The sequence below is a fragment of the Salvelinus namaycush genome, chromosome 5 (assembly GCF_016432855.1).
Source record: "Salvelinus namaycush isolate Seneca chromosome 5, SaNama_1.0, whole genome shotgun sequence".
NCBI lineage: Eukaryota > Metazoa > Chordata > Actinopteri > Salmoniformes > Salmonidae > Salvelinus > Salvelinus namaycush.
The window spans coordinates 58,764,709-58,906,396 of NC_052311.1; the positions used below are offsets into that span (position 1 = coordinate 58,764,709).

General features: G+C 42.5%; 5 protein-coding genes and 1 pseudogene across 12 annotated transcripts; all 6 read right to left on the reverse strand.

The window, feature by feature from the left end:
* Window positions 1-12,637: 12,637 nt before the first annotated feature.
* On the reverse strand, window positions 12,638-15,792 carry LOC120047217 (annotated as a pseudogene).
* Window positions 15,793-16,417: 625 nt separating this feature from the next.
* LOC120047691 (transmembrane protein 147) lies at window positions 16,418-21,578 on the reverse strand. Its single transcript, XM_038993245.1, has 7 exons — window positions 21,472-21,578; window positions 21,079-21,195; window positions 20,522-20,591; window positions 19,921-20,123; window positions 19,645-19,729; window positions 19,359-19,480; window positions 16,418-17,069 (listed from the first exon to the last, which is right to left on the reverse strand). Exons 2-7 carry the CDS (start codon window positions 21,153-21,155, stop codon window positions 16,949-16,951), a joined length of 678 nt encoding a protein of 225 aa, XP_038849173.1. The 5' UTR covers window positions 21,156-21,195; window positions 21,472-21,578; the 3' UTR covers window positions 16,418-16,948.
* A 2,356-nt stretch (window positions 21,579-23,934) lies between these two features.
* gapdhs (glyceraldehyde-3-phosphate dehydrogenase, spermatogenic) lies at window positions 23,935-41,420 on the reverse strand. Its single transcript, XM_038994611.1, has 11 exons — window positions 41,326-41,420; window positions 28,737-28,796; window positions 27,255-27,351; window positions 26,928-27,034; window positions 26,099-26,189; window positions 25,739-25,857; window positions 25,518-25,599; window positions 25,206-25,357; window positions 24,791-24,953; window positions 24,494-24,591; window positions 23,935-24,355 (listed from the first exon to the last, which is right to left on the reverse strand). The coding sequence occupies exons 2-11, from the start codon at window positions 28,763-28,765 to the stop codon at window positions 24,286-24,288; spliced, it is 1,008 nt and encodes a 335-aa protein (XP_038850539.1). The 5' UTR covers window positions 28,766-28,796; window positions 41,326-41,420; the 3' UTR covers window positions 23,935-24,285.
* Window positions 41,421-42,936: 1,516 nt separating this feature from the next.
* LOC120048543 (potassium-transporting ATPase alpha chain 1) lies at window positions 42,937-73,419 on the reverse strand. Of its 2 annotated transcripts, XM_038994610.1 has the most exons (26): window positions 73,345-73,419; window positions 69,135-69,301; window positions 53,422-53,497; window positions 52,605-52,701; window positions 52,356-52,466; window positions 52,174-52,233; window positions 51,837-52,040; window positions 50,995-51,108; window positions 50,202-50,336; window positions 49,418-49,535; window positions 48,615-48,883; window positions 48,224-48,532; window positions 47,977-48,111; window positions 47,610-47,802; window positions 47,051-47,226; window positions 46,750-46,886; window positions 46,375-46,525; window positions 46,011-46,179; window positions 45,684-45,838; window positions 45,471-45,594; window positions 45,106-45,251; window positions 44,415-44,548; window positions 44,120-44,221; window positions 43,921-44,012; window positions 43,690-43,766; window positions 42,937-43,476 (listed from the first exon to the last, which is right to left on the reverse strand). In XM_038994610.1, exons 4-25 carry the CDS (start codon window positions 52,614-52,616, stop codon window positions 43,738-43,740), a joined length of 3,075 nt encoding a protein of 1,024 aa, XP_038850538.1. In that variant the 5' UTR covers window positions 52,617-52,701; window positions 53,422-53,497; window positions 69,135-69,301; window positions 73,345-73,419; the 3' UTR covers window positions 42,937-43,476; window positions 43,690-43,737. The 2 variants fall into 2 exon arrangements, with proteins under 2 accessions (XP_038850538.1, XP_038850537.1); XM_038994609.1 differs by having other exon boundaries at window positions 42,937-43,766.
* An 11,342-nt stretch (window positions 73,420-84,761) lies between these two features.
* LOC120048545 (annexin A11-like) lies at window positions 84,762-99,671 on the reverse strand. Its single transcript, XM_038994612.1, has 2 exons — window positions 99,074-99,671; window positions 84,762-85,427 (listed from the first exon to the last, which is right to left on the reverse strand). Exons 1-2 carry the CDS (start codon window positions 99,467-99,469, stop codon window positions 85,275-85,277), a joined length of 549 nt encoding a protein of 182 aa, XP_038850540.1. The 5' UTR covers window positions 99,470-99,671; the 3' UTR covers window positions 84,762-85,274.
* A 17,542-nt stretch (window positions 99,672-117,213) lies between these two features.
* On the reverse strand, window positions 117,214-129,826 carry LOC120048546 (phospholemman-like). Of its 7 annotated transcripts, none has more exons than XM_038994615.1 (10): window positions 129,583-129,735; window positions 128,298-128,384; window positions 128,071-128,165; window positions 122,074-122,125; window positions 121,611-121,649; window positions 121,357-121,383; window positions 121,050-121,124; window positions 120,888-120,924; window positions 120,675-120,718; window positions 117,214-118,134 (listed from the first exon to the last, which is right to left on the reverse strand). In XM_038994615.1, the coding sequence occupies exons 2-10, from the start codon at window positions 128,299-128,301 to the stop codon at window positions 118,115-118,117; spliced, it is 393 nt and encodes a 130-aa protein (XP_038850543.1). In that variant the 5' UTR covers window positions 128,302-128,384; window positions 129,583-129,735; the 3' UTR covers window positions 117,214-118,114. The 7 variants fall into 7 exon arrangements, with proteins under 7 accessions (XP_038850543.1, XP_038850542.1, XP_038850541.1 ...); XM_038994614.1 differs by having other exon boundaries at window positions 121,611-121,646; window positions 128,071-128,186; XM_038994613.1 differs by having other exon boundaries at window positions 128,071-128,186.
* Window positions 129,827-141,688: the final 11,862 nt, after the last annotated feature.

Genomic DNA, 141,688 nt, shown 5'->3' on the forward strand with positions numbered 1-141,688 from the left:
ATTTATACAATACAGTATTATATTTCAAATATTCTTATCTTTTTTTGGCAAATTATTCTGTACTTGTGCATGTGACATTAAAACTTGAATATTTGCCTTTGACTATCAAAACAGTTTAATTGATTGGAATTAATCATTTATGTATAAATAAATAGCCATGTCATTTGCTAAAAATCTATCAGAGAATACTTTTCAAGCTCCTACCCAGTCTCCCGCCAATCAATCAATAACGTTAGTGTTTAGATTTAATTTTGGCAACCGTTCTAATAACAATTCACTGACACTGGCGTTGCCTATCAACTTCGCTGGATGAGGTTGTCATATGGAGTGATTTCAAATGGAGAAAAAAGAAGGTAAAACGGAAACGCATTGTTGAGTCCAAGCCTGTTGATTGCTTACGGTAATTGTTTGTAAAGTTTTGTGGTTGTTGAAATGAAGGTCCCTTAGGAACAAATGCTGTAGTTTTACTAAGCTAACGTTAGAGCTCAGCTTGTGATGATGCTGTGGTTAGCAACTGGAATTGAGTTTGTAACTAGCTAGCTAACAATTCTTTTAAAAAATTCGCCAATTATCAATCAAACAAACCTTTCCTCGGGAAGGAAGTACATATCAGACCTCTGCACAAGTTTGGTCCTAACGCAGTTAGCTAGATTCCCTATAGATGGCGGTAGAGGAGAACATAGCCAGGCCTAATAATAATAAAATAAGTGAGCTCCACACTTACAACCCTCCTTTCTAATTGGTATGATAGGTAAAGTTACTATTAAGCGCAGCTATAGGATAATCATGCCCCGTATTTCGGATTACAGTATCACTTCAGTAACCTACCCTACCCTACCCTGTTCAAAATGACCCCAAACAGACAATATTTGTCAAATAAATAGAATATTTAAACAGGGCTACGATTATCTTTTTTATTATTTTTTTTATTTTTTTTTTTACAAATATTGAAAATATGTTGGAGCACCTAAAGAAATTTAGGAGCAAAATAAAACATATTTGAGGTAATAAAACTGGAATCCTTGATTTGTCTAGGCACATTGGTGCTCCTAAATTTCAATTCAAGGTTGCACAGCAAAATATTTAGGCATATATGTGAGTAAAATGGTCACACTGTAGAGCCCTGTTAAATGTTCTAATGATTACTGCAGGTCCCAATTGTCTTCAACATACCTATACATTTCTTATTATTTCAGCCTGCAAATCTGGATATGGAGTGTGTGATAGAGCAGTAATGAGTCAACCCAATACTCCGGCAAAGTGGAACTCAAGGATTCTGGACTGTTGCATTGACAGGAGGGTCTGTAAGTGTAGGCTGTAATAGCAAACATTAACCTTTTTAAAAGCTATGTCTACAATTTCATAATAATTTGTATCTTCCAGGTTTGTGTGGTACCTTCTGTTCAATGTGCCTAGCCTGTCAGATGGCTGAGAGGTATGGTGAATGCTTCTGTCTCCCCCTGCTGCCAAGAACTATGATGATGATGCGCACATCAATGAGAGAGAGATACAACATCCCGGTGAGAAAGCTGTCTAGTACAGTGCAACAAACCTGCAAAACATCTGTGTATTAATGAATAACTACTTTAACTATATTGCTGAACAACATCATTGTCAATTTTGATAGCTTGGTTTGACTGTATGATGTATGTGTACTTATACAGTACAGTAGTCACCAATAAGCAAAACATATATATATTTTTAATCCTCCCTCTGTATTTCTAGGGCAGCTTAATTGATGACTGGGCAGTGCACATGTTCTGTGGACCCTGTGCTCTATGTCAGATGGCAAGAGAGATGAAACACCAACTGGGTTGAGATTGAAAGGCAATCAATCCATTTGAGTTTTGGGGGTCTGTGCATACCTAATAAAAGAAGAAGAAAAACACTGATGGCTTTATATTACATACAGTATCTGATGAATTCCAATTGAATAAGTCATGCATGGAATTTACAAAAAGGCCTAATAAACCTGCATGTACGATTATACAACTTTTGTATATTGTGCACAACCATAATTAATGTTTTTGTTTATTTTCTTGCACATGCAGCTGTCAATTTGACTATTGATTATTATTTGTTGCTAAAACAATGACAAAGTAAAGTACAATTAATATATAAGAGGAAATAGTCTCAGAATTTTCAACACATTTTCATAGTTTTGGCAATGGATGGAGGGATGATCGTGGCTGTGGAATGCAATTTATGAATTACCGTTGCCTAGTAACATCCTAAACACCAAAGCGTGCCATAAACTAATTTTCTAGCTAGATTAGGCTTGTTTGTTAACCTCTAGGTACGTTTTTGATACACAAAAGAAACGTTTACTAAAGAGTAAACATTAAGAATGCAAATGCATTACTTTGCAGATAATTTTATTTTATAATATTTACATTTGCTCAAGTAACTGGCTACTGTTGCTAGGTAGCTAGCTAGCTATTCGTATGATGAGCTAGCTAGCTAGAAGTAAAATCTAGGTCTATATTAATTCTGTATTAATTTATATTCATTGAGCAGGGTAGTTGCAGGAAATATGTGCAACGTATTTCAAGACGCCACTACAAGACAACCAAGGACTTTAGCTGGGGGCCAGTTTGCCGGGATCCAGAAAAAGACATGGAGCTCTGGAGTGATGGATTGCTGTGTTGACAGAGATGTCTGTAAGTAATGGCTAGAATGGTACCTACACATTTTGATTGTTTACATACTATTTCATTAATACAAGCCAAGATGTACACTACATATTTATTTTGACAGTGAAACTAAAACTTTTAATTTGGCTTTATATTACAGCATTTTGGATTTGAGATCAAACATGTTAATTTATATGAGGCAACAGTACGCAATGTCACCTTCTATTTGAGTGTATTTTCATACATATCTGTTTTACCATTAGAAATGAAAGCACTTTATGTACCCTATCTAGACCCCCATTTGAAGCTGTCATATGTATTTGGACAAATTCACTTATAGTGTATTACATTTAGTGAAACGTTTCTTATTTGGTCCCATATACCTAGCACACAATGACTACATCATGCTTGTGACTACACACTTGGTGGATGCATTTGCAGTTTGTTTTAGTTGTCCAATAGAAATGAATGGTAAATAATTTATTGTGTCATTTTTCAGTCTCTTTTATTGTAAATAAGAATATAATATGTCTTTGAACACTTCTACATTCATCTGGATGTTACCATGATTAGGGATAATCATGAATGAATTGTGAATAATGATGAGTAAGAAAGTTACAGATGCATAACTATCATACCCCCAATAAAATCGTGACTTCCCCTGTTATTGGTAATGGTGAGATGTTAGCATGTTTTGCGGACATCTGTAACTTTCTCACTCATCCTTATTTGCTATTCATTCATGATTAGGCCTATCCGTAATCATGGTAGCATCCACATTAATGTAGAAATGTTCAGAAACATTATATATTCTTATTTACAATTAAAGTGATTTGAAATGTACTCAATACATTATTCACCATTCTTTTCTATTGGGCACAATATACAGTGCATTCGGAAAGTATTCAAACCCCTTGACTTTTTCCACATTTTCTTTTTTTCTCCACGAGTTAAAACCTTATTCTAAAATGGATTAAATTGTTTCCCCCCCCTCATCAATCTACACACAATACCCCATAATGGCAAAGTTTTTGCAAATGTATATATAGTACCAGTCAAAAGTTTGGACACACCTACTGATTCAAGGTATTTTTTTTTTTTTTTTTTTTTTACAATTTTCTACATTGTAGAATAATAGTGACGACATCAATACTATGAAATAACACATATGGAATCATGTAGTGACCAAAAAAGTGTTAAACAAATCCAAATATATATTATATTTGAGATTCTTCAAAGTAGCGACCCTATGCCTTGATGACAGCTTTGCACACTCTTGGCATTCTCTCAATCAGCTTCACCTGGAATGCTTTTCCAACAGTCTTGAAGGAATTCCCGCATATACTGAGCACTTGTTGGCTGCTTTTCCTTCACTCTGCGGTCCAACTCATCCCAAACCATCTCAATTGGGTTGGGGTTGGGTGATTGTGGAGGCCAGGCCATCTGATGCAGCACTCCATCAAGGCAAAGGGTGGCTACTTTGAAGAATCTTAAAATATATTTGGATTTGTTTAACACTTTTTTGGTTACTACATGATTCCATATGTGTTATTTCATAGTTTTGATGTCTTCACTATTATTCTACAATATAGAAAATAGTAAAAGTAGGCGTGTCCCTACTCATTACTCAGTACTTTGTTGAAGCACCTTCGGCAGCGATAACAACCTTGAGTCGTCTTGGGTATGACTCTACAAGCTTTGCACACCTGTATTTGGGAAGTATCTCCCATTCTTCTCTGCAGATCCTCTCAAGCTCTGTCAGGTTGGATGGGGAGCGTCGCTGCACAGCTATTTTCAAGTCTCTCCAGAGATGTTCGATCGGTTTGAAATCCGGGCTCTGGCTGGGCCACTCAAGGACATTCAGAGACTTGTCCCGAAGCCACTCCTGCATTATCTTGGCTGTGTGCTTAGGGTTGTTGTCCTGTTGGAAGATTAACCTTTGCCCCAGTCAGAGGTCTTCAGCGCTCTGGAGCAGGTTTTCACCAAGGATCTCTTAGTACTTTGCTCCGTTCATCTTTCCCTCAATCCTGACTAGTCTCCCAGTCCCTGCCTCTGAAAAACATCCCCACAGCATGATTCTGCCACCACCATGTTTCACCGTAGAGGTGGTGCCAGGTTTCCTCCAGACGTGACGCTTGGCATTCAGGCTAAAGAGTTCAATCTTGGTTTCATCAGATCAGAGAATTTTGTTTTTCATGGTCTGAGAGTCCTTTAGGTGCCTTTTGGCAAACTCCAAGCGGGCTGTCATGTGCCTTTTACTGAGGAGTGGCTTCTGTCTGGCCACTCTACCATAAAGGCCTGATTGGTGGATTGCTGCAGAGATTGTTGTCCTTCTGGAAGGTTCTCGCATCTCCACAGAGGAACTCTGGAGCTCTGTCAGAGTGACCATCAGGTTCTTGGTCACCTTCCTGAGCAAGGCCCTTCTCCCCCCATTGCTCAGTTTGGCCGGGCGGCCATCTCTAGCAAGATTCTTGGTGGTTCCAAACTTCTTCCATTTAAGAATGATGGAGGCCACTGTGTTCTTTGGACCTTCAATGCTGCAGAAATGTTTTGGTACCCTTCCCCAGATCTGTGCCTCGACACAATCCTGTCTCGGAGCTCTACGGACAATTCCTTCGACCTCATGGCTTGGTTTTTTGCTGTGACATGCACTGTCAAGTGCGGGACCTTATTTACATTGCCTTCAGAAAGTATTCAGACCCCTTGACTTTTTCCACATTTTGTGACGTTACAGCCCTAAAATTGATTAAATCTTTTTTTTTTTCTCAACAATCTACAGTCGTGGCCAAAAGTTTTGAGAATGACACAAATATTAATTTCCACAAAGTTTGCTGCTTCAGTGTCTTTAGATATTTTTGTCAGATGTTACTATGGAATACTGAAGTATAATTTCAAGCATTCCATAAGTGTCAAAGGCTTGTATTGACAATTACATGAAGTTGATGCAAAGAGTCAATATTTGCAGTGTTGACCCTTCTTTTTCAAGACCTCTGCAATCCGCCCTGGCATGCTGTCAATTAACTTCTGTGCCACATCCTGATTGATGGCAGCCCATTCTTGCATAATCAATGCTTGGAGTTTGTCAGAATTTGTGGGTTTTTGTTTGTTCACCCGCCTCTTGAGGATTGACCACAAGTGGGATTAAGGTCTGAGGAGTTTCCTGGCCATGGACCCAAAATATCGATGTTTTGTTCACCGAGCCACTTAGTTATCACTTTTGCCTTATGGCAAGGTGCTCCATCATGCTGGAAAAGGCATTGTTCGTCACCAAACTGTTCCTGGATGGTTGGGAGAAGTTGCTCTCGGAGGATGTGTTGGTACCATTCTTTATTCATGGCTGTGTTCTTAGGCAAAATTGTGAGTGAGCCAACTCCCTTGGCTGAGAAGCAACCCCACACATGAATGGTCTCAGGATGCTTTACTGTTGGCATGACACAGGACTGATGGTAACGCTCACCTTGTCTTCTTCGGACAAGCTTTTTTCCGGATGCCCCAAACAATTGGAAAGGGGATTCATCAGAGAAAATGACTTTACCCCAGTCCTCAGCAGTCCAATCCCTGTACCTTTTGCAGAATATCCGTCTGTCCCTGATGTGTTTCCTGGAGAGAAGTGGCTTCTTTGCTGCCCTTCTTGACACCAGGCCATCCTCCAAAAGTCTTCGCCTCACTGTGCGTGCAGATGCACTCACACCTGCCTGCTGCCATTCCTGAGCAAGTTCTGTACTGGTGGTGCCCCGATCCCGCAGCTGAATCAACTTTAGGAGACGGTCCTGGCGCTTGCTGGACTTTATTGGGCACCCTGAAGCCTTCTTCACAACAATTGAACCGCTCTCCTTGAAGTTCTTGATGATCCGATAAATGGTTGATTTAGGTGCAATCTTACTGGCAGCATTATCCTTGCCTGTGAAGCCCTTTTTGTGCAAAGCAATGATGACGGCACGTGTTTCCTTGCAGGTAACCATGGTTGACAGTGGAAGAACAATGATTCCAAGCACCAACCTCCTTTTGAAGCTTCCAGTCTGTTAGCATGACAGAGTGATCTCCAGCCTTGTCCTCGTCAACACTCACACCTGTGTTAACGAGAGAATCACTGACATGATGTCAGCTGGTCCTTTTGTGGCAGGGCTGATATGCATTGGAAGTGTTTTTTGGGGATTCAGTTCATTTGCATGGCAAAGAGGGACTTTGCAATTAATTGTAATTCATCTGATCACCCTTCATAACATTCTGGCGTATATGCAAATTGCCATCAAACAAACTGAGGCAGCAGACTTTGTGAAAATTAATATTTGTGTCATTCTCAAAACTTTTGGCCATGACTGTACACACAATACTCCATAATGACAAAGCGAAAACATGTTTTTAGAAATGTTTGCAAATGTATTAAAAATTAAAATACACTATTTACATAAGCATTCTGACCCTTTGCTATGAGACTCGAAATTGAGCTCAGGTGCATCCTGTTTCCATTGATCATCCTTGAGATGTTTCTACAACTTCATTGGAGTCCACCTGGGGTAAATTCAATTGATTGGACATGATTTGGAAAGGCACACACCTGTCTATATAAGGTCCCACAGTTGATAGTGCATGTCAGAGCAAAAACCAAGCCATGAGGTCTAAGGAATTGTCCGTAGACCTCAGACATGGAACAGGTAGGTTCGCTAGACCTTATTCATGGTTCCTTCGCACGTAAAGGTGGTGGAATTGTTAGAGAATAAAGTCAAGGTCAGAATATGGCGTATCTGTAGACACACCTCTGCCACACCTTCATATATTCAAGCTCCACCTCAAATGAATAGTGGGTGAATAGCATTTTATTCTCATACTTAAATTCAAGGTCTGAATATGCAGAGAAAAGTGCATAAATATAAAAGTGCATAAAAAGAGAATGACATTCCATTTATGCTTTCTTATCTTTGGTCAGAATCTGGGCCTGAGTGAATATGCTAAAATACTTGACACTGTCAAATGGGGGGACTAGATACATAAAGTGCATTAATTTCCAAATGGATATGTATGGAAACACCTTAAAATAAAATGTGACATTATGTACTGTCGCCTCATATGAAACATTTGTTGTCTAAGCCAAAATGCTGGAGTATAGAACCAAGTTATACGTTTTAGCTTCACTGTCCACATACGGTACATTTACAGAGGAGTGTAATTGGGTCGGTTTCAGTCATCATTTACTTGCCTGTTCATTCATACCAACAGGTCTCTGTGGATTTTTCTGTCCATGCATTCAGGCCGTTAAGATGGCAGAGAAATACGGAGAGTGTTTCCTACTCTCTCATGTTCCATGGACACATTTTATGTTGCGAACCAGCATTCGGGAGCGGTATAACATAGAGGTATGCATATGGCATGTTGCTGATTGTACAGCTGTATAGATATGCATCTTCATGTATTGTTAAACATTTCCATTACCTCTTTCTCCATGCACACTATTCAGCATTATCTTTGTACAGCATCAACTCAGTTATATCACAAAGTACTTTGGGACGTGTGTCCTGGACTAACGTTAAGCTAAATCCTGGACAAAAAAATGCTATTTCAATGGGAATTCTCCATTGGCCATGCTTTTTAGTCCAGGACTATGTGTAATCTGTGTCCAGTATATCAGCCCTTTGTGTTACCTGTCTCATCCTCACCCTGTCAGGGCCAGCGCTAGTCAGGGCTTAGGGACTGATCATTATAGACCTACGACATAGGAATGTGAGAAGTTGATATCACCTTAGCCACCCTAATAATATGTTGATTTCTACAGGGAACCATTTGCGATGACTGGTGTATGACTGCTTTCTGCGGACCATGTGTTCAATGCCAAATGGTTCGTGAAGTCAATAAGGAGATTCCTAACTGACACAGCCGGAAAGTGAATGCTGACCCCCAAAGTGTTGTCTCCCGCACCTTGTTATGAAAATGTTAATTAAATTGTTGCAGTGAGAACCCTCAAGTTTTTGTACAACAAACTTCTTATGGTTACATTAGGACTGCTGTCATCTGAAGACTATGCCTGCAAGTCAACAAACGCTTTATGTCCCTCTGACTATACAGCACTATGTGAGCACAACCCTTTATCCAAATCCTCAGCAGTAAGAAAAAAACAAGACACAGTACCATGTGACTGTCAGATGTATACAATGTGCAATATAATTTACAGTATTTTACTATTCATGATAAGTCTATTACCAGATTATGGCTCATTTAAATGTATTCAACTACCAGTTGTTTATATGAAAAGAAATTTGAAATAAGTACTACACAAGAATAGTTCAGAAATTAAATTATTGTTTTTTTACTTTTTGGATTATGTGTGTATTGTTATTGTATTGCTAGATATTACTGCACTGTTGGAGCTAGAAACAAGCATTTCGCTGCACCTGCGATAACATCTGCAGATATGCAGATATTATCTGCAGATATTTCCCTGACCCATCTGTCTATCGCCTCCTTTGAATTCCATGCTGTCACAGTTACCAGCCCTTTCAAGCTTAACATCCTTATCATTTATCGCCCTCCAGGTTCCCTTGGAGAGTTCATCAATGAGCTTGACGCCCTGATAAGTTCCTTTCCTGAGGATGGCTCACCTCTCACAGTTCTGGGTGACTTTAACCTCCCCACGTCTACCTTTGACTCATTCCTCTCTGCCTCCTTCTTTCCACTCCTCTCCTCTTTTGACCTCACCCTCTCACCTTCCCCCCCTACTCACAAGGCAGGCAATACGCTTGACCTCATCTTTACTAGATGCTGTTCTTCCACTAATCTCATTGCAACTCCCCTCCAAGTCTCCGACCACTACCTTGTATCCTTTTCCCTCTCGCTCTCATCCAACACTTCCCACACTGCCCCTACTCGGATGGTATCGCGCCGTCCCAACCTTCGCTCTCTCTCCCCCGCTACTCTCTCCTCTTCCATCCTATCATCTCTTCCCTCTGCTCAAACCTTCTCCAACCTATCTCCTGATTCTGCCTCCTCAACCCTCCTCTCCTCCCTTTCTGCATCCTTTGACTCTCTATGTCCCCTATCCTCCAGGCCGGCTCGGTCCTCCCCTCCTGCTCCGTGGCTCGACGACTCATTGCGAGCTCACAGAACAGGGCTCCGGGCAGCCGAGCGGAAATGGAGGAAAACTCGCCTCCCTGCGGACCTGGCATCCTTTCACTCCCTCCTCTCTACATTCTCCTCTTCTGTCTCTGCTGCTAAAGCCAATTTCTACCACTCTAAATTCCAAGCATCTGCCTCTAACCCTAGGAAGCTCTTTGCCACCTTCTCCTCCCTCCTGAATCCTCCTCCCCCTCCTCCCCCCTCCTCCCTCTCTGCTGATGACTTCGTCAACCATTTTGAAAAGAAGGTCGACGACATCCGATCCTCGTTTGCTAAGTCAAACGACACCGCTGGTTCTGCTCACACTGCCCTACCCTGTGCTTTGACCTCTTTCTCCCCTCTCTCTCCAGATGAAATCTCGCGTCTTGTGACGGCCGGCCGCCCAACAACCTGCCCGCTTGACCCTATCCCCTCCTCTCTTCTCCAGACCATTTCCGGAGACCTTCTCCCTTACCTCACCTCGCTCATCAACTCATCCTTGACCGCTGGCTACGTCCCTTCCGTCTTCAAGAGAGCGAGAGTTGCACCCCTTCTGAAAAAACCTACACTCGATCCCTCCGATGTCAACAACTACAGACCAGTATCCCTTCTTTCTTTTCTCTCCAAAACTCTTGAACGTGCCGTCCTTGGCCAGCTCTCCTGCTATCTCTCTCAGAATGACCTTCTTGATCCAAATCAGTCAGGTTTCAAGACTAGTCATTCAACTGAGACTGCTCTTCTCTGTGTCACGGAGGCGCTCCGCACTGCTAAAGCTAACTCTCTCTCCTCTGCTCTCATCCTTCTAGACCTATCGGCTGCCTTTGATACTGTGAACCATCAGATCCTCCTCTCCACCCTCTCCGAGCTGGGCATCTCCGGCGCGGCCCACGCTTGGATTGCGTCCTACCTGACAGGTCGCTCCTACCAGGTGGCGTGGCGAGAATCTGTCTCCGCACCACGTGCTCTCACCACTGGTGTCCCCCAGGGCTCTGTTCTAGGCCCTCTCCTATTCTCGCTATACACCAAGTCACTTGGCTCTGTCATATCCTCACATGGTCTCTCCTATCATTGCTATGCAGACGACACACAATTAATCTTCTCCTTTCCCCCCTCTGATAACCAGGTGGTGAATCGCATCTCTGCATGTCTGGCAGACATATCAGTGTGGATGACGGATCACCACCTCAAGCTGAACCTCGGCAAGACGGAGCTGCTCTTCCTCCCGGGGAAGGACTGCCCGTTCCATGATCTCGCCATCACGGTTGACAACTCCATTGTGTCCTCCTCCCAGAGTGCTAAGAACCTTGGCGTGATCCTGGACAACACCCTGTCGTTCTCAACTAACATCAAGGCGGTGACCCGTTCCTGTAGGTTCATGCTCTACAACATTCGCAGAGTACGACCCTGCCTCACGCAGGAAGCGGCGCAGGTCCTAATCCAGGCACTTGTCATCTCCCGTCTGGATTACTGCAACTCGCTGTTGGCTGGGCTCCCTGCCTGTGCCATTAAACCCCTACAACTCATCCAGAACGCCGCAGCCCGTCTGGTGTTCAACTTTCCCAAGTTCTCTCACGTCACCCCGCTCCTCCGCTCTCTCCACTGGCTTCCAGTTGAAGCTCGCATCCGCTACAAGACCATGGTGCTTGCCTACGGAGCTGCGAGGGGAACGGCACCTCCGTACCTTCAGGCTCTGATCAGGCCCTACACCCAAACAAGGGCACTGCGTTCATCCACCTCTGGCCTGCTCGCCTCCCTACCTCTGAGGAAGTACAGTTCCCGCTCAGCCCAGTCAAAACTGTTCGCTGCTCTGGCACCCCAATGGTGGAACAAACTCCCTCACGACGCCAGGTCAGCGGAGTCAATCACCACCTTCCGGAGACACCTGAAACCCCACCTCTTTAAGGAATACCTAGGATAGGATAAAGTAATCCTTCTAACCCCCCCCCCCCCCCCCTTAAAAGAGTTAGATGCACTATTGTAAAGTGGTTGTTCCACTGGATATCATAAGGTGAATGCACCAATTTGTAAGTCGCTCTGGATAAGAGCGTCTGCTAAATGACTTAAATGTAAATGTAAATGTATCTGCAGATATGTATACGCGACCAATAAACTTTGATTTGAAAGCCGGTCTTTGACCTAACCAACAAGCACCGAGTTCAATCAAAATACTAACAAAGTTACAAAATATCCAGTTAACCACAAGTCATTCCTGTGGCAGTAGGACTTTAGGACCATTTCAAATCAAATTTTATTCGTCATGCTTCATAAACAACAGGTGTAGACTAACACTGAAATGCTTACTTATAGTCCCTTCCCAACAATGCAGAAAGTAAAAAATGTATACAAATAATTGAAAAATAATAACGAGGACTAAATACACAATGAGTTTTTTTCTCTCACCTTTATTTAACCAGGTAGGCCAGTTGAGAACAAGTTCTCATTTACAACTGCGACCTGACCAAGATAAAGCAAAGCAGTAAGACAAAAGCAACAGTTACATATGGGATAAACAAACGTACAGTCAAAAACACAATAGAAAAATCTATATATAGTGTGTGCAAATGTAGTAAGATTAGAGAGTAACGAAGACTTGGCTATATACACAGTGTACCAGTACCCGAGACGATGTACTTGTATTTGGTGGTGACTTTTTAGATCAGCTTGACCTGGGCTGGGTTTTCGGGAATTTAGTTCCAATGGAATTAAGATGATTTTAGTGCTACGATGCTATTGGGAAATCCAGCTTAAGTGCTTTTTATTGTATTGTCAGTGTACTGCTGAGGTTTCAGGGCACGGCCAGTGACATTCAAACTTATGCTGTGGATGCACAGATGGGTTTAGAGTCCATTTGTTTTCAATTCTTCACTGTCTAACTGCCTGCAATGTCAAGAAAACGTTGTCGGTACATTTTCACCTGTTCACTCCTCATCCCAAGGGAATTTAATGTTTGTTCCATTCATTTCTTCTTTTAGGACCGCTGTGAATTTACTGAAATGATTTTTTCAGTCTCCAGCAACCCCTGAAAGAACAAGGAGAATGTGCTTTAATTGTGCAGTGAAATACATGGAAGAAAAGAGCGGTTGCAGTAGCGTATCACTGCATGATGAGGAGAATGTGCTTTAATTGTGCAGTGAAATACAGTACATGGAAGCAAAGAATGGTTGCAGTAGTGTATCACTGCATGATGAAAGAACATTACACTACTAGCAGCATTTTGGCTTCCTATGCCGCTGTAGGGAGTGATTAACCCCTATCTTGCCAGTTTCCACTACCTTTTCTAAGGAAGGTGGACTTGCTGCTATCCATGATCTCCTGTGGCACCAGGGAGTAGTTTGACATCGCGTTTAACTTCATGTTGCTGAAACAGCAATGGTTGGCTACATGGTCCAGAGTTTCTTAACTTAGGTCCCGACCAAGGAACCATGAGAGGTGTTCCAGCACTCCCCTCAGGTCCTTCAGGAGAGAAACAGACATGTTAGCAGTTTGGCTTGGGGTTAGCCTAGTTCACTATCCGTTAGTCTGGTCACACAGCACTGGGCTGAGGCGGTTTGCATTGATTGGTGTTTTACCTTGACCATTTCTTCATAGGTAATGTATAGGATTCTATCTCCCAGATCTGAATTTCGCCAGCTTTTCACATGGTCTGTCCACTTCCCAAACAACACTGTGTAGATAAACAAATGTTAATTGCAATCAAACCCAGTTACCCTCTTCTTTTAGTAGGGACTTATGGCATCAAAAGGTCCCTCACGTTTATTTATATATCCTAGCCTTTTTCACCTTCCCCAGAGAGAAACTTGTTTAGAAACTCATCAAAAGTCCCAGGGTCATCCAGGAAACTGGCCATCTTGTGGAAGTGAAATGATGACACCATAACATCTTTTGGGTTCCGGGTAACATAGATGACCTAAATGAAAGCCTTAGTCTTAAACATGAGTTCCATAGACAAACTTACATGAGCTCAGTGTGATAGCTAAATTATAAGATAATTACATTGCATGTAGGCACATTTTTCCAATTGTTTCATTAATTTGCAATGCTGAAGTCAGTCCATTAACTTCTTACGGCTGAGATCGGCTGAGATCCCGTTAACGGGATCGACTTGACAACAGCCAGTGAAAGTGCAGGGCGCCAAATTCAAACAACAGAAATCTCATAATTAAAATTCCTCAAACATACAAGTATTTTACACCATTTTAAAGATAGACTTGTTGTTAATCCCACCACAGTGTCCGATTTCAAAAAGGCTTTACGACGAAAGCACACCATCTGATTATGTTAGGTCAGTACCTAGTCACAGAAAAACACAGCCATTTTTCCAGCCAAAGAGAGGAGTCACAAAAAGCAGAAATAGAGATAAAATTAATCACTAACCTTTGATGATCTTCATCAGATGACACTCATAGAACTTCATGTTACACAATACATGTATGTTTTGTTCGATAAAGTTCATATTTATATACAAAAATCTTAGTTTACATTGGCGCGTTATGTTCAGTAATGTTTTGCCTCCAAAACATCCGGTGATTTTGCAGAGAGCCACATCAATTTACAGAAATATTCATAATAAACATTGATAAAAGATACAAGTGTTTTACATGGAACTTTAGATAAACTTGCAACCGCTGTGTCAGATTTTTAAAAAACTTTACGGAAAAAGCACACCATGCAATAATCTGAGTACGGCACTCAGACACAAAAACAAGCCATACAGGTACCCGCCATGTTGTGGAGTCAACAGAAGTCAGAAATAGCATTATAAATATTCACTTACCTTTGATGATCTTCATCAGAATGCACTCCCAGGAATCCCAGTTCCACAATAAATGTTTGGTTTGTTTGATAAAGTCCATCATTTATGTCCAAATACCTCCTTTTTGTTCGCGCGTTTAGTTCAAAAATCCAAATTCATGACGCTCAGGCCAGACGAAAAGTCAAAAAATTCCATTACAGTTCGTAGAAACATGTCAAACGATGTATAAAATCAATCTTTAAGATGTTTTTAACATAAATCTTCAATAATGTTTCAACCGGAGAATTCCTTTGTCTTTAGAAACGAAAAGGAACGCAGCTACCTCTCACCGGGGCGCGCCTGAGTGAGCTCATGGCACTCTGCCAGACACCTGGTTGAAACAGCTCTCATTCCCTCATCCTTCACAGTAGAAGCCTGAAACAAGGTTCTAAAGAATGTTGACATCTAGTGGAAGCCGTAGGAAGTGTAATATGACCCCATAGACACTGTATATTGGATAGGCAAACCTACAAACCTCAGATTTCCCACTTCATGGTTGGATTTTTTCTCTGGTTTTTGCCTGCCATATGAGTTCTGTTATACTCACAGACATCATTCAAACAGTTTTAGAAACTTCAGAGTGTTTTCTATCCAAATATATTAATAATATGCATATCTTATCTTCTGGGCCTGAGTAGCAGGCAGTTTACTCTGGGCACCTTATTCATCCAAGCTACTCAATACTGCCCCCAGCCATAAGAAATTAAACGTGTTGCAAGAGTCTCTTCAGTTGTTACTGTCTAGTAGTAGCTTTTTCTTAGTTACTGGATCAGGTCCCTACCTTGGCTTTGGAGGGGAAGAAGGAGGGGAGCATGAGATGGTAGGGCATATGAGAGACCATTGCCCGTGGTGAGGGCAGATGGTCCAGAACTAGGGCTGCTCTTGTCTCCTCCAGCCAGGGAACCCGGTCCCAGTTGGGAATAGTTTGCACTGGAGTAAGGTCTCCTCCATTTAGGACTAAAGGGACAATCTCTTGCATCCATGTGGTACCTGGGAAACATTACCTTAATCAGTTATCTGTTTTTTTTTTTTTTTAGCTTATGCTATTTTACAAAATAAAATTAGACAATGTTTTCTCATTATTGTGTCATTCAATATTGTGTCAAATTCTCTAGATGTCAGTGATGTCACACAACTGCATGTTTTTCGATTTTTCACTCTTAGGGACTTGCTAGCCATAGTTCAAGATCTGTTTGTGCTCAAGGTCAGCTAATCTGTATAGGTTCTGAAACAAGAAACTATTGTGTTGCGCCATCAGTGCTGCTGACCTAGAAAATCCATGGAAAAGTGGAAAGTCTGCTACTGCTACTAGGTTACACACCACCAAGATCTCGTCTAAAGTAAGGCCTACAATAGTAATAAAAACACACATTACATTTTTTTTTTCATTCGACACTGAGCCGCTCACATGTTTTTGAGAAAATTTCCAGCTGCAATGCCTGGGCGACTAAACTGCATTGGTGTAAACTACTTAAGTAAAAGTACTTTATAAAGTAATACTTAAGTCGTTAGAAGTGGCATTCCGGTGGTAGATGTGGAGCACCAATTCTTCAGATTGGAAAGGCAATATGTGTGGGAATCTGGACACAACAAGAGTATTCATCATTCAAGGACAAGTCCACTACTATACAGACACCAAGTCACCATGGAAACCAGCAGAATTGGGCCCCACAGTACATAATGGGGTTTTTAGTAACAGTATGCGTGCAAGTCAGGTGTGAAAATGTGATTTTCTTCTCCTTACAACACCACACCATACATAAAGCTCTCATATGAGGAGTCTGAACTACACCTCAAAGTTGAGTACAAATTTGACCCCCATCTCCTCCCTTTTGTAGATAGACAATGTTTTAGTTAGATTTTGTATAGTATATCTTGTGTAATAAGCACACTGTGCACAAATCAAAAGTAGCATATGAAGTCATTTATTGGCCATTCACGCACACCTCATTAAGTTTCCATAGAGTAGCATAACCCACTGCTACCATGTCATGTAATCTTACAACATAAATAAGCCATTATGCTGCTTAAGTCATGTGACAAGAAGGGTGCCAACATTTGTATTTCATCATGTCGAATGAGATTAAGTTAATCTCTTTCATACCTACAGCAATGCAGCTGAGCACACACAGAGTAACACCAGTATTGTACCATCTGCTTACATGTCAAAGTAGTTTAGTAACTGTACTACAACGCTTAAGAGGCATCCACTTTCATCCACTTGTTATGAATACTCAATCTACCGTACTAATTCCAGCACAATAATAAATCATACACTTAAAAAAAATAAGTATCATAACAAAAAAGTCTGAAATCACAAATGCTCATATTCCTGCCATCTTTCTGAGCGATACAAAATTAATCTGTACAGGCGCAGTCTGGTTGAAAGGCCCTGTGTGTGTGTTAAAGACCCTCTTTGTTGGGCTCCCAGCCAGTCTCAGTTGCTGTGCACCAGTGTGACGAAGAGGAAGAGAGAACAGAGGGCGATGGATCCAGTGAGCACCGCCTTCACCAGGAGGGCTGTCCAGCTCCCCAGCAGGAACACGTGGACAAACAACCTGAGAGAAGTTAGAGGACAGAGGAGAAAATGAGTAGATGTCTATGAACAATTATTATGATGGATGTGTAGCTATGTTTTATACCAATATGTCAGTTGTTGGCTACCATGAAACTGATTGTTGCTAACATCATAATTATATGATGGATAATGACATGAACTTGGAGGCGTCATTGTTTTCAGTACCATTTCAATAATGTATTGTTTCTTTTGAAAAATAGGGGTTGGTCATCCAGACTAGAGGTCGACCGATTAATCGGAATGGCCGATTAATTGGGGCCGATTTCAAGTTTTCATAACAATCGGAAATCGGTATTTTTGGGCGCCGAATTGCCTTTTTTTTCTTCTTTTTTTTTTACAACTTTATTTAACTCGGCAAGTCAGTTAAGAACACATTCTTATTTTCAATGACGGCCTAGGAACGTTCTGCTTCAGGGGCAGAATGACAGATTTTTAACCTTGTCAGCTCGCGGGATCCAATCTTGCAACCTTACAGTTAACTAGTCCAATGCTCTAACACCTGATTACATTGCACTCCACGAGGAGCCTGCCTGTTACGCAAATGCAGTAAGCTAAGGTAAATTGCTAGCTAGCATTAAACTTATCTTATAAAAAACAATCAATCAATGACTGTCATTGCTCCAATGTGTACTTAACCATAAACATCAATGCCTTTCTTAAAATCAATACACAAGTATATATTTTTAAACCTGCATATTTAGCGAAAAGAAATCCAGGTTAGCAGGCAATATTAACCAGGTGAAATTGTGTCATTTCTCTTGCGTTCATTGCACGCAGAGTCAGGGTATATGCAACAGTTTGTGCCGCCTGGCTCTTTGCGAACTAATTTGCCAGAATTTTACGTAATTATGACATAACATTGAAGGTTGTGCAAGTGTAACGGATGTGAAATGGCTAGCTAGTTAGCGGTGGTGCGCGCTAATAGCCTTTCAATCGGTGACGTCACTTGCTCTGAGACCTTGAAGTAGTGGTTCCCCTTGCTCTGCAAGAGCCGCGGCTTTTGTGGAGCGATGGGTAACGATGCTTCGTGGGTGACTGTTTTCTGTGTGCAGAGGGTCCCTGGTTCGTGCCCGGGTCGGGGCGAAGGGACGGACTAAAGTTAAACTGTTACACAATGTAACAGGAATATTTAGACTCATGGATGCCACCCGTTAGATAAAATACGGAACGGAATAAACGTTTTGTTTTCGAGGTGATAGTTTCCGGATTAGTCAAAGGTATATGGTTTAGAGAGAAATAGTCGACGCGTTATAATTCCTGTAATAACTTGCGGCTGAACTTGAAAGGGGTTCCTTCGTTATTTTACCGTTCATGTCTTCCATAGAGAATGTCTTGATCTACTTCAAATAAGGTCTGTGTTTCGTGCAGGCTTAAACCGCATCGACGTTTTGATACCCGTGTAAATCTCACTAGGATAAGGTAACGTTTGTCAACATATTTTCATAAATCCACTCTACAAAAAAATGATCTTCGCTTATATTTAGCCAATATTGATCAGAGTTACCTTGTCCTATGGATATCTACACAGTTATAAAATTGGCAAGGTGGTGTAAGCCTACACGAAACACAGACCTTATTTTAAGTGAATCTAAAAATATCCTATGGAATAAATGAAGGAACCGCTTTTCAGATTTTGCTAGAAGGTGTCATGGGAATTATGACTCGCACTTTGGTCGTCAATTCTTACCATGCCCATTATTAAAATAGGATTTCCTGCATATAGAAATGACAGTTTTTGTTTTCAACATTCATCACAGGTAACTTACTCTATTTTTATTCAAACAGTTGAGAGTATTTGTCTCCTAAGCAGACTCTTCAGTATCATTGTCACTTCAGAGCTGTGTGTGTGTGTGTGTGTATTTATGTATTATATTAAGTTAAAATAAAAGTGTTCATTGTTCATTCAGTATTGTTGCAATTGTCATTATTACAAAAATGTGTGTGTGTGTATGACATATATATATATAAAACATTATTATTTTTTTTTTTATAAAATCGGCTGATTAATCGGTATAGGCTTTTTTTGTCCTCCAATAATCGGTATCGGCGTTGAAAAATCATAATCGGTCGACCTCTAATCCAGACCATTACACAACTGTAGCTATCAGTGTTTATAATGACCTGTAGTGGTGTAGAGAAAAGCTTCAGTTCCCTCCCCAGAACAGAATAGCACTATGAGCTGAAAACCAGCTCTGTAAGGGTGACCATTTCTACAGTATGGAGTTCCACAGTTCCCTTCCCTGGGTACGTTGAAGTATGTGATACTCACTCCATGAGGAAGGCCTTGTATACACACAGCCCTAACAGTACAGTCACAGGAAGACGGAAGCTCTTCGGGAGGTCGTACCGCGTGAACATCCACACTACTGCTGCCATGGCGATATAGTGCACCTGAAATAGAACACGACATCGAATTTCCTTCGAAACTATACTTCTTCTAAGCCCGCCACAGGAAATGTAATGTTGATGAGTATTCATTATCTAAGTATTTATTGGAAGTCAAAATAAATGTCTATTTGATTCAGCAGTATAAATGTCAGTGCAAGGGGATTTACCAGGCTGATGTTGGAGTCGAAGCTCATCTGTATGTACTTCCAGTCAAACTCAATGCCTCTGGCACCCACCCATAGAGGTATACACCTGGATGACAGGGCAAGAGGATTAAATACAAGAGACAGCATTGCAATTAAACTTACTGACAACTACACTAGTGAGCTTGGGTAGTGAATGACTATAATCTACGCTGAAATTAATGTGAATCTGGAATGCACCCAAAGAGATTTAAAGAGAAACCGTAGGGGGACAGAGAAAGATCGAGAAAGAGAATGTACCTTGACATAACGAGCTCTGCTGTGGCCCATCCCATCGCTGCCACCATGATCTTGTACTCTCCCTTTCCTGCGTTCCTGGACATGACCAGATGCAGGCCCAGAAGGTCAGCTAGGTCCACCGTAGCCTTCATAAACTCACCAACAAAGTCATACACGCCAGCTCCTCCCTCCCATGTAGGGAAAAATGTGGCCAGAAATAGCATCTGGAACAGAGACATTGTTAATGCAATAACACAATTTTTTTTATTGTCACATATACCAGATAGGTGCAGTGAAACATGTTGTTTTACATGGTCAGCCATAGTTGTACCGCACCCTTGTAGCAAATTAGGGTTAATTGCCTTACTCAAGAGCACATTGACAGATTTTTCACCTTGTTGGCTCGAGTATTCAAACCAGTGACCTTTCGGTTACTAACCGATGGCTACCTGCTGCCCTAGTAGGATACATATTAACTAGTACTAACTAATAACTAGCAGGCTACATTTGTAATCAAGCAGTTTTTAGTCTGCATCCCAATGTGATCATCAGTTCCTTTGACAGAATGATGGTACTTTTATTGCTTTTCAGAAAACAGACAGTTTGGGCAGTCAATGTTCACCTTGCATAGCTGCACAAATAGGTAGGTAGCTCCTGCTTGAACACATCTCCAGAATGCATTGTATTCTGATCTACAATAGGGATCAAGAGAGAGACATTGTTCAAAACATTCTAGTATACAGACACATGGTTGCCTAGAGTGGCAGGAGGATTGGCTGACCTCCTCTCAATCTGCTGACATTTCCATGTAGATTACATTTCACCCTCTACAATATTTTTAAATTTAATTAGGCAAGTCAGTTAAGATCAAATTCTTATTTACAATGACAACCTACACCGGGCCAAACCCGGACGAAGCTGGGCCAATTGTGCACCGCCCTATGGGACTCCCAATCACGGACGGATGTGATACAGCCTGGATTCGAACCAGGGACTGTAGTGATGCCTCTTGCACTGAGATGCAGTGCCTTAGACCGCTGTGCAATTCAGGAGCCCAGTAAGGGTGACTAGTTAGTGAACAGATCATTCAAAAAGACATGTTCAGTAGCTAAATGTATGGGGTCAACTAACAAATTAATCTAATGCAGTTTATATAGTATGAGAGGTGCTGATACTTACAATCCACTGCATTTGTAGGTTATAAAGTAGGGAAAATAAGCCAAGGCAAAGCAATTCCCGAAATGAAATAGCGTCATATTGCCAGGGAGTCCAACACTGGCGAATCCTCCAACGAGTCTGTGAATGAATGAAGACATGATGGCTATTAGCTAGCAACAATTATCGACACAATATTAGCTAGCTAACGTTAGTTATTCAAGAAGCATTGGAGCAGATAATCTAACAGTAACGTTACTTGCTAGCATCCTCTCTTCCTGCACGCTCAAAATGTTGATTCTGTGCAAGGTCTAACATATTTATTCCACCATTATAAACTTAAATCTGTTAGATAGGTTAAATGCGTATAAATAACACACGTCTAAATGAAGATCGGCACGAATCATTCAGAAATACCTGTCTTTACTCAGGTTGACCGAGGGATTATTGAGATGCTAATGCTAGTTTGCTAACTCGTTGGATGAATGACGGAAACTAGTTTTCCAGTAGTTACCACAGCCACAAAGTCCAAATTGGCTATATCGTAGAAAATTAATAAAAACAAAAATTTGCCTTTCGGTCTTAATTTAAGGTTAGGGTTATGCATGAGGTTAAAAGTGTGGATTTGCTAAGGTTACAAATCAGATTTTAAGAAGATACATTTAGAAATAGGCGGGGTTTATAACTTTGTGGCTGGGGTAACTAGTAACGACCCGGAAACTACCAAAATCCTACCTTTAAATGATTCCGCTATCCCTTGATTTCCCCGAACTATCGTTCCCCTCGTTTGCTTGTGCATTACAACAGGAACTCAAATTAGGGTCTTCTTGTAAAGCAAATGGACGGAACGACAGAACGGAGTCATGGTTAACCGTAACAATTTCAAGGCAGGACTTCGGCAGTTTCTGCAAAGATTGTTTAGTATGAAAAGGTTTACAAACTCGGTGGTTTCTGATGTTCATGCAACGAGTAAATAGTTCCTGCATTGTCGTTGACATGAAAAATACAACTAATGACAATTTATAGGTTTAAGGATATTTGCAACACTATAGCTAGCCTGGACAGCCGCTAGTAGGCGCTATTATCCACTGACCAACGACGTTAGGAATAATAGCGCCATCTTGTGGCGGCAGGGCTACACTATATGTAGTCAAACGTCGAGTTAAAGGCCCAGTGCAGTAAAAAACGTGATGTGTTTTAAAACTATTTCCAAACTATGAGCTTGGAATAGTACTCTGAAAACTTAAATGCCATTTTAGTGTATGAGCTGTTTGAAAAGACAGCCTGAAATTTTAACCTCTTTTGGTGGGATTGAGTTGGTCTGCGCTTGCTAAGAAACTTTGTTTTCAATTAAAATGGTCAAAAAGAAACACAGTAAGGTACTTAATTGTTACCCAGAAATGATTTGAATGATATAAATGGCTACATTGGACCTTTAAAGCGCATTATGGTCATTCAGGCATCTACAATGTGCAGTAGTCTAGGCTACAGTCTAATTAATATAGAAATGTACAACCGCCATGCTATAATGACATTCCAAAATAATGCGTGTTGTGGTTTTTCATGTGAACAGTTTTGAATGCAGAAACTATACCACCTGTCATTTGGTTTACCTTATTGTGCTACGATATTTCCCACTAGATGTCTCCTGCGATTCCGTTAGGGCAGGATTAAATCACTTGCAATAGTGGACTTCCAGATAGCTTTCAGAATGCATTTGCATGTTCTTGGAGAGTTGATACTTACATTTAAGTCATTTAGCAGACGCTCTTATCCAGAGCGACTTACAAATTGGTGCATTCACCTTATGATATCCAGTGGAACAACCACTTTACAATAGTGCATCTAACTCATTTAAGGGGGGGGGGGGGGGGGTTTAGAAGGATTACTTTATCCTATCCTAGGTATTCCTTAAAGAGGTGGGGTTTCAGGTGTCTCCGGAAGGTGGTGATTGACTCCGCTGACCTGGCGTCGTGAGGGAGTTTGTTCCACCATTGGGGTGCCAGAGCAGCGAACCGTTTTGACTGGGCTGAGCGGGAACTGTACTTCCTCAGAGGTAGGGAGGCGAGCAGGCCAGAGGTGGATGAACGCAGTGCCCTTGTTTGGGTGTAGGGCCTGATCAGAGCCTGAAGGTACGGAGGTGCCGTTCCCCTCGCAGCTCCGTAGGCAAGCACCATGGTCTTGTAGCGGATGCGAGCTTCAACTGGAAGCCAGTGGAGAGAGCGGAGGAGCGGGGTGACGTGAGAGAACTTGGGAAGGTTGAACACCAGACGGGCTGCGGCGTTCTGGATGAGTTGTAGGGGTTTAATGGCACAGGCAGGGAGCCCAGCCAACAGCGAGTTGCAGTAATCCAGACGGGAGATGACAAGTGCCTGGATTAGGACCTGCGCCGCTTCCTGTGTGAGGCAGGGTCGTCAATCAATACTTGATTGAGAAACTCAGTCCCATGGCCTTACACCTGTTAAATTCTGTCAGAAAACCTGGCTGAGAAGTCATCCAGTGCAACATGCACAACCAGATGGCAAATTCAATATCAATCATGTTTGACTCCTGGTCCTAGGTACCAACATGGGTATGCAGACTTTTGTTCCAGCATAATATTAAAACTGGCCTGGCTGAAGCAGCAGCTATTAAAACTGTAGTTCAGGGAATAACATTTGTTTCAATATAATGTTCACCAAACTGATCAAATAATGCAAATGTGCATACAAAAGTCTAATCCTGTCATTAATGTAACAAACACATCATCATACAATTGTCACTTTATAATGCATCCTGTTGATTATCCTGAATGCAGATGACTTATGTCATTGTGTGAAAACATGTTCTTATAACACTGGGCAAACAGGAAACATGAACAAGGCAAGACAGAGACATTTGTAAAGATTTACCAGATTTATTACTTTTTTTAGTTACAGTAGCTTGTCTTTCTCACTTGACTCTTAAACTAGAATTATTTTAACACCAATATTACATGGTAACAGCCAGAATGGAAACATCTACAGGAATGTTCTGGGAAGACACAGAAACACATACTGTCAAGTCAAAACCGTCTCAGTGGGACTTTTCCATAAAGGAAAAAACAAATACTCGTACACACAGCCTACTAAAGAGACTAACTTGTCTTGTAGAGAGTGGTGGAGGGCTGGGGGTGCTAGGGTGTGACACTGGAGGGTGTGAGTGCATGTAAAAGGGGGGTGGGTCCCATTCCAGCTTTCTGGAGCCGGAAAGTTACTCCTTAGAATGCATGTACAGCAACAGGTCAGCGACGCGGTGGCTGTAGCCGAACTCGTTGTCATACCTGGGGAAACAGACAGATGGTGTCATAGTTTAGTTGAGGGCTGAGAATAACCAAAAAGGGGTCCAGTGTTAGCAGGGGAGGAACTATAAGAATTAAGAATGATTGAATATTTACTCTAATTCTAAGGGAGTTATTTACCAGGAAATGAGTTTGACGAAGTTGTCGTTGAGGGAGATGCCGGCGCCAGCATCAAAGATGGAGGAGTGGGTGTCTCCAATGAAGTCAGAAGACACAACCTGGTGGGACAGGAAATATAAGCAGTGAGAAACCCACCAATAGAACAGCTGCAGTATACAGAGATCTATGTAATCTAGGAGCCCTGCTTTTAAACTACAACTTGCTAATAACACATCATATAATTGCCAGTTAAACTGAGCTCTATTTACACCTCTGCTCATCTTTCATGTTGACATACATATTTTGTAATTAACTTACAGAGTCCTCAGTGTATCCCAGGTATCCCTTCATGGGTCCTTCGGCGGCCTTCTTGACAGCCGCCTTGATCTCAGCGTAGCTGCCGGGCCGGGACAGGCGGCAGGTTAGGTCCACCACTGACACATCAGCCACGGGCACACGGAAGGCCATGCCAGTCAGCTTGCTGACAGAGAGAGAGAAGACTCACATCAGCACTTAAATAAGCAGTCTTTCCATCAAGCAAACATCTGCATTCAGCATCTTTGATAAGTAGTAGGCACAATCACATAAATGTATGCAAACACACCCACCACAGGAGGCTGCTGAGGGGAGGACAGCTCATAATAATGGCTGGAATGGAGTCAATGGAATCAACCACATGTTTGATGTCATTCCAACCAGCCTCCTGTGACACACACACCCTCCATCTACTGACCCGTTGAGCTCAGGGATGACCTTGCCCACAGCCTTGGCAGCTCCGGTGGAGGCAGGGATGATGTTCTGGTGGGCACCACGGCCATCGCGCCATGCCTTGGCAGAGGGGCCGTCCACCGTCTTTTGGGTGGCGGTGTAGGCGTGGACTGTGGTCTGAGGACAGGAGATAGAGAAAGGGAAAGATGAGCATGGGTTCCATAGCGTCAGCGGATGTGTCAATATGGAGCATAGGACCAAATGATATTCAGATGCTCCCTGCATGCTGGTCATGAAGATGCATGGACAGACAGTCTAATGGAAGAAAAACACTGACCATGAGGGCCTCCTCGATGCCGAAGTTGTCGTGGATGACCTTAGCCAGGGGGGCCAGGCAGTTAGTGGTGCAAGATGCATTGCTGTGGATGACCAGAGAGAATTACAATAGGGCACCAATTCAGATGAATCAATTATGCTAGCGTTATTAAAGGTCGACTATTCTTGTGAAGAGTTCGCCCTTTGATCATGCATGTATTGGTCAGGAATAAAGGGACTCACCTGACGATGGTCATGCTGGAGGGGTCGTACTTGTCCTCGTTGACTCCCATGACGAACATGGGGGCGTCGGGGGAGGGGGCAGACACAACCACCCGCTTGGCACCACCCTGGATGTGGGACTGTGGAAACAGAAAAGCACATCTAATGCATCATATTGAATGTTTGTGTCTGGATCTGACTGGTCCTAATACACTTGAGAATTGTTGATAAAGTCTTTAGAGTTTCATAGGTTTATTTTGGCAAAGTACATTAGGGTTACTTATATGGCTGACGCAAGGCCTTGGTGAGCGCTATAGTTATCAGTGCTTGACGGGGACACACGAGTGTCAGTGTCTTCTGTGTCTGGGTACTGCTACTTACAGAGGCCTTGTCAATGCTGAGGAAGACTCCGGTGGATTCAACGACGTAGTCGGCACCGGCGTTACCCCATGGGATCTCATGGGGCTTCATACTAATGGGGAGAGAGAGAGTAAGGAAAGACTATGTACAGACTCAGTGAGTATAGCCTTGCTATTGAGTGGCCCCCCGTAGGCAGACCTGGATCTCAAGAGAAGACAGACAAAGTACACACTGCCCACAAAATAATGGTGGAAACTGAGCTGCACTTCCTAACCTCCTGCAAAATGTATGACCATAGAGACACATATTTCCCTCAGATTGCACAGACACCCATAGAACTCGAAAACAAAGCTAATTTTGATAAACTCCCATATCTATTGGATGATATACCACAGTACGCCATCCCAGCATTAAGATTTGTGACCTGTTGCCGCAAGAAAAGGGCAACCAGAAGAACAAACACCATTGTAAATACAACCCATATTTATTTTCCCTTTTCTACTTTAACCATTTGCACATCATTACAACACTGTATATTATATAGACATAATGACATTTTAAATGTCTATTCCTTTGGAACTTTTGGGATTAACATTCAAAATGGGTGAATATTTCCTTTAATCCTCAGTGTTATCGCTGTGAGCTGGGCCTTGCAGACAGGTGGCGCCAGCCCTCAAAGGCCGATAGCAACACTGAGGAGATAATGGCCAGAGGTAATACTCTATGAGCCAGGGAGAAAGGGGCACACACACTCTCAATCCCAAATCAACCTAGCCCGATAGAATGGAACTTTACTTAGACGTACAGAAACGCCGCACGCACGAGCACACGTGATGATGTCGTCACTCACCACTGGAATACGGAGATGGAGTGGTCGTCCACAATCAGCTTCCCGTCCTCCATGCTCACCTCACCCTTGTAACGGCCGTGGGTGGAGTCATACTTGAACATGTAAACCTGTGGAGAAAGAGAATGTTGGAGAAAAAACAAAACTGACACTGTCAGAGAACATCAAGTTTATCAGTTCATTACACATGATGGGGTAATTGGTGTGTTATTACAATAAATACTACCACAAGCACACAGGTAGCTTGATCTGGCGTCCTCTGATTAATATGGCAGGGTGCCATGTTATATGAAGGCTGTTGGTTGAGGGACTGAAAGGGACTCAGCTCACCATGTACTGCAGGTCGATGAAGGGATCGTTGATGGCAACGACTTTGATTCCCTTCTGCAGGCAGGCCCTGAGGACCAGGCGGCCAATGCGGCCAAATCTAGACAGCGAGGGAAAGGGTGGATTCAGTACACACACAGGGTGACATTTGTTTTTAGGGTAGAAATCCCAAAAACCAGTCTAAAATTCCCTCGTCCGGCCTCTATTGGGACTGCTGTAAAATTCCAGATGCTAAATGAACATGTTTAAGTTAGGATTTACACATCATGTGGAAGGGTGAGTGAAGAAATGTGTACTTAACCGTGTGACTGTGTTGTATGTGCATTGGTGTGCTGGTTTACAGTGTAATCCTTAAAATCTGTTTAGTGCTGTCCTCCTCTTCCCATCTAACACTACTGACGCCCCTCAACACCACACCTTCTGGGGCCGGTTGCACCAGTTGGTCGTAACTCTATGTCCAACGTAAAATGTGCTCTACGCCGGACCTAAAAATGATACCTGTTACACCACACGGCTATTACTTTAAACTAGTGTCACGCCCTGACCTTAGAGAGACGTTTTATTTCTCTATTTGGTTAGGTCAAGGTGTGATTTGGGGTGGGCATTCTATGTTGTCTATTTATTTGTTTTTGACCAAGTGTGGTTCCCAATCAGAGGCAGCTGTCTATCGTTGTCTCTGATTGGGAATCATACTTAGGCAGCCCTTTTCCCCACTTTCTGTTGTGGGATTTTGTGTTGCACTCCTAGCTTTACGTTCGTTTAGTTTTTTTTTTTGGTGGAACATTTATTTAATAAAGAAAATGTACGCCTACCACACTGCACCTTGGTTCATTTATGACATGAAGTTTGAGGACAGCGAGCGTAACAATGAGCCTACTTTATTCTAATATATTCATTCCCACAGTAATTATTGATTGACCCATCCAGATGTGGTTTAGAAAACATGCATAGTGGTGGGCTTTGCAAAGTGATGAGACGTGCCTTGCAAAGTTCAGAATGGTCACGAGGATGGTAACAGCCTAGTAATGGGCGCTGCCTAGCAACCATCATTATAAAGCATCAAATCTCATGAACGCCCATTGCTTACGCTGGACTTAGCTACGACTAAATTCTTATCCCAAAGTTGGACGTAGCTACGCCCTAACTAAAATTTAAGAACAACTGGTGCAACTGGCCCCTGATGACAAACACAGGCTCTGTGGGGGCTGACAGATACCCATAGGAAGACGACCAATGTCTGTTCAGTGTTCACTGTTTGCTGCTCCCAAACGCGATTTACACCATAGATCCTTCAGTTATCAGTGTGTTTTGCAATTGCATTGCACATTTATATTGCTTCATAGCCTGTTATTATTACATAACTCTTAACTGGGACTGGATGTCTGTTGGTGCACATGGGCCATTTCCCTTTTTTTAATGGCAGTGTTTAACACTGTTTTTGATAAATATGCAACAATGTGTATTAGAGGTGAATGTAATGCTTACCCGTTGATTCCAACACAGAGGTCTGACATAGTTGCTGTTGATTGGGTTGTAGTGGTGAACCTGAAACAAGACATTAGAAAATGTATAGCAACAAAAGTATCTCTCCCTGTAGAAACAGCAAAGTCTTGCAAATGTACAGCTTTCACAAAGAGGGTAGGCTTAACTAACACTGAAGTTTCCCAGGCCGTCTATTCTCAGAGCCTAGAATCTACAATCAATCTTTTTTTCTATAACAGCAGAGAAATTAGTACCACAGTTTAATTTGTCCAGTTACGTAGCAGCAGTTAGCTAAGTCAAACACTTGTTCTGCTATGTAGTGCAGGACTAGGTGGCCTAGTGATGGGAGGTATAGGTTAGATGTGTCCCTAACTTGGCTATGTGAAGCTCCATTGTCTCCAGGCCTGTTTAACATGCCAGACAGAAGCAACAGGGCCAGACTTCCTATTCAGAGGAATTCCTTTCTGTATACTCCAGGGGAAACTAGCCCAGTACAGAACAAACACTGGGTTCTGGGCTCCTCCCTTCTAGCCGCTCTGAATCCACAGGGGATATCAATCAGTAGCTCTCCTCTGCAATGTTAGCTCTCACTGTATTACCAGCCTGTAGGTCTGGTGCCAGGCCAGTCTCATTACTTTCCAGAGGCTGCGGTGTGTAAGGAACGATAAAACACAGCCTTCCACTTTAACCTTCTGGTTTAATAGGAGACTAGGCTATTTGTCTACTATGACTTCCCCAATGGTTCCATAATCAGAGGATTGGACACACATGCTTTTCTGTTCTCAGCTCAACTTGCATGGAAACGTATAAATGAGCCTTGGGGTAGGTACATTACTTTATGGGCAAGCTGCTGCATGTGTGGCATTTCTGACAGAGTGGCTGGCTGTTCTGTAAATTTCAAGCTCCAGACTAGTACTTTTAATTCCCCACTGATGCAGTGAATGGAGTTGAGGCACAGATGGCATTTGTTTTGTAGTCGGTGTGACTGCGGTAGGTGAGGATTCACTGTGAGCTTGGCCCAGTCGGTTCATTATAGGCCAGTCAATCCAGGCAGCATACGCAGTGCATTCTGGGGCTCTTTAAAAGGACCACTGGCTGGAGGAACAGGAAGATTAGGATAAGCCAGCTGGGTTAGTTGCCGACACTTCCTGTAACTAGAAAGCAAGTTACAGCTGAGACTAAAAATAAGGCTTTATAGTTCAACTCTGTCTTTACATACTGTTTGAGCAAGTCAAAGAAATGTTCAACCAAATTATATAGCCTAGCAAAAAAAAAAAAAAAAAGTGTTGGTTAGCAATGCTGAAGGTAATTTGAGGTCAGGAGAGGTTTGAACACATTTGAGGCAATACTTGCAAAATACAGTTGACCAATAACAATGTCAGGTACGTGTTGGAGGATGGACCGCATAACTAAGTTACTACCGTTGGCTAACAAAGTGATGCAACAATCAGGAAATTCCTGCTTCTTCATTTTGCGTCGATGGAAACATTTGTTGGAAATTGATGTGGGCAAACTCTTATATCAATGTTGAAACATTGCTGTTATAAACAAGTCCTAGTGCTGGGCTATCGATCTATCAATGCATCATTTAGCATAATCTGTATTGCTCTATACAGAGGCAAGAAAGAGTATGTGAACCCTTTGGAATTACCTGTATAAAATTGGTTGGATTTTCATCTAAGTCACAACAATAGACAAACTAATAACAAATTCTTGTATTTGTCTATATTGAATACATAATTTAAACATTCAGTGTAGGTTGGAAAAAGTATGTGAACTCCTAGGCTAATGACTTCTCCAAAAGCTAAGTGGAGTCAGCTAACCTGGAGTCCAATCAATGAGACGAGATTGGAGATGTTGGTTAGCGCTGCCCTGTAAAAAAAAATAAAAAAAAATTGAGTTTGCTATTCACAAGAAGCATTGCCTGATGTGAACCATGCCTCGAACAAAAGAGATCTCAGAAGACCTAAGATTAAGAATTGTAGACTTGTATAAAGCTGGAAAGGGTTACAAAGGTATCTCTAAAAGCCTTGATGTTCATCAGTCCACAGTAAGACAAATTGTCTATATGGAGAAAGTTCAGCACTGTTGCTACTCTCCCTAGGAGTGGCCGTCCTGAAAAGATGACTGCAAGAGCACAGTGCAGAAGGCTCAATGAGCTTAAGTAGAATCCTGGAGTGTCAGCTAAAGACTTACAGAAATCTCTGGAACATCCTAACATCTCTGTTGAGTCTATGATACGTAAAACAAGGATGGTGTTCATGGGAGGACACCACGGAAGAAGCCACTGGTGTCCAAAAAAAAGTCATTGCTGCACGTCTGAAGTTCACAAAAGAGCACCCGGATGTTCCACAGTGCTACTGGTAAAATATTCTGTGGACAGATGAAATTAAAGTGGAGTTGTTCAGAAGGAACACACAACACTATGTGAGGAGAAAAAAAAAGGCACTGCAAACCAACATCAAAACCCCATCCCAACTGTAAAGTATGATGTAGGAAGCATCAGGTCTGCTTTGCTGCCTCAGGGCCTGGACAGCTTAGTATCAGCAACAGAAAAATGCATTCCGAAAGTTCCTCAAGACATTTTGCAGGAGAATGTCTGCCAATTGAAGCGCGACAGAAGTTGGGTGATGCAACAGGACAACCCAAAACAGAAGTAAATCACCAGAATGGCTTCAGAAGTAAATACGCCTTCTGGAGTGGCCCAGTCAGAGTCCTGACATCAACCCAATTGAGATGCTGTGGCACGACCACAAGAGAGTGGTTCACACCAGACATCCCAAAAATATTGCTGAACTAAAACAGTTTTGTAAAGAGGATTGGTCCAAAATTCCTCCTGACCGTTGAGGTTATTGCGGCCAACGGAGGGTCAACCAGTTATTAAATCCAAGGGTTCACATACTTTTTCCAACCTGCACTGTGAATGTTTACACGTGTTCAATAAAGACATGAAAATGTATAATTGTTCGCATTTTATTAGTTTAAGCACATTGTCTATTGTAGTGATTTAGATGAAGATCAGATAATGACAAATTTATGCAGAAATCCAGGTAATTCCAAAGGGTTCATACTTTCTTGCCACTAAGTGACATTTAAACCAATAAAGCAAATGACAGACCCAGATCCTTTTCAACAAAGGAGACTATTGATTTGTCCTAGTCTGCCATGATGACAGATAGTGACTTTGGCTGCACATGGAGGTCCAAGCTAACAGGACTAAAATAACATTTAGGTCTATAAAAAAAAAGAAATCCATGACCATGTCCAGTTGAAAGGAAAGGTAAATGTGTTTTGTTTCTTCTCAAGTTAGGATAAATCATTAGGCCATAACCTAGCCTTGTTGTAAACTTACCTAATTAAAACGCAGAAATTCTAAGGTTATTAACACATCAGCAACTGACTGTACGAGCGGATGTTACGCCTAAAATGAGACCTTGAAAAAGCCTGAGTGTCTCTTTGTAAACTTATCAAGTGAAGGGGTCACCATAACCTCAAAACCAGACACTGATATAGAAACCCTGGACAGATAGGCTATATTAGAGTCATGGCTAGAAGGTATGCAGCTTTTATCAAATTAACATCAAAAGAAGATTTTTTTTTTTTTACATTTTAGCCAACCCTAATCCTTTTCCTAACCTTAACTTGGGCAGCAGGTTAGGGTAATTAGGTTATCCTAATCAGCTACGAAATGTCAAATCTGATGTTCATTTGACAAAAGCTGGATCCCTATATGAAGGGAGTCCGTTATCCTCCATTAGCTTTTCCCCTCTGAGCGGAGGGTCACTGAAATGGGTGCACAGAAACAATCCATACACGGAACAGAACTAGTACTGAACTCTGGGCATTAGGCTAGACTAGTGGGAACAAAGCCCTTGGGGCTAAAACACCTCAGACCAAGAGAAGCAACACTTTGGTCAATCAACTCAAAATAGGCCTAGGTTCTTCCAACGGATTGTCTGGTTTTCTAATGTCTAGCACCCGGTTCAAACTGTCTGGGTGTAGGCTATAACGTTAGGGCTATGCAAAACTACATATTTAATTGGACTAGTATCATAAGGGCGAGTCAAGTACCTTACTGAATGTGCTTAGGATCTGTAGTATCCGCCAATGAGCAATAAATCATAGATGTCCTCACAACTCCCCTCTCCACAGCTTGCAGGCGTCTATGTAAAACTGCTGTACTGCAGCAAGGTAGGACTTAGCTCCGTCTTTGAAAGGACACAGGATTGCCCTTGCAGCTGGTTGGTGTAACGTTAGACAACTTGATAATCTGTGCCTGTATTCCTGTGTGTGGCTCCCACCGCAACTAACCCAGCTGGCTTATCCTAATCTGCCTGTTCCTCCTGCCAGTGGTCCTTTTAAAGAGCCCCAGAATGCACTGCGTATGCTGCCTGGATTGACTGGCCTATAATGAACCGACTGGGCCAAGCTCACAGTGAATCCTTCTCACCTACCGCAGTCACACCGACTACAAAACAAATGCCATCTGTGCCTCAACTCCATTCACTGCATTAGTGGGGAATTAAAAGTACTAGTCTGGAGCTTGAAATGTTGATATATTCAGTAACATTGAACGTTTGGATAAGGGCATTAAAAAGATGTCATCATGTTAGACTGTCTGGCCATCTTCAATTCTCCTTGCCACACAGGCGTCACAAGGTGACCCAACCATTAGTGATACAGGCAAGCAGGCTGGGAGGCAGTCAGAAGGCTCCATGTTAGTTATGTTCTCACATTCCTCCCTCCTTTATATTCTGTTCACACCTTCCCGCTCTCCCATTCAGCTGCTGTCTGGTTCAATCCACATATCAACTGCACTAGTTCTATCACCTTCATGTTATTTCTTGAGAAAAACAGTAGACAAGCCTCACGTCCGTCTCTTCAAAAGAAAATGTCAGTGGGTTCTGTTATTGTGTCTGTGTGTATTATTGTCTGAAGTACTACCACCCCTCTTTTGGTCTCAAGAGTACGCAAGTGGGCTGACAAATAGAATCCTTTGTCGAGGGGACCAATCAATACTGGACTTGTGTTCTGGATGCCTCAAGATGTCAAATGGCTCTCAAGAGCTGAAATGTGGAGGAATTCAACAGGCGCAGGCTGCTGACAACACGGTGGTGACTCTTATTAAAGCCCAGCACAGAAAAACAGCCACTGTTTGTACAGGCCTATAGGATCCACCTCTGCTTCTGACTCAACCGCAATCATTTACCTGCCTGTTCTACGGAAAACTGACACATCAGGTTTAAATGAACCACATATCTGCATACCAACACCCCATGATCAGGTTCCAAACACTGAAAAGAGTAGTTTTTGTGATTGTGTCATTCAAGCAAAAGCCTGAGCCATGGTATATTTAGGGCTGGCACAATTACTGTATAACGTTGTAACAGATGGTTATGGATGAAGACGGTCATGAAAATAAAATAACCTTCATAACACACATACAGTACCAGTCAAAAGTCTGGACACCTACTCATACAAGGGTTTCTTTATTTTTACTATTTTCTAGTGTGCAAAGCTGTCAAGGCAAAGGGTGGCTACTTTGAAGAATCTAAAATATATATTTTGATTTGTTTAACACTTTTGGTTACTACATGAAGTCCATATGCTTTACTGCATAGTTGGCGTCTTCACCATTATTCTACAATGTAGAAAATAGTAAAAATAAAGAAAAACCCTTGAATGAGTAGGTGTCCAAACTTTTGACTGGTACTTAGGGTTGAACACTTTCCGGCAAATTTCCGGAATTCCTCATGGGAAGTTATTCTTAGGAATTTTGCTTAAAATCATCCAAAAAGTTAACTTATAACAGTGAACCTTTGTGGGATACACAAGGCAATTCTAGGTCTTGTGGCATATTTTGGTCAAACTATTCCCAATTCAATGGAATTGCAACCCTCTGCATGCACAGTGCATTCTTCCATCACATGTACAGCTGATTCTCAAGATCTTGCACACTAATGAGATGCTATTGAGCCCACACTGTCTCAGCCAAGGACTACATATTTTCTGGTAAGTTTTGATTACAATACTGGGTGGGGTGAATATATTTTATATGACATACATGATTTTTTGTTAACTAGTAAATAGTAGCCTTACAGCAGTGTGTTTAAATCATTTCTAACAATTTCTGCTAGTTAGTTTTTGCTACCATGTGGGTTTTAGCTTGCTTGAGCCTGCTAACTGAGGAGTGTTAATTCACCTGTTTCCATACATGTTTCATTTTAAAACACTTATCTTACAAAGGAGTTGTTTAGTTTAACTATTTATCTGTACATGGAATTATATGTTTTTTTACTATTTTTCCCCCTAATCTTTACAGGAAAATGCCACGGGCACTTTCTGACATTTCACTGCAACTAATGTTGAAGGAAAAGCTGTGTACATTTGAAAATACTGTGCCAAATCATATGTGAAGAATACAACAAAGATGCAGAATCTGGCCAAGTGCATAAAGTTCCCTTAGCGCTCACAAGCAACCTCTGACAAAAGTCCCAAAATTTTCACCTCAAATAGAAGTAATCAGACACCTTATCGATAGCAACAGCTTATGGTCCTCCTGGAATCAGAAGTTTTTGACTCAATGGAGGAACGTTGTCAGAGAAATGCTGTTGAAGGTCTTGCTTGAGCTATGTATGCAACTGGTTCACTTCTGATGCTCACAGGCCATGTGTATTGGAGGAGAATTCTGAATTTGTCGCAGAGCATACACCCCTCCAACCAGACATGTTTTATCTACTCATTTGCTGGATGCAGATTTCAAGTGAAGGTCAAGGAAATTATAGAGAAAGCAGACTGTATTGCAATCATCTCTGATGGGTGGTCGAATGTTTGTGGGCAAGGAATAATTAACTACATAATCTCCACCCCTCAACCAGTATTCTACAAGAGCACAGGCACAAGGGACAGACACAGTCTCCATTGCAGATGAGCTGAAGGCAGTTAAGAACCTTGAACCAAAGAAGGTATTTGCACTGGTGACAGAAGATGCTGCAAAAATAAAGGCTGCTTGGTCTAAAGTGGAGGAGTCCTAACCTCACATCACACCCATTGGCTGTGCTGCTCATGCATTGAATCTGCTCCTCAAGGACATCATGGCACTGAAAACAATGGATACACTCTTCAAAAGAGCCAAGGAAATGGTTAGGCATGTGAAGGGTCATCAAGTTATAGCAGCAATCTACCTCACCAAGCAGAGTGAGAAGAATAAGAGCACCACATTGAAGCTGCCCAGCAACACCCATTGGGATGGTGTTGTAATCATGTTTGAAAGTCTCCTGGAGGGGAAGGAGTCTCTCATATAAATGGCCATATCACAGTCTGCCGATATGGACAGCCCCATCAAGAGGATCCTCCTGGATTATGTATTTTTGGAGAGAGTGGTAAGCAGCCTGAATCTCCTGAAACCAATAGCAGCAGCCATTGCACAGATTGAGGGAGAAAATGCCATCCTGTCTGATGTTCAGACTCTGCTTGCATATGTAAGAGAAGAAATCTGTACTGCCCTGCCCACTTCACTGTTGCGCCAAGCAGCAGAAACTGCCGTTTTGAAATACATCAAAAAGCGTGAAGACTTCTGCCTGAAGCCCATACACGCCGCAGCGTACATGTTGGACCCCAAGGATGCAGTCTGGTGCAAAGATCAACAAGGCCTATGGTGTCATCACTACCGTGTCTCGCCACCTTGGCCTGGATGAGGGCAAGGTTCTTGGCAGTCTGGCGAAGTACACTTCCAAGCAAGGGCTTTGGGATGGAGATCCAATACGGCAGTCGTGCCAACATCTCATCAGCCACCTGGTGGAAGGGACTTTGGTAACAGGGGAACGAGCCTCAGATCCACAATCATCCTCCAAATCCCACCAACAGCAGCCTCAGAGCACAACTGGTCCTTGTTTGGGAATGCAGGCATCAAAGCACGCAACAGGGAGACCAATACAAGGGTTGACAAATTGGTGGCCATCCAGGCAGATTTTAGGCTTTTAGAGCCTGACAACGAGCCATCCTCAACAAGGTTGGAAAGTGACCGAAGATGATGTCTCAGAGTCTGATGTTCAAGAGGTGGACATTGAGGTCCAGGTAGAAGACTGAGGGGAAGACAACCAAAGCGTTAAGTTTAGACTGTCATTTTACAGATGTTGAAAACATTTTTGGGAGATGCGATGGATCTTTGGGGATCATTCGGTATTCTGTTGTACAGTGAAATCATCCCACGTGAAGAGTCAACTCTTTTAAAGTTCAATTCGTAACATTTTTATTGGGAGGATTTAATCATTTGCAATTATGTCTATTTATGATAAGGTAAAAGGTTTGTCTCCATATGATAAATATATCCAATGCAAAAAAAAAAACCTACATTTAAATGGTATTAATATGCATATATTTCCATTAATTCCCACATATTCCCACCTCTGAATATTTCCCAAATTGTGCAACCCTACTGGTACTGTATATATATTTACATTATCTGGTGTGTGGAAAGAACAGCTGACTGAAAACAGGAGAGCCGGGCACTCATGCGGTTGACGCCGTTTCTGCTGTAAGACTCTACAACCTGATTAACTTAGTTGCTCCTTTCTGAAACAAGCAAGATGCTGTAGCAAACTAATATTTGGTTGTCTAGGTGATTCCCCCTCCCATCAGCAGAACATACCAGTCAGGAGTGGAGGAGAAAATGTGTGTCTTACATCTATTCCGGTGACAGTGGTCATTTGGCTGACCAATAACCTCCATCCAAAATTCCATGACCTGACCGTCACATCCCTAGGTATATTGACCATCATACCGATAATATTTCATAGCAAGGTATTAAAAATGCCTGGGGCAATAAAGCTCAATAATGAGTACTTTGTTTTAAACATCCACCATGGTAGTTGTCTGGCTAGACAGACTTGGAACAATCAGTCAAGTGCTATGGGGCTACTGCTCTGTTGGGGTGCAGCCGTCCACCCCTCCACTCACCCAGACAGGCACTGGTCCACAGCACCAACCCATTACTGGGGAGAAACAGGGTGCCTGCAGTAAGTGGGTCATTCACCCCAGGGGCATACAGATACCCACTTAGGCAGAAAATGTCCCAGACAATGGCACAAAAATAAAGTGGGTGAGTCTCAATATGGAAGCGTTTATGAACGAGTTGGGCTTTTACTACGATATTCATTAAAATGCTGACAATCAAGAAACAAAGCAAAAACCAGCGTGTGGCTGTTGAGGGATGAGGCAGATGGAAACCATTCCTGTTAGCAGAGGTGAGCCTGGGAGCCATTTTGAGGAAGTGCGGTGTCATACCACCACGTCCATTTACTGTGCTGCACACAGGAAGAATGACACAGCCAGGCAAATATGATGCAAGAGGTTGGCTGAGTAATTGTAGGTAATATAGATATTTACAATTTAACAACAATAAATATACTATAATTTCCATGACCAGCGGTGTCATTTGCATAGAGAGTACACACATTAACCTCTCCAATCTGTCTTAACCTCAGCAGAGAGAGAGAATGAAAATGTGCTGCCTCACACCCACCCTCACTGGCATTTTCTACATTCCCAGGCATGTCTTGTATTGATTTTAGCTCAGTAGTTTTCCACTGTTGAGACCTGAGCCATGAGGGGGCAGGCCCTGATACTGGAGACTCAGCTCAGTACTCACCATTCAACCTGCTCACTGACTGCCACGCGTCTTTGGAAAATAAACTGCATTAAACTCACGCAGCCCTACATCTAGAATATTATTTTCAGTAAATCAATATATCAAACATATTCTGTATTTATGAAACAAACGTGATTACATAATAAATATAAAAAAACACTTGTTCAAAAGCATGTTTTCAAGATCATTCTGATTCAATAGTCTGCAGCTAAACTATTGTATGTGGGCTAATCTCATATACATCAAATGAACCTCTGTATAGCCTACTGGTTCTCAGTCTGAGAATGTTATCAGTCTAATATGGTTGGGCAGCTGTCAGAGAGCGGCATGCTGTCCAGTCCTCCTCTACAAGCCTCAGGACCAGCCAGCCTCAGCACCTTGCCTATTGACTGTCACATGACTGCGCTCACTGCAGACAGCCAGTCAACTCATGCAACTAAATATCACACCATCAAGGCCTAGTAATAGACTAATGTAGTCAGCTTTGTCTGGACAAAACCAGACACTGGCTAAATGCATAATAAGCCAGTCCCCTGTCCTGTGGTGATAAAAGAACATCAAGTTGTAACCCTGTTGTGCCATGTCAGACTAAATCTTCAAGGTGGCAATATGTTGAAGTCCATTTGTTTTCAGTTAGAGCTGTGAAACCTAATAGGTCAGCAGGAGATGCCGACCAACCAGAACACAACAGGAAGGCACACAGAGATGGGAAAGGCATGACGGTGGCCGCTGCAGAACAGGACAGCCATGAATAAATGAACTGTTGTAGCAAACTGCAGTGGATCGATTAAGGATGGGTTACCTCCTGCCAGCATGTGACCTCCCTGACTGCCTGAAATGTGCAGCTGAGTCAGGGGTGGATTGGGAGACGATATCCATGTGATAATTTACTAATGTCATCTTTGGGGAAGTGATAGCTATCTCTAACCACAGCATCAAGAGGACTCAGTCAGCACGAATCAAATCCAAAAGTCAAGCCAGGAGGTGTGGTTAACTATCAACCCAGGCAGTTATACAGCTAGTGATGGGCTGCATGTTGCATCAGCAGTGCTTATCAAGTTCTCACCACTATACAAGCCGGAACTGCACAGAAATAGGCCTACATAAGGCAGGTAAAGAACAATGTGTTCCCTTTCACAGAAAACTGATTCAACAGCCATACACTAACAATACAGGTATAAAGAACACACGGATAGGATTCTTCACACATGTACTGTAAATAATGGTGGGGGAAATATCTCCTTGGTAACCTCAAGGTGATTTTAAGTGCATACCAAAAAAAGGAAGGTGCATTGAGCAGGTCAGAGAGGGAGTAGAGTTGAGGGAACCACCTCTTTTACACAGGAAGACACTGGTCGCGTTCGACATTGCAGACGACTTCAAAAGAAAGTCGAGACTGGCTGATTAACTTGCACCATAAATAACTATTCCATTTTATTTGTAGATCAGTCAGTCTCAATTTTCCCAGGATACATCACGGTTTCGATGATCTCGAACACGGCCTTTGAGTCAGAGTCTCAGCTGCAGGCATGTTCAGGCCTAAAACAGGAAAATAGGACTAGGCCCTATCTATAATCACGACCAAAACAGTACATCTTGTTTACATTAGGCCTTTGCATGTGCAATCAATGCCCTGAGCAGTCTTCCAGAAGGATACTTGACACAGTGCACATGCATATAAGCAGGCCAAACTAGATAAATTGAGCAGTTTTCTAATGAGGATGATGATATGCATTACATATTGGTCATTGAATACATTTTGAAATATATAATTATTTCAACAAGCCATTTTCTGTTATTTTTAATGAGGAATCATTTTATATCCAGAATATAATAAGTGGTTTATGCAGGACGCAATTAATTCAGCAGGGAATCAGTCACTTTATTCTTTATGGAATCGCTTGGAAAATAGGCCGGGTCTGTAAAATGACCTTACAGTATGATACGACCTTCACCATCGCAGTGATGAAAAAGGCCCATCGTCTGGAGTTGTTCCTGTCTTTGCAAACGGTTGACATCTTGATTAAAGTTTAAAAACATGTATATTTTAGCAACGAATACAATTTGCTACAATTCCGACAAAGTAACCTAATCGGTAGGCACATTGATGCGACACCGCACACCATGGCTTCCCCCTTCAGAGAGCATCATTGGAATCATGCAATTCATCTTCAATCATTATTAATCTCATACCCAAAATTAAAACTGTCAACGTGAATGTATCAATTACAATTCAACATCCACTTCATAAAAAAAAGTGGGCTCGGCTTAATTCGGCTACATTTTTTGGTTTAGATTTTTCATCATTGCGACCGTAACGTTCTATAATGCTATGACGCAATCAAAAGAAATCATGAGTATGTGGTGAGGCACGTAGCCAGTTCGCCAGAGTAACATTTCTGGGACTTCCTGTACAGTCATCTACACCGACCATTTGATACAACTATTTAGGTTCAGATGTGGGGAAACAGATTAACTGGTTATTTATTGAAGACAATCTAAATGTTGTATGAATCCACAATATTCGTTCTCAACAGTCTTCCGAAAAACGCAACATCGTTCGAGCTACAGTGTCACGTAACCTCTGCACATTTTGCCTTCTAATGAATGAATAATGCATTATCTTGTTGGTCTCAATAAACGCTCAACTGGTGTCTTAATAAATAAGATTATTATGTGCTTTGCATTAATTAGCAAACTACACGTCATATTTTCAGAAATTAAGTTGAAAAGAAACGTGAATTATTACACAAGGCCATGGGCGCATCCTTTTCCCCGCCTCCATCATTTCCTGGCTTTGTAATGTTAAAGCGAAAGGAGAGGCTCAGAAGTAGCTACTGCTACACTATTACAACCGTATTCAAAATATTAAAAAGCCACATATTAAGCAATAAGTTTTACAATGATTGTTGTATAATAAATCCTTTTGTCGATCACACATACCTTGAGAGGAGATGCTGCAGTGACTGTGCAGGCAAAGAGAACAGCCTTCCAAATTTATAGCAGACACGTGACACGTGTATTGGTCTAATTGCCCTAGAAACATGACGTCACCTGATCTTCTGCTGGGTCACGGCTGCTATGGAAACCAGAGAACTGGGGGAGGTTGCCAAATTATGGGCGGTACGGGAGGATGGTGCAAACTGATATTTTAAATTCATATTTAATTTAACTAGGCAAGTCAGTTAAGAACAAAGTCTTATTAACAATGACGGCCTACACCGGACAAACGCGGACGACGCTGGGCCAACTGTGGGCCAACTGCCCTATGGGACTCCCAATCACGGCCGGTTGTGATACAGCCTGGAATCGAAATTAGTCGAAATTAGTATTTTATATTATTTTCACACACTGAACCATAACCATACTAACGGATCATTAATGACAAAGTCGTTAATTTGCATAATTTGATGGAAAAATCTGAGAGTACCGCTCTAAAATTCCACATGCTGCAGCACGTGACTATCTGTGCAAGTGTTCTGCAGAGCATCCGGCTGCTGGGCTACGTGAGATATGGTGCGTGCTTTGTGGAATGGATGAAAACCGTGTGAGACCACATTGTGGTGAATCATCATCCATCGATTGTAGTTACACACGATCGCAATGTAATAACGTATTTCACTAATCTAATTTCTGAGTGTAAAATAATATCTCTGAGGAAAAACATTTAAAAGATACAATTATTTTATGGAAAGGGGATTCCTAGTCAGTTAACTGAATGCATTCAACTGAAATGTATCTTCCGCATTAAACCCAACCCCTCTGAATCAGAGAGGCGTGAGTTCTGCCTTAATCGTCATTCACGTCATCGGCGCTCGGGGAACAGATATTGTTGGGTGTTAACTGCCTTGCTCAAGAGCAGAACGGCAGATTTGCCCACCTTGCCGGCTTGGGAATTCGAACCTTTGACGTTTTGGTTACTGGCCCAAAGCTCTTAACCGCTATGGTGGTATGCTACCTAAACGTTGAGTTTTGAAGTCGACTACAACAGGGTGTATATTAAATGTTACATCGCATATGGTGAGTTGCGTAAAAATATCTAAATGTATAGGAATAATAATATGTGAAGCCAATTAGCTGTCAAACCATACAGTCATTATGTCAAACCATGAACACATTGTAGACCACTTTTCTCAATGGCGCCATCGTGTGGTAGTGCGTTGAAATGATCCAAAAGAAGTACATCAATGACTTCATATCCCTCAGATCCTCCTTTTCTTTCAGCAATATCTTTCCCCTAAGGAGAGCAGCACCATCAAGAGAGTCAGGAAGTGAATTCTGTAAAGTCATCCAGGTGAGTAGCCTACCCACAACCCAGCTCAGCCAATGGCAGTCCAGCTCAGCTACCCACAGCCAAGCAGACGGTCTGATGCTATGTGGACAGATGTAGGACAGGATAAGATTGGATCAACCAGAGGTAGACTGAGCTACACAATGTACAAACCCCTAAGTGTCTCTGGCTTTTAATAAAAGGGATTCATTCATTTGAATTTAAGTTATAATGGTGGTGAAACATTTCAGGTATCTCTCTAGAATATGAAGACATACAATACATTATATTTGACACACTTTATTCATACAAATACATAAATATAATGCATATAGGCTACTGTACCTCCAACATTATCACCAAGAAAGAACCCTTGATGGCAAATATGTGTGATGTTATACATAAAAAGGCAATGGAATTCAGAAACAAAAGGCAATCACCCACAGACATCCACATACTACATTTACAAAAGGAAATGATTCCAAATGATAATTGATATGACAAACTCACATCAAGCATTCTATTTTTTTGTATTAGAACATGGAGGTGTGTCTTTACAAACATATCACAAAATAATTAATGGTTATTGTTTCAATGTATAAGATTTGGTTCCGTATCAGAAATGGTTTAGGATATTCAGAGCTATACTTGTACAGAGTTTGGCAAACCTTGTTTGATATTTAAATTGTATTGTATTGTATTGGAATGTTTAGGACCAAGATGTACGACAGTTTGCTAGCCAGACTTCTCTGTATAGCAGGTTGACGTTTATTGGCATGAGTCTTGTCCTAGAGGCAGAACTGAGAAATGTCCTCTTAGGCCAGCTGCAAAGTCAAATTGGGTATATTGTGAAAATTCATGAAAACAAACATTTGTTTTTCGGTCTTAATTTAAGTTTAGGGTTAGCCATTTGCTAGTGTGGTTAAGGTTAGGGTTAGAATTAAAATCAGATTTTATGATTTTGTGGCTGTGCCAGCTTGTGACCACTGCAGAGCAGAGCTACCTCCAGAACAAGATTCATGACGGAAAATGCTAACCTGCATCTTTATACCTATGTCTCTGGTCTAGATATATGCCCTCTTCTCTCAATAATACAGCTCCTGGTCCCACCAACCTGTGATAGTGGAATGGAAATAATCTGAATTAGGGCTGACTACTGCAAGGAATGGATGGATGATAAATAGATGGATGGATGGGTGGGTGAATGGATGGATAGATGCATGGAGGATGAATGGATGGACAAGACAGAGGCAAGAAAGGCTACTTACTTCCTGGATGTCTTCTGACCCCCAGCTTCCTGATCTCGTCATAGACAAAGATTAGAATTCCGTACGGGATTGGAACAAACCACCATTGGCCCCTGTAAGGGGGAGTTACACGCATGAACAAACCAACATGAAATCCATCAAAACAATGACAGAGAAGATGAATCGACAACCATTCAAGTCAAGCAGAGTGTAACAGTACCTAATGGGCATGAAGTTGAAAATGTTGGGCATCCCTGGGCAGTAGCACAGCAGGTTACCCAGCAACAGCTGGAAGACGATGGCACTCACCAGCACCTTGTTCCTGCACACAAAGGGAAAACATGGAGGATGGTCAAACAATGTTTTATTAGTCCCATCAAGATTGATACTTCCCAAGTTATTTTGTTGGAAGCCTTCTCTGCCACCATCCTTTCATAAACAATACATTTCATAGAGTATATGATTGTATGTAGGGAGTAAGAGACATTTGTTCCATGCAGTTAACATCCACTGACCTAAAGAAGCCCTGCTGGAAGATGGACAGACGGCGGGTTTTCCTGATCAACACATCAGCAATCTGGCAGATCTCAATACTGATGAAGAAGACAGTGTAGCAGGTGTACTGCTGATACAGACGCTGGGCGTATGTCTGCAGAACAGAGAAGACAGGAGATTTTCAACAGGCATTTCCAGGAGTTACAGGTAAGTGAGGGCACTGTAAAGCCACATGCACTTGTCCATTCCTGGCCACAAGACACACACACACACACGCTTATCCTACAGTAAGCCACACACACTCAACCACTCCTGATCATATCTATCCTACAGTAAGCCACACACACTCACCTACTCCTGGCCATGTCTGTCATACAGTAAGCCACACACACTCAGCCATTCCTGGCCATATCTATCCTACAGTAAGCAACACACACTCTCCCACTCCTGGCCATATCTATCCTACAGTAAGCCACACACACTCAACCACTCCTGATCATATCTATCCTACAGTAAGCCACACACACTCACCTACTCCTGGCCATGTCTGTCATACAGTAAGCCACACACACTCAGCCATTCCTGGCCATATCTATCCTACAGTAAGCAACACACACTCTCCCACTCCTGGCCATATCTATCCTACAGTAAGCCCCACACACTCAGCCACTCCTGGCCATATCTATCCTACAGTAAGCCACACACACTCACCCACTCCTGGCCATAGCTGTCCTGCAGGTCCTGCAGATGGACGTCCTCCCAGTGGGACCTGAGCCCCACACACAGCAGGGGATACCAGCCCTCCTGGGCCATCGCTGTAAAGTAGTCTGTGAAGCCAGCGAAAGACTGGATTGCTCCTGGAGAAGGGGATAGGGGGAGAGTTAAACCAAAAGAGAGGGAGGGAGGAGAAAATTGAACATGAAATATGTACTAATAGACTATTTGTAGGTTATCACCTTGAATATTGGTCAATAAATCATTCAGCTTCAAGGATCAATCGGTCTCAAAGGACCTAGTGAAAAAACAAGGCCTTTTTCATACATTTACATACTACAAGAACAGACATGAACCCTCACCAATCTGGAAGTAGGAGTAGGCAGCCAGAGATTCGTTCACCAACCTATCCTTACGCGGGTTCCTGGGTTTCAGATGCATAATATCACTCTCTGCCTTCTCATAGGCCAGAGACACAGAGGGAAACTGTAGGATAGAAGAAGGATAATCGGCATCATTCTAGAATGGTCTTATAGTGCAGGGAGATGAGGGGTGAGGAAGAGGAGAAGACTCACAATGTCAGTGGCCAGCTCGATCATGAGGATGGTGATGCAGCCCAATGGCAGAGGAACACTGACAGTGATGTAGATGAGGTAGGGTGTGAGCTCCGGAATGTTCTTGGTCAGTGTGTACGCAATGGACTTCTTCAGGTTGTCAAAGATCAGACGGCCTGGGTGTCAGATATGGTCGAAATCAATCCCTCAATATCAGTATTACTTAGTATCATGAAGGCTTAACTTTGTGAAACCAAATATTGGTTCACAGGATACATTTCAAATGTAATCAGCCTGTAAAAATGGCTGTTGTTGTGTTTTGTGATTTGCTAAGACACTCTCACTCACCCTGCTCCACCCCTGTGACGATGGAGGCAAAGTTGTCATCCAGCAGAATCATGTCAGCTGCATTCTTAGCTGCATCGGAGCCAGCTATGCCCATGGCAATACCGATGTCTGCCTTTTTCAATGCAGGGGAGTCGTTCACCCCATCGCCTGTCACAGCCACAATGGAGCCCTTAGTGAGAGAGAAAGTGAGAGAATGAGACAGAAAGAGAGGGTAGGAGAGGGTTTGAGAGAGATAACATGACAAAAAAGAAGGGTAAGCCAAACCAAAAACCTCTGGAATGCAGTGTGACTAACGACTTGGTATGTATGTGTATGTGTGTGTGTGTGTGTGTGTGTGGTGGTGGTGGGGGGGGGGGGGGCTCACCAGGCGCTGACAGCTCTCCACAATGATGAGTTTCTGCTGGGGGGAGGTGCGGGCGAACACCATTTCAGGGTGACTCCTCAACGCTTCGTCCAGCTCTTCACTGCTCATGTCCTTCAGCTGACCACCACTTATCACACAGGCACGGGCATCCCTGAAGACCACATAGAATAGATTAGAATATGATAGAATAGACTGGTCAAATCCACTGACAGGGCGTTATTATCTCCAGGAAGTATTAGGAGTTCTCACTCCTTCTTACTTGATATACACACTCTGTATAAATAGTCAAATCTGTCACAGGAGATTGATCAACCACAGTGAGAGTCAGAGTCCTAACCCTGCCAGACCGTGTTGGTGTTGGGGAACAAGACCCACCTCCTGTTGACCTGCTCCACTGGGATGCGTTTCCTGGTAGCGATGTCCTCTACTGTCTCACTGCCCTCTGTGATGATGCCAACGTTGGCAGCGATGGCTCTGGCCGTGATCGGGTGGTCGCCTGTCACCATGACTACCTGAGGGAGGTCACAGTGGAAGGAGTTGATGTTGATTGACGTGACACAATGAGGGAGACTGTGATGGCCTGTTACATTGTATGTTACATCTATGTTCTAACTCTCCTTTTTTCTCTTTCTGTCTTTCTCCTTTGCCCCATCTCTCCCCCATTTTACCCTCGTACCCTTATTCCAGCCGTGCGGCACTTCATGACAGCGTCAGGCACAGTGGCGCGTGGCGGGTCGATCATGGAGATGAGTCCAGCGAAACACAAACCAGACGTGGTGAAGTTCATCTCATCAGAGTCAAACTTGTAACCACGAGGAAACTCATTCTCATTCAGATAGATGTGACAAAAACCTGGAGACAAATGTTTGGACAGATTGGAGGGGTTAGTGGGTATTTATGGGCCTAAAGAAGAGATACCATTAAGTGTTGGGGAAGCTACTCTGAAAATATTGGTTACCAAGCTACAAATTAATTCACACTGGAAGAAGTTAAGCTACACAAAAGCCACCATTAAGAAAAACTTAGTTTACTTAACTAAAGTTACTTAGAAAAGTAATTCACATCGTGATAAACTACGTTGTGATAAATTATCATATCTAAATCTGAAATGTCATAGACTACAAATTGCAAGAACAGATCACTCTGCAGTCAGATGTTAACAGAATGTGTCATTTAACCTATTAAACACAAAATATTTGGCAGGTCTGATGCCGAAAAAGAACACTGTCCCTTACCCAGCACTCTCTCCCCCAGGCTCCCCAAATCCATGTATGCGGTCTGGAAGGCCTCTCTCCACTGTTCATCCAGGGGCATCTCCTGGCCCTTGATCAGGATGGTGGAGCAGCGCTCCAAGATCCTCTCTGGCGCCCCCTTCATCACCAGCAGGTAGCGCAGGTCCATGGGGTCTTCCAACTCATGCACTGACAGCTACTCGCCACCGGGGGGAGACAGAGTACGATTCAAACACAAATAGCTCATTCTGGTAATGCCATTAAAGTATGTCTAATATTCACATGATACACCTATACAACATACTGTAGATTATATAACACACTTTCAACAGACTGACTTGAAATCAGATCAGAAAATCAGGCCTCTTACCTGGAACTTGTTGGTGGAGTTGAATGGTACTTCAACAACCTTTTTGAAGCGTTCCCTGTATTCCATCATGTTCCCTATGGCCAGCTCAGTGAACTTCAGCAGAGCCGTCTCTGAGGCGTCGCCCACCACTATTCTCTGTTGCACATAGGTACATTGGAAAAAAAGGTAACTCATAAATCATATAGTTTTCATTGATGCTGTGTCTGTGAATTAATGTGTCTGTTGAGGCTAGTGTCTATCAGCTCACCCTAGGAATAGGCAGAGACTCCTGGTTGGGTTTGAAGATGGCCCGGTTACAGAGTCCTGCCACTCTTGCCAACGATCGCCATGTCTCGGATGATTGGTCAAAGCTCTGACCTGATTGGTCCTCTGTGGTGTCTGCGGCATGGATCACATTGTCGAACCACAGGTGGGCCACGGTCATCCTGTTCTGGGTCAGAGTGCCCGTCTTGTCAGAGCAGATGACCGAGGTGGAGCCCAGGGTCTCCACAGCCTCCAGGTTCTTCACCACACAGTTCTTCCTGGCCAGACGCTTGGCCGTCAGCGACAGACACACCTGGAGGGAGATGGTTGATGAAAACTGTTAATAACCAACTTGATATAGGCCTAGACAGACCAGAGCCTCAGTGTTGACTCACAGTGACAGTAGCCAGCAGCCCCTCAGGTACATAGGCCACCACGATGGCCATGAAGAAGATCATAGCCTCCAGGAAGGCATAGCCGATAAACATGGCCACCACGAAGAAGGTGAAGCCAAAGAAGATGGCCAGCCCAGCAATGATGTCAACAAAGTGCTCAATCTCTATGGCAATTGGCGTCTTCTCATTGCCTACGCCTGACGCCAAGCTGGCAATGCGGCCAATGATGGTGCGGTCACCCGTGTTGATGACCGTTCCTGTGGCCACTCCTGGTAGGGGCCAAGCAGAGGAAAGGGGATTTTAGATTACATTATGAGTGTAATGTTGATGTTTTTGCAAATTTTTACTGTTATGAGTGTAAGTGTTTCTGTGTGAATCTTTTCTGTGTGTGATTTAATAAGGGTTGTGTGTCTGTCAAAGGAGGCTGGTGGTGGAATCAATGGAATGATACCAATACTACCAAACACATCAAACACATGGGAGCAACATGCTTGACTCCGTTCCATTTTTTCCATTTCAGCCATTAAAATGAGCCCATCTTCCTATAGCTCCTCCCACCAACCTCCTCTGGTGTCTCTGTAGTACCTTTCAGGCAGTGGTGGCAGTGTGTGTGTGTGTGTGTGTGTGTGTAGCATAGATTGGTGGCACCTTAATTGGGGAGGACGGGCTCATCGTCCGGAATAAATGGAATGGTGTCTAACTCAAACACATTGTTTCCATGTGTTTGATGCCATTCCATTTACTCTACTCCAGACATTATTATGAGCCGTCCTCCCCTCAGCAGCCTCCTGTGATGTGTCTACCTTCCAGGCAGGTGGTGGAGAAGAAGGCGATGTTCTTGGTCTCTAGGGGGTTCTCGTGGGTACACTCCGGGGTTTTGCTCTGGGGCTCTGACTCTCCTGTCAGGGATGAGTTATCCACCTGGAGAGGATGATGAGATCAAGGAACTGACAGGGTTATAACATATGAAACCAACCAGGGTTCAAACCCGGGTCTTCTGCATAACCTAACCCTAACCCTGGCTTCATGTCCACACCCCGGGTCAACCTTAAACCTAGCCCTAACCCTAGCTTCATGCCAACACCCCGGGTCAACCTTAAACCTAACCCTAGCTTCATGCCAACACTCCGGGTCAACCTTAAACCTAGCCCTAACCCTAGCTTCATGCCAACACCCCGGGTCAACCTTAAACCTAACCCTAACCCTAGCTTCATGCCAACACTCCGGGTCAACCTTAAACCTAACCCTAACCCTAGCTTCATGCCAACACCCCGGGTCAACCTTAAACCTAACCCTAGCTTCATGCCAACACCCCGGGTCAACCTTAAACCTAACCCTAACCCTAGCTTCATGTCCACACCCCGAGTCAACCCTAACCCTAACCCTGGCTTCATGTCCACATCCCGGATCAACCATAATCCTAGCTTCAAACCCAACTCTAACTATAACCCTAACACTAATCCTAACCTGAATCCTAGCTCTATGTTCACATTCCTGCTCAACCTGCATCAACACCCTTAGCCATTACTTCTGGGTTGAAAGTGTGTTAGTGGTCTATAATGGGAACTGGTGGCCTAGTGTACCTACCTTACAGCCCTGGGCAAAGATGATGCGGATGTCAGCAGGCACGCGGTCACCACCCTTGATCTCCACCAGGTCTCCCACCACCAGGTCCATGGCATTGATCTGGTTCTTCTGCCCGTCACGGATCACCAGGGCTTGCTAGAAAGAGATAGATGGTTATACCAAATCCCTGTATTTCAATGATTGATTGATGGACTGACTGCCTTGGATCAGTGCTGTAGTGAGTGGATTATGATCTGTGTTGATGAAAGGAATAGTTTTGTCATGAAAGTAAACAGTTTCTTACAATAACAAAGTAACTGTTGTATGGGTATTTAGGGCCAGGAGTGTTTCCTGGTCTGGTAACATCTTCAGGAAACACTCATGGCTCTAGTTATAATGTATTTCCTTAGTTATAATGTATTTCCTTAGTTGTAATGTATTCTCTAGTTATAATGTATTTCCTTAGTTGTAATGTATTTCCTTAGTTATAATGTATTCTCTTAGTTATATTGTATTTCTCTAGTTATAATGTATTTCTCTAGTTATAATGTATTTCTCCAGTTATAATGTATTTCTCCAGTTATAATGTATTTCCTTAGTTATAATGTATTTCCTGAGTTATAATGTATTTCCTTAGTAATGATGTATTTCTCTAGTTATGATGTATTTCTCTAGTTATAATGTATTTTCTTAGTTATAATGTATTTCCTTAGTTATAATGTATTTCCTTAGTTATAATGTATTTCCTTAGTTATAATGTATTTCCTTAGTTATAATGTATTTCTTTAGTTATAATGTATTTCCATATCTTTACCTGTGGAACTAGATTTTTGAAGCTGGCGATGATGTTGGTGCTCTTAAACTCTTGGTAGTAACCGAAGCAGCCAGTCACCACAACAACAGTAATCAGAGTGATGGCGAGGTACAGCTGTAGACATGTGTGGTCACAGAGAAATAGTGATGAAACAAACACAATATGTTGACGCTGTAATACATGTTATTATCGTATGTATTCCCCTTTCTTCACATACAGTATTTTCTCCTTCAGCCTCCTAGTGCAACTTTAGCCTTTCCTTCACCCTCCCAGTGTAACTTTAGCCTTTCCTTCACCCTCCCAGTGTAACTTTAGCCTTTCCTTCACCCTCCTAGTGTAACTTTAGCCTTTCCTTCACCCTCCCAGTGCAACTTTAGCCTTTCCTTCACCCTCCCAGTGCAACTTTAGCCTTTCCTTCACCCTCCCAGTGCAACTTTAGCCTTTCCTTCACCCTCCCAGTGCAACTTTAGCCTTTCCTTCACCCTCCCAGTGCAACTTTAGCCTTTCCTTCACCCTCCCAGTGCAACTTTAGCCTTTCCTTCACCCTCCCAGTGTAACTTTAGCCTTTCCTTCACCCTCCCAGTGTAACTTTAGCCTCTCCTTCACCCTCCCAGTGTAACTTTAGCCTCTCCTTCACCCTCCCAGTGTATCTTTAGCCTCCCAGTGTAACTTTTGCAAACGCTTCAACTCTCTCCTTATCCATCTGTCAACAATCCCTTCCTCACTATTCTAATATTGTTCAACATTCCTGCACTACAGTCTCGTACTCCACCTCTTCCTCCACCTCCTCCTACCCTTCCTCTCTCCTCCCCCTTTTTCTCTCCCCGCCCCATCCTCCTCACATCGTCAAAGCAGCCGAGGGTTCCCCTGGAGAACTCGATGCCGAAAGCAATGAAGCAGATGACGGCTGCCACCCACATCAGACACTGCAGCCCTCCGGCCAGCTGACGGGCAAACTTGACGTACTCTGGGGTCCCTTTGGGGGGCAGCAGTTCGTTGGGGCCGTCCCGCTCCAGAACCTCCGCTGCTTTGCTGGACGTCAGGCCCTGAGGGGATTTAAGGGGGAGGAGGGGGGAGCGAGTGAGAGAGAGGGAAAGAGGGAGAGATTTACTCTATATTAGCAGCAGTCTGTTTCATCACACAGACAGACGGACAGAAACCCCATGGTAGCATGGTTACCTTGGTAACACTGGTGGTATACCTCATCTCTAGCTCTTCTATTGTGATCTCGTGGTCGTCCTGTAAAGATTGACAGACTGTTAAAGCTACAATGTATTTATGATGCAATTCTGTCCCATTTAATTTAATTTGGCATATTCTCTCCAGCGCTCTCTCCTTCTGGTCTTGTGAATCACACTCACAATGTCCATCTCCTTCTTCATGCCCTCTAGCCTATCCTTTTTCTTTATCTTCTTCTTTTTCTTCATCTTGACATCCACTTCTCCATTCATCTCAAACATGTCGTAAGAGTCCTGGAGACAAAGAGGTGACATCCTGTATCATCTTGCTAGGGGTGAATATACAATATCCTTGATCATTGAATGAAAATCAAATTTAATTCATGACAATTTGATTGGAGCTTTGATTAATCACATAAATGGGTCACCTACCCCTTTACTCATGGTGGAGGGCCTGCCCAAATCAATTGAAGTCCAACGCTCAGTCCTCTTTCCCCCCGAAATCTTAGAAGCGTCTTTTATATCCTCACTAGGGATGTTCCTCAGAGTAAAATCACCAACCAGAGCAGGACCAGACTGTTGGCTCAGCTTTATATACTACCGCACCACCTTCACCTTCTCTACCCGCCCCAAAATGGCAGTGCCATTTTAAGTGTAGCCAATGTCACCCCTATTAAGGTGAATGGCAAAGCGTCCCCTACCCACATTGGTGGCTCTTTCATATCAGTGCCATTGGCCTTGTGTGTAGGGCTTGTACCTGTCTTATCAGAATACACAAGTTTTTACGTTCCCTGATTAACTGTAAAGCTATCAAGAAGGTCAATGCCGTTCCAAAGTCACAACTACTTCTTTAACTTGTGATAGGACAAATCTGTATTACATCAAGGGTGATTTTCTTCTCTACTCAGATACACATTAATTGACTGATACATTGACACTGAGACAATGACTGGTTCATCCCATTCAATGACTGGTACAGATATAGAAGACATGAATTGGATGAAACACATCTAGTGAGAAGTAGATTCAAATGCCTTGTATATATTATAGTTCATTATCTGCCCTCAGGAGGGCCTAACTTACAGTGTATATCAGTGTAAAAAACTGTAGTGGTCAACTCAAATAAAATACAGTGGTATGGTCATGCCAGGCCAGTAAGCGATTAGAAATTGAGACTTTTTTTCTACATTTCCTGTTTAGGGGCCAATGTGAGAACACCTTATCAGTGGGAGAGTGTGTAAATACTTACAGTATTTGTGCCTCAGACCGCTAAAAGGTGTGATGGTGACACACTCCACATTGGCATCACTGCTGTGTCATCTGCCCTTATAAGGAAAGGACAATTGAACATTAAAAACGAATTGACACTCACAACCTCTTATGTACTGCTCCATGTTCCCATCACAAAGACACCAGTGGGCGGGAGATGAACTGGCGTAATACTTTTATTACTGTTATTGAACTACCACAATGCCTATTATAACTCTTATTGAATTAAGTGAAATAATGTTTCTTCACCGGCAACATCCATCCAACAGTGAATTCTATCATCTGCCAATTTATCAATAATTTTCCATCATGTTTGTAAGGCATGTATTGTAAGCACCCTGAACAGGTGATTTTTATAACTAACCAAAGTCTAACCCATGACTTGCCTAGTTAAATAAAGGTTACATTTCAAATATATATATTTTAAAAGCGATAGACCAGATAAGAAAAAAAATGTGCCAACCAGCATTGAGCTAAACTGAGCGAGTGTCACGTTCCTGACCTGTTTTCTCTTGTTTTTGTATGTGTTTAGTTGGTCAGGGCGTGAGTTGGGGTGGGCATTCTATGTATTGTGTTTCTATGTTGGGTGTAATGTGTTGCCTGATATGGTTCTCAATTAGAGGCAGGTGTTTGACGTTTCTTCTGATTGAGAACCATATTAAGGTAGGCTGTTCTCACTGTTTGTTTGTGGGTGATTGTCTTCCGTGTCTGTATGTATGTTCGTACCACACGGGACTGTAGCGTTTGTTTGTAGTCTGTACCTGTTCGTGCGTTCTTCGTGTTTATGTAAGTTCACATGTTCAGGTCTGTCTACGTCGTTTTGTAATTTTCCAAGTGTTTTTCGTGTTCGTCTTCGTCTTTAAATAAATCATTATGTATTCAGCACCCGCTGCGTCTTGGTCCGCTCATTCACCGAAAGACGACCGTTACAGAATCACCCACCAACAAAGGATCAAGCAGCGGTGTAACGGGAGAAAGCAACAGCGCACGAGGGAGGAATGGACATGGGAGGATGTTTTGGACGGCAAGGGTTGCTACACATGGGAGGAGATCCTGGCTGGAAAGGATCGCCTCCCATGGGAACAGCTGGAGGCGATTAGGAGAGCAGAGGCAACCGGAGAGAGGAACCGGCGTTATGAGGGTACGCGACTAGCACGGAAGCCTGTGAGTCAAGCCCAAAAATTTCTTGGGGGGGGGGGGGGGGCTACAAGGGAGTATGGCGAAGTCAGGTAGGAGACCTGCGCCAACTCCCCGAGCTTACCGTGGAGAGCGAGAGTACGGGCAGACACCGTGTTACGCAGTAGAGCGCATGGTGTCTCCTGTACGTGTGCATAGCCCGGTGCGGGTTATTCCACCTCCCCGCACTGGCAGGGCTAGACTGGGCATTGAGCCAGGTGCCATGAAGCCGGCTCAACGCATCTGGTCTCCAGTGCGTCTCCTCGGGCCGGCATACATGGCACCAGCCTTACGCATGGTGTCCCCGGTTCGCCTACACAGCCCAGTGCGGGTTATTCCACCTCCCCACACTGGTCGGGCTACGGGGAGCATACAACCAGGTAAGGTTGGGCAGGCTCAGTGCTCAAGGGAGCCAGTACGCCTGCACGGTCCGGTATTTCCGGTGCCACCTCCCCGCCCCAGCCCAGTACCACCAGTGCCTACACCACGCACCAGGCTTCCTGTGCGTCTCCAGAGCCCTGTTCCTCCTCCACGCACTAGCCCTGTGGTGCGTGTCTCCAGCCTATTACCACCAGTGCCTACACCACGCACCAAGCCTCCTGTGCATCCTGTTGCTGCTCCCCGCACTAGCCCTGAGATGCGTGTCCCCAGCCCGGTACCACCAGTTCCGGCACCACGCACTAGGCCTAATGTGCGTCTCCAGGGTCCAGTATGCCCTGTTCCTTCTCCCCGCACTCTCTCTGAGATGCGTGTCCCCAGCCCGGTACCACCAGTTCCGGCACCACGCACTAGGCCTAATGTGCGTCTCCAGGGTCCAGTATGCCCTGTTCCTTCTCCCCGCACTAGCCCTGAGATGCGTGTCCCCAGCCCGGTACCACCAGTTCCGGCACCACGCACTAGGCCTAATGTGCGTCTCCAGGGTCCAGTATGCCCTGTTCCTTCTCCCCGCACTAGCCTTCAGGTGCGTGTCCCCAGCCCGGTACCACCAGTTCCGGCACCACGCACCAGGCCTACAGTGCGCCTCAGCTGGCCAGAGTCTGCCATCTGCCCAGCGGCGCCTGAACTGCCCGTCTGCCCAACGCCGTCTGAGCTGTCCGTCTGCCAAGCGCCGCCTGAACTGCCCGTCTGCCCTGAGCCTTCAGAGCCGCCCGTCTGCCCTGAGCCTTCAGAGCCGCCCGTCTGCCCTGAGCCTTCAGAGCCGCCCGTCTGCCCTGAGCCTTCAGAGCCGCCCGTCTGCCCTGAGCCGCCAGAGCCGTCCGCCAGACAGCCATGAGCCGCCAGAGCCGTCCGCCAGACAGCCATGAGCCGCCAGAGCCGTCCGCCAGACAGCCATGAGCCGCCAGAGCCGTCCGCCAGACAGCCATGAGCCGCCAGAGCCTTCCGTCAGACAGCCATGAGCCGCCAGAGCCTTCCGTCAGACAGCCATGAGCAGCCAGAGCCTTCTGTCAGACAGCCATGAGCAGCCAGAGCCTTCCGTCAGACAGCCATGAGCAGCCAGAGCCTTCCGTCAGACAGCCATGAGCAGCCAGAGCCTTCCGTCAGACAGCCATGAGCAGCCAGAGCCTTCCGTCAGACAGCCATGAGCAGCCAGAGCCTTCTGCCAGCCAGCCATGAGCAGCCAGAGCCGCCAGCCAGCCATGAGCAGCCAGAGCCGTCAGCCAGCCATGAGCAGCCAGAGCCGTCAGCCAGCCATGAGCAGCCAGAGCCGTCAGCCAGCCATGAGCAGCCAGAGCCGTCAGCCAGCCATGAGCAGCCAGAGCCGTCAGCCAGCCATGAGCAGCCAGAGCCGTCAGCCAGCCAGAGCCGTCAGCCAGCCAGAGCCGTCAGCCAGCCATGAGCAGCCAGAGCCGTCAGCCAGCCATGACCAGCCAGAGCCGTCAGCCAGCCAGAGCCGTCAGCCAGCCATGAGCAGCCAGAGCCGTCAGCCAGCCATGAGCAGCCAGAGCCGTCAGCCAGCCATGAGCAGCCAGAGCCGTCAGCCAGCCATGAGCAGCCAGAGCCGTCAGCCAGCCATGAGCAGCCAGAGCCGTCAGCCAGCCATGAGCAGCCAGAGCCGTCAGCCAGCCATGAGCAGCCAGAGCCGTCAGCCAGCCATGAGCAGCCAGAGCCGTCAGCCAGCCAGAGCCGTCAGCCAGCCAGAGCCGTCAGCCAACCATGACCAGCCAGAGCCGTCAGCCAGCCATGACCAGCCAGAGCCGTCAGCCAGCCGTCCCTCAGTCCGGAGCTGCCGTCCCTCAGTCCGGAGCTGCCGTCCCTCAGTCCGGAGCTGCCGTCCCTCAGTCCGGAGCTGCCGTCCCTCAGTCCGGAGCTGCCGTCCCTCAGTCCGGAGCTGCCGTCCCTCAGTCCGGTGCTGCCCCTTAGTCCAGTGGGGTTAATTTGGAGGGTGGTCATTGGGAGGAGGCTACAAAAGCGGGGATTGACTATGGTGGGATGGGGACCACGCCCAGAGCCTGAGCCGCCACCGTGGACAGATTCCCACCCAGACCCTCCCCTAGACTTTTGGTGGTGCGCCCGGAGTTCGCACCTTGAGGGGGGGGGGGGGTTATGTTACGTTCCTGACCTGTTTTCTCTTGTTTTTGTATGTGTTTAGTTGGTCAGGGCGTGAGTTGGGGTGGGCATTCTATGTATTGTGTTTCTATGTTGGGTTTAATGTGTTGCCTGATATGGTTCTCAATTAGAGGCAGGTGTTTGACGTTTCCTCTGATTGAGAACCATATTAAGGTAGGCTGTTCTCACTGTTTGTTTGTGGGTGATTGTCTTCCGTGTCTGTATGTATGTTCGTACCACACGGGACTGTAGCGTTTGTTTGTAGTCTGTACCTGTTCGTGCGTTCTTCGTGTTTATGTAAGTTCACATGTTCAGGTCTGTCTACGTCGTTTTGTTGTTTTCCAAGTGTTTTTCGTGTTCGTCTTCGTCTTTAAATAAATCATTATGTATTCAGCACCCGCTGCGTCTTGGTCCACTCTCTCAACGAAAGACGACCGTTACAGCGAGCTCAACTGTGAATGGAAGCCAGTTTGGATTTTGCCGTCACTCCTATCAAATCCCATTGAGAGCATACGTCATTGACAGAAAAACTTGAATTGTTGCATCTGGTTGTGTTGTTGTCCTCCGGAGGCTAGCTAGCTAGCTAAATTGGGCCCTTTCCTAAATTAGCCATTGATGGAGATAGGGATGTGGACTTGTGGTTTAACTTAATTCTCCATGCTGGCCAATGATTATAACAGCAACTCTGATCCAACCATTAGTTCATACATTGTTGTGCCCCTGGCCCGAGAGGATGGAAGTTCAATATGTAGCTAGTTGTAGAAGGCTAATGTTAACTAGCTAACGTTGCCCATGAATGGAAATTAGGCCAGCAAGCAAGCATTTTAGCCAGGTAGCCTAGGACAACAAAAAATGAAAGCGTGTACTGTATGACAGAGTGATAGATCGTTTCGTCAACATGAGAGGAGGATGGCATTGGCGTTTTTCTACAAGTAGGGTGAGTCAACATGCTTGCACGAACGCGCACGCACACAGAAATCAGAACCATAGACAGCCACATCATATTTAGCTTCCCTTGATTGATCTAAATTGTTTTTGGTATCTTTTAGTTGTCACTGTATTAGACTAAGCAGAGGTGATTTGATGATGTTGAAATGTTGAAGTTGAAATGGAGCTGGAATAGTGGAGGCAGCTCCTGTTTTCTTTACGACTTATGGTAACTCTGTGGTTCTAAATCAATAGTTGTTTAGTGGTTCGAAAATGTCAGACACATTAACTTGCTTGACCATGCTCTAGGTCATGTAACTGTCTGTCACATGCAATATTCTTTGTGGACTTCACTGGACGGAGGTTGCTATGATAAAACAAAGGTGTGGTTGAATTTATTCTGCCACTGTGCTTCTTATTGTCTCGCCCTTTAGGCCTTTATATCACAGTCGCACGGCATATGAATTAACAGGTTATAGAGCAAACAATGCAATTATCACAACACATAGGTTGTAATATGTTTGTTTTTCTGGTGGGGGGGGGGTGGGGGGGGGCTTCCCCAGTGATGTAATCCACACGCCGCTGCTGTTCATCGACGAGATTATGTGCAAAATGTAAGCAAAAATCCATCTCACTCCATCTGATCCCACTGCTGGCCACTGGGCTTCCTCTCTGTTATGGTAATTTTATGAATAATGACTAAATAATGTATACATTTAATGCAGAATTGTTACATTTAATGCAGAATTGTAACTACCAGAATTCTACCCTGTCTGATAAATGCATGTTTCTACATTGACAAAGAGAAAGTGTTAAAAGACACATTGTGACAAAGAAGTTGTGGCCACTGTGAAACTAATAACAGGAAGTAAGTCTCCCCACGCAGGGAGGGGAGAAACCGTAGGCTTGCAGCAGAGTGTGCAACATGTGGTAGCATACAATAAGCCATATGTATGTGTTGGAATGGAATTGAACTTCTACTTGGTCACAATCCCGGATCCGGGAGCACCCTCATCAGTAAAAAAGCTGACTAGCATAGCCTAGCATAGCGCCACAAGTAAATACTAGCATCTAAATATCATGAAATCACAAGTCCAAGACACCAGATGAAAGATACACATCTTGTGAATCCAGCCATCATTTCTGATTTTTAAAATGTTTTACAGGGAAGACACAATATGGATTTCTATTAGCTAACCACGATAGCAAAAGACACCACTTTTTTTTCCCACCATTTTTTTCCTGCATAGGTAGCTATCACAATTTCGACCAAATAAAGATATAAATAGTCACTAACCAAGAAACAACTTCAGATGACAGTCTGATAACATATTTATTGTATAGCATATGTTTTGTTAGAAAAATGTGCATATTTCAGGTATAAATCATAGTTTTACATTGCAGCCACCATCACAACTCTCACCAAAGCAACTAGAATAACTACAGAGACCAACGTGAATTACCTAAATACTCATCATAAAACATTTATGAAAAATACACAGCGTACAGCAAATGAAAGACAAAGATCTTGTGAATCCAGCCAATATTTCAGATTTTTTAAGTGTTTTACAGCGAAAACACAATATAGCATTATATTAGCTTACTACAATAGCCAACCACACAACAGCATTGATTCAAGCCAACAATAGCGATAACGAATAAACCAGCAAAAGATATTAATTTTTTCACTAACCTTCTCAAACTTCTTCAGATGACAGTCCTATAACATCATATTACACAATACATATAGAGTTTGTTCGAAAATGTGCATATTTAGCGGCACAAATCGTGGTTATACAATGAGAATAGTAGCCAAGCTGCCAACAAAATGTCGGGAGAAATCTTGGGAGAGGCACCTAATCTAATCAATAACTAATCATAAACTTGACTAAAAAAATACAGGTTGGACAGCAAATGAAAGATACATTAGTTCTTAATGCAACCGCTGTGTTAGATTTTTTAAATTAACGTTACTACGACATACAGCGTGCGTTAAAGCGAGACCGCACCGAAATTAATGGCGGAATAGTAGTTTGAAATTTTTCAACAGAACAACGAATTAACATCATAAATAGTTCTTACTTTTTGATGAGCTTCCATCAGAATCTTGGGCAAGTTGTCCTTTGTCCAGAAGAATCGTTGCTCGGTTGTAGATTGTCGCCTTCAACTTTGGAATTAGCAGTAAACATTAGCCATGTGGCGAAGACGTGCCCAACTCACTATAACGCAGCACTAAGAAAATTCCGAAAATCGCAATATACTGATATAAAATGATATAACTCGGTTTAAAATAACTACATTATGACGTTTTTAACACCTATATCGAATAAAATCAGAGCCGGATATATCTAAGGCCTATAACGAGAGCTTTCCAGAACGCCATCCTGAGGTCTGTCTTGCGTCATGGCGAATGTTGAAAAGAGTGCACCCCACGTTCCAAGACCCTTTATATGGCCTCAGATCTGCCTAGCAACTCCATTCCAATTCTCACTGCTTGCTGACATCTAGGGGAAGGCCTATGCAGTGCATGTCGACCAATAGAATACATGCAAATTAATAAACTGACCCTAGAACAGACTGCCTGATTTCAGATTTCTCACTTCCTGACAGGAAGTTTGCTCCAACTTGAGTTCTGTTTTACTCACAGATATAATTCAAACGGTTTTAGAAACTAGAGAGTGTTTTCTATCCAATAGTAATAATAATATGCATATTGTACGAGCAAGAATTGAGTACGAGGCAGTTTAATTTGGGAAGGAATTTTTACAAAGTGAAAACAGCACCCCCTATTGAGAAAAGGTTAACAGCAGCTTTGTCTTTGTCAGAGGGAAGGAGGAACATTTAGGACGCTATGACGCTGTGTTATTTGATATATAAACCAATGTATGTTGTATTGGGGGAGAGCTCTCAGAATAAACGTCACTGACTATTTTTAAACTGGTCTCCGTCTGTTTCACTTCCCCAGAACCGTACACATTCTGGGTGCAGACTGAATGTTTTAATTGAATAGGTTAATGAATACATAGGAATTAAAATTCCTCTAACACTCTCGTTATCATATTTGGTAGTGTGTGGAAACGCCAAGCAGATGCTTCACATTTATACATCCGGTTACATTTCTGGCTCATTGTTCTAATTGTGGTGGAACGATTAGAACAACATGGAGATGCTTTTCAAACAGGACACTAGTGTCCTAATCTCAGTAGGGTAGAGTGGGCTGGAGCTGGAATGTGTTCCACTTTATAAATCAGAGAGGTAGTGGAGTGCCCACCGCTTGGAAAACACTTACACCAATCACTTAACAGCTGCATGGCTTGGATAAAAACTACAATGGTCCTGTGACAATACAGAATTGATGGTCGAGTTTAATATGTCGAAATACCATGCATAATATGCAAACACATTAAAAAACTAGTTCTGTGAAATGTAGGCTTTTCACTAATAGGTGAGCAGTTGTTGTCCAAACCCAAAGTGAAGTGGTCAGAATATCCTGGCTAAGGTGGTGGTGACACCTCCCATGCAGGCCTACAAGGGTTCCTTTAGCCTACTGTGGGTAAACAGACTTACAGTAGGACCTGGGCCTGAGTTCGTTAGTCCAACAGGCACTTTGTCCTGCTATCTGATCACAGAGGTTGTGTTATCACTAACAGAGAGAGAGAGAGACTATATGCACATTGTTACAACACTGGACATAAAACATTTGAAATTTCTCTTATTTTTAAGCTTTTGTGAGTGTAATGTTAACTGGTCATTTCTGATTGTTTATTTCACTTTTGTTTATCCGTTCCACTTGCTTTGACATTGTAAAGATGTTTTCCATGCCAATAAAGCCCTTTGAATTGAGAGAGACAGAGCGAGACAGAGATGGAAAGAGGGAGAGAGAGAGAAAGAGAGAAGTAATAAGAGAGAGAGAGAGAAAAAGAGTGGACACACATACAGTACACAGTAGCCTCAGTTAACCTCTACAAGCTGTTTTAACCTCATGCCCTGTTCCCACTTCTCAAGTTGCACTTCCTGTCTCCTACAGAACAATAAGGTTAGGGAGAGCATATTCGTGGGGGGGGGGGGAATATTCGTTACTCCCAAATACTATTTTCCTCCCTGTTACTGTAGTTAGTATTGTTGTAGTGAGTATTGTTTCTAGCCATATGTCTTCTACATGAGCCTGGCAAGCTAAGCTATACAGTCGTCTACACAAACCAAAAGATGGCAGCAAGGCAACACTGAGAAACCAGGACACACCCCCATCCAAAGCAAGCCAATGGACTTTCATGTGGGTGCATTGCACCCCCTGAGCAAGACTTACTGGCGTTGACACTGTGTGGCTTTGTGTGTAAATAGACTACATGTGGGTGAGCAGACTTACTGGCGTTGACACTGTGTGGCTTTGTGTGTAAATAGACTACATGTGGGTGAGCAGACTTACTGGCGTTGACACTGTGTGGCTTTGTGTGTAAATAGACTACATGTGGGTGAGCAGACTTACTGGCGTTGACACTGTGTGGCTTTGTGTGTAAATAGACTACATGTGGGTGAGCAGACTTACTGGCGTTGACACTGTGTGGCTTTGTGTGTAAATAGACTACATGTGGGTGAGCAGACTTACTGGCGTTGACACTGTGTGGCTTTGTGTGTAAATAGACTACATGTGGGTGAGCAGACTTACTGGCGTTGACACTGTGTGGCTTTGTGTGTAAATAGACTACATGTGGGTGAGCAGACTTACTGGCGTTGACACTGTGTGGCTTTGTGTGTAAATAGACTACATGTGGGTGAGCAGACTTACTGGCGTTGACACTGTGTGGCTTTGTGTGTAAATAGACTACATGTGGGTGAGCAGACTTACTGGCATTGACGCTGTGTGGCTTTGTGTGTAAATAGACTACATGTGGGTGAGCAGACTTACTGGTGTTGACACTGTGTGGCTTTGTGTGTAAATAGACTACATGTGGGTGAGCAGACTTACTGGCGTTGACGCTGTGTGGCTTTGTGTGTAAATAGACTACATGTGGGTGAACAGACTTACTGGCTTTGACACTGTGTGGCTTTGTGTGTAAATAGACTACATGTGGGTGAGCAGACTTACTGGCGTTGACACTGTGTGGCTTTGTGTGTAAATAGACTACATGTGGGTGAGCAGACTTACTGGCGTTGACACTGTGTGGCTTTGTGTGTAAATAGACTACATGTGGGTGAGCAGACTTACTGGCGTTGACGCTGTGTGGCTTTGTGTGTAAATAGACTACATGTGGGTGAGCAGACTTACTGGCATTGACGCTGTGTGGCTTTGTGTGTAAATAGACTACATGTGGGTGAGCAGACTTACTGGCGTTGACACTGTGTGGCTTTGTGTGTAAATAGACTACATGTGGGTGAGCAGACTTACTGGCGTTGACGCTGTGTGGCTTTGTGTGTAAATAGACTACATGTGGGTGAGCAGACTTACTGGTGTTGACACTGTGTGGCTTTGTGTGTAAATAGACTACATGTGGTTGAGCAGACTTACTGGCGTTGACGCTGTGTGGCTTTGTGTGTAAATAGACTACATGTGGGTGAGCAGACTTACTGGCGTTGACACTGTGTGGCTTTGTGTGTAAATAGACTACATGTGGGTGAGCAGACTTACTGGCGTTGACGCTGTGTGGCTTTGTGTGTAAATAGACTACATGTGGGTGAGCAGACTTACTGGTGTTGACACTGTGTGGCTTTGTGTGTAAATAGACTACATGTGGTTGAGCAGACTTACTGGCGTTGACACTGTGTGGCTTTGTGTGTAAATAGACTACATGTGGGTGAGCAGACTTACTGGCGTTGACACTGTGTGGCTTTGTGTGTAAATAGACTACATGTGGGTGAGCAGACTTACTGGCGTTGACACTGTGTGGCTTTGTGTGTAAATAGACTACATGTGGGTGAGCAGACTTACTGGCATTGACGCTGTGTGGCTTTGTGTGTAAATAGACTACATGTGGGTGAGCAGACTTACTGGCGTTGACGCTGTGTGGCTTTGTGTGTAAATAGACTACATGTGGGTGAGCAGACTTACTGGCGTTGACACTGTGTGGCTTTGTGTGTAAATAGACTACATGTGGGTGAGTAGACTTACTGGCGTTGACACTGTGTGGCTTTGTGTGTAAATAGACTACATGTGGGTGAGCAGACTTACTGGCATTGACGCTGTGTGGCTTTGTGTGTAAATAGACTACATGTGGGTGAGCAGACTTACTGGCGTTGACACTGTGTGGCTTTGTGTGTAAATAGACTACATGTGGGTGAGCAGACTTACTGGCGTTGACACTGTGTGGCTTTGTGTGTAAATAGACTACATGTGGGTGAGCAGACTTACTGGCATTGACGCTGTGTGGCTTTGTGTGTAAATAGACTACATGTGGGTGAGCAGACTTACTGGCGTTGACACTGTGTGGCTTTGTGTGTAAATAGACTACATGTGGGTGAGCAGACTTACTGGCGTTGACGCTGTGTGGCTTTGTGTGTAAATAGACTACATGTGGGTGAGCAGACTTACTGGCGTTGACACTGTGTGGCTTTGTGTGTAAATAGACTACATGTGGGTGAGCAGACTTACTGGTGTTGACACTGTGTGGCTTTGTGTGTAAATAGACTACATGTGGGTGAGCAGACTTACTGGCATTGACGCTGTTTGGCTTTGTGTGTAAATAGACTACATGTGGGTGAGCAGACTTACTGGCGTTGACACTGTGTGGCTTTGTGTGTAAATAGACTACATGTGGGTGAGCAGACTTACTGGCGTTGACACTGTGTGGCTTTGTGTGTAAATAGACTACATGTGGGTGAGCAGACTTACTGGCCTTGACGCTGTGTGGCTTTGTGTGTAAATAGACTACATGTGGGTGAGCAGACTTACTGGCGTTGACACTGTGTGGCTTTGTGTGTAAATAGACTACATGTGGGTGAGCAGACTTACTGGCGTTGACGCTGTGTGGCTTTGTGTGTAAATAGACTACATGTGGGTGAGCAGACTTACTGGTGTTGACACTGTGTGGCTTTGTGTGTAAATAGACTACATGTGGTTGAGCAGACTTACTGGAGTTGACACTGTGTGGCTTTGTGTGTAAATAGACTACATGTGGTTGAGCAGACTTACTGGCGTTGACACTGTGTGGCTTTGTGTGTAAATAGACTACATGTGGGTGAGCAGACTTACTGGCGTTGACACTGTGTGGCTTTGTGTGTAAATAGACTACATGTGGGTGAGCAGACTTACTGGCTTTGACACTGTGTGGCTTTGTGTGTAAATAGACTACATGTGGGTGAGCAGACTTACTGGCGTTGACGCTGTGTAGCTTTGTGTGTAAATAGACTACATGTGGGTGAGCAGACTTACTGGCGTTGACACTGTGTGGCTTTGTGTGTAAATAGACTACATGTGGGTGAGCAGACTTACTGGCGTTGACACTGTGTGGCTTTGTGTGTAAATAGACTACATGTGGGTGAGCAGACTTACTGGCATTGACGCTGTGTGGCTTTGTGTGTAAATAGACTACATGTGGGTGAGCAGACTTACTGGCGTTGACACTGTGTGGCTTTGTGTGTAAATAGACTACATGTGGGTGAGCAGACTTACTGGCGTTGACACTGTGTGGCTTTGTGTGTAAATAGACTACATGTGGGTGAGCAGACTTACTGGCGTTGACGCTGTGTGGCTTTGTGTGTAAATAGACTACATGTGGGTGAGCAGACTTACTGGCGTTGACACTGTGTGGCTTTGTGTGTAAATAGACTACATGTGGGTGAGCAGACTTACTGGTGTTGACACTGTGTGGCTTTGTGTGTAAATAGACTACATGTGGGTGAGCAGACTTACTGGCATTGACGCTGTTTGGCTTTGTGTGTAAATAGACTACATGTGGGTGAGCAGACTTACTGGCGTTGACACTGTGTGGCTTTGTGTGTAAATAGACTACATGTGGGTGAGCAGACTTACTGGCGTTGACACTGTGTGGCTTTGTGTGTAAATAGACTACATGTGGGTGAGCAGACTTACTGGCCTTGACGCTGTGTGGCTTTGTGTGTAAATAGACTACATGTGGGTGAGCAGACTTACTGGCGTTGACACTGTGTGGCTTTGTGTGTAAATAGACTACATGTGGGTGAGCAGACTTACTGGTGTTGACACTGTGTGGCTTTGTGTGTAAATAGACTACATGTGGGTGAGCAGACTTACTAGCATTGACACTGTGTGGCTTTGTGTGTAAATAGACTACATGTGGGTGAGCAGACTTACTGGCGTTGACACTGTGTGGCTTTGTGTGTAAATAGACTACATGTGGGTGAGCAGACTTACTGGCGTTGACGCTGTGTTTGTTTTCTAGCGTTAAGTTTGTTCTCTTTTTTGGTTCAGTTCGTAGAGCACAGATTTCTCAAGCAGTACGTTATTTTCAAGAGATAATCCATATATCTGTAATATAACTTCTAGTTTTAGATATGAATTTCCTTCTGTATTTTCCAGGCATACTCCATAGGCGGACCAGAACGGGGTCAATACGGACCGTGGGTCCTGAAAAAAATTGAATCATAATAATTAAGGAACTCAGTTGGGCTTTCAACTTAGTCTTGATTTTGTTGTAACGTTTGAGTCACTGATAAATAACAATATCCATCCGGACCTTTGTCACCTATCAAATTTGTGTAACAGGACTTTCACAAATAGTATTTGAGAACCCCTAACCTGGGTTAACAAGTTGAGGGATTTTCAGTAGGCCTACAATATAAAATGTAATTTCTGGTAAGTTAAATCTATGCTAGTCAAACAAACATCCTAAACTACTTGTTTTACAAGTATTGCTTTTAATTGTCATTCTCTGTGAAAGTGGGGTGTCTGCTTACAGTAACTGGTTGATTACATTATACTGTGTTGAAGTAGTCAAATACTGCATTTCCTGCTAGCCACTCAGAGGAAACATTTAGAGGACCATTAACGAGATTGCGAAACCTGCATGCTGTCACACTGCTTCAAGTACAATAAGCAGCCATTTATAACCTGTCTGTGCAATAAACATGTCAGTGTTATAACACAGATGGTTCATCTTAAATGAAGAGAAAGGACCAGTGTTACTTATCGTAAACTTTTCATAAATTCTCTGGACATCCTTATTCAAACTGCTGATAATCACTTATGTTTCTCACCCATTGATTTTCAAAAAGCTCATCGATAGGGAAATATAAACAGGGTAAACTCTGTTCAATCGTAATAAAACAAACGTTATCAGCCTACATGGAAGGATTATAACATAAAAACAGGATATTGCTATTTTGGTTTCATGAGGTTCAAGAATTGCAGAGGTAGCATTTGTAGGGGAGAGTGGGGTAAGCCATTTTTTTACATTCAGCATCACTCCATCAAGTGAAATATAGTATTCTTTGTAACAAAGATATCTACATATACTTCAGGATGTTGTGTATCCCTGGAAATGATCAGAATTCATGTAAATATAGCTTGTCCCCAAAAAAGTAGTCTCTTGGCAAAAGTTAGCCCAGGTATGGGGTAAGTTGAGCCGTGGGACAGGGTATGTTAAGCAATCTACACATTTATGTATTGAATTAAATATTACCACTACCTTTTTAAACCATGTCTATCTATATTTCTCAATCACAATCACTTTTTGTTTTTTAATCAATATTAAGCATCTTTTAACACAGGCATAACACAAAACAAACACGTTGTACTTTTGTTTAACACTTGTAACATAGGCTAGGCCCTGTTGTTACCTTGCATCCCAGCGATAATGCCTTGCATTACGCCTGGGGGAAAAAACACTTTAATTTGCTCAATTGCCATTGGCTCAACCAAGGCACACAGCTACAAGGAAACTTAGAGACACCAACTGGTGTATGTAATAATCATACAATTATTTGCTTTGGTTTAGATACAAGCAACATGAAACCTCACACAATATATTCATTTGACTTGGTGAAAATCCGTAAAATGTTTTAACCTAAATTGCTTACAATTTTTTCCGTGTGGTTTTCTTCCTTCATAGACTCTATGAAATGATGGCCTCATCCTAAATATTTAGTCAAATGATTCATTTTGTGTATGGTATCTGAGAAAAAGGGTGGCTCAAATGATCCCTTTTGCTCAACTTACCCCACTCCCCCCTACTTTGTATCCACGTCAGTATGGTAATGAGACTTCTTTATGCATAATGAGGTGTGTAATAAATACCATTTAAAATAACACAAGCATATTGCTATTACATTGTTATAACTAACTTCTTTCAAAACAGGGTTTCTCACAAACTCATAAACAGATACAGAGACCCACACACACACCCAAGGACAGAGGGCTGACGTAAACCTTTCATAAACACTGATAAGAAAAGGGTGCTTGGGTCCGCATTTCACGAGATAATAAGACACACACACACATACCCAAGGACAGAGGGCTGACTACGCACACACAAAATCTCCTGCTTAGCTGAACATTTGGTAACAAAGAACTTTTGCTACAAGACTCAGAAGGATGACGCCCAGCTCATCAGGACCAATCTGAGAAGACAACAACCTGTCCAGAACCAACCAGAGGACCAGAACTTCCAGACTCAACCTACTTTCTGTGCTGTATAAAATGTCTATGCACTTTGTTATCTGGGCTTTTTCTGGAGGTTCTCTATGAGCTAAAGGAACGAGTCCGTATACGCTTGTACCAGATATCTTTACTCTTAAATTAAACTGTCGCTTGTCATACAATTTACCACCTTGTCTGAATCGATCCTTGACCGGCTCACCCTTCTCCATATCCCATTATCAACAGGTGTGGCGCCAGCAAGAAACCTGTGGCGACTGAATCTCAAAAGTGACTCGCTCTCAGATATGTTTACATTCTAATGAGATTAACTGTTCAATACCAATACCGCACCATACTAACACATAGGAAAGAAAATAGTGGCCATACATTGAACTGTGGGGAGGAAGAGGAATCAAGCATGTGGAGAATGTTGTTAATTAATTCACAAAGGAACCATACGTGCATGCTCATTACTCAAATACGTGCAATCTCACCTTCCTTTACTGATTTATGAGGACAAGTTCGTTGTTTTAGTAGTTCTAACCACACCGCTCTCAGAATATCCTGTGTGCAAACAGAAGATGTAGGTCACAATGCTCCCACAAAGCCAACTGTCAACTGTGTTGTGGATTTCCCATCACATTTGTTTGCACAGGTGCATCTGAAATAACAGACAGGCAGAGGATGTAAAGACTTTGATCATGCAAACTGCAATGGAACATAAAACCAAATACTAAGAGCTAAATGTCAAGCCACTCTATAAAAATCTGGTCCACTCTAAAATGTAATCGGTAAAAGATGGTTAAGAGAATACACTGGCAGGTACCTGCAAAGAAATAACATGAGTATGTTGGTTCTAATAGATGAGTCAAACGGCTAATGTGTTATTATATCAGCCATATTTTCAGTCTCTCATGTTACACTGCTTTGCTTTACCTTGGCCAGGTCGCAGTTGTAAATGAGAACTTGTTCAACTGGCCTACCTGATTAAATAAAGGTGAAATAAAATGTTGAATAAAAAACATCAGTAGGCTATACATACACTGGCTGAAGAGTCTTGACCTAAACTAGTGTCCTTGAAATGAACAAAACAACAATGAAGGCTAATAGACTACTTCAAAATATCAAATTACAAGTAACCTCCAGTAAGGGAAGAATTTAGAGCTGGTCCACCTACAGTTTACAGTGGGGCAAAAAAGTATTTAGTCAGCCACCAATTGTGCAAGTTCTCCCACTTAAAAAGATGAGAGAGGCCTGTAATTTTCATCATAGGTACACTTCAACTATGACAGACAAAATGAGAAAAAAAAAAATCCAGAAAATCACATTGTAGGATTTTTAATGAATTTATTTGCAAATTATGGTGGAAAATAAGTATTTGGTCACCTACAAACAAGCAAGATTTCTGGCTCTCACAGACCTGTAACTTCTTCTTTAAGAGGCTCCTCTGTCCTCCACTCGTTACCTGTATTAATGGCACCTGTTTGAACTTGTTATCAGCATAAAAGACACCTGTCCACAACCTCAAACAGTCACACTCCAAACTCCACTATGGCGAAGACCAAAGAGCTGTCAAAGGACACCAGAAACAAAATTGTAGACCTGCACCAGGCTGGGAAGACTGAATCTGCAATAGGTAAGCAGCTTGGTTTGAAGAAATCAACTGTGGGAGCAATTATTAGGATATGGAAGACATACAAGACCACTGATAATTTCCCTCGATCTGGGGCTCCACGCAAGATCTCACCCCGTGGGGTCAAAATGATCACAAGAACGGTGAGCAAAAATCCAAGAACCACACGGGGGGACCTAGTGAATGACCTGCAGAGAGCTGTGACCAAAGTAACAAAGCCTACCATCAGCAAGGGCATTGAAGATGAAACGTGGCTGGGTCTTTCAGCATGACAATGATCCCAAACACACCGCCCGGGCAACGAAGGAGTGGCTTCGTAAGAAGCATTTCAAGGTCCTGGAGTGGCCTAGCCAGTCTCCAGATCTCAACCCCATAGAAAATCTTTGGAGGGAGTTGAAAGTCTGTGTTGCCCAGCAACAGCCCCAAAACATCACTGCTCTAGAGGAGATCTGCATGGAGGAATGGGCCAAAATACCAGCAACAGTGTGTGAAAACCTTGTGAAGACTTACAGAAAACGTTTGACCTCTGTCATTGCCAACAAAGGGTATATAACAAAGTATTGAGATAAACTTTTGTTATTGACCAAATACTTATTTTCCACCATAATTTGCAAATAAATTCATTAAAAATCCTACAATGTGATTTTCTGGATTTTTTTTCTCATTTTGTCTGTCATAGTTGAAGTGTACCTATGATGAAAATTACAGGCCTCTCTCATCTTTTTAATTGGGAGAACTTGCACAATTGGTGGCTGACTAAATACTTTTGCCCCACTGTATGTGGGGATTTATACATCGCAGATAAAGGCATAAAGAAAAAATTATACTGTATTCCTACATTTCCAAACATCATGGCAAAGACCTGTGGTAAAGATGGTGGGGTTTAGTGGCTTCTTAATAATGTCATGGAAGTACTACCCTATGTGCAATCAATAACTTTCATAATCTAAATCATTTGAAGAGTCAAATTAATGACACAGATTGGCCATAGAATTATCATCCAATAAATGCAAGATTCATTGTAAATTGAAACGACAGTAGCTGTTACGTTGTATACTGATTCACAAAAATAGCGTACATCATGACATTGACGGGGACGAAGCCCAAAACAGTCGGAAGTTTACATACACCTTAGCCAAATACATTTAAACTCAGTTTCACAATTCCTGACATTTAAGTAAAAATGAGTAGTAAAAATTCCCTGTCTTAGGTCAGTTAGGATCACCACTATTTTAAGATTGTGAAATGTCAGAATATTAGTAGAGAGAATGATTTATTTCAGCTTTTATTTCTTTCATCACATTTTCAGTGGGTCAGAAGTTTACATACACTCAATTAGTATTTGGTAGCATTGCATTTAAATGATTTAACTTGGGTCAAACGTTTTGGGTAGCCTTCCACAAGCTTCCCACAGTAAGTTGGGTGACTTTTGGTCCATTCCTCCTGACAGAGTTGGTGTAACTAAGTCAGGTTTGTAGGCCTCCTTGCTCGCACACGCTTTATCCGTTCTGCCCACAAATTTTCTATAGGATTGAGGTCAGGGCTTTGTGATTTCCACTCCAATACCTTGACTTTGTTGTCCTTAAGCCATTTTTGCCACAACTTTGGAAGTATGCTTGATTTGGAAGACCCATTTGCGACCAAGCTTTACCTTCCTGACTGATGTCTTGAGATGTTGCTTCAACATATCCACAGAATTTTCCTTCCTCGTGATGCCATCTATTTTGTGAAGCACCCCCACAACATGATGCTGCCACCCCCGTGCATCACGGATGGGGTGGTGTTCTTCGGCTTGCAAGCCTCCCCCTGTTTTCTCCAAACATAACGATGGTCATTATGGCCAAACAGTTCTATTTTCCTTTCATCAGACCAGAGGACATTTCTCCAAAAAGTACAATCCTTGTACCCATGTGCAGTTGCAAACCGTAGTCTGGCTTTTTTATGGCGGTTTTGGAGCAGTGGCTTCTTCCTTGCTGAGCGGCCTTTCAGGTTATGTCGATATAGGACTCGTTTTACTGTGGATATAGATACTTTTGTACCTGTGTCCTCAAAAAAGATTTGAACTTTTCGCATCACAGTACGTTCATCTCTAGGAGACAGCGTCTCCTGAGCGGTATGACGGCTGCATGGTCCCATGGTGTTTATACTTGTGTACTATTGTTTGTACAGATGAACATGGTACCTTCGGGCGTTTGGAAATTGCTCCCAAGGATGAACCAGACTTGTGGAGGTCTACAATTATTTTTCTGAAGTCTTGGCTGATTTCTTTTGATTTTCCCATGATCTCAAGCAGAGAAGCACTGAGTTTGAAGGTAGGCCTTGAAATACAACCACAGGTACACCTCCAATTGACTCAAATTATGTAAATTAGCCTATCAGAAGCTTCTAAAGACATGACAATTTTCTGGAATTTTCCAAGCTGTTTAAAGGCACAGTCAACTTAAAGTATGTAAACTTTCTGACCCACTGGAATTGTGATACAATGAATTATAAGTGAAATAATCTGTCTGTAAACAATTGTTGGAAATATTACTTGTGTCAAGCACAAAATAGATTTCCCAACCGACTTGCCAAAACTGTAGTTTGTTAACAAGAAATTTGTGGAGTGGTTGAAAAACGATTTTTAATGACTCCAAACTAAGTGCATGTAAACTTCCGATTTCAACTGTATGTATATATATATCACACAGGGCTGTAACTCAAACCAAAGAGCGTAGAGTAAACCTCTAATAAATACACGGGACGAGACCCGTAATAACAATACATGGGACTAGACCCGTAACAACAAGTGCACCATATGTAAACCGTAATACAATGTACAGTAAACGTAGCATGAAAGCCAATATCACAGAGCACAGCTACTCACAAGACCAACGGACATGGAGCAATAATCGACAAGGACAATGGGGAACAGAGGGCACAGTTATAAACAGGCTAATCAGGGGGAATAGGAACCAGGTGTGCGTAATGAGACAAGACAGTCCGGGGTTGAAGAGTCAAAATGTCAAGAATAACTTTCAGCCAACAACCATGAAAAATATTTTACATTTTTACATATTTTAAGAACTTACTTCACCCTCTGCCACAGTCCCATTCTTGCCTAGGTTTGGCAAGGCTTTCACATACACAGCAGAAAATGATTAGTGGGAGGAATGTAAAAAAAAACATAGATGTACCTCAAAGGAGGCTGGTGGGAGGAGCTACAGGAGGACAGGCACGTTGTAATGGCTGAAATGGAATCAATGGAATGGTACCAAACACATTGAAACAACATGTTTGACTCCAAATCCCTGCTGCAGTGTGTGCAAACCTGGTCAAGAACTACAGGAAACGTATGATCTCTGTAATTGCAAACAAAGGTTTCCGTACCAAATATTAAGTTCTGCTTTTCTGATTTATCAAATACTTATGTCATGCAATAAAATGCAAATTAATTACTTAAAAATCATACAATGTGATTTTCTGGATTTTTGTTTTAGATTCCGTCTCTCACAGTTGAAGTGTACCTATGATAAAAATTACAGACCTCTACATGCTTTGTAAGTAGGAAAACCTGCAAAATCGGCAGTGTATCAAATACTTGTTCTCCCCACTGTATATCCCAGGCCCCTGTCCCCGCAGGAGGCGTTTGCCTTTTGGTAGATTGTCATTGTAAATAAGCATTTGTTCTTAACTTCCTTGATATAGGGGGCAGCATTTTCACTTTGGATGAATTGCGTGCCCATAGTGAACTGCCTCCTACTCTGTCCCAGATGCTAATATATGCATATTATTATTACTATTGGATAGGAAACACTCTGAAGTTTCTAAAACTGTTTGAATGATGTCTGTGAGTATAACAGAACTCATATGGCAGGCAGAAACCTGAGAAAAAAGCCAAACAGGAAGTGAGAATTCTGAGAGTGGTCGATGTTAAAGTCATCACCTATTCAATTCCCTGTAATATATGGATCTGTTTGCACTTCCTACGCCTTCCACTAGATGTCAACAGTCAATAGAACGTGGAATGAAGCTTATTCTGTGTTGTGGGACCGGATGGGAGGTGTTTGAGTCAGTGGTCTGGCAGAGTGCCAGTTCTTGGTCACGCACTTTCTTCATGATGTCGTCATGCGTTCCATTACTTATAGAGACTGAAAAGAATGCTCCGGTTGGAATGTTATTGGATATATATGATAACAACATCCTGAAGATTGATTCTCTACTAAGTTTGACCAGTTTATTCGACTTGTAATATAACTTTTCGAAGTTTTCGTCCGACGTTTGCCTGCATCTGCGCGAGCATTTGGACATGTGTACTACACATGCTAGCAAAATTAGCTAATTGGACATAAGTAATGGACATTATGGAAAAAAACAACGATTTATTGTGGAACTAGGATTCCTGGCACTGCATTCTGCTGAAGATAATCAAAGGTAAGGGAATATTTATGATGTAATTTCGTATTTCTGTTTACTCCAACATGGCGGAGAAATGTTGTTAAATCTGAGCGCCGTCTCAGATTATTGCATGGTGTGCTTTTTACGTAAAGTTTTTTTTTAAATCTTTAATTAAGAACAAGTGTATCTTTAATTATATGTAAAACATGTGGACCGTCACAGGAAAGGAAGACCCAGAGTTACCTCTGCTGCAGAAGATAAATTCATCAGAGTTAACTACACCTCAGACTGCAGCCTAAATAAATGCTTCACAGAATTCAAGTAACAGACACATCTCAACATCTGTTCAGAGACTGCGTGAATCAGACCTTCATGGTCAAATTGCTGCAGAGAAACCACTAGTAAAGAACACCAATGAGAAGAAAAGACTTGCTTGGGCCAATAAACACGAGCAATGGACATTAGACCGGTCAAAATCTGTCCTTTGGTCTGATGAGTCCAAATTTGAGATTTTGGGTTCCGCCGTGTCTTTGTGAGATATCGAGTAGGTGAACGGATGATCTCCGCATGTGTGGTTCCCACCATGAAGCATGGAGGAGGAGGTGTGATGGTGTGGGGCTGCTTTGGTGGTGCCACTGTCTGCGATTTATTTAGAATTCAAGGCACACTTAGCCAGCATGGCTACCACAGCATTCTGCAGCGATACACCATTCTATCTGGTTTGCGCTTAGAGGGACTATTATTTGTTTTTTGACAGAACAATGACCCAAAACACACCTCCAGGCTGTGTAAGGGCTATTTGACCAAGAAGGAGAATGATGGAGTGCTGCTTCAGATCACCTTGCCTCCACAATCACACAACCTCAACCTAATTGAGATGGTTTGGGATGAGTTGGACCGCAGTGAAGGAAAAGCAGCCAACAAGTGACCAGCATATGTTAACTCCTTTAAGACTGTTGGAAAAGCATTCCAGGTGACTGCCTCATGAAGCTGGTTGAGAGAATGCCAAGAGTGTACAAAGCTGTCATCAAGGCAAAGGATGGCTACTTTGAAGAATCTCAAAAATATATTTTGATTTATTTAACACTTTTTTGTTTGTTAAATGATTCCATATGTTTTATTTCATAGTTGTGATGTATTCACTGTTTTTCAACAATGTAGAAAGTAGCAAAAATAAAGAAAAACCCTTGAATGAGCAGGTATGTCCAAACTTTTGACTGGTACTGTATATTTAATACAATTGCTAATATACTGAAATCAGAGGGTAAAGAGAGAAATGTTACGTTTTAAGATTAATCATGCTTTTTTAGTTGATCAGTTGGACTTGGAGGTGGATTATTAATTGTACCCTGCCACCAGTAAAAAGGCTTTTGATCTAAATGTGTCTGAAATTAGAGTGTGTGATATATTTAAAACATTGGGCAGGCAAACGACATGTCAAGGGCAGGTCAGTAATCCAGAGCAGAGTCCGAAAGGTACAGAATGGCAGGCAGGCTCATGGTCAGGGCAGGCAGAATGGTCAAAACTGGGAAAACTAGAAAACAGGGACTAGAGAGAAAACAGGAGTATGGGGAAAACCGCTGGTAGGCTTGACGAGATAAGACGAACTGGCAACAGACAAACAGAGAACACAGGTATAAATACACAGGGGATAATGGGTTAGATGGGTGACACCTGGAGGAGGGTGGAGACAAGCACAAAGACAGGTGAAACAGATCAGAGTGTGACATAATGGCCTCTTCTTTTTGTGTTTTCACAAACAAACATACATGATACAAGGCAAAACTTTTTTCCAACAACTATGCACTTTAGAGAAACATAAAGTACATCTCCTTGATAAATAGAAGAGGTAAGCAACACTGAATACATAGTAAAATAAAATAGATATCTATCATATACAGTGTTATACATAATCTGGCAATATGTGACTATAAATTACATTGATAATGTGGCCATTTTTACACTATGAATCAATTTAAGAACAAACTGGAACAGTGCTGCAATTGCTTTTTACTTCAAGAGCAACATTCAATCTGTATCAAAAGGAAAAAAGAAATGTTCCTTTTGCATATGGAGACTGCATTTGCGGTAAATGTTTCATATGTCGACTCAATCAGAAATGACCTTTAAATTTAAATTGTGCTATACAATGGATCTTCCATGCTACAGATTGAATGTAGGCCTTAGTCTCCACGGTTGGCCAAAATAAGTTGAGTATTGCTTGTGCCATTGCTGACAGCACAGAACGCTGAATTGAGGATATTGAGACATTTGTGTAACAAAAAGTAAATATTTGACATTGAGTTGTAAATTGTTTACTCTTGTGAGTGGTAGCCTTACGGGCTCTCTGTGTATTGGCATCCAGGAATACATGTCTTCTAAGACTTTAAGAATAGTCTATTTCGCCTGCATTCTCATAACATTGTCAAATCTGTCTCCAGTGGTGTAAAGTAATTAAGAAAAATACTTTAAAGTACTACTTAAGTAGTTTTTGGGGGTATTGTACAACTTTAACTTTTAATCCTCCACATTCCTAAAAAAAATTATGAACATTTTACTCCATACATTTTCCCTGACACTCAAAAGTGCTTGTTACATGTTGAATGCTTAGCAGGAACATGGTCCAATTCACGCACTTATCAAGATAACATCCCTGGTCATCCTTACTGGGTCTGATCTGGTGGACTCACTAAACGCAAATGTTTCGTTTGGAAATTATTTCTCTGTGTTGGAGTGTGGCCCTGGCTATCCGTAATTTAAAAAACAAGAAAATGGTGAAGTCTGGTTTGCTCAATATAAGGAATTTGAAATGATTTATACATTTACTTTTGATACTGAAGTATATTTAAAAGCAAATACTTTCAGACTTTTACTCAAGTAGAATTTTACTGGGTGACTTTCACTTTTACTTGAGTCATTTTCTATTAAGGTATCTTTACTTTTACTCAAGTATGACAATTGGGTACCTTTCCCAACACTGTCTGTCTCTAAACTCTGATATGACTTATCCACACACACTGAATACACATACACTATCCTTATTAAGACAATTATTATAAATATTCCAAAATACAATTAGTGTCCATAATTTGGTGTTTATTTATTTCTATTAAATGTACAATTGAACGGGTAAGAGAATCAATGGCTTAAACCAGCCGGTCTGCAGGTATTAAAAAATGTAAGTCTTTATTACTCTCAAATACTCTTTCACTCCTTGTTAATGTAGTTAGTATTATTGCACTAAGTATTGCTCCTAGCCATATGTCTTCTACATACTGTAAGCCTGGCAAACTAAGCTATACAGTTGCCTACACTAACCAACAGAAGGCAACACTGATAAACCAGGACACACCCCCATCCAAAGCAGGCCAATGGACTTTCATGTGAGCAGACTTACTGGCATTGACGCTGTGTATCATAAATTGTGTTGTGGATAATTATGAAAGTCTGGAAATCCTGGAGGGAGTCAAGTTAATAAATCAAGTGTTGGTTCTCCTTTTTGGTTCAAATCGAATGTTATTGGTCACATACACATGGTTATCAGATGTTATTGTGAGTGTAGCGAAATGCTTATGCTTCTAGATCTGACAGTGCAGCAGTATCTAACAGGTAATATCTAACTATTCCACAACAAAACCTAATATCTAACAAATTCCACAACAACACCTAATACACACACTCTTGTAAAGGAATGGGATAAGAATATATACACTTCCGTTCAAACGTTTGGGGTCACTTAGAAATGTCCTTGTTTTTGAAAGAAAAGCACATTTTTTGTCCATTCAAATAACATACTGACTCCGACAATATATCCCAATAGAGCCATGTTTCCATGAAACAGAGTATATTACAATCCCTGATGTCTCTCTGGAAAGCAACCCCTGCCCTAATCTCGTAAACTTTTTTATCTAGGGACTGGACATTAGCAAGTAATATACTCGGAAGCGGTGGGTGGTGTGCGCACATCCGAAGCCTCACTTGACGACCACTCGGGCATCCTCTCCTCCGGCGGCGTTGTTTTGGGTCGGCCTTTGGAATCAGTTCAAGTGCCCTGGGAGGTGCAGACAAAGGATCCGCTTTGGGAAAGTCGTATTCCTGGTCGTAGTGCTGGTAAGTTGACGTCTCTCTGATATCCAATAGTTATTCCCGGTTTTTTTCTGGGCTAACAATGTAAGAAATAATACATAAAAAACAAAATACTGCACAGTTTCCTAAGGACTAGAAGCGAAGCTGCCATCTCTATTGACGCCATTTTGCAGGTCATGTGGCGCTGTCTCAAAACAGTGGTTCATATAGTACTGATTTCTCAGGCAGTATGTTATTTTCAAGAGATAATACAAATATCTGTAACATAACTCATTTAGATATTTAGATTTTGACCTAGGCCAGCCATACTCAATAGCCGGACTGTGATCCAGAATGGTGTCAATATGGACTGCAGGTACAATTTTTTTAAATAATAATAAACTCAACTTACTTTTGATTTTGTTGTAATGTTTGAGTCACTCCGATAAATAACAATATCCATCTGGATCATTGCCACCTTTAAATTTGTGTGACCGAACCTTCACCAATAGCATTTGTGTACCCCTGACCTTTCATTTGTTTTATTTATTTTATTTAACTTGGCAAGTCAGTTAAGAACAAATTCTTATTTACAATGACGGCCTACCCCGGCCAAACCCGGACGACGCTGGGCCAATTGTGCGGGACTCCCAATCACGGCCGAATGTAATACAGCCTGGAATCAAACCAGGGACTGTAGTGTCGCCTCTTGCACTGAGATGCAGTGCCTTAGACCGCTGCGTCACTCGGGAGACCTAGTATACTAAGTTGAGGGATTTTCAGTAGGCCTAAAATATAAACAAGTCATTTCTGGTAAGCAAAATCTATGCTAGTCAATAAACTAGGTAAATCAGTAGCCAAGGATAGATACTGCAGCACTTACTGTGTACTGTTATTGTTTTACAATTATTGCCTTTAACGGTCATTCTCAGTGAAAGCCGGGAAGTCTGCTCACAGTAACAAGTGAAATAGTCAAATACTGCATTTCCTGCTAGCCACTCAGAGGAAACATTTAGAGGACCATTAACGAGATTGCGAAACCTGCATGCTGTCACACTGCTTCAAGTACAATAAGCAGCCATTTATAACCTGTCTGTGCAATAAACATGTCAGTGTTATAACACAGATGGTTCATATTAAAAGAAGAGTGAGGGCCAGTGTTACTTATCGTAAGCTTTTCAAAAATTCATCCTTATTCAAACTGCTGATAAACACTGATGTTTTTTGGACATTGATTCCTCAAAAAGCTCATCGATAGGGAAATATAAACAGGGTAGTTACATTGCATCAACTTTTTGACTCTGATCAATCGTTATGTATATATAAAAAAACGTTATCAGCCTATATGTAAGGATTCAAAAATAAAAACAGGGTATTGCACTTTGGGTTTCATGAGGTTCAAAGGTTGCAGAGGTTGGGTTTGTAGGGGAGAGTGGGGTAAGTTGAGAAATGTTTTACATTCAGCATCACTCCATCAAGGAAAATATAGTATTCTTTCTAACAGATATTTAAATATATTTTAGGATGTTGTGTATCCCTGGAAATAATCAGAATTCATGTAAACATTACAGTTTAGAAAATATAGCTTGTCCAACAAAGTGGTCTCTTGCACAATTTACCCCGGGTATGGGGTAAATTGAGCCGTGGAACAGGGTACGTTAATTAAGCACTTACACATTTCTGTACTCAGTGAAATATTACCAATACCTTTTTAAAACCATAGCTTTAAAACACAATTCAACACAATCACAATCACTTTTTTTGTCTTTTAATCATTCGAATTAAGCATATTTTAACATAGTCTTAACACCAAAAGAACACTTTTTTGTATTACTTTTAACATAGGCCAGGCCCTGTTGTTACGTCATACCTCAACGATAATGCCTTACGCCTGGGAAGAAAACACTTACATTTGCCATTGGCTCAAACATTGGCTCAACTTACCACTTGGCCATTGGCTAAGAGAGGAAGAGGAATCATGCATGTGGGCAATGTTGTTAATTATTCACAAAGGAACCACAGACAAACGCTCATTTCCTCATTCCATCAAATAAGTGCAATCTTACCTTTATTGGTGTAGAGGACAAGTTCCACTTTTTGGTCGTTCTTACCACACCACTCTCAGAGTAAACTGCATGTAAGGCAGAGGTTGTAAATCAAAATGCTCCCATATTGTCAACTGGCAACCCACTGGGCAAAAACTGGTTGAATCAACGTTGGTTCCACGTCACTTCACTAAGATGCAATAACAGACTACTAAGAGCTAAATGTCAAGCCACTATCAAAATCTGGTCCACTCTAAAACGTTTGGGGAAAAGATGATTAAGAGAATACACCGGCAGGTACCTACAAAGAAATAACATGATTATATAGGTTGTAATAGATGAGTCAACAGCTGATGTGTGCTTATGTCAGCCTTACTTTCAGAGATTTGTGGATATAAATATGCACATTATCGAACAAAACATAAATGTATTGTGTAACATGATGTCATATGAGTGTCATCTGATGAAGATGTTCAAAGGTTAGTGATAAATTTGATCTCTTTCTGCTTTTTGTTACTACTATATTTTGCTGGGAAAATGGCTGTGTTTTTCTGTGGCTATGTACTGAGCTAACATAATTGTTTGGTGTGCTTTCCCCGTAAATCCTTTTTGAAATCAGACATGTTGGCTGGATTCACAACATGTGTAGCTTTAATTTGGTGTCTTTCATGTGTGATTTCATGAAAGATGGATTTTTATAGTAATATATTTGAATTTGGCGCTACATTTTTTCTGGATTTTGGCCAAGTGGGACGTTAGCGTCCCACATATCCTAGAGAAGTTAACTGACTTACCTAGTTAAATAAAGGTAAAATAAAATAAATATATACACAGTACCAGTCAAAAGTATGGCCACACCTACTCATTCAAGGGTTTTCCTTTTATTTTTGTACTATTTTCTACATTGTAGAATAATACTGAAGACATCAAAACTATGAAAAAACACACATGGAATCATGTAGTAACCAAAAAAGTGTTAAACAAATGAAAATCTATGTTATATTTTAGATTATTCAAAGTAGCCACCCTTTGCCTTAAGGACAGCGTTGCACACTCTAGACATTCTCTAAACGAACTTCATGAGGAATGCTTTTCCATAGTTTTGATGTCTTCTAAATTATTCTACAATGTAGAAAATAGTACAAGAAAAACCCTGGAATGAGTAAATTACCGGTCAAAAGTTTTAGAACACCTACTCATTCCAGGGTTTTTCTTTTATTTGGACTATTTTCTCCATTGTAGAATAATATTGAAGAAGTCAGAACTATGAAATAACACATACGAATTCCTGTAGTAACCAAAAAAGTGTTCAACAAATCTAAATATATTTTATTGGCATTCTCTCAACCAGCATCATGAGGTAGTCACCTGGAATGCATTTCAATTAACAGGTGTGCCTTGTTCAAAGTTAATTTGTGGAATTTCTTTCCTTCTTAATGCGTTTGAGCCAGTCAGTTGTGTTGTGACAAGGTAGGGGTGGTATACAGAAGATAGCCCTATTTGGTAAAATACCAAGTCAATATTATGGCAAGAACGGCTCAAATAAGCAAAGAGAAATGACAGTCCATCGTTACTTTAAGACATGAAGGTCAGTCAATGCGGAGCATTTCAAGAACTTTGAAAGTTCATTCAAGTGCAGTCACAAAAACCATTAAGCGCTATGATGAAACTGGCTGTCATGAGAACCGCCACAGGAAAGGAAGTTACCTCTGCTGCAGAGGATAAGTTCATAAGAGTTACCAGCCTCTAAAATTGCAGCCCAAATAAAGCTTCACCGAGTTCAAGTAACAGACACATCTCAACATCAACTGTTCAGAGGAGACTGCGTGAATCAGGCCTTCATGGTCGAATTGATGAAAAGAAACCACTACTAAAGGACACCAATAAGAAGAGACTTGCTTGGGCCAAGAAACACGAGCAATGGACATTAGACCGGTGGAAATCTGTCCTTTGGTCTGATGAGTGTAGAGGTTAATTTCTGTATTATCAAATGAGGAGAGACAAACAAGTCAGAGTTATACTTAATCTAAATATTTATTCACTTATTAATAAGGAAAGCATGTCACACCCCACACTCAAGTGAATGATGTGAGTACTCTGCAATAACGATGGCTGGTCGACGAACCACTCTTAGATACTTTGTTGAGATCCCTGAGACAAAGAATACAAACACCTTTTATAGCAAAGATACACCCCCTTAGTCTACATGACAAACAACGGATGTGTGGAATGGGTCACAAGGTGAGACTTGATAAATGAGGAGTATCACCCAGCCAGATAGTATTTGCTATGAAGACTGTTCTTGTTGTACAGAGTTTGGCCCCTAAGACAAGGCTCTGATCTCGTCCCTGGTACTTCATAATATAGAAACATCAATTCATTCTATGGAAAGCGACCTCCGAGAGAGGACAAGACCATCATTAATCAGTTGCTAGAGTTACATCTCAGAAGCTTCCCTCAGTTCACATAGACACAATAGTTCCAACCCTATTCTGATGCATAAAACAACCATTCGATGCAATAACAGTATTATAACAATCTTGTAATTTCTCCACGATATGAGTCCAAATTTGAGATTTTTGGTTCCAACCGCAGTGTCTTTGTGAGATGATATCTGCATGTGTAGTTCCCACCTGAAGCATGGAAGAGGAGGTGTGATGATGTGTTTTTTTTAAACCAGCATAATACCACCGCATTCTGCAGCGATACGCCATCCCATCTGGTTTGCCCTTAGTGGGACAATCATATGTTTTTCAACTGGACAGTGACCCAACACACCTCCAGGCTGTGTAAGGGCTATTTGACTAAGAAGGAGAGTGATTGAGTGCTCAACCCAATTGAGATGGTTTGGGATGAGTTGGACCGCAGAGTGAAGGAAAATAAACCAACAAGTGCTCAGCATATGTGGGAACTCCTTCAAGACTGTTGGAAAATTATTCCAGGTGAAGCTGGTTGAGAGAATGCCAAGAGTGTGCAAAGCTGTCATCAAGGCAAAGGGTGGCTACTTTGAAGAATCTAAACTCTAAAATATATTTTGATTTGTTTAACACCTTTTTGGTTACTACATGGTTTTATGTGTTATTTCATAGTTTTTGTGTCTTCACTATTATTCTACAATGTAGAAAATAGTAAAAATAAAGAAACTCTTGATTGGTACTGTATATAATACAAATGTTAATATACATAAATCAGAGGGTAAAGAGAGAAATGTTCAGTGCTAAGATTAATCATGCTTTTTTGTTGTTGATCAATTGGACTTGGAAGTGGATTATTAGCTGTAGCCTGCCGCCAGTCAAAAGGCTTTTGATCTAAATGTGTCTGAAATCAGTGTGTGATTTATTCACCCTTTTAACTTTATTTTAAAACAAATTTGGTTTACATATCTGCATTCTTATAATGGTCTCTTCTTTTGTGTTTTCACAAACAAAAATACACGATACAAGGTAAACACTTTTCCCAACAACTACACACGTAAGAGAAGGATAAAGTTGAACCCCTTGGTAAATAGAAGAGGTGAGCGTCACTGAATATATATATATATATATATATATATATATATATATATATATATACTAAAATAAAATATATATCTAACATATAGAGTGTTATACATAATCTGGCAATATGTGACTATAAATTACATGGAATAGTGTGTACATTTCACCAAATGAATCAACTGTAAGGCCAAACTGGAACAGCGCTGCAATTTCTTTTGACTTCCAGGGTTAGATTAAATCCGTAGAGTGGAAGGCCATGTTCCTGCGTTTGCGGAGACTGCATTCACGGTAAACGCTGCATATGTTGACTAAATCGTAAATGACCTTTAAATTTAAATTGTGCTATACAGCGGATCTTCTGCGCTACAGTTTGAATCTAGGTCTTAGTCTCCACGGTTGTCCAAAATAAGTTGAGTTGAGTATTGCTTGTGCCATTGCTGACAGCACAGAACACTGAATTGAGCAAATTGATACATTTGTACAACAAGAAGTAAATATTTGACATTGAGTTGCAAAATGTTTATTCTTGTGAGTGGTAACCTTACTGGCACTCTGTGTATTGACATCAAGTAATACATGTCCTCTCAGACTTTAAGAATAGTCTCTTTCTGCTGCATTCTCATAACATTGTCAAATCTGTCTCTAAACTCTGATATGACTTATCCATACACAGTGAATACACATACACTATCCTTTAGACATTTATTAGAAATATTCCAAAAAACTATCAGTATCCATAATTTGTTGTTTATTTATGTATATTAAACTTAAAATTAAACAGGCAAATGAATTAACAATTTAAACTATCCTGTCTGCAGGTATTTAAAAAAGTAAGTCATTAGATATATAGTTTTAAAAAAGCATGTCATAAATGTTGATGAATAAACAGCATTATGTATCTCTTTGGAAAGTGCCTGTAACTGGCACCCACTGTATGTGGTCAAAATCAGGATGATTTTGGGGGCTGGGGTTGAGAGAAGCGGTGGCTGTGGTGCTAACCGGTGTTTAGGTGTCAGATCAGTGGATACTTTTGGCCAGGATGACGACGTAGACGATGTACAGGATGATGACGGTGATGCCGATACCCAGGGCGGAGTGGTTCAGTATCCGTGCTAGACGAGAACTCCTCTCAGCAACCTGCTGGTGACCCTGGTTGTTGGCGTCTCGAGTCTGAGAGCAGAGGGAGGGAGGAAGGAAGGAAGGAAGGAAGAAAGAAAGAAAGGAAAGGAGGGAGAGCTGTAATTGTTGTAATCATCATTCTGGAAAGAGAGAGTCAGAGAGAGACTTCAACGGAGAGAGTTCAACGATGATTTAGTGCCATGCTCTTATTTGATTTGAGTTATTTCAGGAGAAGCAGTATTCATTCACAAACACAATGCTTAGCCAACATGCCAACTAAGTCAGAAAATAAAAACCAGAGGGACATTTTTCTATCTCACTGTAGAGCATCTATAATAGAGCATATTAACACCATACTAGTGATGATATAACAACTTGAACGCTAAGTTCCTGTGGCCACACCCCAAGCAGCACTAAGTTGAAACAGCTGTGGATGAAGAACCAACTGTACCTGTGTGCAAGATTCACTCTTGTAGCTCTCTCCCCTAGCTACAGTCTTAGGAATGGTGCTATTTTGTGAGACACTTTTTGACACCTGTTATGTTTTCTCTTGAGGGAAGAACAAGGTTTGACAGGCAATGCTAAACTTTCAGTCAACTAACTGAAGTCTCAGTGTCTTTGACTCATCATTCCTTGCCATGGACTTTACACTATAGACATCTCGGAGTAGCTGACTACCAGTCAGTATGAGTCACACACTAAGCAACAGTAAAGCTCTCAGCAAATTTTGAACAGTATGTGTGTGTCACATGTGGTCTTGGATTACTTTCTGGCTCCAAATCAGGAAGAGTCTTGTGACAAACAGGAAGTGCATGTAAAACACAAACAACAGGCACCAAAATACCCACTCTTTAGTCCATGTTTAAAAAATAACAACATGCCCTCACACCCCCCTATAAGATCGCTCCCACTCAACAGTGACTTACTCAAGTCTCAATTGAATCAACCTCCCCCTAGTCACATGACGTTGTTAACATAGCCTCCATCTGTTTCCGTCCTCTGGTGAAATATGTGAGTTGGCTTCCACAGCAGGGCGAGGGTTGACTTAAGGTTTAAGCAGAGAGGGTCTGTGTTGATTTAGGGTAGTGTGGCGTGAGAAGGCCTGCCTGCTATTGTAAACCCTCCTCCTGATTACTGACAGCTGGTTCATAATTGTTTCTACACGGCTAGCTAGAGGAGAAGGGCTCCTTGGATCTCTTAACAGTGGACAGTTGTTGTGTTTCTGAGGGTCTGTGTACTTGCGTGTCTTGAATAATTATCTGGGCACTCCACCAAACGGTTTTCTTCCATTTCCTTGAGGTTCACAATATTTCCTCCATCCCATCTGTCTGTCTGTATGCTCAGTTTGCCGTGATATTGCAAAACTTGAAATACATATAGCCTATCCATTTACTAGGCTACGTCCAATTACATGAGAGATGTGCTGAGAGATGTGCGTGGTCATTTGTTGTATGGAATATGAACCCATCACAGCCAGAAAAGGTGAGGAATACTGTATATTCTGGAATACTATACTGTATATTCTGTAATACTGTGTATATTCTGTAACACTGTATATTCTGTAACACTGTATTCTGGAATACTGTATATTCTGGAACACTGTATATTCTGCAATGGTTATGAAAATAAAATAAATAGGAAACATATTCCTATTATAAGATTCTGTTGTCTAATTAATTATTTTAGATTCTAAAAATAAAACATATGTTTTCGCTCTCCTCACTGATGGCAAATAGTTGCATTCTTGTTAATAATAAGTTTTCCTGTTGATTTTTATATATTTTTATATACCCCTTTCACACAAAATACTCACTTGCAAGCTTGCAATACAGTATTTCAACCACCAGCAGATGTAAGTATGCATGGGATAAAGTTTGCAGGGAGGTGAGTACATTCTCAAGTCAAGTAAAAAAATATATAAAACTGGCACACGCACATTTTGGGATATATTTTGAATGTATGCACGGTTTATAAATGAGGCCCCAGAAACCCACTGGAAGCTTGATTCCATTCACTTACCCACGTAATACTCCATTCCTGATTTCCCCATGGGCCTCTATCAGCACTGCAGCATATTGTTCATATGACTCATCATAATATAATCTGTTGGGCCAGGCTCCTTGAAAACCACATTACATTCAATACCAACTCAATTCCAAATAAAATATTCTGAACAATTAACTGAGGAGTGGTTATTCCACTCTTTTATAAAATACTGTATCTGCAATCTGGGATTTGTTCTAAGCAATGTGGGGAGTGCAATGGGATGACAAAGTGAACATTTTATGAATTGTTTATGTGGAGGATGTACAACTGAACACATTGTATTGGGGTTTCTGTGTGACCTCATGGAGAGGGAGGGGCAGGATGTGAGATGCTTGATATGTGAGAAAATCCCAAGATCGAACAGAATCAGATCATTAACGGAGTCTGTCTTTCTAATCTCTGTGACATGAAGGGCCTTCTCAGTGACAGTACAGAAATGCTGGTGAATGCGCCATTCATTGAGCGTCCCAGTGAGCATTTATATTTTTTGGGGTCGTTTAGCAGACAATCTAGAGCGACTTCGTACTGGTTCCCCATGGGAATCAAACCCAGAACCCTGGCATTGCAAGTGCCATGCTCTACCAACTTAGCCACACGGGACCACTATTGATTTACACGGTCAACAGATTTCTGCTCTTCTCTGTGACTGAAGAGAAGGTTTAAAAATAATAAAGGGACAGGGACAGGGTAAGGTCTATTGTACAACGGAATGCATACATCTTTTGCGTCATCACCGCAAGCCATCATGCCTCTTAAAAGCCGCGACAGCCGCTGTTAAGTTCTGAAGAGAACTTTAGCGCCGCCCTTAAAAACAGATTCAAATTCGACACAAACCTTCAAATAGGTAGAGTTTTAAGTCAGAAGTTTAGATACACCTTAGCCAAATACATTTAAACTCAGTTTTCACAATTCCTGACATTTAATCCCAGTAAAAATTCCCTGTCTTAGGTCAGTTAGGATCACCACTTTATTTTAAGAATGTGAAATGTCAGAATAATAGTGGAGAGAATGATTTCAGCTTTTATTTCTTTCATCACATTCCCAGTGGGTCAGACGTTTACATACACTTAATTAGTATTAGGTAGCATTGCCTTTAAATTGTTTGACTTGGGTCAAACGTTTTGGGTAGCCTTCCACAAGCTTCCCACAATAAGTTGGGTGAATTTTGGCCCATTCCTCCTGACAGAGCGGGTGTAACTGAGTCAGGTTTGTAGGCCTCCTTGCTCACACACGCTTTTTCAGTTCTGCCCACAATATTTCTATAGGATTGAGGTCAGGGCATGGACACTCCAATACCTAGACCTTGTTGTCCTTAAGCCATGTAGCCACAACTTTGAAAGTATGCTTGAGGTCATTGTCCATTTGGAAGATCCATTTGCGACCAAGCTTTACCTTCCTGACTGATGTCTTGAGATGGTGCTTCAATATATAAATACATTTGATTTGATATATCCACAGAATTTTCCTTCCTCGTGATGCCATCTATTTTGTGAAGTGCACCAGTCTCTCCTGCAGCAAAGCACCCTCACAACATGATGCTGCCACCCCCGTGCTTCACGGTTGGGATGATGTTCTTCGGCTTGCAAGCCTACCCCTTTTTCCTCCAAACATAACGATGGTCATAATGGCCAAACAGTTCTATTTTTGTTTCATCAGACCAGAGGACATTTCTCCAAAAAGTACGATCTTTGTCTCCATGCGCAGTTGCAAACCATAGTCTGGCTTTTTTTGGCGGTTTTGGAGCAGTGACTTTTTCCTTGCTGAGCGGCCTTTCAGGTTGTGTCGATATAAGACTTGTTTTACTGTGGATATAGATACTTTTGTACCTGTTTCCTCCAGCATCTTCACAAGGTCCTTTGCAGTTGTTCTGGGATTGATTTGCACTTTTCGCACCAAAGTACGTTCATCTTTAGGAGACAGAACGCGTCTCCTTCCTGAGCGGTATGACGGCTGCGTGGTCCAATGGTGTTTATACTTGCGTACTATTGTTTGTACAGATGAACGTGCTACCTTCAGGCGTTTGGATATTGCTCCCAATCATGAACCAGACTTGTTGAGGTCTACAATTTTTTTCTGAGGTCTTGGCTGATTTCTTTTTATTTTCCCATGATGTCGAGCAAAGAGGCACTGAGTTTGAAGGTAGGCCTTGAAATACATCCACAGGTACACCTCCAATTGACTCAAATGATGTCAATTAGCCTATCAGAAGCTTCTAAAGCCATGACATCATTTTCTGGAATTTTCCAAGCTGTTTAAAGGCACAGTCAACTTAGTGTATGTAAACTTCTGACCCACTGGAATTGTGATACAGTGAATCATAAGTTAAATAATCTGTCTGTAAACAATTGTTGGAAAAATTACTTGTTTCATGCACAAAGTAGATGTCCTAACCGACTTGCCAAAACTATAGTTTGTTAACAAGAAATTTGTGGAGTGGTTGAAAAACGAGTTTTAATGACTCCAACGTAAGTGTATGTAAACTTCCGACTTCAACTGTACTGTATGTAATGACACATTATATAAATTCTTTATAGTGTTTCATTTACATTTTAGAGGTGATAAGATTGACAGATCGGGTGAAGAAATCTGTTTCCGCACACAGCTTATCTCCCCCTTTCCCTATCTCGCAGTACGTTTTGCTTCCCCACCCGTCATTTTTAAAAAGACCCGACGGAGCTCATTGCCTTCTTCAATCATGCAGAGACGGGCAGCATGAAGGCCTCGTCATTGATTTTGCTGAAAACGGGAGAAATTGTGCTTAGAATGGTATTCATATTACAGTTGACCTGGAAGTATTATTTTTTGGGGGTATTCACGAGCACACACACACAATAGCTTCTTTCTGCTCTCTGATAATGCCCTCTTGTCCGCCATGTTAGAAAGGCCCCACTGTGTGAATGTTGAATTGCCAAGAGGCAGAATCCTGTTGCCCTCCCCTCCCCCGGCCTGTACCCCTATTGACCCTCCCACAGACCTTTCCCTTCCTCCTACTCCTCCCAGACAACCTGGCGCAAATCCCAAACACAACAGATTTCAAACACAATGCGACTCCCCCTCTCGTGTGTCAGGCCAGGAAAAACATGCTGAAATGTGGAAAGTCCTATAAATCACGACATAACAATATCCTGTATAGATCTCGAACTAACCTAAAACAATCCAAACTCAATAAAATAGGGAATGCAACTAACCTACAGTGCATTCGGCAAATATTCAGACCCCTTCACTTTTTCCACATTTAGTTACATTACAGCCTTATTCTAAAATTGATTAAATAAGGAGATGACTGTGGACTACAGGAAAAGGAGGTCCGAGCACACCCCCATTCTCATCGACGGGCTGTAGTGGAGCAGGTTGAGAGCTTAAATGCCTTGGTGTCCACATCACCAACAAACTAACATGGTCCAAGCACACCAAGACGTGAAGAGGGCACAACAAAACCTATTCCCCCTCAGGAGACTGAAAAGATTTGGCATGGGTCCTGAGATCCTCAAAAGGCTCTACAGCTGCACCATCGAGAGCATCCTGACTGGTTGCATCACCGCCTGGTAAGGCAACTGCTCGGCCTCTGACCGCAGAGGGTAGTGCATATGGCCCAGTACATCACTGGGGCTAAGCTTCCTGCCATCCAGGACCTCTATACCAGGCGGTGTCAGAGGAAGGCCCTAAAACGTGTCAAAGACTCCAGCCACACCAGTCATAGACTGTTCTCTCTGCTACCACATGGCAAGCGGTACCGGAACGCCAAGTCTAGGTCCAAGAGGCATCTAAACAGCTTCTACCCCCAAGCCATAAGACTCTGAACATCTAATCAAATGGCTATCCAGACTATTTGCACTGCCCCCCCTTTACACCGCTGCTAATCTCTGTTATTATCTATGCATAGTCACTTCCCACAGTTGACAGTGCATGTCAGAGCAAAAACCAAGCCACGAGGTCAAAGGAATTGTATGTAGAGTTCCAAGACAAGATTGTGTCGAGGCACAGATCTGGGGAAGGGTACCAAAACATTTCTGCAGCAATGAGGGCCCTGAGAACACAGTGGCCTCCATCATTCTCAAATGGAAGAAGTTTGGAACCACCAAGACTCTTCCTAGAACTGGCCGCCCGGCCAAACTGAACAATCGGGGGAGAAGGGCCTAGGTCAGTGAGGTGACCAAGAACCCGATGTTCACTCTGACAGAGCTCCTCTGTGGAGATGGGAGAATCTTCCAGAAGGACAACCATCTCTGCAGCACTCCCCCAATCAGGCCTTTATGGTAGAGTGGCCAGTTAAAGGCACATGACAGCCCGCTTGGAGTTTGCCAAAAGGCACCTAAAGGACTTTCAGACCATAAGAAACAAGATTCTCTGGTCTGATGAAACCAAGATTGAACTCTTTGGCCTGAATGCCAAGCATCACATCTTGAGGAAAGCTATCACAATCCCTACGCTGAAGCACGGTGTCGGTAGCATCATGCTGTGGGGGTGTTTTTATCAGTGGCAGGGACTGGGAGACTAGTCAGGATCGAGGGAAAGATGAATGGAGCAAAGTACAGCGAGATCCTTGATGAAAACCTGCTCCAGAGGGCTCAAGACCTCAGACTGGGGCGAAGGTTCACCTTCCAACAGGACAACGACCATGAGCACACAGCCAAGACAATGCAGGAGTAGCTTTGGAACAAGTCTCTGAATGTCCTTGAGTGGCCCAGCCAGAGCCCGGACTTGAACCCGATCGAACATCTCTGCAGAGACCTGAAAATAGCTGTGCAGCAACGCTCCCCATCCAACCTGACAGAGCTTGAGAGGATCTGCAGAGAAGAATGGGAGAAACTCCCCAAATGCGGTTGTGCCAAGCTTGTAGCATCATGCCCAAGAAGACTCGAGGCTGTAAGCGCTGCCAACAGTGCTTCAACAAAGGACTGAGTAAAGGGTCTGAATACTTATGTAAATGTGATTTTTTTCAGTTTTTTATTTGTAATAAATTTGCAAACAATTCAGTTTTTCCTTTGTCATTATGGGTTATTGTGTGTAGATTGATGGGGATTTTTTTTAAATCCATTTTAGAATGACGCTATAATGTAACAAATTGTGGAAAAAGTTAAGGGGTCTGATTTACTTTCCAAATGCACTGTATGTAATCCAAGGGAATCATTTCCACAACAGTAGCCGGCAGGAAATAGGAAGTCATAATTTCACCAGCTTTCCCATACAGGAAATAACTCCATTTCTTTTTACATTTCTTTTTGAGGAAGAAACAATGTACCGTAACACATTTTTTTTAGAACATACATTTTCCTAGATACATAACGTATCTCTCCCTGTCTGGGAATAGTTTTCACCTTTTATTTAACTAGGCAAGTCAGTTAAGAACAAATTCTTATTTTCAATGACAGCCTAGGAACAGTGGGTTAACTGCCTTGTTCAGGGGCAGAACAATAGATTTTTACTTTGTCAGCTCAGGGAATCGATCTAGCAACCTTTCGGTTACTAGTCCAATGCTCTAACCACTAGGCAACCTGCCACCCCAGGATTGGCTGGTGCTGTACTCTATGTGAGTGGGCATTAAGTCTATGTGCCAGTCAGACAGTGCTGCTGACTGGTAGACACAGAAAAGAAAACTGTGTTTGCAGTCTGGCTGGTCACCTCTGTACGCAGTGCCACGCCAAACACTGGCAATTAGCAGCTTGCCGCAACTGAGGCAAGGTGGGAAGGGCTCGGTGTGGGATAGTCATGCCCAAGCTTCCTGGCAGAGCGTCAAGTAGCCTCTTAGCGAGATAATACACCACTTACCCATTACCGTATGTCTCCTCCAGGCCTGAACTGGGTGTGGTCATGCCTACTCCCGGTCTCCCGCTCCCATTGTCAAGCACACCTGGACTTCATCAGCACCTTGATTACTTCCCCTTTATTTAGGCCTCTGTCATCAGGCAGTATTGGTTTGTTTTCATTCACGGTCTGTACGCTTCTCATGTTTTGTCGATCTTCATTATTAAACTCACCTTCTGCACCTGGTTCCTGACTCCTGCCGCATACATGACTAGTGCTCAACTGTTGCACGATTTCTATTCTAGTTAGTTTAACACAGGTTTCCTTCAGTGTTGTGTTGATAAAAAATGCCCAAATGCCTTGAGAGTCAACTATTTGGATGAGATGGGTTCCCATTATCTCTGGCGAAAACCAAACAATGCATTCCACAGTAAGAACCTCATACCAACGGTCAAGCATGGTGGTGGTAGTGTGACGGTTTGGGGATGCTTTGCTGTTCAGGACCTGGACCACTTGCCTTAATAGAAAGAACCATAAATTCTGCTCTGTATCAGAGAATTCTACAGGAGAATGTCAGGCCATCCGTCTGTGAGCTGAAGCTGAAGTGCAGCTGGGTCATGCAGCAAGGCAATGATCCAAAACACACAATCAAGTCTACATGAAAATGGTTAAAAAGCTGCAAAATGTACGTTTTGGCATGGCCTAGTCAAAGTCCAAACCTAATCCCAATTGAGATTTTGTGGCAGAACTTGAAACGAGCAGTTCATGCTTGAAAACCCACAAATATCACTGAGTTAAAGTAGTTCTGCGCGCAAGAAAAATTCCTCCACAGCGATGTGAGGGACTGATCAACAACTACAAGAAGCATCTGGTTGCAGTCATTACAGCTAAAGGTGGCACAACCAGTTATTGAGTGTAAGGGAGATTACATTATCACACAGGGAAATTTGGTGATGCGTAACTTTGTTAATTAAATAAATAAAATAAGAATACATTTTTCTTATTCGTTAACTCAGGTTCCCTTTATCTAATATTAGGTTAGGATTGAAGATCTGATAACATTCAGTATTAAAAATATGCAAAAATATAGAACATCTGAAAGGGGGAAAACACTTTTTCACGGCACTATAGAATTTTCAGTATGGAAAAGGAAAGCTGGTAAAATAAAAGTGAAAAACTCTCCAGAAAAGTACAAACGACCATAACAGATTACCGAATAGCATGTCCAGGTAAACTGCTCCTATTTGTAAGGAATGAGGGATTCCATAACGGATTAAAGACCCACTTGAAATATTTGTTTGTTCCCTACATGTAACCACAAGGAAATTAACCAGATACATTTCAGGTCGTTTGCTCATGATTATGCTGCATGGGACAAAATAAAACAAAATAAATAAATAAATAAAAATGAAAGTGTTTACTAGCTAAGTGAACATGTCATACAACCTGCATTGTGTCTGTCTCCCTAACTCTACTCAACTCTGTTTATGTTAGCCCGGGGTTACCTCATAAAAAAGAGGGATAGTGTTACTGTAAAGTGTGAAGAAGTTGCAAAATTATGGCCTTAATGTCCTCGTGGCAAGCTAACATTCTCACAGGTGATGTCAAGTTCTGTTTTAGGGCATGCTCACCACTCACTCCATTCCAGCCATTATTGTGAGCCATCCTCACTTCAGCAGCCTCCGGTGAATTGCCCACTAGGTAATAGATAGTCTGTATGATCAGTCATTTCAATGTAAGCTCTCTGGGTTAAAGACCTGAAAACAGCACACCTCCAATAAATCTGTATCTATGCTGTAAAAAGCAGAAACAGGACACCTGCAGTGGTGTTTATGCTTGGAGAACACTCCATCTCCGTGTCTGATTCAGTCTACTATATTAGTACGGGATGGTTGAGCTAATGTAGGCTAATGTGGGTGGCAGGTAGCCTAGTGGTTAGAGCATTGGACTAGTAACCGAATGGTTGCAAGATCGAATCGCTGTCCTGACAAGGTAAAAATCTGCCCCTGAACAAGGCAGTTAAACTCACTGTTCCTAGGCTGTCATTGAAAATAAGAATTTGTTCTTAACTGACTTGCCTAGTTGAAAAAAGACTGTGATTAGCATGAGGTTGTAAGTAACAATAACATTTCCCAGGACATAGACATATCTGATATGGGCAGAAAGCTTAAATTCTTGTTAGTCTAACTGCACTGTCCAACTTACAGTAGCTATTACAGTGAAATAATACCATGCTATTGTTTGAGGCGAGTGCACAGTTATGAACTTGAAAATGTATTAATAAACCAATTAGGCACAGTTGGGCAGTCTTGATACATTTTGAACAGAAATGCAATGGTTCATTGAATCAGTCTAAAACTTTCCACATACACTGCTGTCATCTAGTGGCCAAAATCTAAATTGTGTCTAACCTGGAATAGTACATTATGGCCATTCTCTTGCATTTCAAAGATGACACTTTTTTTTTTTTTTTAAATGCATGTTTTTTTTCTTTGTATTATCTTTTACCAGATCTAATGTGTTATAATCTCCTACATTAATTTCACATTTCAACAAACTTCAAAGTGTTTCCTTTCAAATGGTACCAAGAATATACATATCCTTGCTTCAGGTCCTGAGCTACAGGCGGTTAGATTTGGGTATGTCATTTTAGGTGAAAATAGAAAAAAAGGAACCAATCCTTAAGAGGTTTAAAGCATCAGATCAAACCTATGTCTGACAGATTGATTCCAGAGTATCTTCTGGATGCTTTCATGCTATCTGTCCCCAGATAGCCTTTTCAGTTGTGTAAACCTGGAAAGAAATTGTGGAAATAATAGTCTGTTGTTTGTGTTGATACCCAAAAGATAAGGAGGCATGAATTTGTTTTTACAATGACTTTAGGGTATTACGAATCCGCTCTGGTGGCTTCAGTTTAGGAGAAAATTAAACATAACTTTATGGCAGTGAATCATGGATATGAGATTATAAGAGCATACCAAAATGATTCAGTCTGTGATGTGGGTCGTTCCACCAAAAATGCTTTAAACCTAATTTTAACGTTCTGTCATAATGAGCACATGTTCAACTTAATAAAAAACATGTTTTCTCACCTCTAGGTAATAAAAAACAATAAATGCTATTGTACGTGCTGTAAGAATATTTTAAGATAAATACACAACGCAGAGGACTAAAGGTCAAGAGGGAATTAACGATCAATGGAAATAGTTGTTTTTCTGTAATAGGGAATCATTGATTAATGGGCCAGAGACCTGGGAGGAATGTCAGCCCGGGACTCATAGCTACATGTGGCAAGTTTTAATTGGTCCGAATTGTCTATACATTGAGCCTGAAACGAGATACTTGTTATTTGGCCATTGATCCAATTTTACTGCAAGGAATTCTAATTGGTCAACCACAGGCTAGGGTTGGGTTATAGATTACATCCTGTCTCTTTGTTCTGTGGAGAATCACTGAGGACAGTGAAGAAGGAACATCTGTCATCTACTTTCCAGCATAACAACTATGATGTGTTCTCTTTGAATAAATATATATTTTCTCCCCCTGATTTGCTTTGGGGTCAGTGTTATTGAAGAATAACATCAACCGCTATCAGTTCCTATTAATATACTTTAAGTGCCAACAGGTAGGATCGCAACACTGTTGATCAGCCATAAATTCCCTTGTTACAGGGGAGATGGAAGTTTGCTGTGTTCAACGGGGGGCAATTGAATGTAAGCTTCACAATGTTTATTATTATTGTGAAAACATGTCTAGCCTGTCTATCTATGTGTAACAGGTTTGACCTGTTATGCTCAACCCACTCAGTTTTCTACCACAAAACACCAGAATATTTACAAAAAGAGTAGAACCAGCTCACCTGCTTTTACACTATGATTTGACTATTAGATGTTCAATGTTTCTTTTGAAAATAATATTTAAAAAGGAATATTTTCACCATATTTAAATAAGAGTTCAGTTGACGTAGCAGGGTTGACCTTTAAATGAGGGACAGGTTGTTGTTTTCTCCCCTTAAAATGACCCACTAATCACAAAATAAATAATAATATACAGAAATGACATTGTGAAAGTAACAAAATAATTAATGGTGATAAGGGTGGAAAGTTGGCGTTAAGTGGGTTAAAATGCATAGAGGGGCGTCTCAAAATGTGTCAAAATGCAGAATATTTGCACTTTAGCAAGTCTTTATTTATATATAAAATCAGATTTATTGAAAATTCCATGTGGCCTTTATTAAAACCAGTTAAATGTAATCGAAAATGTAATCTACATCATCCCCAAAAGTAATTATTTATCATGAGAGAGCCATAAACAATAACTAGTAATCCTACATACTCAAAGAAATGTTAACATCTCACCTTTCTGGTAAAAATAGTTGCTGATATGAAGTACAAATATGAAATATCTTACAGTATATAATAGCCCTTGACTTGCCCAGGAGAGGAGGAACTTTACTGAGCGATTATGTCTATGATGGATGTGGATGAAGTCAATTCACCAGCACATTGTTCAACCTCAGTTGATGTTGTTATTACATTAGAAGTCATCCACTAGGTTTTGATACTTGATAAAAAGCCACTGTCTCATTGTGAAATAAAGATGCCCATAATAACATCTTCAACCTCCTTTCTCTCTTTACCAGGCTTTGACCCGGATGTTTCCACCATTACCCACATTGATCTATATGAGTCATACCCGGTCAACAATTAGCTCTCTATCCTGATATGCGTTTGTAATCCCAGTAAGTAAGTAAAGAGACTTGCAATGTGCACACTGCCTACAAAATGAGGTGGAAACTGAGCTACACATCCTAACCTCCTGCCAAATGTATGACCATATTAGAGACACATATTTCCCTCAGATTACACAGACCCACAAAGAATTCGAAAACAAATCCACAGTGTGCAATCTGTGAAATACCACATTGTGCAATCACAGAGGCAAGATTTGTGACCTGTTGCCAAAAGAAAAGGGCAACCAGTGAAAAACAATATATTTACGTTTTATTTATTTTCCCTTTTGTACTTTAACTATTTGCACATCATTACAACACTGTATATAGACATAATGACATTTGAAACGTCTTTATTCTTTTGGAACTTTTGTAAGTGTAATGTCCACTGTACATTTTTTGTTTATTTAAATGTGGTTTATTATCTATTTAACTTGCTTTGGCAATGTAAACATATGTTTCCCATGCCAATAAAGCCCCTTAAATTGAAATTGACTTGGGGCTTGTAGGGATAGCTCAGGGTTTCCAGCCCTTTCCTACCCCTCTTCTCAGTGTGGCTGTCCATTCGAGGGTGAGGTTTGGCAAAGGACAAGGGGGAGGGTTGTTGGAGTTCTCCTTTTGTCTTTTGCGATTTGATAATCCCAGAATACCTTTTACATTTTGAATACCACCTCCTCTTACGTCACTCACACAGTCAAGTCACCCGCATGTTTAACCACCCATATTTAACCACACATTTTTAACCACCCATATTCCGGGAAGGGTCCCTCCCTTTCTTACACACACTCTCCCCAATTCCCACTTCGTACCCCATCTCCCCTCCCCCGATCCCCTCAAACCACCATATCCTGAGGACCTTATTCAAAACAGAACTCAAGACTGTGAGACACCGACAGTGTTAGGCCAAAACTATCACAAACATGTCCCTCTCTCCAGCTATGCAGCCCTCCACCAAGTAGAGAGAGAGAGAGAGACCGTTATTTAAACAAAACCGGTAACTGGGTTTCTTGGATAATGCTAAAAAAAAGACTAGAGTGAGAAATACACTACTGACTACTCTACAAAATGAAAAAAGTTATGTTCCGTGAATTATTTGGGATACATATCTACTGGAAACACATTAGTCTACATTACATTTGAATGTTCTTAAAACAGCAATAAAAGTCCCACTCACCGAGATGGAGTAGATAAGTGCAGCGATGCCAAGTGGCAGGCAGCAGCACAGCATGGTGAAAATGGAGTAGCCCAGGTAGTCTGGCAGAGGGTAAGGCAGAGCTCCATGGGTCACAAACACCGTAGGCTGGACTGTGACGGTGGACTGGTGGTACTCTCCCTGGGGGTACTGTCCCTGGGGGTATGGCTGGCCGTAAGGGGCCCCAGGAGCTCCTCCATACTGGGGCGGTGGTGCGTAGCCCTGGGGATTGGCGGGGTAGCCTGCTGGTACAGGGTATCCTGTGTTGGGGTACTGGGGGTGGTCCTGGTAGGGTGGAGGAGCTGGTTGTCCCATCCCAGACTTCTCATCTGGGTTCCAGCCTGGTGGTGGGGCGTTTGGCATCTTGTTGGGATCCATTTTTTTGTGCTGTTGGTGATTTGTTTCCCTTTTATCTTACTTCTCTCTTTCTTTATTTTGTGCCTCCTCTCAATCTCTCCAAGTGTTCTTCTGTGTCTTCTTCTGTGTCTCTCTGCCTAAACGGTCTGCCTGCCTACAAGCTGTGTAAAGCAAGCAATTACGTTCTCTCTCCTCCTCCCCTGGCAGCTCATTATGTTTAGAGGAGGCCTGTGTGGGTGAGCTGACAGGGAAGGATTAGGGGTGGGGAAAGACTGAGTAGCTGACTGGAGTCAAATAACAAGTCCAGCAGTCACGCAGAAATGCTGTCCATCTAATGCAGAGGTACCGTAGCCTGGATAGGAGTTGTGCGCAACCCAATGGTGATATTTTGAACTACACCAGTAACAGTCACATTGAATTATTGTATTTATTGATGACTCTTCAGTGCAAGATTTTCAAATACTTATTTTTCTTTGTTATGATGTAAAACTGTATATTTGATACTGTAATAAGGTAAAACTATAACAAAAGTGATGCTTAAAGTATTTGTTTATGGTAAGTGAACACAGGAAAAAAACAGCAAAGACTGTTGATTGAAGAATAAGAAGAAAAAGTAACAAAGATAATGCAACAAATGACAAGGCAATAAGATAATGTAACATATGATAATGTAACAAGATTATGTATCATAATGATAATATAACAAGATAACGCAACAAACAATAATACAACAAGATAATGTAGCATCGATAATGTAACAAGATCATGTAATATAATGTTGAAATAGCAAGACAATGTCACAAATTATAATGTAACAATATAATGTAACATAAATGACAATGCAACAAGACAATGTGTCATGCCCTGACCATAGTTTGCTTTGTATGTTTCTATGTTTTGTTTGGTCAGGGTATGATGTGAGTGGGCATTCTATGTTGTATGTCTAGTTTGTCTGTTTCTATGTGTTTGGCCTGATATGGTTCTCAATCAGAGGCAGGTGTCAGTCGTTGTCTCTGATTGGGAGCCATATTTAGGTCGCCTGTTTTGTCATTGTGGGTTGTGGGTGATTGTTCCTGTTTCCTGTGTCTCTGTGTATGTCACCAGACAGGACTGTTTCGTTTCTTGTTATTCTCGTTCATCGTTAGTTTGTTGTTTTGTTCGAGTATTCGGTTTTCATTAAAAGGAATATGAGTACTCACTACGCTGCATCTTGGTCCTCCTCTCTTTCTCCTAACGACGAGCGTTACACAATGTAACATTATGATAATGCGTCAAAATAATGTAACATAGGCGATAACGCAATAAGATAATGTAACATAAATAGATAGATCCAGTGTGGCGGCCAAATAGATCCAGTCGGCCTGCTGGCCAGATAGGACAGGACAGAGGGCCAGATGAGACCAGTCGGTCATCCAGCCAAATGGGACCAGTCAGCCGGCCAGGTCGGTAGGTCCGGTCAACCGGCCAAGTAGGTAGGTCTGGCCCGCTGGCTAGGTAGGTAGGTCCGGCCAGAGAGATAGGTCAAGCCGGCCATTAAGGTAGGTCCGGCCTGCCTGCCTGCTAAGTTTGGAAAAATGTGGTGTGGCTGTGTTCAGTCATTATGGTCCAGGCCTTTGAAACCAACCTGGTCTCAGAGCATTTCCTGTTATTCTGCAAGTAAATCCGAAACACTCCGTATGATATGTTACGTTTTGTATGGTATGTATTAATTTGTGGATGTCCATCACTCATTTCATATGATATGTTACGAATTACAATTCAAATTTTATCTTACGAATTTGCAAAATATAGAATATGTTACGAATTTGCTAAACGTACTATATGTTAAAAATTTGCCAAATGTATGATATGTTACAAATTCTATCTAGGTGGCTAATGTTAGCTAGCTGGCTAACATTAGCTAAACTAGGGGTTAGGATTAGGGGTTAGGGTTAAGGTTAAGTTCAGGAGTTAGGTTAAAGAGTTAAGGTTAGGGGAATGGTTAACTAGCATGCTAAGTAGTTGCAAAGTAGTTAAAACGTAGTAAGTAGTTGAAAAGTTGCTAATTAGCTGAAATGCTGAAGTTGTTGCTGACGAGGTTCAAACTCGCAAACTTATACGTCCACCCATCCACCCCGAACAACTGCCCTACTTTCGTTTTTGCCTTAAGTAACTGTAATGGACATTTTTATGTTTGTGCTTTTCTTATAACTAATTTCTGTGTTCTATTCACGGGCTGTTTTATAAACCAATTTATGTGTTCGTGCAAGTGGTTGACTGTACACATCCTCACTATCAGTAGCTGCAATTTGGCAGTACGCCCAGAGCTTGTTTTGAAATATATCTCAGTTTCAAGGTCTCAGCTTAGAGAGAAGAAGCCTCGTTGTCACGCCCTGGCCTTAGTATTCTTTGTTTCCTTTATTATTTTAGTTAGGTCAGGGTGTGACATGGGGAAGGTATGTGTTTTTGTATTGTCTAGGGTGGTTGTATGGTTTAGGGGGTTAAGTAGAGTAGATGGGTTTGTGTTTAGTGTAGGTGTCTAGCTGTGTCTATGGTTGCCTGAATGGTTCTCAATCAGAGACAGATGTCATTAATTGTCTCTGATTGGGAGCCATATTTAAGACAGCCATAGGCACTAGGTTAATGTGGGTAATTGTCTATGTTGTACGTTTGTAGCTTGTGTGCACTTACGTCTATAGCTTCACGATCGTTTGTTGTTTTGTTTCAGTTTGTTAAAGTGTTCGTTGCGTGTTTTTTCCTTTCTCTAAAATAAAAGAGAATGTATTTTGCACACGCTGCGCCTTGGTCCACTCTCTCTCAGCAAGACGATCGTGACACTCGTGAGGTGTTGGTCTGTCACGTTATGAAACAGTATTGGTCAGTCACATGGATGAAACAAAACGGTAATGATTAAGAATTATGCTAAAACATGCAAATATAACTTGTCTGTGTATAGCCATATATAAGACAACTGCGGGGACTGCCCAGGCAGAGCTCCTGATTGACATGTGTACTATGGTGCATTGAGTTGGTTGGAACCTCTTCAGCGCGCTGACAAATAAAAAATGATTCATTTAAGATTGACTTTGAGTGACCTTGTGTAAGATTTTCCACTACATAACCATCTCTTTCTTATGTAACCATACAAAACGTAACATATCATGCATATCATACTTGTTTTTTTCGCCCTATTCACTTTCATTTGACCATTTCAATTTGTCTAGGTCATCTATCATATCTTTGTCATTTTAATATATTTATTTATTTTACTTTTTTTTTAAGAACTTCCAAATGCATTAACTTGTGCTCTATAAATAACGTTTGATTTGATACAGAATTACGCCGTACCGTAGATCAAACATGTCTTTCTAACACGTAGAAATAAGAAATCCTTAGGAGTCCTTCCTCTTACTCAAACACCAAGACAACATATCAAATTGCTTAGAAGAAGAAGAAGGCTGTCTTGTGATAGCATGGTCAGCATAATGTTTATAACACATTTCTAATTTACAGTATTTAGCCAAAACTTGTTAGCCTTTGCCAGTATAGCGGACATGAGCCGAATAATGGTTGCTCATGGTCACGTGAAGGAGGAGCTCCGCCTGCAACTTCAAAATCGGTGTCTGCCCTCGGCCCAAGAGGGAATTTCCTATTGGCCTAACGGTAAGACGTTGTTTTTTTCTGTGGTAAACTCAGGGTTTGTATCCCTTCTGTTACACCAGGAAGCTGAAACTCGGCCGCAAGTGAAACTTCCAGCAAGGCAATAACACCAAGCACACATCAAAATCAACATTTTGCAATTTCCAATTGCTGGTCAAAAGTAGTGCACTATATAGGGAATAGCGTTCCATTTGGGGTGCAGCCTGTCTGGGCTTTTATATTGAGAAATGTGATTAAAATTCAACTGCTAAACTGTCACTCAGGCTGTCAGAACAATACTTTTGCCGTTGTCAAAACAGGGGGAAAATTAAACATCTCTGCAGAACAAATGGCATTCTCTGGTTGTGGAATAGATGAAAAGTATTCAATCAAACATAGATTCATGTAGCTCCACCCTATAGAAGAAAGAAATAGAGAGAAACATACAACCCTTTATCTCTACCTTTTCCTCACCCCATCTTTCTGCATAATGATAACAAAGCCTTTTCCCTGTCATTTTAACTAAATAGTATAGAGTATACTGTAGGCCTAATTGTCACGAATCCCGTTTCCTGAGTCGGTGTTTTGCCTGTGTTCTGTCCTGGAGTGTTTTTTTCCGGCGTCCTGGAACGCACCCTGTCTGGTTGCCGGGCAATGTAGCCAGTTGGGAGTTCTGATTACCCGCACCTGTATCCCATCAGCTATCTGCACACCTGGTCCTGATCATCATCTCTCCTCTTCATAAGCCCGGACCTGACATCCATTCCCTGCCGGATCGTTAGCCATGAACAGTATGTTGTGCCATAGTATCAGCCTCAAGTTGGATAGAATTTGTTTTGTTGTTTTTTACGTATTGCTTGCCTTAAACTTACCTCCGTTTGTTTTGTCTTCAGTTACTCACCCGGATCATTTACCCCATTCCCGCCTGGTCGTCGGAGGATTCTGCTACCCCATTGGATCCACCTATTTACTCCCATCAATTCACCACCGCTGCCCGCTACGCCACCTGGATATATCTACCCATTCACATTCACTTGTAAATAAATACTCACCTTCTTCCTACTCTCCTTGTCCTGGTCTGCTTCTGGGTTCGATTTTGAAAGAACGTGACAGAACGATCCGGCCAAGGATGAACCCAGCGGACCTGGACTCCGTTTGCCATGCCATTACCCAGCAGGGGAAGACATTGGGACAACACAAGATGACGCTACAGGAGATAGAGGGTTCAATCCAGAATTTATCTGCTAGCTTGACACAAATCCAGGATCAGCTCAGTTTGCCGGCGATTCATTCACCACCTGTTTCACCCATCTCACCTGCCGTGTCTGGAGCGGTTTCCTTCCGTGAACCCAAGGTACCGACGCCTGATAAATATGAAGGGGATTTGGGAAGATGCCGTTCGTTTCTTATGCAGTGTGGGTTAGTGTTTGATCTGCAGCCCCATTCTTACGCCACTGACAAGGCTAGGATAGCCTTTGTTATTGAACTGCTGCGTGGAAGAGCTCTGGAATGGGCTTCAGCCGTTTGGGAACGACAGGGGACCTGCATGGCTTCATACCTGGAGTTCACGGGAGAGATGAGAAAGCTTTTTGACCATCCAGTCCGAGGTAAGGACGCAGCTAAACGTTTGTTCACTCTTCGCCAAGGAGCTCGCAGTGTGGCAGACTTTATGATCGAGTTCAGGACATTGGCTGTGGAGAGTGGTTGGAATGAGGAGTCACTACAAGCGGCTTTTTACCAGGGGTTGTCGGAGCAACTCAAGGACGAGCTGATATCCTATCCAGAGCCTAGTGACCTAGACAGCTTGGTCACTTTATCTATTCGGGTAGATAATAGAGTCCGAGAGAGAAGGAGGGAGAAGCAGTGGGGCCCATCCAATCAATCAGCAACTCGGTTACCATTCGGTTCAGGAAGTGAACCAGAACGTATTGATCGTTATTCCCCACACGGGATTAGTGGAGGGGTCTTGCCACCAGATTCTGAACCAATGCAAGTGGGGCGACACGGGCTAACTAAGGAGGAGCGCCAACGTAGACGTGAGACCAACAGCTGTTTCTACTGTGGTAGCTCGGGACATTACATCTCCGCTTGTCCACAGCGCCCGTTAAACTGCCCGGCTCGCTAGTTTTGGGAGGAATTTTAGCGAGCCAGTTTCAATCTCTCAAGGATCCTGTCAGACCCCGTTTTCCTGCGACCCTTATGAGTAAGGATCAGAGCTTAGAGATGAACGCTCTTATCGATTCAGGTGCCGATGGCAGCTTTATTGATGCCGACTTGGTGGAACAGCTGGGGCTTTCCAAGGAGCAATTGCCGGAAGCCATTGAAGCAACCACTCTGAACGGCAGTAGTCTGGCACGGATCACTATGAGGACTGAACCGGTTAAGATGTTGGTGTCGGGGAATCATTCAGAGTTTATCTCCTTCTTCATTCTGTCCTCGCCCCATGTTCCTCTGGTTCTTGGTTACCCCTGGCTGAAGGAACACAATCCCTCGTTTGATTGGGTGACGGGTAAGGTAACTAGTTGGAGCATTGAGTGTCATGCTAACTGCCTTAGGACTGCCTGTTCTCCTGCTGTTTCCAGTCAGGTCAGTGACTCTGCTCCTCCTGATTTGTCCCTGGTTCCAGAAACATATCACGAGTTGGGTGAAGTATTCAGTGAACAGAAGGCTCTGTCCCTTCCTCCCCACCGACCTTATGACTGTGCGATTAATCTGTTTCCTGGAGCTGCCTTTCCCAAGGGACGGTTATACAGTATCTCTCGACCTGAACGTGAGGCCTTGGAGACCTACATCAAGGAGTCTCTAGCTGCAGGTCTCATTCGGCCCTCGTCATCACCTCTGGGAGCAGGATTTTTTTTTGTGAGCAAGAAGGATGGCTCTCTTCGACCGTGTATTGATTATCGGGGTTTGAATGATATTACGGTCAAGAACAAGTATCCTCTGCCCTTGATGAGCTCGGCTTTCGATTCCTTACAGGGTGCTACGGTTTTTACGAAGCTTGATTTACGTAATGCTTATCATTTGGTTCGGATCAAAGAGGGGGACGAGTGGTTGACTGGGTTCAATACTCCGATGGGACATTTTGAGTACCAGGTGATGCCGTTTGGACTGACCAACGCTCCTGCTGTGTTCCAAAGTATGGTGAATGACGTTCTGAGAGATATGATTGGTATTTTTGTGTTCGTTTACCTGGATGATATCCTCATCTTCTCGAAGGAGCTTTCTAGCCACGTTCTGCATGTCAAGCAGGTCCTGCAGCGGTTATTGGAGAACCGTCTGTTCGTGAAGGCTGAGAAGTGTGATTTTCACGCCCACACGACGTCCTTCCTCGGGTACATCATATCCAGGGGAGAGATCAAGATGGACCAAGAGAAGGTTCGGGCGGTTCGGGATTGGGTCCAGCCCGGTACAAGATTGCAGCTCCAGAGATTCCTGGGGTTTGCGAATTTTTATCGGAGGTTTATCCGTGATTACAGCCGGGTGGCCGCCCCTTTAACTGTACTGACGTCTTGCACCAGAAAGTTCTGTTGGTCTCCTGAGGCAGACCGGGCATTTCTAGATTTGAAGAGCCGATTCACCAACGCCCCGATTCTCTCTCAACCTGACACTTCCCGTCAGTTCGTTGTGGAGGTGGATGCGTCTGATGTGGGGGTGGGCGCCATCCTGTCCCAGCGTAGCTCCACTGACGGTAAACTCCATCCCTGCGCCTTCTACTCTTGTCGTCTTTCTCCAGCTGAAAGAAACTACGATGTGGATAACCGGGAGCTTCTCGCTGTGAAGCTTGCCTTGGAGGAGTGGCGTCACTGGTTGGAGGGAGCGGAGCAACCGTTTGTGGTCTGGACTGACCACAAGAATCTGGCTTACGTGCAATCGGCTAAACGTCTCAACTCCCGTCAGGCCCGGTGGGCTTTGTTTTTTGGACGCTTCAATTTTTCCCTGACGTTCCGACCTGGGTCGAAGAACGGGAAGGCGGACGCCCTGTCCCGGATGTTCTCCAAGACGGAGGAGAGTGGGGCCAAGACTGAGACGATTCTTCCCCAGAACGTTGTCGTGGGAGCCGTTACATGGAGGATTGAGGAGGATGTGATGGCAGCCCTTCGGACACAGCCCGGGCCCGGTAACGGTCCACCCGGTCGGTTGTTCGTGCCTGAGTCGGTTCGTTCTGCTGTCCTTCAGTGGTCCCACGCCAGCAAGATAGCTTGTCACCCTGGCGTTGCTCGGACTATGGCGCTACTGCGCAGACGATTTTGGTGGCCTGCCATGGGAGAAGATACCCGGAGGTTTGTTGCCGCTTGTCCTGTTTGTGCGCAGAATAAGAGTACCAATCGGGCTAGCTCTGGGCTTCTTCACCCCCTACCTATTCCCCGGCGACCTTGGTCGCATCTGGCCCTGGATTTTGTCACGGGGTTACCCTCTTCTGTTGGTAACACGGTTATTCTGACCATTGTGGATAGATTCAGCAAGTTTGCCCACTTTGTTCCCCTCTCCAAGCTGCCTTCTGCCACTGAGACGTCCGAGATCCTGGTTAGGGAGGTGTTCAGGGTCCACGGGTTGCCCTGTGACATTGTTTCTGACCGTGGTCCTCAGTTTACCTCTGCTGTCTGGAAATCCTTCTGTTTGGCCATTGGAGCTACAGTCAGTCTCACATCTGGATTTCACCCCCAATCTAATGGTCAGGCGGAGAGAGCCAACCAGAAGATGGAGTCCACGCTGCGCTGTCTTGTTTCCTCTGATCCCACCTCTTGGTCCTCTCAATTACCCTGGGTCGAGTATGCTCATAATACTCTCCCTTCATCTGCCACTGGGATGTCTCCCTTCCAGTGCCTGTACGGTTACCAACCTCCCTTGTTTCCTTCTCAGGAGCGGGATCTCTCGGTTCCTTCTGTCCAGACCCACATTCGTCGTTGCCACCGCACCTGGCATCGGGCCAGGAAGGCCCTCCCTAAGGTTTCTGACCGGTATCAGATCCAGGCGAATCGTCGCCGTGTTCCTGCCCCCGCTTATACCGTCGGAGATAGGGTTTGGTTGGCTACACGGGATCTTCCTCTACGGACTGAGTCGAGGAAACTGTCACCGAAGTTCATTGGTCCGTTTGTAGTGGAGAGGATCATTAATCCTGTTGTGGTCCGACTCAAGTTGCCTGCTACACTAAGAGTACATCCCACCTTTCATGTCTCCTGCCTCAAGCCGGTTCTCCTCAGTCCTCTGTTGCCCCCTCCTCCTCGTCCTCCTCCTCCTCGGATGATCGGAGGTGGTCCTGTCTACACGGTGCGCCGCATCATGGACTCCAGACGGCGGGGTCGAGGGTACCAGTATTTAGTGGATTGGGAAGGATATGGTCCTGAGGAGAGGAGTTGGATTCCTCGGCGTCAGATCCTTGACGATGACCTGCTTCGTGACTTTTACCGCCTCCACCCTGGCGCTCCGGGTAGTCCGCCCGGTGGCGTTCGTCGGAGGGGGGGTACTGTCACGAATCCCGTTTCCTGAGTCGGTGTTTTGCCTGTGTTCTGTCCTGGAGTGTTTTTTCCGGCGTCCTGGAACGCACCCTGTCTGGTTGCCGGGCAATGTAGCCAGTTGGGAGTTCTGATTACCCGCACCTGTATCCCATCAGCTATCTGCACACCTGGTCCTGATCATCATCTCTCCTCTTCATAAGCCCGGACCTGACATCCATTCCCTGCCGGATCGTTAGCCATGAACAGTATGTTGTGCCATAGTATCAGCCTCAAGTTGGATAGAATTTGTTTTGTTGTTTTTTACGTATTGCTTGCCTTAAACTTACCTCCGTTTGTTTTGTCTTCAGTTACTCACCCGGATCATTTACCCCATTCCCGCCTGGTCGTCGGAGGATTCTGCTACCCCATTGGATCCACCTATTTACTCCCATCAATTCACCACCGCTGCCCGCTACGCCACCTGGATATATCTACCCATTCACATTCACTTGTAAATAAATACTCACCTTCTTCCTACTCTCCTTGTCCTGGTCTGCTTCTGGGTTCGATTTTGAAAGAACGTGACACTAATCCTGTCGTTCAGCCATCAAACCATTAACACATTTAACATTACACTGTACATTACCCTATCCCATCTGGACAAAAGGAATACCTATGTAAGAATGCTGTTCACTGACTATAGCTCAGCATTCAACACCCATTCAACACCCAGGGCCTGGGTCTCAACCCCGCCCTGTGCAATTGGGTCCTGGACTTCCTGACGGGCCACCCCCAGGTGGTGAAGGTAGGAAACAGCACCTCCACTACGCTAATCCTCAACACTCCCCCACAAGGGTGCGTGCTCAGCCCCCTCCTGTACTCCCTGTTCACCCATGACTGAGTGGTCATGCACCCAACTCAATCATCAAGTTTGCAGACAACACAACAGTAGTAGGCTTGATTATCAACAATGATGAGACAGCCTACAGGGAGGAGGTGAGGGCTCTCAGAGTGTGGTGTCAGGAAAAAAAACTCTCACTCAATGTCAACAAAACTAAGGAGATGAACGTGGACTTCAGGAAACAGCAGAGGGAGCACCCCACTATCCACATCGAGGGCACAGCAGTGGAAAAGGTGGAAAGTTTTAAGTTCCTCTGTGTACTGTACACATCACTGACAAACTGAAATTGTCCACCCACACAGACAGTGTGGTGAAGAAGGGGCAACAGCGCAGAGGCTGAAGAAATTTGAAGAAATTTGGTTTGTCAACTAAAACCCTCAAACTTTTACAGATGCACAATTGAGAGCATCCTGTCGGGCTGTATCACCCCTGGTACGGCAACTGCACCGCCCACAACCGCAGGGCTCTCTAGAGGTGGTGCAGTCTGCACAACACATCACCGGCGGCAAACTACCTGCCCTCCAGGACACCTACAGCACCTGATGTCACAGGAAGGCCAAAAAGATCATCAAGGATAACAACCACCAGAGCCACTGCCTATTTACCCTGCTATCATCCAGAAGGCGAGGTCAGTACAGGTGCATCAAAGCTGGGACCGAGAGACTGAAAAATAGCTTCTATCTCAAGGCCATCAGACTGTTCAACAGCCATCACTAGCACAGAGAGGCTGCTGCCTACATACAGACCTGAAATCATTGGCCACTTTAATAAACGGAACACTAGTCACTTTTATAATGCCTCTTTAATAATGTTTACATATCTTGCATTACTCATCTGATACTGTATGTATATACTGTATTCTATACTATCTCTTGCGTCTTAGCCTATGCGCTCTGACATTGCTCATCCATATATTTATATTTATATATTCTTATTCCCATCCTTTACTTAGATTTGTGTGTATTAGGTATTCGTTGTGGAATTGTTAGATAGTACTTGTTGGATATGGCTGCACTGTCGGAACTAGAAGCACAAGCATTTCGCTACATTCGCAATAACATCTGCAAACCATGTGTATGTGACCAATACATTTGATTTGAGACTGGAAATTGAGCTCAGGTGCATCCTGTTTCCATTGATCATCCCTGAGTTGTTTCTACAACTTGATTAGAGTTCACCTGTGGTAGATTCAATTGATTTGACATGATTTGGAAAGGCACACACCTGTCTATATAATGTCCCACAGTTGACAGTGCATGTCAGAGCAACAACCAAGCCATGAGGTCAAAGGAATTGTCCTGGGAGCGCCGAGACAGGATTGTGTTGAGGCATAGATCTGGGGAAGGGTACCAAAAAATGTCTGCAGGATTGAAGGTCCCCAAGAACAACCCGACCTCAACCCAATTGAGATGGTTTGGGATGAGTTGGACAGCAGAGTGAAGGAAAAGCAGCCAACAAGTGCTCAGCATATGTGGGAACTCCTTCAAGACTGTTGGAAAATCATTCCAGGTGAAGCTGGTTGAGCAAATGCCAAGAGTGTGCAAAGCTGTCATCAAGGCAAAGGGTGGCTACTTTGAAGAATCTCAATTTTTTTTTGTTGGATTTGTTGAAAACTGTTTTGGTTACTACATGATTCCATGTGCTATTTCATAAATATGATGTCGTCACTATTATTCTCTACAATGTAGAAAATAGTAAAAATAAAGAAAAGCCTTTGAATGAATAGGTGTGTCCAAACTTTTGACTGGTACTTTATGTACTTTAATTTGAATAGGCCTGAAGGTGTCACAAAGGCTGTCTTCTGCTGGCTAGCAGGATCCATCTTCACCTGCCAGTAGCCACTTTCAAGATCCCAGGAGCTGAAGACCTTTGCTCCATGCAGTGACTCAAGGATTTCCTGGAGGTTGGGCATGGGATAGGAATCCAGGTGTTTTTGAATTTAGACATCAGTAGTCAACACAGAATCGGATGCTGCTACCCTTCTCCTTAACATGGACAAACATACTTACCACCTGTGTTTGTCCCAGTCTGTCTGTACAGACCTTTTGCCATTAGTGCAGGAGATTATATAATGCTTCCTTGGTGGATGTGTCCACAAGAGCCTTGATGTGGTTGTCAGATGGGCGATGCAACATATAGCCCTACCACTGATGATTCTTCACAGCTGGGCTCGTCCCATCTGACCTAGCCCTGGAGAAAAGGATGATTCTCATGCCGTCCTTCATGTCTCACTCCATACACGCATGTCCATAAGTTGAGTAATGTGCCAGTCTTGCACAGGAAGTCCAGACCCAGCACAATGGGGAAGACCAGGTGGGACTTGTGCATCGTAAAGGTGTCCAGCAACCGTAACTCCTCCACAGGCAGAATGGCTTTGTCCATCTGCCAAGACAAACGCTTGCTCAGAGCATGGGGTATGGGGTTTCTTTGTAAGGTTCACCTTACAAACACCCTGTGTCCAACAATGGTTTACACTTCAACCCCTGCACCATCACGGGTACTATGATCCTGGCCAGGGGTTGTCTTCCCTGGTCACTAGAGCACTCAGGAAAAACTGCATTCCGATGGACTTTGGATCATGCTCCTTTGCCTTCATCTGGTGGCCACTTCTCCTGGTCCTTGCTGGGCCTTTGAACTGCTCTTTGCCTGCGATAGCATTAACCCCGTTCCAGTAGGTGGTCTGGCCTGACCAGTCACGTTCTATGAGGGTTCCAATCCGCACCAGCTCGTCAACTGTGTGGGCTGTCCCTTTGAGACTGCTGGCCAATTTCGGGTTACAATTTCCGAGTATCAGATTGATCATTTATTTTTCAGTGTGACCAGGCTTCCATAGCATACAAATAGTTCTGTACTGAAAAACGAAGTCTTGGATGCTCTCTTTTTGGCCTTGAATCCTGCCTTGAAGTCTTTTCTCTGCCTCAGTCTTCAGAGAGAAATTCCCTGAGGAAGGTATCAACCAGGTATCAACCTGTGCCACCAGTCTTTGGATGTGCCCTGTAGAACAGTATTTATAGTTACCAACACCCCTTCACGTGTTAAAGGATGAAGAGCCAGAAATTCTTCACATTTCTCCCGATAGGTCAAAGGATCTTCATCATCCTACCGTCCTCCAAAGCTGGGAAACTTGACCTTCACTGGTAGTTTGTATTCGTGAACAGCAACGCCACTCTCTACCCAGCATCGGCCTCCAATTGTATTCTCTGTTACCCCAGTAGGCTCCCTTCCTGTCCTTAAACACACCGTGTCTCTTCTCTGTACAAACCCAGCATCTCTTCTTGCTGCAGACCCAGCAGCTCTCCTTGTCCCAGACACTGAGAAATGGACAGACAGCTTCATCACACATGGAGCTGCCACTTTCCTAGAAAGGTCCTTGAGTAATGTATCAAATTGTCTGTCTCTCCACGCCAAACAATCAACCATTGACTGCCTGATTTCTGTCATAGAGCATGAAAAGCATTTTGCAAGCGTTGGCATTTACGGTCAATATAGTGCCGGAGAACATCTTGCCTTACAGCATTGTAATGGAACGCCTGAATATCTCTTTCCACAGCCTTTAAGTGTGAAGTCAAACAATTGTATTCATCATCTTCCTCATCATCATTGTGGATCAGTTGCCTCAAGCCTGGGCCAAGAGGTGGTTCATCAGTAATCCCTTCTTCATCCTGAGAATCTCCCACATACAGTGCATTTAGTTGCTGTTAGATTGCATACTGGGCTTTGTCTGATCACGAAGGGACCAGCCGTGGAAATCTAAAAGAAGCCCCTCTTCCTGCTCAAGGGGAAAATCCTCCCTCTCATGATGGATATCAACAAGAGTTGTTGAAGCAGCCATGGATAAGCAATTATCCTGTTAACAACACAGAGAACTATATCTCTCACTGTCCCTTCGTGGTTGCCATTTTCTGTAACAAACTTGCATAAACCACACAACCTTGTCAGAAATAGATATTAGGAAAGCTATTCAGTGCAACGGTGTATCGATAGGAATAATATGGGTTTCAACATAAACAACAAAAGCAAAGTACAATAATCAGCAACACATGAATAGACCTGTCAGAGCCAACAGTAACCATAAGAAAATCTTACTCCTACCAGAACCTCTGGTTGATTCTTTCAGTCCTTGAATGGAAGTCCAAATCCAAATCCATAGAAATATTTGTAATCCAAAGGAAAGAACCCTAAAAAATCAAACTAAAAGTTAATCCCAACGGAATCTGGATGCAAAGTCACAATCCAACTGAAAAGGGTAAAGGTCCAAGTGAAAAGGATGTCTCTGAACTATTCAGTGTCTATTATACCACCAAACAGTTGTTTGGGTGAGAATAGAGGACTAACATCCCTCTGGCACACAGCAAAACAATGCCAGCTCTCTCTCAAAATAGGCTTGCAGACAAATGGCACCTGTGGCTTGGTCCACACCTCCGAGCACACCCATACCTGCAGCCTTAAATACCTACACAGAGCAATACATTATTTTCTGAAATTCATAATTTAATTTCTTTCAAGGGCAGCATATTTGCTTTCATGATGATAACGCATGTTAGAACGGTATGACACTACACATACTGTACCTGTCTATGTAACCGGTGTGAAATGGCTAGGTAGTTAGTGGGGTGCGCACTAACAGCGGTTCAATCGGTGACTTCACTTGCTCTGAGACCTTGAAGTAGTTGTTCCCCTTGCTCTGCAAGCTCTGGGCGTACTGCCATTGTCATCGTGACAAACCAAATAAAGCAGACGACTTACCACCTAAGTCGTTATCTGATCAAGACTTTATCTGATCACGACTGCTTTCAACATCTTAATGCTTTAATTCAGATGTTGAAAGCAGTCGTGATCAGATAAAGTCTTGATCAGATAACGACTTAGGTGGGAAGTCGTCTGCTGTATTTGGTTTGTCACGATGACAATAGAAGAACTAGAAAGGGTAATTTACCTAAAGAAAACTGTGTGCTTGATTAAGGTATCCATCTTGCTTTACTCAAGTGTGGCCCTGCTTCACGTTTTAAAGTTCGAATGACGTTTCTATTGTAAACAGTTTGAGCAGTAGCGCGCTAACAAATGATAACAATAAGTCAGAAATACACTACATGACCAAAAGTAGGTGGACGCCTAATTGTCGAACATCTCATTTCAAATCATGGGCATTAATATGGAGTTGGTCCCCCCTTTGCTGCTATAACAGCCTTTGCTTCTGTAACAGGCTTTCCACTAGATGTTGGAACATTGCTGCTGGGACTTGCTTCCATTCAGCCACAAGAGCATTACTGAGGTTGGGCACTGATGTTGGGGGATTAGGCCAGGCTCGCAGTCGGCGTTCCAATCCATCTCAAAGGTGTTCGATGGGGTTGAGGTAAGGGCTCTGTGCAGGCCAGTCAAGTTCTTCCACACTGATCTCGACAAACCATTTCTTTGTGCACAGGGCCATTGTCATGATGAAACAGGAAAGGGCCTTCCCCAAACTGTTGCCACAAAGTTGGAAGCACAGAATCATCTAGAATGTCATTGTATGCTGTAGTGTTAAGATTTCCCCTCACTGGAACTAAGGGGCCTAGCCCATTAAAATGAAATGAAAAACAGCCCCAGGCCATTATTCCTCCACCACCAAACTTTACAGTTGGCACTATGCATTGGGGCAGGTAGCATTCTCCTGGCATCCGCCAAGCCCAGATTTGTGCGTCGGACTGCCAGATGGTGAAGCGTGATTCATCACTCCAGAGAACACGTTTCCACTGCTCCAGAGTACAATGGCGGCGAGCTTTACATCACTCCAGCCGATGCTTGGCATTGCACATGGTGATGTTAGGCTTGTGCGGCTGTTTGGCCATAGAAACACATTTCATGAAGTTCCCGACAAACAGTTATTGTGCAGACGTTGCCTCCAGAGGCAGTTTGGAACTCGGTAATGAGTGTTGCAACCAAGGACATTTTTACCGGCTTTGCGGTTCAACACTCAGCGGTCCTGTTCTGTGAGCTTGTGAGGCCTACCAATTCGCAGCTGAGCCATTGTTTCTCCTAGACATTTCCACTTCACAATAACAGCACTTACAGTTGACCGGGGCAGCTCTAGCAGGGCCGAAATTTGACAAACTGACTTGTTGGAAAGGTGGAATCCTATAACGGTGCCATGTTGAAAGTCACTGAGCTCTTCAGAAAGGTAATTCGACTGCCAATGTTTGTGTATGGAGATTGCATGGCTATGTGCTCGATTTTATACACCGGTCAGCAATGGATGTGGCTAAAATAGCCAAATCCACTAATTTAAAGGGGTGCCCACATACTTTTGTATATATAGTGTATGCGACTGTATTGACTCACTCTTATCACATTGTTTGAAGAAATGGAATTGAGCATTGGAAATACAAATAATACATGCAGGGTCTGTCTACTTCTGGACTAAACAGCATGGTCAACTGAGTTTCCAAAGTGAGTATTCAGTCCAGGAGTATGGGTAAACAGTCCAGGAGTCCGGGTAAACTACTCTTGCACAAAAATGTGTAGGTCTAATGCTCTTCTTCAGCTTGTTTCTTCTTGTCTAACTCACAAACCCTCTGACCTTCTGGTTGTATCATACAATGATACTCTCCACAAATTTGATTCCACAGCCCGTATCAGCTGACTCTCATATCTCAGTTACCATGGCAACACATGACCTGCCATGACCACTTTTGAATACACTGTAACCCATGATAAGGTGATTTTGTTATCATGGCCATACTCTATTCAAGGTAGAATGCCTGTGAGTAGAGTTTGGGATTTGGACTGTAGCTCGGAAACTGGAAAGGACATACTTAATTATGCTGGAGGATATTTATGACCTTGACACTTTCACTTTTAAAATAATGACATAAGCTGGTGTTCATACCATAGACCGTTTGGTTTATATTGTAAAGGACTGTTTCCATGTGCAGTCTAGATAATCTTCGTCTTTCTCAATCGCATACAAGCAATTTTGGGGATCTGTGTTGAAATGTATCTACACTGAGTGTACAAAACATTAACAATACTTTCCTAATATTGAGTTTCACCTCCCACTCCCTTTTGCCCTCAGAACAGCCTCCATTTGTCAGGCATGGACTCTAAAAGGCATCAAAAGCATTCCACAAGGATGTTGGCCCATGTTGACTCCAATGCTTCCCACAGTTGTGTCAAGTTGGCTGGGTGTCCTTTGGGTGGTGAATCATTCTTGATACACATGGGAAACTGTTGAACATGAAAAACCCAGCAACGTTGCAGTCCTTGATACAAGCCGGTGCACCTGGCACTTACTACCATACCCCGTTCAAAGGCACTTGCATATTATGTCTGGCTCATTTGTCTCAAGGCTTAAAAATGGTTATTTAACCTGTCTCCTCCCCTGATTGAGGTGGATTTAACAAGTGACATCAATAAGGGATCATAGCTTTCACCTGGTCGGTCTATTTCATGGAACGAGCAGGTATTCCTAATGTTTTGTACAGGCAGTGTAGTTTTGATGAATGTATTAATGTTTTGAGGAGGCAACTACATTTTTAAAATTATTTTACTGTTTTGCAAAGGCCACAGAGTTGTGTCTTGTGAACACCGTTTTGAAAAATAAAAAAAAATGCTTGTATGCGTTTGAGAAACACTGTACCAGTCTTTTTGCAGTGTTTCATGTAATCCAGTAGATGGCGATGTAGAAGTAGTTTTGAACCACTCAGGACATGGGCCTTAGGTCAAAAACAGAAAAGAATTTGCAGTATTAACATTTGAGGAGCCTATCAGAGACTTATTTTATTTAGAGATTCAGCATCTATTAGTATAATGTAATGTAACATTGGACACAGTCATAAAAGGTAACTCTTTTAATTTGAATTACAAACATAGACACCATCTACTCATTTGCCAAGAAACATCTCAATGTAGACCGCGACTCACTAAAAGCCAATTGGGGAGAAAACCCTCTTCAGGGACAGTAATTGTTTGTGTGGTATCTAACAAACTAAAATAACATTAATGTTGTTTTGGTGGCAAACACTCTCAATCAAAACTATATCATCCGCTTATTGAAATCATTTTAATATTCTGTACTATTAAAAAAACATTGCATTTATCATACAACAGATTCTACTGCATAGAGCAGTGCACTTTTCTACATTCAACTGAAAGGTTAATATAGGAATAATCAAGATTAAGGTGTGTGAATAGTTACTGACATTATAATAGTTTATGGCTATCGGTACCTATTTTACAGTAATGTATATGCATGTAAGATTATTAGGTGACAGTATGGCAATTCAAAACACACACAAACAGTCAAATCTACCGCATATTTTCCACATACAGGTGGAGCCACTAAAGGTGCAAAACATTGCAATGAAATAATGAGTGAGTCGACACACAGCATCTTTTGGTTATCTGTTTAAATACAAAGAACATGGGGGAAAAATTGTGTCCTGCTTTGTCAGTCTGTGTGTGTGTGCTCGCTGGTGGCGAGTTACAGTGTGAGCATTGGGCGGAGCAGAAACAGGAGTAATGGGCGGAAGGGAGAACAGCAACACAGGTAAAAGCAGCACACCTCTGATCTCCAATGGCACAGTACCACCTCCCTCTTGGGAAGACAGCACCACTCTCTAAAAAACAACCTCCATTAGACAAAATACAAGCCAACTCCACCCATCAATTTATATCTCTTGATTGATGCAGAACCAAGAAGTCGATTTGACCTGCTGCTAGGTGGGCGTTTGGTTCCTAGCACTCACTGGCCCGAGCTGTGGACAGAAAGAAAGATGACTTAATATCTTGAATCATTAAAAGCCATTCATTACCAAGCCATGTGAGATAACACAGACATACGGCTCTCCGTTGGGCAGCCATAATGATCATGTCATCACAGGCAAAACAGTGACAGCCATGGCTATAGTTCTGGACTGGACAAGAGTTTTTTGATGATAAGCACAATTAATATTAGCTGCACAGATGCGCAGTGCAGTTCTGTTCAGCAGTGGGAAGGATGTGCCACACCCAGCCTACATCAGCTGGTGAGCTACAGGGGAGCAAGCGATGAGTGTGGGCAGATAGGCAGACAAGGTCCGCTCCGGCTCCGCCTAAACAAGTTTTTCAATGAATTGTAATATTTGTAGCTACTTTTTAAGTAAATACCTGCAGTCAACTTGTGCAATACATTAGGAGATAAAGCAGATTGCGTTCTTCATTTCACGTGTCATATTATTTTACATTATGAAGCCTTACCGTAGTTCACCAGAACAGATGAGTCACGTGTTTGTTTGTAAATAGACGGGAGAAAGCGGGAGCAGGTGAGTCCAGCTGTTTATTTGGTTTAACTTGCTAGTAAGCTAAGTAACTGGCTGAATTAACAAGAAGACGGGGCATCATATAGTGGTGCTAGCTTTCTACTGTGTTTGAGAAGTCAAAGCGCTTTGGATGAGTTATCTATACAGCTGTTACTGCTATCTTGATTTCCTTGCATGTGTTCTCCTCTCTGTTCTCAGCAGCCTCAGTCTGCTACTCTGCCCTTTTCTCTGAGCAGAGCAGGCAGACAGGCTGTTGCCCTAACGACTCCACACAGACACAGCGTGAACACATGCTGCTCTAGAGAAAGCGGCAAAACTGAATTAATTTGTACAATTTCTCTTGTTGACATTTGCTTGTAAATGTCCAAACTCACCAAAAAGGACATTCAGTAGCTACTACCTATATACTGTATGCATAACTTCATGAACTGCTTTTAGTTTATTTTTGCTTGCACTCATTAGCATATCATCTAGCATATCAGCCTCCATGGAAATAACTATTACTTGTGTATTTTTTGTTGTTGTTGCGTTTTAATGGCCCCTTGTTTACTAAGCCGGTAATACCGTAAATCCCGGGATGAAAGAAGGACGGATTGACGATATGAAAATCTGGATAGCGCTCAACTCTACAGGCGATTCTCTTGCTTCCCGTAGCTAGCCAGTCACCACCACTTCTAGTTAGCTACCCTTTGCCTGGTAAGAAACACAAGCTGCTTTGCAAAATTAAAAACAATAGCAGCATTGAATTTAAGAGTAAAACAACAGTCTAGCTATGTTTTAATAGTAAAGCAACAGTCTAGCTATGTAATAATAGTAAAACAACAGTCTAGCTATGTTTTAATAGTAAAACAACAGTCTAGCTATGTTTTTCTCTCCCTTGAGTATAGAAAATTAGACTGTCTTTGAATTTGTAGTCTCGCTCAGCCCTCCCACTTTCCCCACTTGTAAGGGGTGCATATCTGATGGCAGGGAAGTCAGACGCAGGAGAACAGAACTTGATAATAGCCGGAGCAGATTAATAGTAAAACCAACAGCATAGGAAATTCAAAGTATGGGCACAATAACCCGACGCGCACCAGTCAAACAAAATGTGCACTTACAATAAACAATACCACACAAAGACATGGGGGAAACAAAGGGTTAAATACACAACACATAATGAGGGAAATGAGAACCAGGTGTGTGGGAAAACGAGACAAAACAAATGGAAAATGAAAAATGGATCGGCGATGGCTAGAAGACCGGCGACGTCGACGGCCGAACACCGCCCGAACAAGGAGAGGCATCGACTTTGGCAGAAGTCGTGACACCACTGCATTTCATAGACAGGTTCTGTAGCCAACGAAGCCAACTCTACCTTTTTTCCTCAGAGAAACGGCTTGATTCTAGCCCTTGTCGTTCAAAAGATATGACCCATAATCCCAGCGCTACGGTTTTTTCTTTCTGTCATGCATTGATGGACAATCTGGGAAGCATTCAGCAGGATGCAACATTTTGGAATGTTCAGATAGAAATATGGTATGTAGAACAAACATGCCTCTGACATAAGGAATAACGTTGGCTCTATTCATGGAATTTCTATCTGCAACATTCGAGAACGTTTTGCAACTGAACGTGGCACTGGTAACATTACAATTAGCCTACAGTATATGCAGACATTTGGTGACACAGAAAGACAGGTAAAGGAATAGAAAACAATTTATTGACTAAATTCCTCTTGCCACTACACTATATTTGACTGGGTAAATTCGTCTGATGAGTCTAAATATGAGATTTTTGATTCCAACCACATGTCTTTGTGAGACGCTGAATAGGTTAACTGATTTCTAATCCTTTTTCTTGAAGAGGATATTTTGTAATGATCACTCAAACATACCAGTCAGTTATATATGTTCATTATATTCCTAGCCAAGACTTATGCATCCAGATGGCTAGGAATCATCCAGTGTAAAGTGTGGGCCAATCAGAGAGGAGATTGAGAGGTCAGGGGAACCGACCTTGGTCGTTGAGTGGCTGGGCGGCGTTGCTTCCTGACCTCCTCCTGCAGAGAGAAAACCAGCGTGTCAACTCACACTACATTTCATTATACATTATGACACCGAGCTACATAACACACACACATACACCTACCTGAAACGTACAGTTTCACACAAAGACTGTGCCCTGATCTGGACTGAACTGAGCATGCACTGATATGATAGATAATTTACCTTTTGTCCTGGTTGAACTTGCATCTGCAGTGTCCGCCTGTTATAAGAAGAAGGGTCACAAGTTAATCTGTGTCCTATGTTAATGTGAGCATGTGTAAATACATGCTATGACTGTGTCATCATGTGTGAGTATGTGTATGTGTTTATGTGATGGAGTCTTACTGAAGAGGATGGTGATGCCGATCAGACACAGAACTGCTGCCAGGATCAACCCCCCAACACGTAGCCTGTGATAATCTGAACAGAGAGAGAGAGAGAGCGAGCCGGAGAGAGAGCAGGAGAGAGTGCAGGAGAGAGCAAGAGAGAGAGAGTGCAGGAGAGAGTGCAGGAGAGAGCAAGAGAGAGAGAGTGCAGGAGAGAGAATAATGGGAGCGAGAGAGAGTGAGAGGGGAAAAGCATTAATCATACACAGTAAGCCAGGGATGTTGAGAGTTGTTGAGTGTTCTAAAAGATGTATCTCTCTGCTCACCAAAGGTAAATGGATCCTCCTCCTCCACTGTAGGGGCAAAAACATGACAAATGTCAGTTTATACAGCATCTAGACACCTTCAAAAATAATACAAAGAACTGGAATGCACCCAACCTCAAAATGGGCAAATAGCGAATGGCCTACTTTACTTGTGAATCAATGATTTATCTGGAGACCATATTAATGCATGTCAAAAGATTTAGAGAAATAAAACTATGGAACGCTATTATGATAAATAATTGTCAGTTACATACTTTCTTTCTGCTCCTCTGCGAACACAAGGGACGTAACTGCTAACAGAAGAGACACAATGGTAAGCACACAGCATAATGCATTGACAACATGGCATCCCAACAATGTCCCAAACAAGTCAGCTTTCCGTCCCTGTGACAAGTGCACTTGTAACTTTCGTGGTCTCTCAACGGCTTTGACCTTGAATAGCACTGGAGAAGGTCAATGAATCTATCCATCCTCTATTTAGTTCTAGATTGGTATACTATTCATATCCATAACCATATGTATTTCATAACATTACATAAACATATTCTCTCTCTCACTCAAAACATACAATAGTATCTACTGTGCTGAATACTGAGCCAGAGTTGTGAGTGAAGACTGGGCAAAACAAGATGAACAGAGATGGTAGCTTTGGGGAAACCTAAGCAGGAAGTGGTATTAATAGCTATGTATGATTGGTCTTTAAGACCTGCCACTCACATGTCAATAAAATCAAAGCAGAGATATTTGCCATCTTCAAACTCTCTTTCACCTGGAGAAGACAGAACATAAATAATTGAGGGAAACAAAGTAATGGCATAATAATATGATCATATTATAATATTAAGCTGACTTTATATGATAAAGTAGCTGACCATTATGACTGCAGTGCACCCTAGCAAATTGGCACTCATCCTCCCTGCCCTTTTCACACCCACATAAGCAGCTCTGCTGCTCAAAATTAAGAAAATAAATGTACCCGCCTGATTGTCTGATCAAGGCTCCACTTGTTAGAATTAAATTACCCTGGTCCCACTACCTATTTGATTTGATTAGACCTTTTCAAACCCGGGAAGCTAATGGCAGCTCATACAGTGCCCAAAACTGGCTCACACCAGTTCCAATGTCAACAGAGACCTGACACAACATTTAGCTTTCCCCTGGAGTCCCATATTTGATTTAGATTTGTACAAAATGGCTTCTGAGCAGCGTAACCCATGTGATCTTGAATGTTGCCCAGAGTGCTTTGCTTCATCTCATGCCAAACCTTCAAACCTAATTATGTTTCAGCTATTCCTTGTTGAATATATATTTTGGGCTATAATGTCTTTATAATCATATAACTGTCAAATGACATAAAGGAGTAGAAAATCCACAAGGGAAAAAATGCTGGATCATTGAGCATGGCTCCAGCGCCAAAGCGCAAAGTAACTAGACCCCAGTGATTTTCCATCACACCATATAAATAAAAGACAAAGAGAGGAAATCACCTCACCCATCAGCAACCACACACTAACAACAACCCACCCTCAGGTTTCTAAAGTATCCATGAGAGAAAGAGAGACAATGGCAACCACATAACAAACATGCTGGGGCTTGAGCAGAGTTCCAGGGGTTTGGCCTTCTTTGATCATACTCTGCCTAACATGATGGTTCTGGAAGGGCTGGATACTGATTTGGACAGGAATGGAGTCTCGAGGAGATTTGGTAGCTAAATCCCTTATGTCACAACTCTCACTCTCCCCTTTTGTTTCTGCTCATGATAAGGCTACATTTATTTTCCGTCATGTGGTGTACGCCACCAGCCACATACTGGACAAGCACCAGATACAATCTTCAAGGATTCAGACTCCCATTATTCTTCTCACTATATCCTATCCAGGTTCCAGAGTTTAAGAGGGTACACTACACTACTAGACCATGTGTGTTGTGGTTTTTCACTATGAGCTAAAAGGGGTTTAAGAGTGTAATAGGCCTACACTTTGCCATTGCATAGGGAGTAGTATATGTTACATTACGTGAGTACCATAAATTACTATGTTTTTGGTCACTTGGTATTTTCCTGCCATGGTAGTATAATGAAAAAACTACAACTACTATTTTGTCATTGTAGTACCATGGTAACGTTTTGTAAAGGCAGCTCCTATAACAACACTACAGCTCCTATAACAACACTACAGCTCCTATAACAACACTACATATCCTATAACAACACTACAGCTTATATAACAACACTACAGCTCCTATAACAACACTACAGCTCCTATAACAACACTACAGATCCTATAACAACACTACAGCTCCTATAACAATACTACATATCCTATAACAACACTACAGCTTCTGTAACAAGACTACAGCTTCTATAACAACACTACAGCTCCTATAACAACACTACAACTCCTGTAACAACACTACATATCCTAAAACAACACTACAGCTCCTATAACAACACTACAGATCCTATAACAACACTACAGCTCCTATAACAACACTACAGATCCTATAACAACACTACAGCTCCGATAACAACACTACAGATCCTATAACAACACTACAGCTTATATAACAACACTACAGATCCTATAACAACACTACAGATCCTATAACAACACTACAGCTCCTATAACAACACTACAGATCCTATAACAACACTACAGCTCCTATAACAACACTACATATCCTATAACAACACTACAGCTTATATAACAACACTACAGCTCCGATAACAACACTACAGCTTATATAACAACACTACAGCTTATATAACAACACTACAGATCCTATAACAACACTACAGCTCCTATAACAACACTACAGATCCTATAACAACACTACAGCTCCGATAACAACACTACAGCTTCTGTAACAAGACTACAGCTTCTATAACAACACTACAGCTCCTATAACAACACTACAATTCCTGTAACAACACTACATATCCTATAACAACACTACAGCTTATATAACAACACTACAGCTCCTATAACAACACTACAGATCCTATAACAACACTACAGCTTATATAACAACACTACAGCTTATATAACAACACTACAGATCCTATAACAACAATACAGCTCCACTAACAACACTACAGCTTATATAACAACACTACAGCTCCTATAACAACACTGCAGCTTCTATAACAACACAGGACAACCCATAACAACACTACAGCTCCTTTCGTGTTGTTATGGGACCCTACAACCCTACAGCTTGTATAACAACACTACAGCTCCTATAACAACACTACAGCTCCCATAACAACACTACAGATCCTATAACAACACTACAACTCCTATAACAAAACTACAGATCCTATAACAACACTACAACTCCTATAACAAAACTACAGCTCCTATAACAACACTACGGCGCCTATAACAACACTACAGCTTTTATAACAACACTACAGATCCTATAACAATACTACAGCTCCTATAACAACACTACAGCTACTAAAACAACACTACAGATCCTATAACAACACTACAGCTCCCATAACAACACTACAGCTCCTATAACAACACTAGAGATCCTATAACAACACTACAGCTACTAAAACAACACTACAGATCCTATAACAACACTACAGCTCCTATAACAACACTAGAGATCCTATAACAACACTACAGCTCCTACAACAACACTACAGCTCCCATAACAACACTACAGCTCATATAACAACACTACAGCTTTTACAATAACACACAGCTAAAACAGAGAGCCTCCCTCTATCTTATAGCAGTGTCATACTATTTGGCATTTGGCAGCAACCAGGGAAAACCCCCCCCCCTGGTTTCTTTCCAAGCGCACCCTCCCTCTCCCCAGCAATGTTGGTGAGGGAGAGGGAATGCAAGAAGCGGGAAGCTCTCCAAAAATCGGCCGTGGATGGTTTACGATTCAATACAGGGAGAGAGAGAGGTAGACTCTCCCGGGGTTCTTTCTTTCCACGTTTTCAAGTTGGGAATCATATTACAGAGTAAATGTTAGCAAAGGGTGGAAGCGGCCAACCTTGTGAGATTTATGTAGCAACGTTTAGGGTTGTTGGTTGTCTGTTCAAGACAATGCTAGGCAGCGCTGCGGATCGTGCTTAGCCATCCCCTCAGTTCCCCACCAGGCAGATTCACCCTGGAGACCAGGCCTGGTCATAATGGGATTAGTGTTCTAACATGGGTCACGCTGGCCTCCCTGCCACTGAATGCCTGAAGCAAAGGAAGAATCGGCCGTTAGTGTGGTAACAGTACGACTCGGTTCACCCCTCTCTCTTCGCCTTGCACTGCCCTCCTTTTATCCCACTTCACTCACTAACCTGTTCATTCACAATAGGTTCTTGTCTAAACTTACGATGAGTACACACCCACACCAGTCCCACCCACATTCACTCATTACACCTGTGCTTACTCCCTTATTCACACTCACTCCCTTTCTCTTTTCCTAACTCCTTGTCATTCCACCTGGCCATCTCAGTCAGTCACGACTCACCCATTACTCTACAGCGGGTCCAGATCCCTCCATCTGCAGTATCATTAAGAATCCCAGGAGATATATTCCAGAATGTCTGTCACATTGGTACAGTGCAGAACCCTGAATTCACAGTTATTTCTGAGGAAGCCTAGATGCCTAAAAGGTTGGATCTGAGGGCTTCAAAGATCCTGTGGTCATTTTTCTTTAAATCACCCACAGGGATAAAAGGAGCTAACGATGCAGCTACTCATAGACTCCTGGTCCTGCCTGAAAAGGCCATTCATTTATAAGGTAAACACATTACTATGTTGTAGTTCTCATTGTAATGGTGTATCACTGGAAGCTTTCAAATGAGATTCTCCCTACTGTAATGTGTGATTTTATAACAAATTCAAAAGGTTCAAAAGGTCATCCTAGGACTAGCTATGTTTATTAGGAGTAAGAATAATCACATAAGGGGGAAATTACTTGTGTAAAGTTACTTGTAAAGGTACTTGTGAAATGGATCAAACCTAGGATTTTTTGGTTTTCTTTGTGTTTGTGAAGTCTCTTCTATTACTCTCTTCTCCCTCTATTCACTCTGCCTACCAACATGAGGAGGATTGGAGATCAAGTTTCCCCAACTACAGAGGCAGAGAGACGTAATGCCAGTTGGGTAAAGGTTTGAGGAACAGCAGTGTCCACTGCCATATGACTTATCTAAGAGTTCCATGAGGCCTCGGAACAGGCAAGTTTGTCTTTTCAAATCACACAATATGGGCTCCCGAGTGGTGCAGCGGTCTAAGGCACTGCATCTCAGTGCTAGAGGCGCCATTACAGACCCTGGTTCGATTCCAGGCTGTATCACAACCGGCCGTGATTGGGAGTCCCATAGGTCGGCGCACAATTGGCCCAGCATCATCCGGGTTAGGGTTTGGCTGGGGTAGGCCGTCATTGTAAGTAAGAATTTGTTCTTAACTGACTTGCCTAGTTAAATAAATACAAAAATACCACTGAAAGATTGTCAGGTTGAGGAGCAAAGCTTCAATGACAGCCGAGCATGTCCTGTGTGTGTGGGTGAGTCTAGATGTGTATGTCTGTGTGTGTACATCTCCCACTATGACCCAGTCACCTCTCCATACTCATACAGGTTCACTCTTCGCTCCCCCATAGTGGTGCCTGGACTCCCCCATAGTGGTGCCTGGACTCCCCCATGGTGCCTGGACACAGGAATCTAGCGTGCAGCTAATTTAGGAACAAAACATACCACTGAGACTATACCTTTGAGGTATAATAGGAACGCAAACACACTGGGAAAACATTCTAATGTGGTAAGGGACTGTGATAGAGCACTACAGTATCGCATGTATGTATTCATATTACATCTGGAATAAATAACATCTGATATTTAATATTTATTTCATGCTGTCAGAATTGTTGATTAAAAATGTTATGGGTCCATTCTTCCATGCTGTCTCATAACCAAAACTGAACCAGACAGAAACGAGTACCAGACATTTCTGTGAACGTTTTAAGTTAGCTGGGTAAACTGTAGTCGATATTTGCTCATACAGTGTTGTTTTTCTGTCAGTCAGCCATAGATGGCTATTGAAACCACTAATTGTTGTTAGTGTTTGATGAAGAAGTAGCTGCAGGAGCAAAGCAGGGCAATGTGTTCCTCTGGCTTCTCAATGGAGAGGGGGGTTGTGGCATACTATAGCCATGACTCATCCCTCCTACCCACAGCCACAAGGTCAACAATAGCAGCAACAGCAGCTCCACTGTTTAAAGCTTAAAGAAGTCATGCGGCCTTCCCTTCAAGGGAAAGACCTTGGTGTTGCTTTGCTGTGCTTCTGAGGCAGTGAGGCCTTGAAATAAGCTTTTCATATATCTGAAGTAAAGAGTGATGGTGTTGCTATGGTGAATGTATGATGAACCCTAATTATCTGAAACTGAGTCAAATTAGCCTTAAACTGAGGAAAAATAGAACCATGGCTTACCTATCATCTCTTGTGATTTGTAATGTCTCACAGAATAAATAAGTGTCCCACTCTGTGATCACACTGAATCTCTCATTTTTAATGAGGCAGTCTCTCTGAGGTCCTCACTTTTGAACGTTGCTCATCCGTATTTGAGGTCTAGACAAACATTGTGTATGATTAGAGCCGGCAGTAGGCGACCCACTGAAGGCAGTAGAATACGTTTAGCTTTTGAGTGTGAGATAACATTTATATGTCAGTTATAAGTCCGTCTGTCAGTATCAATCACCTTAGCAACAGCACTGTGCTGGAGTAACCACAGTGAATAAAGATCAGTCCAGGATAACAGCTCTATCAGGCTTCTTATCAGCTGGGCTGTTTGCACTGTACCAGAACCCCAGATCCCTGTTATCACAGATCCATAAGCATAGACTTGAAATAGAACAACAATTTCATAATAACATGTCTGTCTACTAATCAATCATTCATTCTATTTCAAAATGTCTATTAGCTTACCCATGTCACACTAGTGAGCAGAACATAACTGAGCCATGTCGTACTGTGTTGGCATGGTTACGCATCACCATAGTTGCAGGAGCCATGCTGAAAAGGACAATGTGAAAATAAAATATCCAAGCCAGCACGGTAGCCTATGGTTTGGGTTGGCACAATAGTGTGTGAAGGGTACCACCAAGCTGTTGAACAGAATTGGTCATTCAAATGTAATTCCCCACATACAGCGGCATGTACACTGATGCATTTTCCATTACAGAAGGACAGCACCACAACTAGCCTACCAGTCCCAAACGTATTATCTTGCGACATTAATTTGATCAAATACTGAATATTCTGATCCAGTAAAAAAAATTGATTTGCTAATGGGAGAGGACATGTAACATTAGTATCGCATCATTAAGGCTGACCACCCCTCCACCCATCAAAGCACAGCTGGACCACAGCTGGATGATGAGCACCACAGACATTAAAATCTGGCTCTAGAAAAATGTATTGAATACAATAAAGGAAGGACCACGTGTTCCGTTGTTTTCCATGAGCGTTATGCCAGATAAAATACTGAATATCACGCGGATTTAATTGGGTCCTCCCTCTTTTAGAAGAGTGCCTGGACACCAGTGCTAAACGGAATAGAAAGGAGAAGAAAAGTTGCCGATGGTCAAAATGTTGCTTTAAGCCTATAGGTTATGGACTTTTTGTTTGGATATTACAAACAACATCCAGAGCACTGTTGTAGAACAGCCCGAGTAAATAACTGAATTCATAAAAGCAGGTTAACAAATACATCTGCGTGACGCAGAAACACGATTTATAATACTTGCACATGGCTCTGGCTCATATGCGCTCGTTCTGTCTGTCTCGCATAGGCCTATACTGTAGGCTACAAACTGAAACTATATTACATGCAGGTTCGATCTTTGTTCTATAAACATAATTCATAGCCTAATACAGATTGTACCCTTTAGAGTATTTTAGTTAGGCTAGTCAACTTTTTCCCAAATCTGAGCAACTCTTGCCAGGAAAGAAAAGGATATGCCTATAAAGGAATTACATATATGTTAAGGTCTTACTAGGGATAGGCTACTACTACTAGAACATGTAGAGTGATAAGTTTGTCTTGGTCAAAGATGCGCTAAGCAAACATTTTAGAAATTACTTAAAACAAGATTAGCCTATTGTTGTCTTGAAATGAATAGAATAAATAACGGTTAACATACTCATACTTTTGATGAAACTACAGCTAAGCATTCACTCGAACTCTAATTGTTAGAAAACTAAAACTTACCTCCGACACGCGTTAAACCCAAATGGAGATGTGTGTAGGGGGGAAAAAACAGGAAATGTCGGGCATGGAGCGACACACAATAGACGAACGTACTCTTGAGTCAGACAGACGCCAACACCCTTTTTCACTGACGCTCAACAGGTTTGCTCAGCTTAAAAATAGGCTGAGTTTAAATTGAAGTTGCATGCGCTGGAGAGGAGGAGGATTTTATTATTTGTTTGTCATTGGTTGCTTTCAATGACCTGTTGTTGCTATAACAAATATAGCAACAACATGTAAAAACTGTGATATGGAAGGTACCAAATCGAACATTATCACATCAATATATTCAAAATAGTTGTGTACAGTACCTGTTTTGGTTACATATTCTATCTTGAGAGCATGCACAGTGCACATCTCTGAATACAAACAGTTTTGCATGTTGTTTACTTCTAACAATGGTGTCCAATGGTATTTATTTGGCTTTTCATTAATAAGAATTTGCACAAACAATTGAAGGCTAATCGTTTTAGCTCAATGCAACTCCGTTTGACCATAATGCCTAGGACCTATAGCTAAATGAAATGTATTTTAGTTGTTCGATCATACATCTCACTACCACCGTAAAACACCTGAGAATAAACTCATATATTTGAGCCAATAAAGAAACAAAACAGTAAATAGATGTATTGTGGTCCCCCCACCCTCCATCCGCTCTCACATCCATTCAGGTGTCATTACATTGTCATGGCCAGAGTCCTGCCCCATTCCCACCCCCGAATCTTCATCATTAGAACAACAGCAACCAGTTAGTCAGATTCCATCCTTTAGAGATGCTTAGAGTTCACTTGTGTCATCTTCAGATTTTCTTTTGTTGTTGTAGGGGAAAAAATGGAGATTGAAACAAGATTTAAAAAATGTTTACACACACAGTACAACAGTACAGTGTAACAATCATATGAAAGGACATTTCTTATACAGTATAAATTATTTGTGAAGCATTTATGTAGGCCAGGTAAAGGGTTTATAAAGACATGGATATAAAATAGGCTCTTACTTGTTCTTTCTAGTGCATTTGGGATCTGAAGAGAGAATAATGAGATGTTACTACAAACACTGACAAAGTCTGGGTCTATCCTCTTGAGTTACATTCATTATGTAAGAACGTATTAGTAATTGGGCTATGTGTACTTACTAAGTAGGACAAACAAGCCACCTGCTACAAGCAAGCCTGCAATGATCAGGCCTCCAATTCGTAGTCTCTCATAGTCTGGGAAATTCAACATTCAACAGCTAAGAATCACACAGGCGCAATGATTCATCCAATGTCAGAAGCATATTTCTGATGCGCTCATGTCATTTCATATCCAATAAGAATATGGTCACTTACATACCACTATGTTCATTTTGTTTGGTGGTGGGGATTTATCAGTTCCATTTGAATGAGTGTAGAGGAATGAGCTACTTACTGTAAACAAATGGATCTGCAGACGAGAGAGGGGGGAGGAGAGAAAGGGAGAACAGAAAATTAACCTCAAGCAAATTAAACACATGTTGCTCTGACTGGCTGCACAGTGTGTGACTCTGGTTTAAGTGACAGTGATCAAATCTGCTGACAATAGTTAGTTCTCATTCACAGTCACCTGAAAACAAGAACCTCATGAAAAACAGATGAGTCTAACAAAGAGCAAGTTTTGACCAACTCGTCAGACAACTAGAGACAACACTAAAGCAGATGTGTCTTACTTGCTTCAGTTTCCTCGAAGAATGCACAGAGAACTAGGAGAGAAAAAGAAGAAACATTTTTAAAACATTTGTCATTTGGTGGATAGATCTAAGTGTATATGTAGTTTTGATCATGTTAAGGGTCAAGGTCAACTGTCATTTCTTGGAAGGACACAAAAGGTCACAAAATGTCAAGTGCATTAAAACAATCCAGCAACATTCTTCTAAGACTAAGCATAACTTGTCTGTTGTATCACAGATTTGTAGTTCCCACTGTAGCTTTCCATACTAATGTCCATAAAATCTTTAATAAAAATATTATTTTATTTTGCAGAATTCATCTGTTGCATTACTCCATATATCTTTATCATGAAAATGTCTGATTTACCTGTCAGCAAAACCAGAACTGAGAATTGTCCCATCTTGCACAACCTGACTGGGAGCAAAATGAGAAAAGGCATCTATTATAACTGCATAACATCTCACAAGTCTAGGTCCAAGAGGCTTCTAAACAGCTTCTACCCTCAAGCCATAAGACTCCTGAACATCTAATCAAATGGCTACCCAGATTATTTGCATTGCCCCCCCCCCCCCCCCGCCCCTATTTTACGCTGCTGCTACTCTCTGTTATTATCTATGCATAGTCACTTTAATAACTCTACCTAAATGTACATATTACCTCTATTACTTTGACTAACCGGTGACCCCGCACATTGACTCTGTACCAGTACACCCTGTATACAGCCTCACTATTGTTATTTTACTGCTGCTCTTTAATTATTTGTTACTTTATTTGTTACTTTTTTTAGGTATTTTTAAGCATTTCACTGTAAGGTCTACACCTGCAGTATTCGACGGATGTGACAAATAAGATTTGATTTGATTTGACATACCAGTAACCATTGGGGTCATTCCTAGAATTTAACACCATCTTGAATTAACCCTTTTTATTCCTAGCTGAAGAGGGATAATACTGTATGATTATACTCGTATGATCAATAATGAACTAATGTAATTAAAACCATTGTGTCTATGTTGCCCTCCTGCACAGTCCCATCCTTGTTCCCAAACACAGTGAGCATAAAGGGGCAGAATGTCCTTGGGGTGTGAGACAGACACCGGGACGCAGCGGGAGGGCATTGTGGGTGTTTGGACAGAAAACAGCTGAGGGAGGAAATGTGGGGCGGACGCCACAGGCCTCAGGACACCCTTGGCTCGACCTTGGTCACTCACTGGGGTTTACACTGCAATGTTTTGGAAATATAGAAATACGACACCCATCTCCTTCATTCTGGTAAAAACTAGTTTGTTTTACAATGGACAATTCCACTATTTGAAGACCAGGTCAATGCTAGTAATCCAACTTTTCCTATCAGATTTTTTAGAATGAGTTTTCTAGTTTTCTAATGCCCTCATACACAGTAAGATGTGGTCGTAGATTACTCTACTTCTCAACTCCAACTGATAATGATGGGAATTAGTCCTACATCAAAATACTATTATGTGTATAGTTCACATCAGAGCATTCACTTAGAGCATTGACACACACGACACTGAAACATAACACATACATTTGAACTTATAGAGGGAAACAGAATATTTCCGATCGTATTGTACTATCATATTCCAATATGCCCAGAATGCCATTTTCCCTGTTGCAGACTAATAGTAGTGAAGGTCACCATGCTGATCAGCATGTCTTCACTCAAGGTCAAGGATACCTATACATATATTTACTACCTGACAACTGCCTTTCGTAGGGAACACACCAACCTAGGTCAACTTTCTGAGAATATTTAGACTTTACAAGGTGAATTTAGATTGACCGTCCAAATATATACAAAAATCACCATTACATCCATACAATCTTCAGAACCTAATGGTGCTATAGCAACACCCCACCCTATGGATGTGTAAGTGATTATAACAACACAGATGGTTGTAAAACAGGGCCTGGGAAAGCCAGTGAATCCCCTTCTTACCTGAGAATGAGATCTGTCTTGGCAAGGTGTCCGGGGATGTCTGCTGGGTAGCTCAGGTCGTCCTGCTGACTTCACACACCTAGTCTTTTCTCTTTCCTTTTACCTTGAGGAATAGCCCCTCCTTTTTGTTGTCACCTTAAACACACTATAGGACGATGGAGATCCCGTGTGCAGGACGTGTGTGGTGCATCCACGTGCACTGTTGTGCCCCAAACACAGGCATGTGCCCTTCTGTTCAGGGTTAAAAGGGACGAGGTACTGAGTTGCCATACCAAGACCTACTGAGCTCTCATACTGATCACTATTTCATTGAATCTCTTTCGGTGGATACGCTTTATGGTCAGTTATATTAGACTTTGTGCATGTCCTACTGATAAGCAGAATGAATGCTAGAGAAGCATACGGTTTGAGCTGGAGAGAAATGGATTTTGGGTCCGTCCTTAAAATATTTGAATGCCTTACAATAAATCTCCATGATTACGCCACAGTGTAACCATCTTCCAGTCCAGTAACCATCCTGTCACCCAAGAACCTTTCAATGTCATTCTGAGACATTCTAAGAGGACATTCTAAGAAGACAATCTAAAAGGACACAGAGAGACATTATGTACCGTCCCACATTTTAGCTTTGGCTGAAATAGGAGTGAAAAAAATCGAAATATTCTCTTTGTCTCTTTGATAAACAGATGTTAAAAAAATGCTATATGGGTAATACAAAAGGCCAACACACAACACAGTATTAACAGGAGTAGCCATTGGCCAGAATGTATTGAATCAATACAATCTAATAGGTTCCCTCGAATAGAGATACACTACATGACCAAAAGTATGTGGACACCTGCTCGTTGAACATCTCATTCCAAAATCATGGGCATTAACTTGGAGTTGGTCACCCCTTTGCTGTAGGCTCGTCACGATACCAACATTTTACAAACGATACGATACCAGGCCAAGTATCACAATGCCACTCGGGCTCCCGAGTGGCACAGAGGTCTAAGGCACTGCATCTCAGTGCTAGAGCCGTCAATAAAGACAACCTGGTTGGAATCCAGGCTGTATCACAACTGTCTGTGATTGGGAGTCCCATAGAGTGGCGCACAATCTTTTTATTTTATGTTATTTAACCTTTCTTTAACTAGGCAAGTCAGTTCAAAACAAATATAGGCCGGGTTTGGCTGGTGTAGGCCATCATTGTAAACAAGAATTTATTCTGAACTGACTTGCCTAGTTAAATAAAGGTTACAAAAAAATATATATATAAAAATAAAACAGTGGAAAAAAATCTGTCGCCTAGCATCCTTTTTGCACCGTCCCCCGGACGCTTGTTCACGTTTTCTAAACGTTCTCCAAAAACCTGTCACTGAAATTCACACTTCTACTCAATACAAAACATTGAATTTAACTTCACACTTTTTAGTGTATAATAGAATACTGCATAGAATGGCTGATTTACTCATATTCACAAAGCCCAACCTGTGATTTGGCTGGAGGAATGGGAGGAAGGAATAAACATGCATAATGATCTGCATGTCAGAGTCAGTAAGGTGAAAACACTACATGAAACCTTCTTTACTCTTCAGTTAACGGACACATACACTCTCCCTCCCTTCCTCACACACTCTGTCTCCCTCACTCTCATAAACACACACACATACACATCACTCTCTCTCACCCACAAACACACATACAGCGCAGTATTCAGACCCCTTCACTTTTTCCACATTTTGTTACATTACGCCATATTCTAAAATTGATGAAATTGTTTTATTCCCTCATCAATCTACACACAATACCCCATAATGGCATAGAAAAAACAGGTATTTTTTTTCAGACAATCTTTCAGACAATCTCCAGACAATCTTGTTTCTCATGGTCTGAGAGTCCTTTAGGTGCCTTTTGGCAAACTCCAAGCAGGCTGTCATGTGTATTTTATTGAGGAGTAGCTTCTGTCTGGCCTCTCTACCATAAAGGCCTGATTGGTGGAGTGCTGCAGAGATGGTTGTCCTTCTGGAACGTTCTCTCATCTCCACAGAGGAACTCTGGAGCTCTGTCAGAGTGACTATCGGGCTCTTGGTCACCTACCTGACCAAGGCCCCTCTTCCCCGATTGCTCAGTTTGGCTGGGCGGACAGCTCTAAGAAGAATCCTGGCGGTTCCAAACTTCTTCTATTTAAGAATGATGGGGGCCACTGTGTTCTTGGGGACCTTCAATGCTGCAGAAATGTTTTAGTATCCTTCCCCAAATCTGTGCCTCAACACAATCCTGTCTCGGAGCTCTATGGACAATTCCTTCCACCTAATAGCTTGTTTTTTGCCCTGACTGCACTGTCAACTGTGGGACCTGTATATAGACAGGTGCCTTTTCAAATCATGTCCAATCAATTGAATTTACCACAGGTGGAATCCAATCAAGTTGTAGAAACATCTCAAGGATAATCAACGGAAACAGGATGTACAGTATCTGAGCACAATTTCGAGTCTCATAGCAAAGGGTCTGAATACTTATGCAAATAAGGTATTTCTGTGTTTTATTTTGTATACATTTGTATTATGGGGTATTGTGTGTAGATGTATCAGGAAATTATTTTATTTAATCCATTTTAGAATAAGGCTGTAATGTAACAAAATGTGGCAAAAGTGAAGGAGTCTGAATACTTTCCGAATGCACTGTGGGCACACTGCTCTCAACTTTTAAAACATTAGGCACCAAACAGCATTTAAGGAGCACCAAAAAGAAATTGATTTGTATATAGTTTAGGCTTCCATTAGGCCTATACGAACCCTACCTTTTGAAGCACATCTCATGAGCAGCAGACCCTTTTCCTTTCTTCCTGTGCCAGTCAAATTTGCCTAAACCTACTGGCAAGTTAGCAGGTTGTTAGCTAGCTAGGTAACATGACTGAACAACGTCATTTGTTATCAAACTAATAATTAGCGACCCGGGATTAGTTTGTTAAATTATATTTTATAAGGCATCTTCTTTTAACAGTTTAGGCTATAGACAAGCCGTTTTCTTTGCTGTAAAGCTGCAAACATGCCTGTCGCGTGCTCCATTTCCCCTCTCTGACACTCAGAGGCTGCATGACAGTGAACTTGCAAAGTCTACTCAGACTGGTCTGTGCCCTTGGTTATAACAGGCGATGAAATTGCACAATATATTAACATTGCTCGCTTTGTGCGCAGACCCAATGTAACACATCTAACAAGAGAACACTCACCAGAGTCTGGGTCTGCATCCCCGCTGATATGAAAGTGAAGTGGATATTATTGGACCTGAACATACAAGAGACTAGTGGCTGTTGCTTAAATTCAACTGAGTTTATAAACAAAACTGACTTCATAAACAATTCATAATAGGCGCCAGCAGGTTTTTTATATCGGTAGGTTTAAAAAGTCGGTAGTGTCACGTTCTGACCATAGTTCTTTTGTAGACGGGCGGCTCTGACTGAGGGGTAGCTCAGGACTGAGGGGTAGCTCAGGACTGAGAGGTAGCTCATGACTGAAGGGCAGCTCCGGACTGACGGGCGGCTCTGGCAGCTCCTGACTGGCGGGCGGCTCTGGCGGCTCCTGACTGGCGGGTGGCTCTGGCGGCTCCTGACTGGCAGGCGGCTCTGGCGGCTCCTGACTGACGGACGGCTCTAGCGGCTCAGGACAGACGGACGGCTCTAGCGGCTCAGGACAGACGGGCGGCTCAGACGGCTCAGGACAGACGGGCGGCTCAGACGGCTCAGGACAGACGGGCGGCTCAGACGGACAGATGCCCACCCAGACCCTCCCCTATAGGTTCAGTTTTGCGGCCGGAGTCCGCACCTTGGGGGGGGGGGGGGGGGGTACTGTCACGTTCTGACCATAGTTCTTTTGTATTTTCTTTGTTTTAGTGTGGTCAGGGCGTGAGTTGGGTGGGTATTATCTATGTTTTCTGTTCCTATGTGGGGTTTCTCGTTTGGCCTGATATGGTTCTCAATCAGAGGCAGGTGTTAGTCATTGTCTCTGATTGGGAACCATATTTAGGTCGCCTGTGTTCTATTGTGTTTTGTGGGTGGTTGTCTTCAGTCTTTGTGTGTCTGCACCAGATAGAACTGTTTCGGTTTTCACAATGTTGTTTTTGTATTTGTAGTGTTCAGTTTTGGATTTATTAAAATAAGATGAACACTAACCACGCTGCGCTTTGGTCCTCTCCTTCTTCCACCACAGACGACCGTTACAGGTAGTATCATATGAAACAGTACTACAGTATTCTAAAATGTTGGTATTATAAGTATCATAATATTACCGTGGTACCAGTATACCTTGCAACACTTCTTTGCTGTTATAACAGCCTCCACTCTTCTGGGAGGGCTTTCCACTAGATGTTGGAACATTGCTGTGGGGACTTGCTTCCATTCAGCCACAAGAGCATTAGTGAGGTCGAGCACTGATGTTGGGCGATTAGGCCTGGCTCGCAGTCGGCGTTCCAATTCATCCCAAAGGTGTTCAATGGGGTTGAGGTCGGGGCTCTGTGCAGGCCAGTCAAGTTCTTCCACATCGATCTCAACAAACCATTTTTGTAAGGACCTCACTTTGTGCACAGGGGCATTGTCATGGTGAAACAGGAAAGGGCCTTCCTCAAACTGTTGCCACAAAGTTGGAAGCACAGAATCATCTAGAATGTCATTGTATGCTGTAGTGTTAAGATTTCCCTTCACTGGAACAAAGGGGCCTAGCCCGAACCATGAAAAACAGCCCCAGACCATTATTCCTCGTCCACCAAACTTTACAGTTGGCACTATGCATTGGGGCAGGTAGCGTTCTCCTGGCAGCTGCCAAGCCCAGATTCGTCCATCAGACTGCCAGATGGTGAAGCGTGATTATTCTCTCCCGAGAACGTGTTTACACTGCTCCAGAGTCCAATGGCGGCGAGCTTTACACCACTCCAACTAACGCTTGGCATTGCGCATGGTGATGTTAGGCTTGTGTGCAGCTGCTCGGCCATGGAAACCCCTTTCATGAAGCTCCCGTCGAACAGTTTGTGTGCTGACATTGCTTTGAGAGGCAGTTTAGAACTCGGTAATGAGTGTTGCAACCAAGGACAGCCGACTTTTACATGCTTCAGCACATGGCGGTCCTGTTCTGTGAGCTTGTGTGACCTACCACTTCGAGGCTGAGCCGTTGTTTATCCTATACATTTCCACTTCGCAATAACAACACTTATAGTTTGGCCCGGGGCAGCTCTAGCAGGGCAGACATTTGACTAACTGACTTTTTGGAAAGGCGGCATCCTATGACGGTGCGATGCTAAAAGTCACTGAGCTCTTCAGTAAGACCATTCTACTGCCAATGTTTGTGTATGGAGATTTTATACACCTGTGGCTGAAATAGTCGAATCCACAAATTTGAAGGGGTGTCCATGTAATTTAGTATATATAGTGCTCCTTTTCCATATGGCTCTATTGTTATAAATAAATGACAACTGTATAGAAAATCACACACAGATCTATAAGTGGAGATAAAAAACTGTCCCTCCCAAGCCAGTTTTGGAGTAAAAAGGAAGCATGACAACCGTCAGATTGAGATCATGCTCACCTCACAGAGAGGGAGGTGCCTTAAATACAATATAATGCTTTGGAATATTCCACCTCTACTCCTAACTCACAGAGACAGCTATCATAGCTCAGAGATCAGACCTCACTACTGGTGATGTCAGTGGCACTCTGTCTCTCTGTCTGTCTGTCTGTCTGTCTGTCTGTCTGTCTGTCTGTCTGTCTGTCTGTCTGTCTGTCTGTCTGTCTGTCTGTCTGTCTGTCTGTCTGTCTGTCTGTCTGTCTGTCTGTCTGTCTGTCTGTCTGTCTGTCTGTCTGTCTGTCTGTCTGTCTGTCTGCCTGCCTGTCAAAACAAATAAAATATAAATGTATTTGTCACATGCTTCGTAAACAACAGGTTTTGTCTTCCTGCCTGCCTGCCTCCCTGCCTGTGTGATCACGTGCTTCTCATTTGGAGTAGTGTGGAAAGTAAATGAAAACACAAAGCCTTGAAAAAGGCTAACACAGTAAACTGAACCACAGAGTCAAGAACCTAAGGCTCACACCTCTATGGTGGCTCCTCAGAGGGGACACATGACTGAACCTCTGCACATTATCGGCATGGTGACGTGCTGCTATCTGGGACTATTTATATCCCTGCGGCGTCTGCGGAGGAATACGTATCCAGTTCTTCACGAGTGATAATACAATAATGTGAGTGGCTATATCCTAGTTAGAGGGACCATCAGTGACATATGAAGACCTGACATGAGACTGAGGTGGTTACCACCATGAAGGACTGATAAAACTGTGAGATAAAGTCCATTCTGTGCTGTCCAAGTCTGTGTGTATTGGGTCCAACATATATGTGTTCCATTGTTGTACGTTCAAGCACAACAGCATTCCATGCAACCAGAATAGTTTTAAGACATTTATTACTGATGATAACACAACTTTTCCACAATGTTCAAAACTGACCATATAGTGCAAACTAATTGATTGGAAGACTGCATACCTGCATACCCAGTGATGTAAAATACTTTAAAGTACTACCTACATAGTTTTTTCTTTGGTATCTGTACTTTACTTTACTATTTATGTATATTTTTGACAATGTATACTTTTACTTCACTACATTCCTAAAGAAAATCATGTACTTTTTACTCCATACATTTTCCCCGACACTCAAAAGTACTCATTACATTTTGAATGCTTAGCAGTACAGGAAAATGGTCCAAGTCACGCACTTATCAAGAGAACGTTCCTGGTCATATGTACTGCCTCTGATCTGGCAGACTGACTAAACAAAAATGCTTTGCTATGTCTGAGTGTAAGAGGGTGCTCCTGGCTATCTGTAAAACAAATATATAATAAAAATATGAGTGCCGTCTGGTTTGCTTTATAAAAGGAATTTGAAATTATTTATACTTTTACTTTTGATACTTAAGTACATTTTAGAGATTATATTGACTTTTGATACTTAAGTATATTTAAAACCAAATACTTTTAGACTTTTACTCAAGTAGCATTTTACTGGGTGACTCACTTTTACTTGAGTCCTTTTATATTAAGGTATCTTTACTTTTACTCAAGTATGACAATTGGGTACCTTACACATACCTCAGCTACATAGTCTACAGAACCAGTGACCACAGTGAAAGGGTTTTGTCGTAGGCTCACACAAGAGACAGTCAGGGTGGGCTATCCAAAGGGTAAAGCTGACACACAGGTACAACAAACATAAGACATTCCCTCCACAAAAACCCTGCTCTCTTCTTTGCACAACAACAACTCTTTAAACTCTTTAAAACAACTCTTTAAAATAGTATTGAGACAGGGACACATTTGTTGTTGTTTTGGATCTGTACTCCAGCACTTTGGATTAGAAATTATATCATGACTGTGAGGTTGAAGTGCAGAGTGTCATATTTAATTTGACGATATTTTTATCCATATCGGGTGAACCATTTAGAAATTACAGCACTTTTTGTACATAGTTCCCCCATTTTAAGGCACCAAAAGTATTAGGACAAATTTACTTGTATGTGTATTAAAGTAGTAAAAAGTGAAGTATTTGGTCACATATTCATAGCACGCAATGACCACATTAAGCTTGTGACTCTACAAATGTGTTGAATGCATTTGCTGTTTGTTTTGGTTGTGTTTCAGATTATTTTGTGCCCAATACATAGGAATGGTAAATAATGGATTGTGTCTGTAACTTGTGTGTCTGTAACTTTCTCATTCATCATTATTCACGATTTATTCAGGATTATCCGTAATCATGGTAGCATCCACATTAATGCAGAAATGTTTAGAAACATATTTTATTCTTATTTTACAATTAAAGTGACTCCAAAATGACACCATACATTATTTACCATTCATTTATATTGGGCACAACATAATCTGAAACACAACCAAAACAAACAAATGCATTCAACAAATGTGTAGAGTCACAAGCTTGATGTAGTCATTGCTTGCGATGAATATGGGACCAAATACTTAACTTTCTACTACTTTAATACACATATAAGTGCATTTGTCCAAATGGGGGGCCTATATACAAAAAGTGCTGTCATTTCTAAACGGTTCACCTGATAGGGATGAAAATAACCTCAAATTAAAGCTGACAGTCAGCACTTTAACATCATAGCCATTGAATCATTTCAAATCCAAAGTGCTGGAGTACAGAGCCAAAACAACAAAAAGTTTCACTGCCCCAATACATTTGGAACACACTGTATTAATATAATATGAATGCATCATCACTGACACAACTCCGGTGCATAGCTTAGACTTAAACAAAAGTGTGGTTTGTAAGCATGCCTGCATGCACTGACACAAGCACGCTCGTGCTGGAACACTCAAAACGTACACTACTCTTACTTGTTAGAAGGCATATTTGTCACTAAACAAACCA

What these genes read in the sequence shown, in the direction of transcription:
- LOC120047691 (XM_038993245.1), bottom strand. Translation starts at nt 21,155, where the DNA reads ATGACGCTATTTCATTTCGGGAATTGCTTTGCCTTGGCTTATTTTCCC. An exon ending in ACCTACAAATGCAGTGGATT is followed by an intron (nt 20,592 to 21,078) that starts GTAAGTATCAGC and finishes TCCCTATTGTAG; the next exon opens with ATCAGAATACAATGCATTCT. An exon ending in TACAAGGCCTTCCTCATGGA is followed by an intron (nt 17,070 to 19,358) that starts GTGAGTATCACA and finishes AACTTCTCTCAG; the next exon opens with GTTGTTTGTCCACGTGTTCC.
- gapdhs (XM_038994611.1), bottom strand. Translation starts at nt 28,765, where the DNA reads ATGTCAGACCTCTGTGTTGGAATCAACGG. An exon ending in TCCAGCATGACCATCGTCAG is followed by an intron (nt 25,600 to 25,738) that starts GTGAGTCCCTTT and finishes GGTCATCCACAG; the next exon opens with CAATGCATCTTGCACCACTA. An exon ending in GTCATCCCTGAGCTCAACGG is followed by an intron (nt 24,954 to 25,205) that starts GTCAGTAGATGG and finishes TCTCTCTGTCAG; the next exon opens with CAAGCTGACTGGCATGGCCT.
- LOC120048543 (XM_038994610.1), bottom strand. An exon ending in GCCGCACGGCTGGAATAAGG is followed by an intron (nt 46,887 to 47,050) that starts GTACGAGGGTAA and finishes GACCTCCCTCAG; the next exon opens with GTAGTCATGGTGACAGGCGA. An exon ending in TCGAGCTGGCCACTGACATT is followed by an intron (nt 45,595 to 45,683) that starts GTGAGTCTTCTC and finishes TCTATCCTACAG; the next exon opens with TTTCCCTCTGTGTCTCTGGC.
- LOC120048545 (XM_038994612.1), bottom strand. Translation starts at nt 99,469, where the DNA reads ATGGATCCCAACAAGATGCCAAACGCCCCACCACCAGGCTGGAACCCA. An exon ending in CACTTATCTACTCCATCTCG is followed by an intron (nt 85,428 to 99,073) that starts GTGAGTGGGACT and finishes CTCTGCTCTCAG; the next exon opens with ACTCGAGACGCCAACAACCA.
- LOC120048546 (XM_038994613.1), bottom strand. An exon ending in TGCTTTGATTTTATTGACAT is followed by an intron (nt 121,650 to 122,073) that starts GTGAGTGGCAGG and finishes CTCTTCTGTTAG; the next exon opens with CAGTTACGTCCCTTGTGTTC. An exon ending in GGAGGATCCATTTACCTTTG is followed by an intron (nt 121,125 to 121,356) that starts GTGAGCAGAGAG and finishes CTCTCTGTTCAG; the next exon opens with ATTATCACAGGCTACGTGTT.